The sequence below is a fragment of the Eleutherodactylus coqui genome, chromosome 4 (genome assembly GCF_035609145.1).
Source record: "Eleutherodactylus coqui strain aEleCoq1 chromosome 4, aEleCoq1.hap1, whole genome shotgun sequence".
NCBI lineage: Eukaryota > Metazoa > Chordata > Amphibia > Anura > Eleutherodactylidae > Eleutherodactylus > Eleutherodactylus coqui.
In genome coordinates, this window is record NC_089840.1 from 134969784 (window position 1) to 135113962 (window position 144179).

The window sequence follows — 144179 nt, forward strand, 5'->3', positions numbered from 1 at the left end:
ATTCTGAGCTGATCAAATTTAGCTTTACTAAAGCTCATTTTTTTTGTCGCTCCCTAATAGGGCTTCCTATTAAATGACTACTGGAATTCAAATATTTTGTGGTCACTATTTCCCAAGTGTCCCTCAACCTGCACCCCCGTGATTCTGTCCGGTTTGTTAGTTAATAATAAGTCCAGAGTGGCACTCCCTCTAGTTGGCTCCCGCACTAGTTGGGTAAGGTAATTATCTTTAATTGTTCTCAAGTACTTATTGCCCTTGTGAGATTCACCGTTTTCGTTTTCCCATATTAAAGTCCCCCATAAACCTTCAATCCGGTTTGACACCTTTTTCTATTTGGCTTATTAATAAGTTTTCAGTTTCTTCTGTTATTTTTGGTAGCATATAGAAAACCCCTGTCAGGATTTTGTTATTTTTCCCTGTCTGTATTTCTACACACAGAGATTCCACATGTTCATCTCCTACACCTATATCTTCTCATAGCCTTGGCATTAAGTAGGATTTAAAATAGACATACCCCTCTCCCTTTCTGGTTCCCACAGTCTCTTCTGAAGAGATTGTAACCCTGTAAAGTCACCGCCCAATCACACTTATCATCAAGTCATGTTTCTGTTATTCCTACTATATTGTAATTTTCTTCAGATATTCTCACTCCAAGCTCATCCATTTTACTGATCAGATGTCTTTCATTCGTTGCCATACAATGTATACAGTTGTTATTCTTTATATTCATTATGCTACTTATGGCCCTATTAGTTGTTCCATCAGATCTAGTTGAACTAACCCCACCCCCCCGCTCGACCCCTTTTCCCATTACTTGGTCCCAGGTCACTGTCTACATTGTCTTCCCCCCTATTGCTCTTGTTGCCCTCCCCCCCCAGTACCTAAGTTTAAACACTCCTTCAACCTTCTAACCATCTTCCCCCCAAGCACAGCTGCACCCACCCCATTGAGATGCAGCCCATCCCTACTGTAGCCAACAGCAAAGACAGCCCAGTTCTCCAGGAACCCAAACCCCTCCTTCCTACACCAACTGTGGAGCCACTTGTTTACCTCCCTAATCTCCTGCTGCCTTTCTGGTATGGCGCATGCTACAGGTAGTATTTCCAAGAAAACTACCTTGGAGGTCCTCGCCCTAAGCTTTAATCCTAGGTCCTTGAAATTGTTTTTGAGGGTCTTCAATTGACTTCTAACCTTGTAATTTGTGCCAATGTGCAACATGACCGCTGGATCCTCACCAGCCCCTTCCAGTAATCAGTCAACCTGATCCATGATGTGCTGAACTGGAGCTCCAGGGAGACAACACTCCGTTCGACAATCCCAGTCTTCTTTCCAGTCGCCGCAGAATCTACATTGCCAGACTTGTACAGCCTTATGACAGAGCGTTCGCTCACTGCTTCCCAGTTCCGGAGGTACTACCTGATGGAAAACCTACTCCCTGAGGAGCCCTTCATATAGCGCTGCGCTCATGCAGTAGACAAGGACTACACAATATCCATTGCATGTGCAAATCGAACAGCACACAGACAGGTGTCAATGTGCTGTCTGATGAATGTTGTGCTCAAGATTCTTGAGTGCAAAATACAAACGGCCTAGTGAATGCGGCCTTAGAAACGCTAGAAAACGCGACCACATCACTGCAGAGCAATGCCATTATGTGCATCAATGAGCCTTGGCTAACCCTGACACTGTCTCAGGTTTGCAGGTTCTTTTTGGCCCACTTTAGGTAGGTATGGCATACTGCATATGGCTAACACTCCACAAGACCTGCTGTTTTGATGATGGTTTAACCCCGTTATCTAGCCATCACAATATAGTCCTTGTCAAAGTCACTCAGATGCTTACACTTGCTTTTCCTGCTGTTAACATATCCACTTCAAGAACTGATTGATCACTTGCTGCCAAATATATCCAGCCCCTTGACAGTTGCTATTGTTCCAAATTAATCAATGCTAGTTTTGTCTCATGCTGATTGACAGGTCTCTCCCTACTACTGTGCACATGGAGAGACCTACTAATCAGCAACTGAAGGCCACATATCATCAGACTCATCTCTGGCCATGTGCTGTAGAGTTTCATATATAAGTACTCAAATGTGCTACAACAGTTTATACAAGTGACAGGCTGCCATCATCTGTATGTCTGTCACTACACTGTGCTGCTCTGTCTCCCCTTAATGGAAATGAATCATCAGAAAATAACCTATTGTTTATCCCTTTTCTTCCAATTTTTTAATAGTACCATTTTATGTACCATATAAAGTGCTGAAAAATTGTATAAGTGATCCATGATGCTGTAAAATGAAATGTTCGTTTTACACACATATATGTATGTATATATATATATATATATATATATATATATATATATATATATATATATATGATTGATTTACTGCTCTTATAAAATAAACTTAAAAATAAATTTGCTTATTGTCACAACAGTCTGAGGGCTTATTCAGACGTCCGTATATCGGCCGGGTTTTCACGCCTGGCCAATATACGCTGTCCCTCTCTGCAGGGGGAGGAGCTGAGATGGGAGCAGTGCACTGAGCTCCCGCCCCCTCTCCACCCCTCCCATTGTAAACAGTGCACTGCTCCCGTCCTGGGCCCGCCTCCTCCCCCTGCAGAGAGGGACAGCGTTTATCGGCCGGGCGTGAAAACCCAGCCAATATACGGACGTCTGAATAAGTCCTGAGAAACATAATATTTGTATTTTTACATTGATTGGGCTGGGCGAGGGCTTTTTTGTGGGGCAAGCTGTCGTTTTTATTGGTAGTTTAGGGTAAATATGATCTTTAGATCAATTTTTTAATTCAATTTTTTCGAGATGATGGGGTGCTCAGAAAAAACTGGCCTTGCGTATTTTTTTTAATAGCATTCACAAAGCGGGACAAATAACAAGATATTTTAATAGTTTGGACAAGAATGCTAGATGATTTTTGTTATGTTTTATTTGTTTTTTATGTGAAAAATAAGAAAAGGAAAGTTTTATGTACTAGTAATGTTGTTTTTTTTATTTCTTTTAACTTTGTCAAACTTTATGCTTAGGGAACTTGAATTTTCTTGTACAATGTAGTGCAGTATGTTGTAACATTAACCTATTAAGCCCTGCCAATAGCAATGACAACCCTGTTATGACAACCCATCAGCACTCTGCAATTGCGTCTTGAACGGACTGATGAGGTGACGGAGGGGTGCCCCATTGGTAATGGTTTAGATGCCATGGTCAGCATTGACTACAGCATCTACCGTGGTTAAACGGCCATGATCAAAGCTAACTCTGATCACAGCTTTTGCTGGCAGGTGTCAGCTATTTAATACAGCATATACCGGTATCTATTGGTTACGGAGTGGGCTCTGCTCCTGAGCCCACTCCATATCCCCTCCTCTTGATTTTGAAGGGTTTAAATCAAGTTTTTACATTAAACATATACACAGGTGTGTAAAAAATATTGCATAACATGCTCCATTCGGTGTTTGATACTAAAAACAGTCATTAAGCTGCATGAAACCTTTGTGCACTGTTGTAAATAGACAGTTCTATAAAATGTAATACCTTCTTAAAAAAAACATTTACAATAGTTCACAGAAGATCTATGTTGCTTACTTACTGTTTTCAGGAGCAAACACTGAATGGAGTTTGTGCTGCCATTTTTTGCACACTTCTGTGTATATATATTCTATGCCACTATCAATATTTAAAGGGCCACTCCAGCGAAAACACATTTTCCATCCCTGCACCCCTCACCTAGTTGCCTGTACCACTCTGGAGGTCTCCCCTGTATATTGCAGTTGCTTTCATGCAGTGCAGCCTCCTGGCTTATCAAGAACTGTCTTGATGCTGAGATTTCTCCATGCTTTCTCTTTCAGTATTCTGTGCTGTCATTCCCATGCTGCAACAGCACAGCGTCACATGAATAAGCAAAAGACTGACATAAAGTTCTGTATTCACCTAAATAAGCTACAGACCACAAGTGTATAGTCAGTAGAATGAGCTGTTATCTCCTCTATTATAACTGTGTGTCAGGAGCCTCTAATCATCATCAGTAACTGGGATGGGAATGTCTATGCCCCCTCTGAAGAGCATGTGTTGTACATGCCATGTAATATCACAGAGGAGTTAGGCTTCTTTCACACGAGCGGATATCGGCCGTCCATTTTCACGGCTGGCAGATATACGCTACGTTGGGGGCGAAAAAACTTAAACGTTTGTGCATCTGTTCATATGGCCTGGTGAGGCCGGCATAAATGCGCCAACCTCACTAGGCCATCTCCTCTCCCCTTCCCTGTGCAGTCTCACCTCAATTTCTCCCCACTCGTTCTGTGCAATAGGAGGGGGCGGAGCTAAGTGCTGGTTTGCCCCACCTCTTCCCATTGATGGCTATGGACAAGGGGCAGGGAGAGGGCAGGCGCTTAGTGGGCGATGAGCAAGAATTGTTCGCTCTTTGCTCATTTTATGCAAGCATAGAAATTGTTGGCTCGTCCACTTATCATTCAGGTTAAACAGCTATCATTCAGTCGCTTTATTTGCTTCTATAAGGACTAAACGATTCTCATTCGAACGAGCCAACCATGCCTCTGCCTGTCTAAACCGGCTGCATGAGTGCAAATGAGTTAGAGGTGACTCATTCATTAAACTGAGAATCAGCTTGCCTAAAAGGACCCTTAACAACATAATGGCTTAGCAGCTTCAAAGAATCAAAAGAGATCCCTAGAGCCTATGGTATTTTTCAGCAAACCAGGTTGATCAGCAAACACTTGATCACTAGGTTGGGGATAACTAGTCAAAACTGAATTTGCAGATTTTGAATGCAATTTACACTTTCTATATTTTTTTACCTTATTATAGTATACTAATACAATATATTTTCTGAGAAAGCAAATCACAAATGATAACTGTAACTTACAGGGGGTGGACAAAAATATGGAAACACCGCAAAAAATGCATGGAATTTTAAATTATTAGTACCGAGCTGCCCTTTTGTTTAAGAGCTTTTCTGCCAAATTTGTGTTTTCTTCACCTCTTGCCCTGCTCTTGGTGGTTTTGGAAGCCAGCTGGTAACAGAAGCTGAGTGGCTCAAACCACCAACAAATGGAACCTTGTTGCTCTGGCAGATGTTGACTTTTGCCTGGCAGCATCTGTGTCATATCACCTCCACTTAAAATTGGTCTCTACTAGAGATGAGCGAACGTACTCGGATAAGCACTACTCGTCCGAGTAATGTGCTTTATCCGAATACCTCCCCGCTCGTCCTGAAAGATTCGGGACGCGCTGCGGAGCGGGGAGCTGCAGGGGAGAGCGGGGAGGAACGGAGGGGAGATCTTTCTCTCCTTCTCTCCCGCCCGCTCTGCCCCGCTCCCCGCTGCGACTCACCTGTCAGCAGCGGAGCGCCCCGAATCTTTCAGGACGAGCGGCGAGATACTCGGATAAAGCACATTACTCGGACGAGTAGTGCTTATCCGAGTATGTTCGCTCATCTCTAGTCTCTACATGTCTTTTTGAAATATGATTTATAATCCCATGTAACTTCAGGCATGCATTTAGTACAGTGTTTCCATATTTTTGTCCACCACCTGTACAACACTGTAAGAACCCAAAGCTGTATATCATTCTTATGAGTGCAGAGTAATAATGATTTAAGTACGCAGACAATATGTCAGACACAGCAGTTCAATTATTTTTGCTGCTCAGAGCTTTATTATAACAATCACGATTGTACATATTAGTTGGGAAAGGATTTAAAGAGGAGTCTTGCTGCCTTTTTACTATAAAGTCCAAGATTCCTTTCTGATCCAGTGACTGTCAAAAGTCAAGGTGACCCCAAACCTTGCCCATTTCTTGGAATCGGATGGATATGAAAGGTAGGACACAGTCTTGCTTTTTAAATGTAGATTTGCGGTTATTTTTATTGTATGGTTTTTTAGTAGTTCTGCGCGGCCTACACTGAGACTGTCTGTACTCCATTCATAGAAAATTAGCAAAATGACAACCCAGTGTATTGCAGCCCTGATGCTTTAGGAGTCCAAGAAATGTACCAGAAGTTGGAGAGTAGGTAACTGCACAGCAATAGATTGGTAGCATTGTGTAGAATATACATAACTATACACCTTTTTGTACTGTTTTGTGATTTAACATGACGTTAGGCTTCTGTTCTCATTACAAAAATGCAATATGTGTATTAACTGTAAAGTGATATCTGTTTGTTTCTACTAAGCGTGTCCTTCCATGCTTGTAAAATGTTTGCGGAGGTTTTCTGCTTTGTTTTTTTTTTCTTTATATATTTTTTTTATTTCTATTTTACATCTTTTATCATTTTCAGGTGTTACAGCAAGGACTATTTCTTCACTTGTGCAACTACACATCTGTGTGAGTGTTTCACCGGGTTTTTAGGTACATAAATGTTCTTGTGTATTAGTCTGCACTTGTTTCTACAAACATCTCTGTGCCCACATGTCGACTTTTTGTCTTTTTTGCCCATCTGCCTGTGATCGTTAAGGCATTCTCTCACTTTTGGATCCCTTCCAAGGCACTACTCTCCAAAGTCTATCTGGGAAAGTCTCTGAAACAACGTAAGCAAAAGTTCATTAGCACAAAGGAGTAGCTGGCACGTTGAGGCCCGCGAAATGCTCTTCTTTTTTGTTCTGGTTCCACTGGTGTATAACCGGAGGGTAAATCACTCTGCCAGAGAGAGACCAGGGTGATGAAGGGTCTGACCTGCCACCTGGACGATATCGGGCAAGTAGCCCGATGACTACCAACAATGAGCAGAAAGCTAGTGCAGTTAGAGCTTTTTGTCCTCTATGTTTGTAACCTGTGCCAGTCTCCCTAGTCCTGGCACTAGCACAAGCCGTTCGCACTCTGCCCCCAAGAACAGAGACACGTAGGCATACCCTGCATTCCTCTCCTGGAAGTAGTCTTGTGACATTATATGAATTCAGACCAACAGGAAGCCTTGCACGTTCAACACTTGCACCAGGTGTTAGACAACTCCAACGCAGACTGCATCCAAGGGCGTTAAGTGGTGGAACCCAAGATAGCAATAAATGACGCTCACCTACTTCTCCCACGTGAAGTTGGACAGGATCATCTCTAGTTGGGTAGAGTTGGTTGACCATGAGGTGGACACTTTTGTAATCTGCTCCTACCAGATTCTGCGCTACACAGGTATATACCCCAGCATGGGCCGATGACACCACCTGTATTTCCAGTGTCCCTTCCTCTTGTACTTTGTAACCACCCCAGTTTGCAGACACTCCTAGTCTCTCTCCAGAGGGGGTGACCCAATATATTTGTGGCTCTGGCTCCGCAAGTGCTCGGCAGTGTAAGGTTATGCTCTGTCCACTAGATGCCCGAACACGAGGCGAAAAGCTTGGTACGGGAATGAGGGGAAGACACCGGTCACTCATCTCACGAAAAGGGACCAATCTTAACTGTGTGCGCCTTAATTCTGGTGGCTCAGCGCACAGTGTGGATTGAGGTTCCATAAAGCGGACATGTGAGGCTGTGGCATTGACCCAACGAATAACACAATCGCATCTCAGAGGATTTCCATGCATAGCAATTTCCTGCAAGTTTGGCAGTGACTCTACAGTTTCTCTGTGTAAAGAGCTCAGAGCATTGTTATTTAGCATTAGTGTTTCCATGCGTGGCAGTTTCTGGAAGGCCTTGGGATGGATGAAAGAAAGTTTAGGATTGTTTGTGACTTCTAACTTGGTCAGTTCAGGCAGGTTCACTAATGCCAGTTCATCAATGGATACTAGCTCTTCCATGCTGTTTAAACCAAGTTCCTTTAATTGAGCCATGTTTTCAAAGTCTTTTTGCTGGATTCTACTCAGTGGATTCTTGTTTAAATCCAAAAACTTCAAGCTCGGCACCCTTTGTAGAGCTTCTTTTGGTACTCTGATTAATTTGTTATCATACAAAGAAAGACTTTCCAAGTTAAGTAATCCTTCTAACGCAAAGTCTGATACATCCTTCAGTCCCATACCTGCCAGAACAAGACTCCGTAAATTGGAAAGTGCCTTAAAGTTCATGTCAAGAATTGAACTAACCTTATTTCCACCAACCATCAAGACCTCAAGAGATGGCATTTCTTTAAACCATTGGTTGTTCAGCCTTGTCAACAAGTTTGAGTTCAGATGAAGACGAAGTAAACGTTGCAGACCAGAAAATGCTCGGGGAGATATGTCATTCAATTGATTGTGATTTAGGTACAATTCTTCGAGGCTCTCAAGTCCAGTAAAGCTGTTGTCAGGCAAGTTTTCTAACTGATTCTCTTCAAGGTGGAGGCTTACGAGGTTTGGTAGGTGCCTGGCATTAAAGTCTCTTACATGGGAGAAACTGTTCTGAGACAAGTCCAGTTCTGTAAGGTTCTCCAAGTAACCTAGTTCTACTTGCTCCAGACGTGCAATATTGTTGCTCTGCAGGAGAAGCGTATGAGTTCCGGCTGGTAAAGCATTTGGGACAGCTGTGACAAAAAGGTCATTGCAGTCCACAGTATTGGCCTCTCTGTAGGCTGACCTCGGAGTATACCAGGGACGTATCTGACAGAGACACTGTGATGGACACTGCACCTTCCAAGGCACCGCTGGGATGCCTGCTAGAGCGGAGGATGCCCAAAACAGGATTAATTTGACCACTAGAAGTCTCATCCTGCAGCCAAGAGAAGGATAATCAAAATTTATTTTCCACATAGATGAAGAATACGAATTAAAATGTTTTACAGAAAACGAGGCATTAGATGCATCCAGAAGACTTGAGTTTCAGTTAGGACCACCCCATCGACATCATCAGCTGATGGACTCTTCCTCTTGAGAGCAAAAGCATCATTCAGTCCATCCAACATTTGATGGGATCTGTGGAGATAAAGGGATTATTGTTAGAATTGGAGATGCAGAATTCAGATTCGGCATATTTTATGTTTCCCGTTTCATCGATGGCCCTCTTTTCACTTTTATCCGCACTTGCCCCTCTCATTCACACACCTCTTTCCTTCAATGTGTTTCCCCCCATTCCTCCCTCCATCCCTAGTGGGTTTTTTTTCATTTTTTCCTCTCTTCCTCCTCCTCCTCCCCATGCGTCGCCCCCACAGGCTGAGGCTTTTCTTCCATGGCCCTTTCTTTCCTGAGAGCCTTTCGCTTGTCACCATGGTGACGGACCAGAAAGTATTAGATATGTTCAGTTTGGCCAGATACTGCGCTGGCCTCCAAAGGAAAGTGCTGAGAGAAAAAGGAGTTTGTGAGATCTGGGAACGGCTGTGAGACTCGGTTTGATGGTTTTAATTGCTGCTTTAAATGCATTTTATAATGTTGACATGGTAATCTACAAGTATAATCTGAATGCATCAGCTTTATGGCGCTTATTGTCAATGTTCCCTTGATCTTTACTAACTACATCCTCCACATTCCTAATACTAAGGCCGGGCTCCCATAACCGTGTTTGCTGGCATGCAAAGACATGCATACTTGCTGCCTGCTGCCAATCCCCATACACTATCATGGTGTGTATGCGGGCATATTATGTGCCAAGACGGTGCATGTCGCAAATTTTTTGCAAGCGTATTTTGAGCGGCTCGCGGCACAATGAAAGCGTATAGAAGATTGCTACTGCATATTATGCTCTCAAAAACTGCATGGGTAATACGCAGTGAGCATACAGTCGTGTGAGCCCGGCCAGAAGCACGACCCTTGGGCAAAACAGGCATATGATTACCGCATATTATGTGGGCGCGTATATACGATTGGGCGCAAAAACGCGCCGTTTATGCGCTTGTGTGAATGCACCCAAAATCTGATAATTGTGTTTTAATCACTCAGGGCTGTGGGCAGCATGGATGCTGTCGGGATGCTTGCGCATTAATTACAGCAGATATCAATAGGTGATTGCTGCGTTAATGCTGCAGAAAGCAGTGCTGACATCTCACGTTCTGACAGTGTATGGTGTCGGTTATGGGAATATCATATGTATGAAAGAAATTGCACAACCTGGAAATTTGGAGCAAATTTCTTGCATTCCCGCTGCAGTGGCCTAGTTTGTATTGCAAGCTTATTCCCATTGAAAAGAATGGAAGCTTTGCCTGCAATACCTAGCAGGGCCACTAGGGAACTGAGCTGTCTGCTTGCTGCAGATATCAGCACAGTGCACATGCACGCCAATGCGGAGAACAGCTAATCAGTGGGGTTTTCTCTGGCGAATGATCCCAGCCGAGCTACTACTGATGACCTAGCCTGAGGATTACTATTATTATACTTATCACTTTCATTTATGTCTATGCAGAACATATGGAGCTCTGTGTCATGGTAATGGAGCTCCAAACCCTATAAAGATACAGAACATTAAGAAATGAGTCAGAATAAAGTTTTGGACCTATTTAGATGGGGAAAAAAGTAGTATTCGAGGGTTAACGTCTGCTTTAGGTCTGCTTCACACAAGCGATGCACTCTCACGCTGGCCGCATTGCGGCTGAAAAACGCAGGCAAAGAAAAAGCCGCGATCAAGTCCCAATCAAAATTAGGGTTTTTTTGTCCATTCTCACAGGCAGCTGCGGCGTATTAGCAAAAATTTACTCTGCAGCACGGAAACCCCTCAATTGGCAAAAATCCTCAGAATGACTTGTAATGGTTAAATAGAGCCAGCTAACCTATGGGAGCTTCCTGTGTATCTCTGCAAAAGATAGGGCAAGACCTATCTTTTATGGCTGCAGATAAAATCGGTCGCCGTTTTCAGTTTCGGATGTCCTATTATTCCTGGCGCAACATTTTTACGCAGCTAAAAATTGCTTATCTGAATGAATACATTGGAAACCAACGCTTCGGATGGTCATGATTGTTTATCTAGGCTAAATTAGCTGCGTAAAAACACTTGTATAAATAAGGCCCTAGGCCGGCTCCACATGGCGATCGCGATTTGTGAGCGTCAGTGATGTAAATCATTGGTTTCATATTCTGTGTTTTTACTGAGTATTGCAGCAGGCGAAAATGTCATGATTTTTTTCACCCGTGTGGAGCCAGCCTTAGGTTACATTCACACGGGCAAGTGCGACATCTCGCTGACCAACATACGTTTTTCATGCTGAGGCAAGGCGTTTTTCATTTAAAAACACCTTGCATCGCTTCTGTGCAATTGCAAACCTCATGCACATGTTTTACGCGCATCAGAGGATCACAAGCGTCTCCCATTGATTTCAATGGAAAAACATCACATTGCAATCGCATACGATGCAAGTGTAATGCGATGTCTTTTAAGCCAATCACAGCCAGCGCTTCCTAGAGACATATTTCAATTTCCCGCCAGAAGAGAAGCTGAAGACCAGTGTCGGGGACCAGGTGGTCGGGCTGACAGCGCCGCTTAGGTGATGTACTCCTTTCTTTAACATTTTTTTTCTGCAGCTAGAGCTTATTTTCAGGGTAGGGCTTATATTTGAAGCCACCCCCCTCCCCCCAGGAAAATCCTTGCACGTGGTGCTACAAAGTCGCGTGAATTTGTAGCGCCATAAAACTGCGGTATCACCGCGAGAAAACACAGTAATAATGCTGCGATTTTGTCATGTCGATATTGAATCGCCTGTGTGGATGCGGCCTGAAGCTCATGGTGTCCGATGGGTTCTTTCACATGAGATGTTTTGTAGCCTGAAAGAACCCGTTGGAAACCATGAGCTTCACACACGTGTTCTGTTGCCATGATTTTGCAGCCCGTGTGAAAGAGGCTTAATGCCATAAAGTAGATCTTTTACCTGAGTGGAGCCCCCTCTGCCACTATGCTCTATAGCAGCTCTTATAACTATAGCTACACCCATGCTACTATATTATATGCACCTGCACAGACACACCATCACATCAGACACAAAATGCATAATGTGTGATCAACAGTAGAAAGGGATGAGCAAGGGGATTCTCTTAGGGTGCCTTCACACTTGCAATCGCGATATCGCTGCATTTTTAATGCGACTGTCAATAGGACTTTCTAATGTTAAAAACACATCACAAACTTGCGATTTTTGTGTGATGCGTTTTTAATAGAGATGAGCGAACGTACTCGGTAAAGCACTACTCGTCCGAGTAATGTGCTTTATCCGAGTACCTCCCCACTCGTCCTGAAAGATTCGGGGAGCGCCGCGGAGCGGGGAGCTGCAGGGGAGAGCGGGGAGGAATGGAGGGGAGATCTCTCTCTCCTTCTCTCCCGCCCGCTCTCCCCTGCTCCCCGCCGCAACTCACCTGTCAGCAGCGGCGCTCCCCGAATCTTTCAGGACGAGCGGGTAGGTACTCGGATAAAGCACATTACTCGGACGAGTAGTGCTTTACCGAGTACGTTCGCTCATCTCTAGTTTTTAACATTAGAAAGTCCTATTGATATTCGTGTAAAAAAAAAAAAAGAGCAGCGATATCGTGATCGCAAGTGTGAAGGCACCCTTATGTAGACAGGAAATACCAGGCGTATGGGGAGAAGTAATGAGTTGTGTATGATTGAGGAGGCCAGCAAAATACAGCAGCCGATTCGGAAAATGTGGATTGGTAATTGCAATAATGTGTATTAAACCATTTCTGTTTATGTTGCAAATGTCCAAAAATAATGCACTAATAAATGATTGGAAAATAACGGCATTGTGAATTTCCTAAAAACGGCAAAAATAATATAAGTACCATTAGCCTAGTATATTGTGTTTCCTAGCCTTTCCACTTGTATTGTCTTGTAGGAGAGAGCAAGAGGGATCTGCATGAAAGGCCACCTCCTTCTCCAGGCGGAAGCGGAGAGGTAATTTATAACCCCTGCAGTGTCAGCATCAGCACTTAATGCCCAGCAATGAGGGGAAGGAGCATCACAGGGAAAATATGCCAAACTCAAGAGTCGCTAAGGAGGAAAAAAGCTTGAAAAAGGCTGCTAGAAAATGAATGAACATTGCAGAAAGAAAAATAGCTTCTCGGGCAGAAGGAAGGGGGAGTAACGCATGCAGAAGGATCCTGGCAAAGTACAGCATGAAAGGACTAGCCGGACTCACCCACCGCACAGTATGGATGTACTAGGACGCTGCGTGACAGCTAGTCCGGGGTACAGACCAGTCACAAATCACTATGTAAATATTTAGCTATTACTAGATTCCACGATCCCACTAGTGGATTTCATTGTAATGTAAAGGGCTGTTCTCATCTCAACATTTCTGCATCTCCACAGGCAGAGGCGTAATTTAAAGATTCGGGGCCCCAATGCAAAACCTGTAACAGGCCCCCCAACTATAATGCTTTATGCATACTACTAGGCTCCCTATATGGAGAAGAAAGGCCTTATGGGCCCCCTAAGGCTCCTGGGCCCGGGTGCAACCACATCCCCTGCATCCCCTATAGTTACACCCCTTTCCACAGGGTATGCCAAAGAAGTCAGATAGGTGTGGGTCCCACTGCTGGGACCAGCACCTATCTCATGTTGTGGCCACAACCACCACTGGAATGGCTGTATGTGGTTATTAAGGGTCAGGAACTATGGAAACAGCTGAACACGCTGCACTACACGGTTTCCGTAACTCTCATAGATGTGATTGGAAGTTAGGGCGACTTCACATGAGCATATTTGAACACGCAAAATGTAGTCACACAATACGCAGACAACAGAACCCATTGATTTCAATGGGTTTATTCTTTAAAAAAATAGTACCACCTCTATTTTTGTGCGCGTTGGCGTACCAAAAGTCCTCAAGGAACTCTATAGGAGTTGCGCAAATGCGCGCTCAAACTCGCAATTCCGTGGAAAAAAAGCATCTGGACCTCATAAGGCTAAATATCATTTTAAAACATGGTAGAGGTGTATTACACGCACCTATGAACAGGCCCTGCATGTGCAAGAAAGTACAGTACAATGCACAGATACGTGCAGATCAATCTCGTTCATAGCGCACGTACGCTGCGCTGAAGCGCGCACATTTGTGCATATGCCCATGTGAAGCCATAATCATGGGGACAGCATAGTGCAGCCAGCTACTTGTTCCCACAATTTAAGACCTTGTTATGCCGCTCTGTTCCCATAATTCCCATCTACTTCTATGGGAGTTACAGAAACGGCGTAGTCCAGCTGCCCTCAGCTGCTTCCATCCTCTCCGATCACCCGGCCACCTCACAAGCAGCTGTGTTCCCATCACAGCCATGTCTGCCCGACAGGGTAGCATCCCTTTAAAGAAGACCTGTCATCTGTCCTGATATGTCTGTTTTACTATATATATTTTTATTTCTCATGCCAATTCTGGGACATCATTATGTTGCTTCATCCCTCCAAGACACATGTGAATACACCGACAGTTGGGTGTTAGCATTTTCCTAATGGAGTGTGTCAGGGCACAGTCTGATACTGTAGGGACACATACTATTGACAAAGGACAACACCCAGTTGCCAGTTTTTTTTTCATGCAATTGCAGGAGGAATAATAGAGGAACAAATAATGCTGAACTACAATAGTGGATACAAACCGCTAACAAGAGTAATGCTGTTTCTGGAAACAAAATTCCCATTTTATTACTCCTCAAACCCCTTTGACAGGTATTTTGTTGCGATCTGTCGTTGCTACTTGACTGAAACACTAATTGCCCCCAACCTCTATGCATCTAGTGGGACGGCTGCTGATCACTGCATCTAGACTACGGATAAATGGAGACATGGCGGAGCATATCCACTCTTCTCTCCATCCCCTTCTATGGGGGCTACAGAAGCCACTGAGCAAGCATTACAGAGTCAAGCACATGCACAGCCATCACTCCATTCACTTTTGCCTGGAGGTATTTGCTGCCAGCTGTCTCACCGGTGTCTATTAGCCTTTTATTCTGTGGATATTCCAGAACTATCTGACATACCACTTTAAGCTCTGACTAGAGATGAGCGAACGTACTCGGATAAGCACTACTCGTCCGAGTAATGTGCTTTATCCGAGTACCTCCCCGCTCGTCCTGAAAGATTCGGGACGCGCTGCGGAGCGGGGAGCTGCAGGGGAGAGCGGGGAGGAACTGAGGGGAGATCTTTCTCTCCTTCTCTCCCGCCCGCTCTCCCCTGCTCCCCGCTGCGACTCACCTGTCAGCAGCGGAGCGCCCCGAATCTTTCAGGACGAGCGGCGAGATACTCGGATAAAGCAAATTACTCGGACGAGTAGTGCTTATCCGAGTACGTTCGCTCATCTCTAGCTCTGACTTATACGGATCCATATTACAGCAGATATACAAGTCAATGAGGTGAGCATGTACCGCCAATTTCTTATAAAGAAGCGCTATGTCTTTGCATTTAGATGTAACGATTATCGCAGATTTCCGCTCATTAGAACAAATATTGCGCAATAATCGTCCCGTGTAAATGGCCCTTTACACTGTAGAGGCTCACAGCCACTGGGACAGAGGCCCAGGAGCCACCCAGTAAGCCTTGCCCCTCCAGTCAGAGATGTGACTGGGAAGGGGGATGAGGAGAGCAGAGACCATCTGAGTGCTAGGTGAGGGTGGCACTTGTCAGCACCATGCATGAAGACGCTCAAGGCATGAAGTAGAGGTCCCTCTCCCCTGCTAGTGCAGTGGCAGGTGGAGAAAGGGTTTAACAGAGGCACTGTGAAAAGGCTAATATGCCAGGGGGCCGACTCTTTTCGTAGCAAGGCTGTGGAAAGCTTCAGACGGCATGATTCGCCAGCGATTTACCCCCGGCGGAATCACGTCCATGGACAGGGGGCCTTAAAGGGGTTGTCTCGTGAAATCAAGTGGGGTTATACACTTCTGTATGGCCATATTAATGCACTTTGTAATATACATCGTGCATTAATTATGGGCCATACAGAGGTTATTCACTTACCTGCTCCGTTGCTAGCGTCCCCGTCGCCATGGATCCGTCTAAATTCGCTGTCTTCTGGCGTTTTGTGTGGAAGAACCCATAGGAAAGCATGGGCTCCACATACATGCGATTTGTAGCACTGTCGCATCACTACAAAATCTCATGTGGAAGCGACCTTAAATTGATACCTTATAGCATGCAAAATATATATCCATGTTACCTTTACTCTATAGGTCAGTGATCGCGAACATTTTAGAGACCGAGTGCCCAAACTGCAAACCAAAACCCACTTATTTATTGTAAAGTGCCAACATTTCAGGGGGCGGGGCTTATCACGACGTGTGTTTTTTTTGTTTTGTTTTTTTTTTTACCTCCGTTGTTCTTAAAAGGACAAGGCTGTTTCAAAATAGACTGGGTGCAGAATTTGACTTCTTTTGGATGCAGAAATGCTGTGGAATTTGCCACGGAAATTTCCACTGAGGACATTCTGCAGCATTTCCACCTCGTGTAAACATATCCCAGCAGTGATATTGACCCCCCAGAGTGGCCCCAGCAGTAAGGGTGACCCCCCCAGAGCGGCTTTAGTGGTTATAGTGACCCCGCACAGCGGCTCCAGCGGTAATAGTGACACCACACAGCGGTTCCAGCGGTAATAGTGACACCGCACCGTGGCCCCAGTCGTAATAGGGACATCCCACAGTGGCCCGCCCCGTAGTAATAGTGACACCACACAGTGGTCTCAGTGGTAATAGTGACATCCCACATCAGCCCAGTAGTAATAGTGACATCCCACAGCAGCCCCCAGAAGTAATAGTGACATCCCACAGGGGCCCCAGCGGTAATAGTGACACCCCACAGTGGTCCCCAGTAGTAATAGTGACACTTCACAGCATCCCCAGTAGTAATAGTGACATCCCACAGTAGCCACTAGTAATATTGACATCCCACAGTGGCCCCCAGTAGTAATAGCGACATCCCCCAGTGGCCCCTGTAGTAATAGCCCACCCACCCCCCTCTGAGATCCAAATACCCCCCCCCACCTCATCTGCTTGGCGCTGTTGCTGCCACTGATCCCAGGAGCACACTGTGATGTGCTTCCAGACACCTTCTCCCCTCCCCTGCTCTCGCGGAACCAAGTAGAAGACGTCAGAGGAGGGGGGAGGAGGATCCCGGCTGCACACTGACATCACAGTGTGCGCCGGGATCAGGACTGCTGAGTGAATACCAGCAGGGGAGCTGCGGCACCCCTGCCAGTATTTACTAATGTGGTGAGCGGCCGACGGCGGCGAGTGCCAGCTGGGAAGGCTCTGAGTGCCGCCTCTGGCACGCGTGCCATAGGTTCGCCACTACTGCTATAGGTCAAGATAATTAAAGTTTATCAAATATTTATAGTGTTTTAATGTTTTGCTACATGTGATCAATAATAGCACATAGAGTAGAAAAAAAATGTTTTTAGGTCACCGTGCTCCAACAACCAAAACATTTATATTTTTCTGTTGATATGGCCATATGTGATCTTAGCTTCGTAAGGCAATCCAAAGTAAAAGCAGTGGTCAGCAGAAAAGTGGAAAAAACTCCACACTTCAGCAGTTCAGCTAAAATACCATATGCATGCTATATAAAGGGTTTAGACCACAACCCAAAAGTAATCCACAAAGTCAAAAGTATGGCAGCAATTGAAGATGCAGCAAATAGAAAAATACAAGACTTTATTTCTCCAGAAAAAGTCAAAAGCAGCAGCAATGTTTCCACTTGTAAAATTAGGTATTTCTGAAGCTTTGCAAGGCAAGTCATATAGATTTTATTTTTTAATAGAAACATTTTGGAGTGTATATAAATTATTGATCATCACTTATTTATTATTTCTCGGGGTGGAGGAAGGGAAAGAAAAAAGCTATTTCATCATTATTTTGTACCTTGTTTTTCCATCACTCCACGTGCAGGTTTGTGGCGATCCTCGATATGCATATACTGTATTTTTTTTTTTTACTTTTGCAAAAGAAAAACAATTAAGGAAATTTTTTATTTTTTTTAAATAACCGTTATTGAACTCTCTTTAATTATTTTTTCCTCCCACTTGGGGCCTTCACAATGCGATTTGCTGATCAGTTTTATAATGCTTCGGTAGACTCAACATCATTGCCAATCAGTAACACCCGCCACCCTGCAAATTCAGCTGGTGTGTGAAAACGGCGTGGTAAAAAAGAGCGTGCTGCTACTGTTATATTTTAAGAAACTACCCACCCTGAGGGTGCGATCGCGATAGCACTGCATTTTTAAACACAAATATTAATAGGACTTTCTAATGTTAAAAACGCATCGCAGAAGAGTGGTTTCGCACAGGCGAGAAAATCGTGCAATTTTCACCTGATGCAAGAGTTGGTAAAAAAGCAGATTATGAAACCGTTGATTTTCAATGGTTTCCTTCCCACTGATGTGATGTTGAGAGAACAAAGAAATTGCGGCGTGCTCCATCTTTCTGCGATGTGCGATTTATTTATATCTCCCATGTTTCTTTGTGAAGCCTGCTTTTTATGGCAATGCAACAAACTTGCATTGTGATGCGATTTTTAACATTAGGAAGTCCCATTGACTTTCATGTTAAAAAAAGCCACATAATTTTCTTGCGGGTGGCAGCGATGCAAGATTATTCTAAAGAAAAGCATCACTAGTGCTCAAAAATCGTAGGAACAAAGATACGTTTTTGCCATAATTTCCTCGATCGCCCGTGTGAAACTAGCCTTAGATTGCACAAACAATTGCACCACACCCGAACTTCAATAAACTCTGTATATGTTACACTGCGTCTATCCTGCCAGTCCTTGGCATAAAATATGCTGACTGTTTTTCTAACGATACCCTTTACACGCTACATTCATAGTGATAACAATTAAGACCGGAGAGCAATGTCTAATACATTTCTCAAAGACGGAAAAATGTCCTTAGAAGAGGCGTTTCATCCCATGACTGTCGCCATAAATCATTTCCAACAAGTTCCACAAAAAATAAATCCGTATTTGGCCGCATTCAGGGTATTTCTGCGCTGCTATTACATACAACAACCATACTTTCCGCAGTTTATCAAAAGTAGAGTTATAGTGCTCTAACCATGCTCTAACCGTATTTAGTCATTGCATTCTCATTCCTTATTCTTATCAAAAGTAGTAATGTATTCATTTATCAATGTTAGACTTTGTAATGTTTTGCTACTTTTAAGAGTTGTCTACTGTGATTGGACACTATATCTTTCTTTGTTCTACTTTGCACTATAAATAAAGCTAACACTGGGCTGTTCTCCTCAGAAAGAGCACAGTGGTGACTACACACAATTGATATCTCTTGTTCTTTCTCCAATGATCACCATTAATTAATTTGGACACATGAGAGAACTTAGGCCTCATGTCCACTAGCTAAATGGAATTGCGTATTCCGCAGCGGATTTCTGCGGCGAAATACGCAGCGGATTTTGCCCATAGGGAATCATTGGCCATCCGCGGTCCATTAAATTGATTTTTGCACCCGCGGATGCCATTTTAAAAGAATTGCGTTTTTTAATGCGCGAGAGAAAAAACACGGCATGCTCCATTCTGCTGCGGATTCCGCGCGGATCGGCAACATTGCTATCACATTGATAGCAATGTGTGCGGATATCTGCATGCAAAAAAAATACCATTTAAAGCAAATCCGCATGGAATCCGGTGGTGCGATGCAGATTCAGGATGGCACAGCAGCTGACAGATGGTGGCAGAGGCTGCACATTTTTTTTTTTAAATTACTTTTTACTGAATACCAATTATATAAACCTATTTACGCTCTATAATAGGGTTCGTATACTTTAACATTACGTAGTAACATATGGCGTAAACTCTCTTAAAGTGACGGTACTCAAAAATATCTACTGTACTATGATCTGAAACATACCTCTTTATCACTTGGTGTCTCTTGTTAACATATACATCTCTAGTATGTTTCTCCCTTGACAACAGAAAGGCACATGACCTCTCGCAAACCTATCAGCATCTTTGCAACTTTTCTTGCCTGTGGCATAGCCGCTGCATACATTATCTATGGCAGTAGGCTGTGGCCTCAAATACTCCGTAGAAGCAGCGTCCTTACAAAGCATTCCAGACGTCACTAATATCCAGAGGTCATCACACATTACTGGAATCCATATTACTGCTCTGTGCCATGTGCCTAATTGAGCAATTACACATCAACCTTCATCATAGACGCATCATATACACTACACATCAGCATAATACTTTAAATAATGTCATATCCCCATAACATTCTACCTGCAAGGCTGTGCATTAACCCCCCCTTCACTATACTTCACTGACATAATTACAGTCCTGGTGAGTCCATCATCCCCATCCAGGTCAAGGATTTCGCGCCATGCAGTCCTGGGGGTAACAATACACTCATGCTTGCTTGATACACCTTTCGCTACTCGCTTTCGCTTCTTTGTTAGTCTGCACTGTCTCCATGCTGCAGACCTTTTGAAGCAGGCATGGTATATCCTTGGCCTCCTCCAGCACTGCGGGGAGGAGGACTCCCTCTCATAGAGATCTGTTCAAGTGTGCATTTTAGTTCCAAATTGGACTTTCCATGCAATTTTTACCTACAATAACTGTTTGAGTTGCATGAAAGTGGTTGTGTCTATAAGTTAAGCTGTATTTTTAGATGCTGTATGATCTGTTTGCGGTGTGCAGTACATATACATCTGTGGATGACGGCCAAATATCGCATGCCCTGTTTCAGCACTTTTGAGGGCACAACCTTTGTTGATGTACCGTACATAACTGGTATCTATGAAGGTTGCACACCTTGATTTATTTTGTATATTGTTTTTGCGTGTAAACCTCTGTTTGCATGCGAGTTTTAGGCACAAATTGTCCTGGCTACAGGAGGTGCAAAATGTCCAAAAACGTCTGGCAGTGAAAGGGTTAAGCATGCCCAATACATTTGTTGAGTGCTGTAAAATATCTTACTGAATACTAACTACTCTCCGCTGAGTTATCTGGACACGGAAATGCTTCATGATCTAAATATATTATCAGCATGGTAAGAGTAGCAATCATTAAAGGTCAGCACATGGGCGGACTCCGCTGTACGAGCGACCTCTGGGTGCCAATTTCCCAATAGCCAAACAACTAACATAAAGTATGCTTGAAAAAGGCATCTTTACTTGTCAAAACATTGCCCTGTATTATGGGTGTATACTTTTGAATAAACAGCAATATCATTGTACTCCCCGTGATGCTGTAAGTCTGCCTTCACATCTGTGTTGTACCCGCCACTTTGAGCTTCCGTCGCAGATCCGGCACAAAATAACAGGAGGAATAGTCCTGGATGCAGCACCTTTTTTCCTGGCTAATTGCTGGGCAGCTGAGTGGAAACCAAACGGACCCCATTATAGTCAATTGGGTCTCTTTGGCGCTGTTCGATTCCATCATAAGACGGACTTGTTCGGTCAGGGGATTCCCCTTTCCTGCTTCTTGAACAGAACAGCAAAATGAAGCCCCAGCTACAAACATGGAAGCAGCCTAATCCTTTTTTCTATTTATCAGCATGATAAATATTTCTCGACTACTAATAGCAGGTGGTTTATGACGACCTTATGTGAAAGTGTGGTTGGTACTTAAGAAACTCCACAGCAAAATCTGCCTCATTTCTGAGTCATAAACTGCGGCCAAATCCCCAGCTGTGATGTGGATTTTGCTGCGGCTCAGCAGTAGACTGCCCCCTCTTCTATTGAAAGCGTTGAATTGGCATCAATATCTGTACCAACGTGGTTTGACGTGGTTTTTGAAATGGAGACTATGTGGAAAATCCATATAATTTTCCATTACATGTGACCATACCCTAAATCATCCAAAGGAGGATCATTGTGGTATGTTAAAGCGTAAATTTTTGGTTTTGGAGATTCAATTTGAACTAGAATGAACATAAGGTACGCAGCAACTGCTGGATTATAGTATTAGATACTCCTGCTATGGGAGAACTAATACAGAAGTCAAAATGAAGAAAGAAACAAGATATAGACTTAAAGTGGCGCCATATATGGGAAAGAAAAATTGCCCGAAATGGCTTGCAACGACCGATAAACAGACTATAGTCTGCCAAAGATTCCTGTTGGACAATTTCGGTTAACCATGGCTGTGTCAACCAAGTGTACGGGCATGATTGATGATGCCATTTTGTGCAAGCCTTTAAAATAAACAAATAAGCCATGCTCATCTCCTTAAGTGTCTCCTCCCTATTCTTAACCCAGAAGAAGCTGGTAGTGGTCACGTGCTCTTCATTGTGCATGTGACTGGTCAGCCAATCGCAACCAATGGCACATGACTGCTACCAGCTTCTTCCCAGTACAGAGTAGCAGTGACCAGGGTTCCTGTCCTGGATGGGGATGACACTTAAGATGTGAGTTTGGCTTATTTCTTTGTTACACCATTCCGGAAAAACACTTTAATCTTTGTTATAGCTGGTGGGATCATTTGTACAAACTATCCACTGGCCACACTGTAGCTGATCAATATCTTAAATTAATGTTCAACTGAATACATCAAACTAATAGCTGGACAATAACAGAACTAATAGTCCAACTTAAAGCACTACTGATGATGCATAGATTGGATATAGGAAGACAGAGAAAAGAAGCACAGAGCGTTTCTTTACTAAATGAATTTGACTCACGGTTTGTCGACTGCACGGGGTGGCATGGGGGGTGTTAATGGCAAGGCAGTCTCGACTCGTAGATTGACTAGCTGCACTGCTCCAGTCTGTCTGACAGGTTGATATTTATGTTTTTGTGTTTTGTTATTTCTTTAGGTGTATCTTTGGTCGTTTGTATTCGCTCAGTGTTTCCTCTGTCACTGTCTTGTTTCATATGTGAATTTTACCCTGGTTGATGTGGAACTCTGTCTGTCCAATTGGATTGCGTTTGTCATTATTTAAGTCTGCTTCTGGGGCTGGTTGTTGCTGATTATTTTCCCAGGGTGCCGTCCACCTTGTGATCGCGATATCGCTGCGTTTTTTAAAGCGAATGTCAATAGGACTTTCTAATGTTAAAAACCCATCGCACAAACTTGCGATTTTTGTGCAATCCCTTTTTAACATTTGAAAGACCTATTGACATTCGCATTAAAAAAACGCAGTGATAACACAATCGGAAGTGTGAAGGCACCCTCAGTCTCTGTGGAGAGAAGATGTGTTCATGGTGGTTGGAGTTCTGCTGTAACACTAAGTGGTGCTTTTGTTTGCTCATTAGTGTTTTCCTTCTTTTAGTTGCTAGAGTTAGTAGCTAAGGGAAAAGACATTGGACCCGCCTTTATCAAGGCGATAACCTTGCTTTTAGGCGGAAGGCTTCTAGCCCTTGTAGTCGGGGTGAGGTTGTCACTTCCTCCTTTTGTTTAGATCATATGATAGTTTACTCAGTTGTGTAAAGTCTGCTCCCTGTGAACACAACTTTACAGTCATCCTTGGCGTTGTGTGTCTTAAAGGGGTTGTCCCGTGCCGAAACGGCTTTTTTTTTTTTCAATAGGCCCCCCGTTCGGCGCGAGACAAACACAAGGGATGGGTTAAAAAAAAAAAAGTTTAGTACTTACCCGAATCCCCGCTCTGCAGCGACTTCTTACTTACCTTACCAAGATGGCCGCCGGGATCTTCACCCACGATGCACCGCGGGTCTTCTCCCATGGTGCACCGTGGGCTCTGTGCGGTCCATTGCCGATTCCAGCCTCCTGATTGGCTGGAATCGGCACACGTGACGGGGCGGAGCTACGTGATGACGTGTAGAAGGGGGCGGAGCCAGAACACCGCTCGTGCCGAGACCCAAGAGAAGGGAGAAGACCCTTCTGCGCAAGCGCGTCTAATCGGGAGATTAGATGCTGAAATTAGACGGCACCATGGAGACGGGGACGCCAGCAACGGAGCAGGTAAGTTAATAACTTCTGTATGGCTCATATTTAAAGGGATTGTCCCGCGAAACAAAGTGGGGGTAAGCACTTCTGTATGGCCATATTAATGCACTTTGTAATATACATCGTGCATTAATTATGAGCCATACAGAAGTTATTCACTTACCTGTTCCGTTGCTAGCGTCCCCGTCTCCATGGTGCCGTCTAATCTTCAGCGTCTAATCGCCCGATTAGACGCGCTTGCGCAGTCCGGTCTTCTCCTTTGCTGAATGGGGCCGCTCGTGCCGGAGAGCGGCTCCTCGTAGCTCCGCCCCGTCATGTGTGCCGATTCCAGCCAATCAGGAGGCTGGAATCGGCAATGGACCGCACAGAAGCCCTGCGGTCCACCGAGGGTGAAGATCCCAGCGGCCATCTTCACAAGGTAAGTATGAAGACGCCGGACCGCGGGGATTCGGGTAAGTACTATCTGGTTGTTTTTTTTTTGATCCCTGCATCGGGTTTGTCTCGCGCCGAACGGGGGGGCTATTGAAAAAAAAAAAACCCGTTTCGGCGCGGGACAACCCCTTTAATGCATGATGTATATTACAAAGTGCATTAATATGGCCATACAGAAGTGCTGAACCCCACTTGCTTTCTCAGGACAACCCCTTTAAGCTCTGGGCAAACGCGACAACTTATTATTTCACATTTCAATAGACAGGCAATTATAAGTTTAGTTACAACTTTTTCTCACACAATTTGGTACTGTCAGGAATCTTTAAAGGGTACTTCAGGAATATTACAAGGCTGGAAATGTCTACACAATCTCTATTTCAGTAAAGGCGTAGTTCCAGAAGCACTCAAGGAATTGAGGCCACATTACATAAAAGTTTAGATGACAGGACTTTTATTTCCAGATTAAATTAGTAAATGCACAGTGGAGTTTTGGAATTGTTCTTATTGACTCACTGCTGTATATAATGTATGTTAACCCCTTAGTGACCAAGCCGGATTGCGCCTTAATGACCAGGCTAAATTTTGGATATCTGACATGTGTCCCTTTAACATAGAATAACTCCATAAAGGTTTTGCATATCCAAGTGATTCTTACATAGTTTTTTCGCCACATATAGTACTTCATTTAGGGGGTAAAGAATCTATATATTTATTAAAAGCACCAAAATTTAGAAAAAATTGTCATTTTTCTTCACATTTGCAACTGCAATATCTCAAATACATGTAAATATACTGTACAAATTTTTGATAAGATATATATTTCCATTTGTTTACTTTATTCTGGAAGCACATTGGAAAAACTTTTTTTTAAACCATTTAGATGTACAAATTTAACATTGACTATTAATATTTTGAGGAACATTTTGTTTTCCTACACCAAGCCAAAGGATATGTGTCAGAATGATAGATACCCCCACAAATGACCCCTTTTTAATAAATACACATTTTCATGTATTCACTTAGGGGTGTCATGAGTATTTTGACCCGACAGTTTTTTTTTAAGGAATTAATTCAATTTAGAGGAGAAGAAATCTGTATGCACAAGGGGGGTCAAAACGAAAGGACAGCTGGTGGCTTTTTAGAACAGACATTTTGCTTGAAGGTGATTAAAGCCCCATAGCACACTTGTAGAGCTCATGAGCACCCAAAACGACTGAAAACCTCCCACAAATGACCCCCATTTTGAAAACTAGAAGCCTTAACGAATTCATCTAGGGGTGTACTGCATATCTTGACCTCAAAGTTTTTGAATTAATCTAAGCAGGGAAGAAGGAAAAAAATTACATTTTTGGAGCAATTATTTCATTTTAAAAACTGTTTTTTTTGTACAACATACATACTGTATGAATGAAGACTTTCACCCCAAAATGGATACCCCCATTTGTCCCGTGTTCGGAGACATACCCATTGTGGCCCTAATCTTATGTCCATATGCACAATGGGGCCCAAACTTAAAGGAGCAGCCGGTGGTTTTCAGAACAGACATCTTGCTTGAAGGTGATTTAGACCGCATTTCACACTTGTAGAGCTCTTGAGCAGCCAAAACAACAGAGAACCACCACAAATTGTGTCATTTTAAAAGGCAGGTTTTTTTTGTAAATCACACACCTGAATGAAGACTTTCACCCCAAAATGGATTCCCTGTTTGTCATGTGTCAAAAAAATACTCATTGTGGCCCCTATATTATGTCCGTATGCACAACGGGGCCCAAACCGAAAGGAGCATTACACTTCAACTCTCTTTTAAGTTTTACATTATCGTTATAATACAATTATCCAATGGATACCGGCGATTACATGAACAAGAACTGTGTACCATGCCCCCCCTGTGAGATCTCCAGACTCTCGGCTCATGTAGTTAACTAGTTTGCTCAAATACACGCTAGTCATTTGATACTAATGTACGTTGCAGCTATAAGTAGTGTCCATGTGATGTGTCCATCACTTTGTTACTGGCTCTACACGTCTTTTTCTGTTCCAAGCATTTTTTATTCTTCAAATATTTGGAAATTCGGGGCTGAGTAAATTGCTGTGTATTCCATTTGAGATACATGTGCAAATGTCAGATGAATTAATTAAATGGTCTGCTTCTAAACACGAGCACTAATTTACGCAGCATATGGATCGATGCTCCGTGTGGATGGTTGAATGAAGTGCCACATTACCATATGCACTCATCTGCAACCATATGACACTGTTTCACACGTAGCATTTGAAGGAAAAACTGTTTTTCCTGCATGTTTGAAAGACTTCCTAGATGTTTACTGAAACACAATAGAGAAATATAAAGTATACTACAAAGTGGATTTCTTGGTATTCCTCTGTTTTAGTGCGGTCTTTGGATCTTTGGCATCTTTTTGAAAATGCAGCAAGCTCTAGGCATGGTTTTTTGGTCCGGTATTTCCCCATAGGCATCTCAATAGGACTTGAAAAAGGCTTGTTATAAAAAAGCATGAAATTCATGACTGTTTTTACAAGCCACAATAATATATGTGAAAGAAGCCTGACTGACATGGACACGGGATGGTGGAGGTATAAATCACGTAGCGCGACAGCGGCTCATTATAGCTGTTGTTTTATACTCACTTTGCCCCCCATTACTGCGCTGTGTCCCTCTGAAGTCCGTGTGCTCCGGCAGGCTGACTCCCTCTGCACATGCACCTCCCATAGAGATGAATGGTGGATGCGCACACAGTAGGAGTCACCCTGCTGGTGCGCACTGACTTCGGAGGTACACAGCGCAGGAGCGGGGCCAGTTGTAAAAATATTGTCCTTATGTGGCAGAGCGTCAGTTGGACCCCTATGGCATCAGAGTCTGGTAGTACCATGCTGCAGGAGGAATGGCACGACAAAAGTACTGCGGTTGGTTGTTTCTTTGGGCCCCGTAGCCAATAAATGGAGTGGCGGTGTGCATGCCTGACCACCACTTCATTCAAGCTCTTTTTCACTGTGGTCATACAGTAAGATACCATTAACAGGAGCTGTGCCTGCATTATCAACCCAGGCCCCTGTAATATGTATGGCACCGTCCACTTCCGGCTCCATCCAAACTGCCAGTGCATTGGATGAAAATTGGAGGCCCAGAGTACAGAGCAGCAGACCACTGCCAGTCAACTGTTAATAACCTATCCTGAGGAATTGTTCACTGCTTGCCAACCCCTTTAAATGCTTTAAAGTATTACTGGAAGAGGGTGATGCGATTGCTTAGATAAATATTTATTCACCCAGGTAAATGTTTATTCACCTGTGCAACCATTTGCACAACTGTTCACTTGCTGGAATGAATCCCCGCCTCTCTCACGGGATTTGCCGCCAGCCATCATGGCTATAAAAGAAAATATAGTGGCACTATCAGAAGAAAGTGAGGGAGTGCAATTGACACAGCTAAAGGTGCTATTTGGCACAGAAGAAGGCCCCAGGTCTGTGAGAGAGGGGCAAACGAAGGACCACATGGGAAGTGGCGGAGGCCGTTGCAGGCCAGAGTCCTCCTTGTTGAGCTCAGCTGCAGAGTATAGAGGCAAAGCCAGAGAGCAGCACCAGACACCCATGATTGTGGAGGCTACAGCATTAAAGATGATGGGGATACCTCAAGACTATGAGAGAGTGCGTCCGGAGGGAATCTCTGGCAGTGCTCCCCAGTTTGAGCAGAGAGAATATGGGCAATGATCTGTGAAATATCGGCCTACGACCTTTGCAGTGACTAGTCCCTCGAGTGAAGGTGTCATTGAAAGGGAAGCGTAACGTAAGGTGTTGTGATATGGAAGTCCAAGTGATACAGAGGACTAAGAGCAGTTGGGGTGAATCTCCCACCACCGAGTAGTAAGTGGGGCCCCAATGAATCAGTGTACGCACCAGAAAAGGCTATGTTTGAAGAGTTCGCAGGCCTACAGTAGTTCAAGGGGTTACGGGTTCGTTAGTAACAGCTTAGCAATTTGTTACAAAGAGAGCGTAGATACTAAGGAGTAATGTGCTATGGATATACATGCCGGATATTTTGGCACAGCAGGTCAAGTGTCATAGCAGAAAAGACCTTGAGGTAAATTATGCATCAATGACGTTGAACGAAAGGACACAGCCCTTGAGGAGCAGATTGGGTCGGGCTACGGGTAATCATAACCCTCCTATAGAAAGATAAACTCAACTTCTATATCTGCTGAAGCCTGTAAGTGGCTGAGCAGTCACGTGCACAATGAACGGCATGCGACCACCCGCCACTTCTTCCAGCTTCCGTGCGGGTGGGGGGGCTGCAGCACCGGACACGGAGTCGGTGGGATAGTTCAGTATTCAATTTCTCTTCATTTATGCCTGTTTAACTTTTTTTAATGCCCCATAGGACCCCTTTAAATGGCGTCCACTGAAACGTGATCAATCATCTTAAAAAGTATGCAGTGCATACAAAGTATCAGAATTGTGAACACCTCCATGAAGTAACATTGGCTCTGTATTCTGCATCTATTTCTTAGGGCCCAGTCACACGGGTGTATTTTCTGCCTGTATTATGTCCATATTTTTATGGGTATAATACAGACAGCATATAACACCACAGATTTGCATTGGTGTATTCAGATGAGCGTTTTTTTTTCGCAGACTGATTGCTCGCATAAAAAGAAATGCAATATGTCCTATGTACATCCATATTCACGGACCAAAATTGTACATTGAAGTCTTTGGAATCACGTAAAACTGCAGCAAATATGCAATTGCATCTGTATTCACTGCGTTTTTGTTTGCATGTTGCCAGGAGACAGTGGAAAAAAAGTGCAACTGGGTCTTCTTGCTTTTCTTTTTTGCATTAATGAAAAAACGCAGTGAATACCGATATAAAGACCATGCACATGCATAAAAATGCATGCAACCTGCACTTACAAACCATCTCTTGTACTCGTACTTACTGACTCAGGAGGGCAAACATGTGCACCACCTCAACATGCAGGCAGCCAACTGCCAAATGAAGGAGCAAATTACACCTGTGAGGGACAATGAAACAGCCACTCACACCGCCTCTTAATATAGAGGGGGGTAAATGCTTGGTGTATACTCCCAAACAGAGTAGATACAAAGTGCCAGACCATTCTGATACATGTAGTTCACCATACAGACCAGCAACCTATTAATGATGCCATGATAGTTCGACGGATTGCCCTGCACCTCAATAAGTGAAATACATTGGTGCACCACCCTGGGCTCCCCCAGGCGTTTAAAAGCCACACTGCATGTGAATAATCAATATATATAAAGACGAAAGCCCTCACTGACTCACTGACTGACTGCCCACTAATTCCCCAACTTCCCGATGTCCTAGAAACATGAAATTTGGCACGAGCATTGATTATGTCCAAAATAGGATAAGTAAGGAGGTCCCAACTCGATTATTCAATTCTGGCACAAAAGAACTAGCGTCCAAATTTTACGTACGGAATCTAATTCTCCAACTTTCCGATGTCATAGAAACTTGAAATTTGACACGAGCATTGATTATGCCATAAATAGGAAAAGCTAATGGGTCCCAACTCGATTATTCAATTCTAATCACAAAAGAATTAGCGTCCAAATTTTACGTACGTAATCTAATTCTCTCATTTCCTGATGTCATAGAAACTTGAAATTTGGCACGAGCATTGATTATGTCATAAATAGGAAAAGTTAATGGGTCCTAACTTGATTACTCAATTCTAGCGCAAAAGAATTAGCATCCAAATTATACGTACGTAATCTAATTCTCTCACTTGAAATTTGGCACGAGCATTGATTATGTCATAAATAGGAAAAGTTAATGGGTCCCAATTCGATTATTCAATTCTAAGCGCAAAAAAACTAGCGTCCAAATTTTACGTACGTAATCTAATTCTCTCACTTCCTGATGTCATAGAAACTTGACATTTGGCACGAGCATGTATTGAAAACGGTGCATTTTCGGACTGAAATTGCATACACCTGCATGAATGAGCCCTTACAGACAAAATTCGGAGTAGCACCTGCAAGTGTGAGAATTTTAAAAAAAATCTAGCAGTACGGGCATCGTCACATGAACATATGGGCAAAAACACTCGCCACAGCGCAACGTATTTGCACATGAACGAAGTTGGATGAGGTACATTTGCGTCCATGTTTGCGCATGGTACTGTACTATTTGCCCACGCAGGGCAGTTCACATGTGCGCGACACACCCTTTCTGTGGATTAAAAGGCTATTAGCCTAATGAGGTCCAGATGTGTTCTCTTTTTGTAGTTTTGCGCAGTGTTTCACACATCCCCTTGCCTATTTGCACACCTCCCATAAACTTTTATGGGGACCTTTGCTTCGCAAAACGCAGAAAGATAAAGCAGGTCTTAATTTAAAACATGCACAAATACGGTTGTTTGAAGAAGCCCAAAGGCTGGGTTCACACAGGGTGGATTTGCTTTGGAAATTCCCTGCAGAATTTCGCTTGGGCATATCCGGCCCCGACCGCTAATCCTGGGATTAGCCAGTCATTTTTCAGATTTATCAAAAATCACGTCCACACTGGACGGCCAATCCGTTGCGGCAAAAGCTGGCGCTGCGGCGCAGATTCCTTTGCCCCAGCGTGTCTTTTTTTTCCCCGTTGCGGCCTAGCTCCTCTCTATGGGGGCGCCGGCCACAACGGAAAATTATGCAGCCATGCCACTCCAAAACCGCAAGATTTCTGCCAGGAATACGACCCGTGTGAGCCCAGCCTTAGGCTTCTTTCCCACGAGCGTATATCGGCCGCCGTTTTCATGGCCGACCAAAATACGCTACATTGGTAGAGCTAAAACTGGTGAACGGGCACACAAATCAAGTGTTTGTGCACCCATTCAGGCGGCATGTGTCCCGGCACATATACGTCGAGACTACCATGCCGTCGCCACTTTTTCCTCCCTTCCCATCGCAGGCTCATCTGTCCTCTCCTCCCGGCTCATTTTTTGCAATGGGAGGGGGTGGGACTGGGGCGGAGCTAAGCATTGATGGCTATGGACAAGGGGTGGGGGAGGGCAGTAGTGTAGCTCAGCCCACATCCTTTCCCTTGTCCACAGCCAGCAATGGGAGGAGGCAGGATGGCACAGCACTTAGCTCCGCCCTGTTACGCCCCCTTCCATTGCAGAGAACCAGCGAGGAGGAGAGAACAGGTGAGCCTGCACGGGGGAAGGAGAGCAGAGGAAGGGAGTTTAGCCGCCACGCTGCTAAACTCCCTCCCACCTCTGGCTGCTGCCATGGGCTCCCATAGGAGCCCATGCAGCAGCCGATGTATTCCAGCCCAAAAGCTAGTATATTGGGCTGGCCCGGCACTTTTACATCTCAGGAATATGGCCATGTGATCTGATGCATTGGAATCCAATGCATTAGATCACAGTGTATATCAGCCGGCCGTGAAGACGGACGGCTGATATACGCTAGTGGGAAAGATGCCTTAAGATGCTTTTACACTGAACGATTTTTGTTAAAAAAAATAGTTGATTTGCTTGAATTTGAATCATTCAGTGTAAACGCAGCTAATGATAAAAATATGAACTGTAAGTCGTTCGTCTATCGTTAATTGACCATTTTATGCAAGCATGGTTGACTCGTTCGCTAATCATTCGGTATAAACACTGATTGTTCAGTCGTTCTCACTCACTGGTACAGAGAACTGAATGACTGAATGAACCTGTTTAAAAAAATAAATAAACAATTTATCTTTGTGTTTAAACTAACCCCTGAGCGAATGAGCAAATTGTGTCATTGTTTGCGTGGGCGAACGATTTCTCGCTACGTGTAAAAGAATCCTGATGTTTACATGAAAATAGTTATTTCCAGGTCTGTTGTTTGGTAGACGCTGCTGTAAATGACATGATGCATTTCCGTTCATTGATCCACAACTTGGAGCCATTCACAACTTTCTGTTTGATAAGAGGCCAATTAATAGATCAATTTTGGTAAGCCAACTTTCATGCCAAACTGTAGTAAATGCTTCATCCAAAGTGATCCTTAGAGCTCTTTCACACGGGGAGCTACGCACGCAAAAATCACGCGCTTAAAAAACACGCAGCTATTAGCACCAATGGTTTGCTATGCGAATGTTCAGATTCCTTCATCTGAACGTTCCCATAGGACCCACTGGTTCTAATAGCCGCGTGTTTTTTAAGGCCTTAGGCCTCTTTCACACAGGCGAAGCGCTTTTTCGACGGCCGCACCACAGCCAAAAAAATCGCTTGAGCGAGGGGAAACCACGACTTGGTTTTCTCGCCCATTTCCACGGCTGGGTGCAGCATATATACGCCATAGCCTGTAATTCCGTCGCCAAGGGAGGCATAGTTTAGCAGTGCCTGTGCTGCTAACTTCTCTCCCCCTGCCTTTGCCGGCAGCTCCCATAGACTTCTCTGGGACATGCCGGCTGATCCCGGCCAAAAGATAGGGCAATTTTCCATCTGGCCCATTTTATGTAGCTAAACACCTCCCTTCTGAACAAATGCATTGAAATCCAAGGCTTCAGATGGTCACAGTTTTCGCCTGACATTTTATCGCGGTAAAATAGAGATAGAATGCTTGTGTGAATAAGGCCTTAGGCCAGCTACACTTGGGTGCATATGCACACAAAAAAAAATGACTTTAATGGGTTCGTTCACACTTCCATATTTTGTGCGTGAATTTCGCATGCTCTATTTTTCTGCGTATTTGCACACCGAAGGTCCCTATAGAAATCAATAAGGGGTGTGCAAATGCGCACACAATATGCAAGCAGATGCGTCAAACACTGTGTAATATCCGCTGGAAAGAGAACACATCTAGAACTCGTTAAGACTAATTAGCCTTTTCAATTGGTGCACCATTGTTGGCCGTGCGCAAATGAAGATGCCTAGTGGGGGCAAAAAGTACAATAAATACGGCGATGTGCCCACAAAAAAAGCATTGTTCGTTCTGCAAAAATGCTATGCTCATGCGTGCGCAAATATGCATAAGCTCGTGTGAAGGGAGCCTCGGGCTGCTTTTACGTCTGCGTCAGGGGTTCCGTTTTTCTGCTCCGAATAATGGAATCGAACAGTATCGAATGGACACCATTGACTTTAATGGGGTCCGTTTGGTTTCTGCTCAGCTGTCAGGCATTTTACCAGTATTTTGTGTCGGACCCAGCGCAGATATGAAGGCAGCCTTATATCTGCTGCTGAAAGCTGACTGTATAGAATGAGTCATATCCTTCCTGCGCCCGACTTCCGGTGGAGCCCACGCAAACAAACGTTTGTTGCTTGTACCCAATTATTTCAATGTATGCTAAAGACAATGAAATAATTACGAGACGTCTGTGTTTTTATCCTTGCGTTGCCGCCATCACGGCACACGTTATATAGATAGCCCCCAGTCTTCCTGCTGCAGTACCTCCCATTGCTCTCTGTATTACTGTTGTTTTTCTCTTAATGTTTGTGAAATTGGCGCTTAGATAACGTGTGTGTCGGATGGAATGAGCCAGAGCGAGCGTAGAGGCCATAAAAACAAATGAACGGAGGAGGCAGACACATTAATAGGAAGGAGAATGTATAGCAGTATGGTCCTAAGCCTGAGGAGGAGGAGGGTGGCTCCATCTTGTGCTGAAGGCTTCGCACGCTGAAGAGAGAAACCGTCAGACTTGTCACACAAATCCAAGATTGAAAATGTGCCGTTTCCATAGAAACAAGCATCAAATGAGGCCTGCTAATGCATGAGGCCAGCACACCAGACCTCGGTGGGGACATATATATACATACATACACATGCTATAACGGGTACTTACAGCATATAGGTGAACGGCTTGTACGGTCACTTACGTGAGGGGAAAAGGTCTAGGAATTGTGAAAGGGATACAAGGAAAACATGACAGGAAAAAAGATGGAAATCAGAATCCATTTTTAAGGGCAAGAAGCGAACTGTATTCTAGATACATTCAGCCATACATGTAATATGTGAGGTAAATGCTTCCGCCATACGTGTAATATGTGAGGTAAATGCTTCCGCCATACGTGTAATATGTGAGGTAAATGCTTCCGCCATACGTGTAATATGTGAGGTAAATGCTTCCGCCATACGTGTAATATGTGAGGTAAATGCTTCAGCCATACGTGTAATATATGAGGTAAATGCTTCAGCCATATATGTAATATGTGAGGTAAATAATTCAGCCATATATGTAATATGTGAGGTAAATAATTCAGCCATATATGTAATATGTGAGGTAAATGTTTCAGCCATAAGTGCAATATGTGAGATAAATGCTTCAACCATTCATGTAATATGTGATGTAAATGCTTCAGCCATACGTGTAATATGTGATGTAAATGCTTCAGCCATACGTGTAATATGTGATGTAAATGCTTCAGCCATACGTGTAATATGTGATGTAAATGCTTCAGCCATATGTGTTATATGTGAGGTAAATGCTTTAGCCATACGTGTAATATCTGAGGTAAATGCTTCAGCGATACGTGTAATATGTGAGGTAAATGCTTCAACCATTCATGTAATATGTGATATAAATGCTTCAGCCATATGTGTAGTATGTGAGGTAAATACGTCAGCCATACTTGTAATATGTGAGGTAAATCTTTCAGCCATGCATGTAATATGTGAGGTAAATGCGATCGTAATAGCTTTAAAGCAGGTGTAGCCTTCATGAGGGATATGAAGTGAGAACCATATATATCATATAGACGTTAGATAATGAGCAATTAATCCGTTAACACTCGATGGAAAATCCCATGAAATCTCTTGGCTGCATTACTTTCACACGGCTGCCCTGTTCAGCATGGAGTGACTGAGGCCTGCAACATGTGGCACCACATCATGCCACGTACACGGAGTACCGACCGGCGGGCGTATATATGCTGGTCAACTACTGACTCTCAATAACTGATTGTGAAAATGAAGAATAGTATTTCCCAGTGGCGCATATTTAAGGGGAAGACCTAATAGACCATTTTCACTGTATCGTTCATACAGTGAAAATGGTGTCTGGGACATACATGAGAGGTCGGCTAACCGGGCACAAGGGTATTAATAATCATTACTAATAGCAACAATGTGATGAGGAGATACACTGTAACAGCCATCTTAGCCATTTGGTATCCAGCTTCCAGCTGCACCGAATACACAATAGTCAGTCTTAACATCTGACACGATAATAAAATAATGAAGTAAGTATGGCTCCATTAACCCGTCCGTGAAAATCTGTTTCTGCATATCGAGGCTAATATTTCGTGTTTTTTCGCCAGAATGCTTTCCTGTGCAGCATACAGCATGATGGCCGGGCGAGGGGATGGGGCCTTACAGACGGTGCATGGCTGCTGCTATGGACATCTTTATGTTGGTAAGTTAGTGATGCCCCCACCTGCCTAGGTAGGTTGCATATTTACCTTCAGGATACTCCTTCCAGCTGCGGTCGCTCGCTGCCTTTTGCTCTCCTCATAGGAATGATCTGTCAAATGTCTGGGTACAATGCTTTTCACCATCCAACCTTCCGTCTCCTGATGCCAAGTCCGGTCCTCCGGTGCCACCCACACTGCCCTTTTTCCTTGGCACTGCAGACTGTATTCTCTGTCTCTCCTCTCTGGAAGATGTGAGTGGGATGCAGAAGCAGAGATGGAGGGGGGAGAGCAGAATGGGAGGAGGGGCAGCTTCCATCTCCAAGCCCACTGATTTGCAATCGTACACACAAACGCAGGGTAAAGGTAGGGGGCAGTGCCAACCACGGGCAAGCGGTCTCTACTGCATAACTGTCCTTGCACATAAAAAATTTGACAGCTACCTGTGGCTCGGGTTTTTGGACGGCGTACCTTGAAATATGACAATGCACTAGAGAAATGGTTGTTTTACTTGTCACCATCATTTTTATCATATTTCTCCTCTTATCGTGTGGCTGGTTTATCACATCCACACTAGAGGAGAAGGCATGATATGCATATAAATAACCCTTCGGTTTCATCTGGTGCTTCATATTGAGAAAATCTGCAGATCGAAATCCAAATAACACGGCTAAGGCCATAGAGACGTGGAAATGTTCCGCCACCAATAGGTAAATCTGCAGATTAAAATCTCATTATTACATTCCTTTCCATCAATCTTTTGCAGGTAGTTCCCTATTAATCCCCTCACCCCAACCTCTTAGTGCAGGCTGGTTGCTAGGAAACTAAGTGATAATTTGTGGGTGAGCGATGATACGAGATCCGTAGAACGCACGACATTGACAGACAGCCGGCTAACCATTTATTATCCTCATATGGATTTTCTATCTCCGCTTTGCACCTGTGCATATTATTATTTAAGGCCTGTGTCACACAGGCGTATTTGCGCACAAAAATTTTGCACACGCTATACGCAGAAAATAGAACCCAATAATTTTAATGGGTTTGTGCACAAGCAATTGCGCTGTGCAAAAAAAAAATGCAGCATACTCTATTTTTTTGTGGAAAAGTACAGCAAAAAACGCAGTAGCATATATATTAGAAATGCAATGCCCAATGCGCAAAAACGCAGCACAAATGCTTGCACACTCGTGTGAGGCAGGCCTAAGATATCCCCTGAAGCCAGATGGATCAGTACAAGTAGAAAAGGTCCTGAATGCAACTTGGCTCTGCATATGGTTGATGGTGAAAGACATAATTTGATGTTTTTCTCTAAGGAAGAAAAAGAGAATGGTGATCGCGAGAGTGAAGAGATAAGATCAACAAAGATGCTGTAAAAAATGTGGTGATCGCACAACATGTGACTTATGAGACAGAAACAACAAAAGTCTGTAGTATACACAAAACAAACACACACATACTTACAGGAATAGATGCATGCTTTATAGAGAAACATGTTTCAAACTTAGGCCAGCTTAGCACAGACGTATGTGCAATTACGTGCACGCATTGGTGCAATGTTTTTGCTCTATGAAATATGCTTTTTGCGCACGTATTGGCATAATGAGTAATTTGTTCCAGATGTGTTCTTATTGCAGCGCAATTCTGCAATGTTTCACGCATCTCATCGCATATTACGAGCATTTCTGCATTCCCATTGACTTCTATAGGGACCTTTGGTGCACAAATACGCAGGAAAATAGAAAGTCTATGGAGCCTTTACACCACTCAAATTGACAGCCAAATAGACAGAGTGTTCAGCTGTGCACTTCTGTCCGTTCCTTTTAACGATCAGTGGGGAATCTCAGCACCTGGACCCCCACAGATCATATCTTTTGACATGTTACTGTGGTATGTCAAAAGTTTGTAAAAAGTTTAGTCACCCTTTAAGGCTACATTCCCATAGGACAGAAATGCTGCAGAATTTCCACAGCGGAAAATTCTGCAGCATTTCCGCATCTTAAGCAAAGTCAAAATCTGCACTATCCACAGCAGGTTTCAGAATATATAACGCTCCTCCTTACCTTTGAAGTCTTCCCACTGCCAGCACATCCTGGCACCCGGCGGCCTGTAGTGAGTGCCGCGTAACTGGTCAGGTGATGGCACTTCCGCAGCATCGGACCGGCAGCACAGAGATCACTACAGGCCGCTGAGTCTAGGGGTACACCGACAGCGCGAAGACTTCAGAGGTAAGGAGGAGCGCCATATTCTCTGAAATCAGCTGTGCATATGCAGCTGCTTTCAAGTAAAAATCTGCATCAATGGTGCAGATTTTGACTCTATTTGTGATGCGAAAATGCTGCAGTTTTCACAGCATTTCTGTCCCATGGAAACATACCCTAACAGTTATAATTTCCCAAACTGTAGTTAAACAATAGTAGTCTTCACATTCTTTTTTACATTCTTCCAGGGCTTTCCCTGTTTTTAGGCCCAAGTATATGCAAAGTTAACAGCCCTTGGTAGAAGCTATTTTCTTGTTTTATGGATATCCAAAATTTTGCAAGGCAATGGTTCAAGTTGTTGATGTGTTCCTCTGGGTTGGTATCTCATACAGACTTTGAAAGGGATTGTCCTATGAAGAATATTGTGTGCAGTTAAATCCAGCCCGTTTCATCCAGAGATGGAAGTGTTCACCTGCAGAGATTCTCCTGCGAAAGCTCCCTTAGAAAACATGTTTATATCTTTAGATAATCCAGAATTGTTGGAATAGTACCATCTCCTCTCTCTATTCTGTGTCCACCTCTGTAATTGTTTCAAGCTGGTCACACATGCTCAGTATGGTTATGACTTTTTTCAAATGTTTTCAAATTTCAAAGCCTGTGTAGCAAACGATGACTTTTAGCATATAACTCTCAAAAATGATTTTCATTTTGTTAAATTGTGAAAAAAAACCTCTGCACCGAACAAGATGTTGTTTTAGCCTGAAGAATGAAATTTGAAAATAAAATACATACCATTAGACATGAGAATTGTGAATTGATGATGCTAACAATATTTAAACCAATTTTAAATAATAAACCGAATTGAGAGCGTTACTACCCAGCACTTATACAGCTCCTTTAAGCAAAACACAAGTCTTAATAGTTGGATTGTTGCAGATTAATCTCACGAGTGTTTATTTGGATTGGGATAGTAAACTGGCAGGTAATTGTAGTAACATAGGGACATGTGCATGGTCATGAAATTGTAAAGTGAACATCTGTGTCTTAGGCCTCATGTCCACTAGCCAAATGAAATTGCGGATTCCGCAGTGGATTTTGCCCATAGGGAATCATTGGTCATCCGCAGTCCATTTAATTGATTTTTGCACCCGCGGATGGCATTTTAAAAGAATTGCGTTTTTCACGCGCAGGAGAAAAAAAGCGGCATGCTCCATTCTGCCGCGGATTGGCAACACTGCTATCACTTTGATAGCAATGTGTGCGGATATCTGCATGCAAAAAAAATACCATTTAAAGCGAATCCGCCGCGGAAATCCACGGCAGATTCTGTGTGGATTGTATTTTTCAAGTGGACATGAGGCCTTAAGACAAGAAATGGACCTGAAGCAGGGGCGTAGCTAAATACTTGGGGGCCTGGGTGCAAAAGTTCAGCTTGGGCTTCATTCTCCCCATACCCATACCTAAATCATGCTGCATACAGCTGCAAAACGAATTTCCATACATGATCTAACCTGTACTACAGGAAAATTTGTTCTTAGCCCCTCAGGCCACTCTCTCACACACACACAGACACACAGCTTTTTACCGCTATTAGCGCCATGACAATAATGGTACAACGCTCCTGTTGATTTTAATGGGGTTACTCAGACTTGAGCTTGAACGTGGTGTTTCTAACACCGCGATTTTTGAGAGCTGTCTATTCTATTTTTGCGTTTCCGCTGTCGTCTTTTTAACACACCTCCTCACCCACTACACAAATGGGGCGCAATAAAAAGCGCTGTCAAATGCTGTACTATGCATTCAAAAACTCAGCTCAAAATTGCGGTAAAAATGCCATGATTTCAAGCTGCGATTTTTGAACACGTGTGACAGTGGCCTTAGGGTGACTACCCACTAGCGTTTTTTTTTCTGCTGCGAATTTGCTCCTATTTTTTCTTCCAATTATCAATGGGACTTCCTAATGTTAAAAACGCAACGCATCGCGACGCAACGCAACTTTGCGTTTTTAACATTAGAAAGTCCAATTGACAATTGGAAGAAAAAATATGAGCAAATTCGCAGCAGTAAAAAAAAACGCTAGTGGGTAGTCACCCTAAGGGTGCGTTCATATTTTTTGTTGTACTTTTGAACCACAATTTAAAAAAAACACATAAAAAAAGCTGCATGCAGTATTCAAAGACCACATACATTTTTTTAAAAACTGCATACACTACTAAAAACCACATGTGTTTTTGATGCGTTTTTTTTATTGTGTGTAAAATGCACAATTATATACAGAGATATGTATAACTTATTATAGATAGATCGATAGATACCCTGAACCACTTCTCTGTGTGAGGAGAGCAGCAGGGCAGGCAGACGTGGCCACTGTACACTGTGTCAGCTTGAGCAGCAGGATGACATCATCATCCTGTTCCACTCAAGCGCCGTGTGTCTGCCTTCCTCCTCGTCTTCTTCTCTGCTTTGGCTTCTTCTCCAGCTGTTGGCACTGCCGGCTGTGTGACTGTATCCAAGCTAGAGGCGGTACAATAGGGTACTAGAGCCACCAAGCACATCCGTATCACATTTTGTATCCAAGCTAGAGGCAGTACAACAGGGTACTAGAGCCTTCTCTATACACACCTATGCTGCACACACAAGCAGCCCGAGAACCCCTGCACCTCTAGCACAGAGCTCCACCGGGAACACACAGTGTACTGCATCCAGCATCTGTACAGCAGTCTGGCCCATTGTGTCTCTTATATGACTGCAGATACAAGCAGTCCCTCTTACCCCTCCACAACAGGTCCACCACTGCCAGGGAAACCAGTAGGCTGAATCTGAATTGTGCAATCCTGATAGCAATCCCAGTAGCTGCTGCAGAAGGCATTGACAGAGAGCAGAAGGAACAGAAAGTTGAGGGTGAGTGCGTTGCTGAATCACCGCTGCCAGTCCATCCCAGCACTGCAGCAAGCCTGACTGTGAGTGTGGGGAGTGGGGGATGTGAGAGGACTGGACAGCGGGCAGGACCATAGCTGAGCTATCACCCTTCTCCGAGATAGCACCCAGGGTGGCCCACACCTACCACACCCCCCTTCCTTCACCACTAAGGTGAGGTACTGTGTTCGCTGTCATGGTATTAACAGAGGCACTCTGGGTGCGTCTTCTGCTCTCATATTCCATGGAAACCAAAGAATTTTGTCCTGACCTTCAGGATATGTTTGTGAGGCCTCCAGCATTGAATGTGGATGTGAATTCTGCCAGAGTTGCTTGTCTGTTCGCATGGACACTTCGAGCCAGATGTCACCAATAAGCACCCATGGTGGCCACTGTGCTGACCACGGTGAATGGTAATGCCTTCAATTATATTTTCCCAGTACACGCGTGACAACACAAATCAAGGAATGTTAAATGTCCGCACAACTTCACAAATGGAATGGCATCCACTATCATGTCTTGTTCAAACTCTTGCCATGAGCATGCTGGCTGGCATTCAGCCACACTCACATGATAATATCTCATAACTTATATGGATATGGACGTTCCCAAGCCGTACTGAGGTAAAGCTGTAGTGGCACAGAATTAGTAGGGTCTCTCCATAATGTTCTATGTCTGCCTTGTGTCAATGTATTGTTAGTGTCTTGTCTGTTTCATGCATTTGATTTATGCATATTGAATGGTTGCAGGACTGAGAGGGTTAATGTCTGGTATGTCTAGTCCTGTGTGGAAAATGTATTGTTTTGTGTGCATCGTTTGTGGTCATGTGATCATGCTATGTATATGTGTTTGCAAGAATGCAAAGTCAGTCAGTGAGTGGAAGAAGTCTGGGGGAGAGTCTGTGAGATTGGTGCGTGTGTGAAGAAATATGGAGGAAGCCGAGCGACTTCTTTACACTCAGCCTTGGCCTATTCTACCCTATGGACCTCAGTGCTTCTGCTGAGTGCTGAGAAAATGACAAACCACTTCATGGCGAGAAGATGAAATGAGTGTGAGTGTTGACCAGTAGAGAGAAAGAGAGTTTGCTGGGATGGGAATTTCACAGATAACTTGGACTGTGGATTATCCAGATACCCCGATAATCCTCCCTGTTGCACCACTCTGACTTGTTGTTTCTGTACTAAGACTGTTTATGTGGAGTTCAAAGTTACCCTGTGTGTGGACTACTTTATTGTGTCTGAGAGATCTGCTGCAGAGGACGAAACAGTGGCATCATGAGTGACAACTAGACTTAAAGGGGTTTTCCCGCAACAGCAAGTGAGGTTAAAGGGGTTGTCCCACGCCGAAACGGGTATTTTTTTTTTCACCCCCCCCCCCCCCCCCCCCGTTCGGCACGAGACAACCCCGATGCAGGGGTTAAAAAAGAACACCGGACAGCGCTTACCTGAATCCCCGCGCTCCGGTGACTTCTTACTTACCCGGTGAAGATGGCCGCCGGCATCTTCTCCCTCGGTGGACCGCAGGGCTTCTGTGCGGTCCATTGCCGATTCCAGCCTCCTGATTGGCTGGAATCGGCACGTGACGGGGCGGAGCTACACGGAGCCCCATTGAGAAAAGCAGAAGACCCGGACTGCGCAAGCGCGTCTAATTTGGCCATTAGACAGCGAAAATTAGACGGCAACCATGGAGACGAGGACGCTAGCAACGGAACAGGTAAGTGAATAACTTTTGATAACTTCTGTATGGCTCATAATTAATGCACAATGTACATTACAAAGTGCATTAATATGGCCATACAGAAGTGTATAGACCCACTTGCTGCCGCGGGACAACCCCTTTAAGAACTTCTGTATGGCCATATTAATGCACTTTGTAATATACATCATGCATTAAAGGGGTTGTCCCGCGGCAGCAAGTGGGTCTATACACTTCTGTATTGCCATAATAATGCACTTTGTAATGTACATTGTGCATTAATTATGAGCCATACAGAAGTTATAAAAAGTTTTATACTTACCTGCTCCGTTGCTGGCGTCCTCGTCTCCATGGTGCCGACTAATTTTCGGCCTCCGATGGCCAAATTAGCCGCGCTTGCGCAGTCCGGGTCTTCTCCTGTCTTCTATGGGGCCGCTCGTGTAGAATGCCGGCTCTGTGTAGCTCCGCCCCGTCACGTGCCGATTCCAGCCAATCAGGAGGCTGGAATCGGCAATGGACCGCACAGAAGCCCTGCGGTCCACGGAGACAGAGGATCCCGGCGGCCATCTTCAGCAGGTAAGTATGAAGACGCCGGACCGCCGGGATTCAGGTAAGCGCTGTGCGGGTTGTTTTTTTAACCCCTGCATCGGGGTTGTCTCGCGCCGAACGGGGGGGGGGGGGGGTTAAAAAAAAAAAAAAAAAACGTTTCGGCGCGGGACAACCCCTTTAAATATTGGCCATACAGAAGTTATACACTTACCCCTTCTGGTGCTGGCGTCCCTGTCTCCATGGTGCCGACCGAAGCCTTCTTCTGCCGGGATTAGACGCGCTTGCACTGTCTGCCCTCTTCTGTCCGGCTCCAGCGTGCTCGCTCTGCAGAGGTCTTCTGCACATCGGTCTAAGAAGACCTCTGCAGCGCGAGCACGCCGAAGATTCATGGTAAAACATGGACATTGAAAGGCATTTTCGATTTTTCGTTCACACTCGCGGGTATGAATTGCATAATCCGAGAGCAGCAAAAAAAATCGCAGCATGCTCTATTTTAGTGCGGATTCTGCACAGACAGCCCCCATTGATGTCAACTTCTAAGAAAAAGGAGAGGGGGCGGGAGCTCAAAGCACTGCTCCCGGCTCTTCCAGCCTCCTCCCCCTGCAGACAGAGATGCCGTATATCGGCCGGCGTGAAAACCCAGCTGATATACGGTCATCTGAATGCACCCTTAGTGCAACATATTTGTGCACTGAACAAATGCTTTTTTGCATGTGTATCGGCGTATTTTACCATATTTGTTGTGCCGCAAGGCTTGTTCACTTTCAAGTGGCAAAAAAGACACTCCTATTAAAATGGCTAATTTAGTCTAAGGGCTCCCACACACTTGCATTTTTTTTGTAAACTGCGTTAAAGCTGCGTGTTTTTTTTTACGCGAATATCAATGTGACTTTCTAATGTTAAAAAACGCATCGCACAAAAATTGCAAAGCACAAACTTGCAATGCATTTTTAACATTAGAAAGTCCCATTGACATTCGCGTTAAAAAAACACAAGTGTGTGGGAACCTTAAAGCTTCTCTCACACAGCCCGCTTTTTACAGCATTTAGTGTGGCCTTTCATATCCCCTGCTAAATACTGTAAGACGCTTCCATTGATTTCAATGGGGCCTCGCACACTAGCGTTTGGAACGCAGCGATTTTCGAGTGCTGTCTGCTCAATTTTTGTGTGTGTTTAGTGCTTTTTAACACACCTAATCAACCATCACCCTAATGGGATGAGTTAGGAAACGCTGCAATTTCGAGTGCAGCATTTTGCTAATGCCTGTGTGAGGGCGGCCTAATGAGTTCAAGATGTGCTCTTTTTCCAGTAGAATTACGCAGCATATCATGCATTTCCTTGCAAATTTCTACACCCCTACTGACTTCTATGGGGACCTTGGATGTAGAAATGTGCAGGAAAATCCAGCAAGCTGCATTTTATTTTTGCACGACCGAAATGCACAGGAAAATCCGTGTATGAGCACGAAATCATAGAAATCACTGGGTCCTATTCTCTGCATTTTGCGCATGCAAATACACCCATGTGCAGTGGGCCTTACTAATACCAGGGCTGGTTATAACAGCAGTTCACATCAGGGAGCAGATAAGCCACAATGTTATATGAGGAACGTCACACAGATGCCAAAAACTGATGACCACCCACTCACACCTACAAGTCAAGAGGGGGTGGCTGCTTAGTATTCTAAATGCACACACATAAGGTTACATTTACATAAGACGTTTTCAACCACACAATCAAAATTACACTTTATGTGCAGAGAAAGAGTGTACTTTGCGCCTGTGCCTGCGCAAATACTGTTCGCATGGGTGGGGGAATCACCCCGCCCTGGTTTAAATGGCTATTAAGCTGTTTGCAGGTATGCGCATATGACCTCTATGGGCCTCTTTATTGCGCAAATGTGCACAGCATAGAGTAGGACCTATTTTTTTGCGCCTGCGAGAACCTCGCGTAAGAAAAAGAAATCAGAATGAAACCATTGAAATCACAGGGTTCTATTCTCTGCGTTTTGCACGCAGTATTTTTCCATGAACAAAAACATGCTAAAATGCACTTGTGTGAAAGAGCCCTTCTAGTTTTAAGACCATCAATGTGACCATGCCAGGTTATATCAAACTTACTTGCAAGGCAATAAATGCCCAGAATTATGCCTACCCCAATAGAAAACATATATCTCTAAATGGACATCAGGCATATATGTAGTGTAAAAGCCCGAGGGTGTCGGGAGGTCAAATGTCCAACTAGTTCCTTATATACTGGTTGGATTCTGTAAAGTATTCATACGTACGGTCAATATGATACTAGTAGAAGAGTCATCTAAATAATATGTACTACAACTCTCAGCAATCTCTGCAGTTAAAAGATTAACACAGCCCACCCTTCCCAACATGTTTCACCACAAATGGGACTTCCTCGGGGGAAAAAGGGCTTTCAGGGTATATTTACACATATCCCGCAGAATATTCCATAGCATTTCCGCAGATTTTGACTTGAAATTAGCTGTGTATCTGCAACTGATTTCAGATTACATGACACTCCCCCTCCCCCCCCCCCCCCCCAAAGATTTGGCACTGTCAGCGCTCCCTGGCACCCAGTACTCGATGGCCTGTAGTGAGCATCACCTGACCAGCAGCGCTGTACTCCTCAAAGACCGCCGGGTGTCCGGTAAAAGGAAGCCCTACAGCGTCAAGACATCAGAGGTGAAGGGAGCGCCGTATTTTCTGAAATCAACTCTGGATGCGCAGATGATTTTGAGACAAAATCTGCACCAATTAAGTCAATTTTTGTCTCAGTTTTGGATGCAAAAATGCTCCAGAATTTTCAGCTGCAGCAAATTCCACAGCATTTCTGCTATGTGTAAACATACCCTTAGGCCTCCCTCACACAGGCGTTCGGCAAAGCGCCACGATTTTACTTTCGGAGTTTAGCATGATGATGTGCGCTAAATGTCAAAAATAGAACAGACTCTGCTTGAAAATCGCGGTGCTGGAAAGCGCCTCGACTGAGCGGCTGTCTGAAAGGCTGCATTGAAAACAATGCGAGCGTTGTACCCCGATTAGAGTGGCGCTGAAAACGCAGCGAATAATCACGGTAAAAAGCACCTGTGTGAGGGAGGCCTAGACAGTTTCTGTTCTCTTGATTCCCCTGGGCACGGAAATGTTGCTAACAGACACAATGTGTCCTAGTGAGAGTTCCTCCCTTTAGTTTCAGGAGATGATGGAGAAAGTACGTTTTAGTTGTATTTTTGGTATAAAAACGTTATTGGTTGGAATTTTATGTGTGCTTCAGCAGTACTGTGACTTACTGTATAGTCTGTCCATGCAATGGTGGTAAAATCACGCATACACAAGATTTGCCTCTTTGTGCTATGGCTTGTCTGGTAATCTACTGTGCAACAATGCTGGCGAGTTGCAGAAGCTTTTGTAAAAATGGACATAAAGTGTAATACTTCATCTCAGAAACAGAGTAAAATTAAAGTGTTGCTTCAAAATGCTGAAATAAGAGGGAAATTCTTCGTAAATCAATCGGTGGTGTCTTGGATAATAAAACGACTGGGTTTTGGTTATGAATTGCTGGAGGAACAGAAAGGGGCACAATAAATGATCAATTGCTGGAAAAATTTGACGGCATGCTCTATATCTTTGAAGCTGCAAATGGACAAAGTTGTGTCAAGTTAGGGCTCATTCAGACATCCGCTCTTCCTGTCCAAGTGTTGTGTATTTCACAGACAGCGCACAGACCCATTATAGCCAATTAGGCTATACACACAGGCATTTTTTTACACGGACCGATGTTCTGTGTAAAAAAAAAAAAAAAAAAAAAAAGTAATCATGTTTTATTCACAGACCTGAATTGGACATGCAATGTCTACTAGCCAATGGGTATTGGACAGCACATGGACGTGTGTCCGTGTGATGTCTAATGTGAGTTGCAACCGAGAATTTTGGGCACATCTCATACTTGGCTGTCTGAATAAAGCCTTAACCCTTTCCAATCCAATTTCCCTGCTACCCACACACTCACCAGCTGTTATTTCATTTGGGTGGGAAAGCACATTGCGGATTCCTTGGAATTACTCAACAGAAACATACATACAATGTACACTATATGGACAAAGTATTTGGACACTGCATGTTTTTCAGAAAAAGTGCTTTATTATTTTATTTAGTAACGTGTATGCCCTCATTTTTCTTGTATTACAACATGTCGCAGCATACTTTTCACAAGTTCTGTGTAAATATGGGCAGGAATAGCTGCCATTCCTCGTGCAAGGCTGAGAAGAGATTGTTGTAAAGATGGGTGTGGGTGGCGGTGTCGTACTCGTCACTCCAGTACGTCTCACAAGTGCTCGATTGGATGAATGAATAGCTCTTATAAGATAAGCAGCTTTTTATTTTACCCATTCCCTTCCTGACATGCCCTTCGGCAAACTCAGTATTTGCATATTTGCTGATTTTCTGCAGTGTCCAAATACCTTTGTCCATATAGTGTATATTACACTATGCAGAAGAGGGCTTCAATGTTGGACCTCTCTTCTGCATAGTAAAATGCACTATAGAATTAATGCAGTGTATTACCCTAGAAAGCGAACATTTTTAAGTCTCCTTCAAGGACTATAAAATACTACCAAAAAAGTTTATTAAAGTTTAATTAAAGCCACATGGAAAGCAGAAGAGCAGCACTCCAGGGAATTAAATCACAGAAATCTCTTTATTGTGCCCACAGACAACGTTTCAACCCCAAGTTGACAAAGACCCGTGTAACTTGGGGTTGAAACATTGTCTGTGGGCACAATAAAGATATTTCTGTGATTTAATTCCCTGGAGTGCTGCTCTTCTCCTTTCCGTGTGGCTCTACATTACATCTGATCCAAGGATCCAGGATCTGGTTGAGCGTGCACCGTTTACTCAGGACTTTCCTTCCTTCCATTACAAGGTATTGCGTGTGCTATGACTAATTGGCTATCTTTGACAAAGTTTAATTAAAGGAAAAAATTCCAGTTTAAAAAAATATGCATTTTTCTCAACAAAAAATGGTAAAAAAGCAACATAGAATGGGTATTCGGGCGTATTTACACGAGCATATATATGCTTCCATCTAAGCATTTCTCCCCTTACCTCCCCCTCACCAGCTCTCTGCCTCTCTCCTCCACTCCAGCGTTTGCAATGGGAGGGGTTGGATGGGGCGGAGCTAAGCTCTGCTCTGTCCTGCCCATTGCCATTGCTGGCTATGGGCAAGGGGCGGGAGCTTAGCTCCGCCCCTGTCCCACCCACTCCTATTGGAAACAGCTTGGAGGGGAGGAGAGAAGCAGAAAGCCGGTGAGGGGGAGGAAAGGGGGGGGGGAACTGCTTAGATGGAAGCGTATATCAGCCGGCCATGAAAAAATGCCGCCGATATATGCTCGTGTAAATAAGCCCTTACTGCGGATAGAACAACCCAGACAATGAAAATATTTTGCTATTTATTGAACATAATGTATGCTGTTAAAATAATTTTAAAAAGTAACGCCAGAATTGCTATTTCTCTTTTGTTCACCACCCAAAACCGCAATAAAAAGCAATCCGGAAGTTTTAAAAAAGTACCAATAAAAACGACAATTCATCCCACAAAATACAAGCCCTCACAAAGATCTATTGCCAGAAAAATAAAAATGCCACGGATTTTAAGAGTGCATCGATGCTGAGTCAATTATTCTCTTTAAGAATGTGTTTTTATTGTGAAAAAGTAGTAAAAATCTCTATAAACTCAGTATCGCAGCAACCATGCTGATCCAGATAAGAAGATTCTCATGTTATTTTTACTGAATGGTGAATGCTGTAACAACAGAACCAAAAAACAATGGCGGAATTTCAGGAGGAAGGGGGAGTGGTGTTCTATTTCACCTCCCCCCCCCCTGCCCCCCCCCAAAAAAATGTAATGAAAGTTATACAACACAATATATGTATCCTACAGTGGTGCCATTAAAATATGCAGCTTGTACCAACAGAGAAAAAACACAAGCCCTTATACAGCTATGTCAACAAGTTATGGCTCATGCAAAGTGACAATGAAAATTGCTTGGCCCTTGGGGCACAAAATAGACTTGTCACTAAGAAGTTAATAAGCTCAGTGAGTTGTTTCTGCACAGGATCTGCATTTATATATAGGATGGAGCTCCTTGCCACATGGCAAACACACTGTGATGTATGTGTTTAACCAATTTGGAATGGAGGCGCTTCCATGACTGCTCAACATCCCGAACATGAACCTAATCACAGCTTCACACAACTGTGTTTGTGCGTGAAAGACACAAAGAATAGAACCCATTGAGTCCACTGGGTTTGTTCCCTGGAGCGTGTTTTGCATGTGTGGAAAAAAGTAGGACCTGCTCTTTTTTTTTGCATTTTATGTAGCAAAGGCCTCCATAAAAGTCTGTGTATGGAGGGAAATCATGGGGCGATCTCGCTCCATACATTGCGGCTGCTGGCTGTTTCTTACAGCAGGCAGCTGCCCACAACAGCTCCGATATGCCGCATGGCTCACTGGAGCTGTTAACCCTTTAAATGCTGCTGTTAATTCTGACAGTGGCATTTAAATCCCCAGACCGATATTCGGGGGCTCCTGTATGACCCCCACGCGATGAGATCGTGGGTTGCCGTATGGGCAAGAAAGAATTCTGTGTTTTTGGTCTCCAAGAAAAAATGTAATAAAAAGCAATCAAAAAGTCGTATGTATTCAAAAATGGTACCAAAGGAAACTACAGGATGTTTCGCACAAAATGAGCCCTCGCACAACTATGTTGACAGAAAAATAAAAAGTTAGAAGATGGCAACAGAAAATAATTTAAAAAAATTAAATATAATTTAAAAAAAATAAAAGTACTACAGCAAAAAAAAACATATAAGTTTGGTATAATAGTAATCGTACTGACCTATAGAATAAAGGTATGATGTCATTTTTGTTGCAGTGTGTATGCCATAGAAACAAGGCGCACTGAAAAATGGTGGAATTTCATTTTTTTTCCAATTCCCTCCACTTAAATTTTTTTAAAATGTTTTTCAGTACCTTAAATGGCACATTAAATAGTACCATTAAAAAATCCAACTCGTCCCGCAAAAAACAAGCACTCAGACAGTGGCAGTGATGAATAAATAAAAGAGCTATGATTGTTTAAAAGGTGGAGGAAAAAAAAGGGCCATGTCCTTAAAGGGTTAATTTGTCCTGTATGTTTATGGAAAACATTTAGATAGACCAGGATGAATGAACACAGAACTTAAATACATGGTAAGGGTTCGTTTGCATAGGCGTGAAAATCGCACAGAAGATAGCCATGAAAAAAAATCGCTGTAAAATCGCATGAATGGAAGATTTTCTGCAATCAAGTCCTGAGAGCATCATTAGCATGAAAATTGCCCATTAACATGATTGAGAGCGGCGTGTTGCAGAAAAAATGCTCTGCTGAGAGAGATTTTTATTTTGTCTGGGCAGCACAAAACTTTCAACTCACTACATACACCCATCTGGCATTATTTATCAGTACTCCCTGCTGCTAAGCTGACTCCCCCTCTCTCTGTCATTGTTTCACAAGCTCCCTTTCCCTACCAATGCCATTGTTTAGCAGCTTTAGCTAAACAATGGCAAAGTGCCCCCCTTGTTCTGTGGCTACTCCTATATGCTGTCTGTGCCCCTGTGTACCCCTCATCCTCTGGTGCCGGGTTTGGGGCCAGTCTTCCCAGCACTTTGCTGTTCCACAGTGTCAGCCTTCATTTGCGGGCCCCTCCTTCACCTTAGTTCGGTGCTTCCGCGGGACTCCAGCAGGTGTGGAGGTCTAGGTGGTTTATGCAGTTAGGTTTAAATTTTTACCTCTACATGCTTCCATGTTACAGGTGTAACATGGAAGCATGTAGAGGTAATAATGTAAACCTAACTGCATAAACTACCTCTCACCCTAACCATTCAGCACAGGCTACACTCACTGCAGACGCTGTTAGGACCTTTAAGGACCTTTAGCAATCCGCCATTCGGGAGCTAGGGGTGTGACAGGGCCATTCCTGCATTGAACAGCTATCACACCCCTAGCTTCCGGTGGCGTCAAGATACAAGAATACCCACTCCTGGTCAAGACCTATCTCTTTGCACAGCAGGGAATTTCAGTTGCTGAATTACAGTCATTGATGTACTATTTTTTTAGTTGCGTTTTGTTTTTGCAAAGCTAAAATCCCTTTGTCTGAATGTTTCCATAGGAAACTATTGGTTCTAATAATCGCAATGTTTTTTGCACATGTTTTTTAGCTGTGCAAATTCCCTCATGTGAATGAGGCCTAAAAGTAAGAAAAATTTATTTACCAAAGAAAAAGGGAGGGGGTGGGGCATATCTAAAGAAGAATATAGGGTGCAGAGTGTTTAGGCAACAGAAATGCAGTTCTAAGCTCTTGCTCATGGCCTGAAGGTTGCAATTTCAATTCCTATGTGGTTCAGGTAGCCAGCTCAAGGTTGACTCAGCCTTCCAACCTTCCGAGGTCAGTAAAATGAGTATCCAACTTGGAGAGGGGTAATAAATAAATTACCTGAAAGCGCTGCGGAATAAGTTGGCACTATACAAATAACAAGATGTAGGGAAAGTGTCAGAAAAGCTGAGGCTAAAATCAATAGAGGCTTGCAACAGAGGCTAAAAGCAATAAAAAGGGATTTGGGAGGTATGTCAAAAGCAAAAGAAAAGTCAAAGATGCTATAGAATATTTTCAGTATAAAAATGGTGAATTGGTTAAAAATGATGGTGAGAAGGCTGAACTTTTAAATTCCTATTTTGTATCTGTTTTCTCTCAGAAAGTAAATTCAACTCAACTGATCTTCCCTGTGCTATTGGGGGAATTAAAGGGGTTGTCTCGCGAAAGCAAGTGGGGTTAAGCACTTCTGTATGGCCATATTAATGCACTTTGTAATATACATCGTGCATTAAATATGAGCCATACAGAAGTTATTCACTTACCTGCTCCGTTGCTGGCGTCCCCGTTGCCATGGCTCCGTCTAACTTCGGTGTCTTCTTGCTTTTTTAGACGCGCTTGCGCAGATCTATCTTCTCCATTCGGCTGGGCTCAGCATCACCGGCATTTTGGCTCCGCCCCCTTGTACACGTCATCGCGAAGCTCCGCCCCCGTCACATGTGCCGATTCCAGCCAATACCACCACAGCCTTTGCCATAAGCCAAAACACTCAGTTAGTTCCCCTTAGGGTCGCTTCACACAAGCGTGTGTGTACATAGGTGCGCACATAAGTGCGCACCCATGTACGTGCACAAACACATGTGAATGCAGGTCTGTGCATTGCTTTCAATGGAGCCGTGGCTGCTTCCGGCAGCTCTATTGAAGGCAATGGTCTGCCGGCACCCCTGAATTGTTTTTCAGGGAAGGGCTTTACATATAAGCCCTTCTATGAAAAACAAGAAATTTAGTGTAAAAAAAATATATATATATTTACCTGTCCACCGCTGCCGTGTCCCCGTGGCAATGAAGAACACATCTGCCGCATGCAGAGAGCACTATAGGGATATCCCTCGGGGGTCCCCAGAGCAGGCAGAGATAAAATTGGTCGCCAGAGCAGGAAGAGAGAACAGAGCTATGGGGGATTTACCCATAGAAGAGAGAGAGATCAGAGCTATAGGGGATTTCCCCATAGCAGGGAGAGCTGACCGAGCCCTTAGTCTGAAATGAGCTTTTGCAGGATTAAATATATGAGGCTCTGTGCTAAGAAAAAACAGCTCCCCCAACTAATTTCCCCAGAACTCTGGCGTCATCAGGGGTATAGCTCCTATAGACATGGATCCATTTTATTTCAGTTTCTCTTCTCCAAAAACAGAGCAGAGAGGTGGAAACCCTGAACTGACCCGAACACAGGTGTGAAAGCAGCATTAGATGTACGACCTTTAACATTGTCACATTAAACGCAGTAGCTAAGGACATACGGTAGATGCAACTCAAAGTGGCACTTGTTGACCCTCCATTCCCTGTGGCACCAAGCAAATAACTCAGGGCTTAACGATGCCAATAAGTTAATCAGTATATTTCTTATTCAATTCTTCTCAGGAGACTTTTAAGCCTCAAGCTGTCCTGGCAAAAGGTGTCTCAACAAACAGGTAGGTGGTTTGCCAGCTTCCAGGAATAATTTCCTGTGCGGGGTACAGAACATTTGATCCAGTAAAAATGTATTTTCTTCACGGTACATTAACAGTTCTGCTCGTCTGGGAACTCTTTCAGAATAAAATCTTCCCAGCTGCACAATTTCCCTAAGCAAATATATCCATTATTTACAGCTTTCGATAAGAATGCCAACCAACCTCTTCTTGTCCTTACTATCAGCTGTCAGACTGCTGTTTAAGAAGCTGTGATCCCTTCCTAAAAGAAAATGAGACAATTAGTAGCTGGGCTGTAGAAGAGCTCTGAGCAGTCAGTTAATCAATGCAGAGACAGTGTTTAAAGACAGAAGTGCTCTGACAAGGTGACAGAGATGCTCCCCTTCATCATCCTACAGCTTTCCTAGGTACTGGCAGCATATATAACTCATTAAAAAGTGCAGGGCTAGGTAACAGACTAATTGTCCGCTGTAGTCAGTATTAGACAGTCTACATTCTACATTACTGCTATTTATTACAAAATGATTTTAATTAGACGTGATCAACTAAATTGTCAAATTAGATATATAAAGCATACAAAAACATAATCAGCACATTTGTCATTATGTTGCATAAGCAACTTTAGGCCTTCAAGGGTTTCATTACTACTTCAGTTGTGTTTGAGATAAAACACATCAAATACCTGGACTAGCTACAGCTTTGTAGGTTCAATGAAAGATCAGGAAATCCCAGGCGAACACGCCTGCCTTCTGAAACGAAGCTGAAGCTTGGCTGTCATTGAACCTTCCAATAGGACAATAATCCCAAGCATATTTTAATGTCCACCAAAGCTTGGTTTCAGACGTAAACCTTGAAGACTATGGAGTGGCTGTCACAACACCTGACTTGAACCCAATAGAAAATCTTTGGTGGGGTTTGCAGAAGGAGGTTGCATCACACAAATCTATGAATATTGGTTAACTAGAGGCTACTGTCCATGAGGAACAGGGTACAATTCCTCAGGATTGTTGTCAGAAGCTGGTGTTAGCTGTACTTCACATTTGCCAGAGGTCATCACAACATAAGGTACTCTACTAAGTATTAAAGATGCTGGTCATGAAGAGGTTGAATAATTTTGAGACTGCAAAAGTCAATAAACGTGGTTTTACTAGTTGTGTTGAACTATTTAAATAGTTTTTGCTTGAGCTGAAAGTCTGTACATTTGGCAAATATATCTAATTTGCAATGAAGACTGAATAATTTTGATTACTACTGTAAATGTCTAATTACATATTTTGTTGCTTTTAGGTTCCTTTCAGCTGAGTTAACATTTTCTTCCTTGCATTTTGAGTTCCTGCTGGGGAAGTTGATTGGGAAAATTGTGTGGGCAACCTGTGATGCTATTTGGGACTGCCTGAAGCAATCGGTGATACCAGAGCCGACAAAGCAGTAATGGCTGGACATAGCTGATAGCTTTCTTTCCAGTGTGCACATCCGTGTGAAGAAGTTGCCACACTCAGGGTCCCGATTCTACAATTACAAACAATTTTTTCTACAGTGCTGTTGGCCTTAGCTGATAGTTACTACAACTTTATAATTGTAGGTATTAGGTCTTATTAGAGCATTGCTGATGCTCACATATTCAGGGTTTCCAGAACTGATCAGTGCCTTCATCACAACTAACTTGGAGTCCTGAACCCCTGATACTGCCCAGATCATCTTGTCCACCTGCCCCATCTGTGATGGTGGCTGATGAGGGATTCACCCTCACTATAAAGGTCATATGGTTATTTTCATGAAGGCCCTTGACAGGAAGTGCATTTTTAATTGTAAGCTCATTAGGGCCCAAAGGTTTGTGGAATGTGTGTTTGGCATCTTGGTAAGTCAATACCAAATTTTTGGAGAGCACTATACAGATGGATGAATCTAATACCATCATCAAAGTGTGTTTTATCCTACATAACTATACATGCATTTATGACTATGCCTTGGATGTAGAAGAAAAGCTGCCTACATCACTGCTGAGGATGGATCAGTTTCCGCAAACAAGCTGGATCATCAAGGCTTCAAGTCAGGGGCATGTATAAAGACTATTGTCTGTCCTCTGAGAGAACTGTCTCATGCCAGCAGAAAAGAAGTCAGAGAAGCAGATAATTTATGTTCATATTTTATTTCTGAGTGTATTATTTTGTCTTCGTTTTGAGAAATTCTGAAAAAATCATTTTCTGCACTGTTTGGTCTGTGTTACATTACACCTCCCCTTCCCTGTACATTTCACAAAATATTACACAAGACACTCATATTGACATTTATAAATTGTTCACTGTTTTAAAAACGTCTACATGTATGTGATGGATGTTGGACACTTTTTATGGCATTTGCGCGGTGTTCTGAACGCCGCACTAATCACGCTAAAATGCTCCCATTGATTTTAATGGCACCTCACAGACCTGCGCTTAAACGTGGCATTTTTAATGTGATTTTCGAGCGCTGTCTGTTCTATTTTTTAACACACCTCATCGCCAATCACAATGATGGGTTCCGTTAAAAACCACTATCAAATGCTGTGACATGCGTTCAAAAACGCCACTCAAAATCATGGTAAAATGCCATGTTCAAAATCATGGCATTTTATGAAAACGTGTACAAAATATATTTTATGCAGTAGTGTCGATTCCATAATATTTCTGCCATGTGCATAGCAAGAAGTACGAGTGCAAAAGAAACATTGTAGTGAAATTTTACTAACAGGGTCCCAGACACTAAACACGCAGCTTTGTCATAATCAACCTTTGTAATGTTTTACTAAGAGAGAAGTCTCACACATGCTGTAGACTTTAAATTGTTGACTTGTTGATTTTGTGGGGGTTGTCTATTGCATTGCAATGATAAACCAGAAGAGCTTGGAAACATCACATGAGTATTTCTCACTTTCTTCTCTGATGCATCAACTAATAATTAGGCAAGGCATACATAGTAACATAGTATGTAAGGCTGACAAAAAGACATATGTCCATATAGTTTAGCCTATTACCCCCCAATGTTGATACAGAGGAAGGCTAATAAAAAAAACATGAGGTAGAAGCCAATTTTCCCATTTAAGGAAAAAATTCCTTCCTGATTTCAATCTGGAAATCAGAATAATCCCTGGATCTTCGACCCTTTTGAAGTTATTAATGATTATAACATGTAATATGCTATCTAAGCTCCTCTTAAATTCTTTTATTGAATTTGCCATCGCCATGTCCTTAGGAGAGAGTTCCATAGTCTCACTGCTTTTGTAGTAAAAAAACAACTTCTATGTCGGTGCAGAAACCTTCTTTCCTCTAGACGTAGAGGGTGCCTCTTATTACAGTCACAGTCCTAGATATAAATAGGTGATGGGAGAGATCTCTGAATTGTCCCCTGATATATTTATACATACAGTGCTTCCCAAAAATAAGAACTATCCTGAAAAAAAAGCCCTATCCTGATGTTTTAGGATTTTCGCAGAGGCTTAAAATATAACGCCTATCCCAGAAATAAGCTCTAGCTATATTACATTAAAAAATAGGAATACATTACCTAACACGTTCGGTCTAGGTCCTACCCTCTGCACTCCAGAGACCTGGTGCCGTTCCTGCAGTCCTCGGCTGCAAACACAGGATCAATTCCTGGTTACGGGATTCATAAATCCCACCTCCACGAAGTGATGGCTGGGATTGGTTTGTCGAGCGCTGCATTGTTTAGTGAGCAGCACTCGAAGAACCAATCACAGCCATTGCTTCAACGAGGTGGGATGTACAAATTGGCTGAGCCGCTGCTTACTCAAATCATAAATCTCGCCTCCACAATGCGATGACTGTGATGTGTTCTTCAAGCGCTGCATTGATTGGCTGAGCAGCACTACTCAGCCAATCTCAGCCAACGCTTTGATGCAGGATTTATGAATTGGTTGAGCTCAGCCAATCTGGCAGCGCTCAAAGAACCAATCACAGCCATCACTTTGTGGAGGTGGGATTTATGAATCCTGTAACCAGAAAGTGATCCCGAGTGGGCGACCAAGGACTGCGGGAACCACGTGAGGGCTCTGGAGAGCAGCAGGAAGAACCTTGGCTGAGCTTGCTGGGTAAGTAAAATAAGACATTCCCTGAAAATAAGCCTTAGTGCCTCTTTTGGGCCAAAAATTAATATAAGATAGTGTCTTATTTTGGGGAAACACAATGGTTATTAGAGTGCCCCCTTGTTACTGTCACAGTCCTGGGTATAAATAAATCAGGGGAAAGATTTCTGTATTGTTCTCTGATATATTATACATAGTTATTAGGTCACTCCTCAGCCGTCTTTTTTCTAAATTAAATAATCCCATTTTTGATAACCTCTCTGGGTATTGTAGTTTGCCCATTTCACTAATTAGTTTAGTTGCCCGCCTTTGTACCCACTCAAGCTCTGATATATCCCTCTTGAGTACTGGTGCCCAGAACTGTCCACAATATTCCATGTGTGGTCTGACCAGTGACTTGTAAAGAAGAAGAACAATGTTCTTGTGATGTTCCCCTAGACTTCATTTAATTTCAATATTTATTCAGAAGAAACATTGTACAAGTGACAAATCAACAGATATTGCACTTTGTTAGAGATTTGTCAAAATTATCCAATATCTAATAATGCATATAAACTTCCTAGTTTCCAACAGGATGAACTAGTGCCGTTTGATGTAAGAATAAAGGCTCTTCCACACTTGCGTTTCTTTTCACGCAATATCACTGCGGTTTTTTTAACACAAATGTCATTGGGACTTTCTAGAGTAAAAAACGCATAGGACAAAAATCGCAAAGCACAAACTTGTATTTTTTTGCAATGCATTTTTTTAACATTAGAAAGTCCCATTGACATTTGCGTGAAAAAAACACGCAAGAGAAGCGCAAGTGTGGAAGAGTCCTAAAGGTTCTTTTAACATAGTTTTGTGAAACTGAGGAGGGGGGGGGGGGGGGAGGCATGGGATGGAAGGTCGTGGGAGAAGAACAAAAAAATAAAGAACATTTCACAATTTTGTGTGTCAGCCTCGTGCAAGGGCCATGCTAATCGTCTGTGTATCATTCCAATTTTAGTAGATGTGCTGCCGAAGCGAGCACCACCTAGATCTCTTTTGATGTACCCCATGATCCTATTTTCCTTTGCAGCAGCTGTCTGACACCAGTTGCTCCAGTTCAGCTTACAGTTAACTAAAATCCCCATGTCCTTTTCCATATCAGTGTTTGCCAGTGGTTTCCCATTTAGTTTGTAATGTTGATATGTATTTCCTTTGCCCATGTACATACAGTAACTTTAGTAAGTAAATCAGTGTTAAACCTCATTTTCCACTTTTTTGCCCCAGCCCCCAACTTATGCAGATCCTCTTGCAACTGCCTTGCATCCTGTCTTGTGTTCATTTCCTTGCATAGTTTTGTGTCATCGGCAAATCTTGATATTTTACTGTGCAGTCCTTCTACCAGGTCATTAATAAATATATTTAAAAGTATAGAGCCCCAAATCAACCCCTGTGGTTCCACTCTAGTAATGGTGAACCAATCAGAGTATGTACCATTTATAGCCACCCTCTGCTTTCTATCACTTAGCCAGTTACTTACCCGCTTACACAAATTCTCGCCCAGACCAAGCGTTCTCATTTGATATACCAACCTTTTATACGGCACAGTATCAAACACTTTGGAAAAGTCCAGACATACAAGATCCAGTGACTCTCTGCAGTCCAGTCTAGAACTTACCTCCTCGTAGAAGCTGATCAGGTTGGTTTGACAGAAGCGAACCCATGCTGATAGTTATACAACTATTTTCCTTAAGGTCCTCCAGGATAGCATCTCTTACAAACCCTTCAAATATTTTTCCCACAATAAAAGTAATACTTACTGGCCTGTAATTTCCAGGTTAGATTTTTAACCCCTTTGTGAATATCTGTACTATATTGGCTATGCACCAGTCCAGTGGAACAGACCCTGTCAATATATCATCCTTAAATATAAGAAACAAGGGTCTGTGTGTCACATTACTTAATTCCCTTATAACCCAAGATGTATGCCATGGAGATTTGTCTATTTTAATCTTTTTAAGATGGCTCTGCACTTCTTCCTGGGTTAGGCCAGCTGCACACGGCCGTGACGGGATCCGCCGTGGAATTCCACGGCGAAGACCGTCACGGGGCCCCCCCCAGAGACCCCGAAACTTACCTGTGGAACCGGCATCCTCGCTCCCGCATGACACTTCGGTGTGACGCGCCGCAGCGTCATGTGACACGCCGGCCACGTCACATGACACGCCCACCGCATCACATGAGACGCCCACCGCATCACATGACGCGGCCGGCCGTGTCATATGACGCAGCGGCGGTAGGCGGGGAAGCGGTTTCACGCTATCTTCCGCTGTGCTACAGCGGAAGATAGCGTGACAGACGGCTTTAATTGACTGCAATGGAAGCCGTCCGCGCGTACACCCGTGGGAAATACAGCATGCCGCGGGTGAGGTCGGGTGATTTCATGGTGCGGAATAGAACCTAATAGCTGCGGGCAACGCAGCGGATTTCTGCCGCGAATTACGCGGCGGAAATCCGTCCGTGGGAAGGAGCCCTTAGACTGGTGACATTTAGTGGAAAGTTTACATTACCATTCTACATCTCATCTGACATTTCATTTTCCAATATAAATACACTGGGGAAAAAAACTATTTACCAGATTTGTTTTCTCCTCATCAGCCTCTACAATTTCTCCTACATTATTTATTAAAGGGCCAACACTTTCTGCATGAATCTTTTTACTATTTATACAGTTAAAGAACAGTTTAGGATTAGTTTTACTATCTTTGACATTAAGTCTCTCTGTCTCCATCTTTGCTGTTTTTATCAGATTTTTACATAATTTCTTTCTTTTCTTATAGGTTTTCAGTGCTTCTTCGTTGCCTTCTTGTTTTAGTAGTTTAAACACTTTCTTTTTGCTGTTTATTGCCCTCTTTACATCTGTATTGAGTCACATTGTTTTTCTCCTATTACTAAGTCTTTTACTCCTGTAAGGTACGAACCGCTCACAGTAAGTAATTAGGATGTTTTTAAACGTTTCGCATATATTGTTTGTACTCTTATTTTTTAGGACATTATTCCAATCATTATGGTTAAGGGCATCACTAAGCTGATTGAACTCTGCTTTCCTGAGGTTTAGTATTTTCTTAGCTGCCCTATAAAACTCTCTCTTTAAGGGCAAATTGAAATGTATTATATTATAGTCACTTTTTCTAGGTGCCCCTAACCAGTTATTCTGTCTGGTCTGTTAGTCAATATCAAATCCAAAATTGCCATCTCTCTAGTTGGGTCCTGTAGAAGTTGGGTAAGGTAATTATCTTTAGTAATTGACAGAAAGTTGTTACCTTTGTTAGATCCGCAGGTTTCAGCTTCCCAGTTTATATCCAGATAGTTAACGTCTCCCATAATATTTACCTTATTGTGATTTGCTGCTTCATGTATTTGCTTCAATAATAGATATTCAGTGGCTTCTGTTATATTTGGTGGTCTGTAGAAAACCCCTATGAGGATTTTATTGTTTTTTTCCCTACATGTATTTCCACTCATAGAGACTCTACATGTTCATCTCCCTCCCATATATCTTCCTGTAATTTGGGCTTTAAACAGGATTTTACATCAAGACAAACCCCCTCTCCCTTTATGTTTTTTACAATCTCTTCTGAACAGACTGTAACCCTGTAAATTCACCACCCAGTCACAGCTTTCATCCAACCAGGTCTCCGTTATTCCCACTAGGTCATAGTTTTCCTCAGCCATTATTACTTCTAGTTTGTCTACTTTATTGGTCAGCATTAGACGTTTAGAAGCTTTTGGCTTTTTTTTTATATTACGTGTATCCCTACTAACTGTTCTGCCAGTTCTAACTGTACTAACCACTCCCACTGCTCCGCCTCCATTTCCATTACTTAGTCCTAAGTCACTGTCTACACTATCTTTTCCCATATCCATCTCGTTGCCCTCCCACTTTCTAGCCATCTTGTAGTACAAACATACCCTCCCCATTGAGATGCAGCCAATCCCTATGGTAGAGCCTGTAGCCAACAGCAAAGAAAGCCCAGTTCCCCAGGAACCCAAACCCCTCCTTCCTGCACCAACTGTGGAGCTACTTGTTTACCTCCCTAATCTCCTGCTGCCTTTCTGGTGTGGCACGTGATACATGTTGTATTTAAGAAAATACTACTTTGGAGGTCCTTGTACTAAGCTTACACCCTAGTTCCCTGAAATCATTTTAAGGACCTTCCACCTACCTCTGACTTTGTGATTGGTACCAATGTGTACCATGACCGCTGGTTCCTCACCAGCCCCTCCCAGTGATTTGTCAACCCTATCCGTAATGTGTCAAACTCGAGCACCAGGAAGACAACACACTGTTTGACAACCCTGGTCTTTGTGGCAGATAACCCTGACTGTCCCCCTTATAAATGAGTCTCCCATTACCAGGACCTGTCTATCCTGCCCTGTGCTCCTATTCCTCTTCTTACTGGAGCAGACATCCCCCTGGTGGTCAGAGACCATGTGGTGTTGCAGCAGTGCTAATCCGGTAATAGCATCCCCCTCATCTGCGAACTTTGCAAACTTATTCAGGTATGCCAGTTCAGTACTACCCTCCCTGGATCTCTTCCCCCTACCCCTCCTTCTAACTGTCACCCAGCTAGCTGCCTGCTCATCCTGCTCCCCCACTACCATTCACCCCCACATCCAAATAGATAAACAGTAATTAAATACAAGTGACTCTTTCAAAGTCCCCAAATCCAAAGTCAACAGTCCCAAGTTACACTTATGACACAATACACTTACAGCATAGTACGGTTATGTCAGCCACTCACACTCACTCAGCTCAGATGCTCACTTAGGTTTAGATTGAAATAGCACTTAGCTGTAGTGCTTCTGTTCCTCCTCTGTTTCTAATGGATACCAGATTGATAAAGCTACGATACCTCTTGAGTATTGCCTAAATTACTTTAACAGCATGGATCAGATTTCAGGACATAAGGACAATCCATATGCTACAGCTGTCAGACATAGCTGGTAGCCCGCTGCAGCATTCCAAATTGAAGATAAAGATTTTTAGGTAAAAATCTTAATGTAATGGCCCCAAAGAACTTACTGTAAGTAAGCATGTATGGCCAGAGGCCTAGTTTTGTCAGGGTGACGCCAACACTCCGACTGAACTCTTGGGGTGGTATGCCGAAGAAATAACATAGTCAAGTCCAGCAATAGTTTAGAAATCTGGGAGTGCACAGATTTACTAACTTCGAAAGTTGAAATACAAATGGAATTTACAATTCTCTGGAAAAAGCACGTAAAACAGATGCATGTAGATGCAGGATTAAGCAGACAATTGAACACAATGCAGGATACGGGGATATTAACTTGATTTAGACCCAACTCAAACACTCTCTCTTTTCCTTTGGATTTATTTGTAAGACAATTTTCCCACTAGCTGCTTTAGATAAAGGATTGATTTAGATTAGTGGAGTATATATGAAGCAGAGGGACAAGTGACTGAACAGCTAATCCTGGCTTTGAATTCACCGGGTAGCTATGACTCACTGTTTGAAGAAGATGGATCTCAAAAAGGTTCTTCTTTCCTCTGCTGTGGGGTGCCAAGGGAGCGGGTTTACACCTCACTTGACCTTGGAAGAAAAGCATGCTAAACTGCGGGCTTGCTCTCGTACGGGTATCTCCTCCTCCCCGGCACCACTGAACTGCAACCTCTCCTCTCTTACATCTGGCTGAGTCTGCCTAACTGCTCACTGTCACACTCTTTTATTACCTCTCTTCCTTTCGCGCACTTTCTGGACTCCTCCCACTCTTGCATAGGGACTTGTGAGGTGGCTTTTCTGCCCTTGGACTCTGCACCAGTGAAATTGAACCTGACTGTCAGACCAGCTGACATCAGGGTTAAGCTCTAGGCTTAGAGAAGAAGGGGAGACACAGGTTCTCTCCTACAGACATCACCTTCTACATACATGAACGGCATATAGACAGGTGTGACAGGACAAGTGTGCTGGTGAGGGTTCTGTCAGACCTGCTGGGCCACTACATTAACATTTTAATAATGCCCTATTGTCACAGACAACACATACAACAATATAAAGAAAAAAACAACATAATTGTTGCCAACACATCATTAAAAGTCCCATTACAATTTTGCATTATTTATGGTGAAACATGAATGGAAAAATACAAAACACCCATATAAAAATGCGAAATCTCAAAACGTTTTACTGTTACAACACACTCAGATAATTATATATGTTTTTCAGTACTTTGGGAGAAATTAATAAGACCGTTTAAAAAGAAAACTGTCTTTGTTATCCATAGCAAACAATCACAGAGCAGATTTCATTTTTCAAGAGCTGAATATGGAATGAAAGCTGAAAGTGATTGATTGCTATAGGGCAACAAAGACGGTTTTATAAATCTCCCCCATTATATAAGTACAGGTTTAGCAAAAATAAATTTCCCCAACTCTGAGGCATCTGGAGGGTGCCAAATGAGACGAAATTTAGACAACAGCCACTTCAGATGACGCGTTTGCCATTCATGTAAAAAATACATTTTTGCAAAAAAAAAGTTGCCAAAAGTTGGTGCTCTAGCTATGCAAATTTACAGCGCTCGGTCCTTAAGAGGTAAATTGCTACAACATGCTGATGAATGCGGTCTTTTAAAAATACAAATATGGCATCTGGGGAAATGTCATATTTGACAGTGGGGAAAAAAAATATTAAAATAATAAAAAAAACAGTATACATGCTCGCAATTCCAAGACATAATGAAGCAATGTGAGTTGCTGGGTATAGAGGTACTGCCTTTTCTTTGGCCTACCAGAGCCACTCTTCACCTTCTTGGACAACTCACGGTGAAATAGGTCTCTGCAGCTATGCCATATTTTCTGCATGTCATCAACTATGCTAAAATAAACATACAACTGAATAAGCAACAATTGACTTAAAGTGAACATTAACATTTTCAACTGCAACACACAGGGCCACAGTTGTTAGTGCTTACCAAGTATGCTGCTGTCTGAAGGTGTGACAATCTCCCATTCCTGTGAGAATAGATTCTGGCAGATCTCCTCCTATGACGAATCCCTTTGACGCATTGGGTAGGGTAGCCTATAAACTCTGCATACACAACACAGTCACATTCAGTGAACTCAGTAAATTAAAGCAAATACGATCATATTTTACCCAAGTACTCAGACCACAGGCCAAAACAGACTAAATAAAATATATATATATATATATATATATATATATATAATCAGACCCCAGTCCCCAGACCAGGTTGTGCTGCTGTACACATACCTGCAAATCCAACAGACAGCAGGCAGACCGCTTCTATGGCTTTTCCATTCCTGGCACCCCTGAACAATGTCCTCCTCAGACTCCTGAGTTGATGTCCACAATATGTGCAACCTAACCAGAAGCAGAAGTCTACTATGGGCCATGGGCTTTATAAAGACTGTGGGTCCCACACCAGTCTAAAGTCTTAATAGTGATCTGATGCATACTGCATATATACAATAAGAAAACCAAACTTACTACATGGATACAGTACCAGAAAAAAGCTTTGAGGTATTAGTATGAGGTACTAGTCAGTATTTTGGCCCAAGTACGAAGCTCAAAAGCCCATCTAAAGGGTCGTTGTTGTCTTGTTAGAGTAGGGACTCCCAAGATAACAAGGACCCTTGACATGGGCTTGTGAGCTTCATTACTTTGGCCAAAATACTGACTAATACCTCGTACTAATTGATATATCTATCTACCTTGTTGTGTTAGTACATTGTTTAGTATTTGTCCATTTTGTCTGGTCTGAACTCTTTCAGATGTAATGTCTGATATCTGATTCCATGTCTGTTTTTTGATCTCTGTGTCCTAAATAGATTGTATTTGTGTAGCTCGCTGTTCTCACGACCTGCACGAACCGCAGTATTCTCTACAATTATATTCTTATAATTATAATTATTCCATATTATATGTTATTACAATTATATACCAAATAACTGACTGTTCTTTGTGAAGCATTGACCAATGTGGTCCAATGTCACTGCAATTTTGCAGAATTTTTCTTGTCCAATGGCAGGTGAGTAGATTGGCAAGACAACATGTTTTGAACATTTGCACATTGCCACATTACTTTTTTTGTCATCCATAGTAACTGTATCTCATTTACATGCTAAATGTACTGTTAAGCTAATGTTCTGTGTAGTTTTTAGGTTGTAATAAAAATTGTATTTCTTTTTATATTTTTAAGCTAAAACTTTTTTCAAAGGCACTGAAATATTGCTAACACATCAACTTTGTTTCTTTGTTTTTTCCCTTTTTCACAGAAAACCTATAGGGCAGGTCTACATTCTGCTTGGCCTTCTGTGCACATCTGGCAACTGTTTAGGTGACCTGGGGAGCAATTCAAAGGCTGATTCCCAAATCACCTGGGCAGCTGCCAGATCAGTACAGATTATCAAGCAGAATTAAGTTATTACTTTATTAGAATACTAAGGTAAACGGAGCACCACACTATATCTTAGCAGAAACTCATTAATAAAACATTTTGTTAAAGCAAGTAAACATGCTTTTTTTGTCTTTTATTTTTTTCAGTCAGGACACTAGAAAAACAAATTATATACACACCTATAAAACTGAAAGAATAGTCCCTGTAAAAAAGAATAACCATAACGAGGCACTATTTTCCCATGTGTCTGCCTGTTTTCAGCAGCCCTTTTGGCAAATCAGTTTTGAGATTATGGCAGCTGCCTATATTCAGGTGGGGAGGGAGATATCAGTCTGGCCCTTATTACTGACCACTGAGTCTTCTGGTCTTCTCTCTGTGGCACTCTGAAAGATGACATGCAGTCTGGACAATGCTGCGGTCTGGTACTTTGCTGGGGAGTCTGGAGGGAGAAAAGTTGAGAAATGGCTCTGGGGGGTTGAAGGTGTAGGCATTGGGAAAGATGTAAGAGGTGAAGGAGTGATCGGTGGACTGTGACAGGGGAGATTGGATGGCTATGAGATTTGTGAGGAGGATTGTATTGGATTGGTATGAAGTGGGACTGGGAGTGGCCTTGTGAATAGATGGGTTACTGCTAGTGCAACACCCCAGAGGGGTGACCCTGTGCGCCTGGCTAACGTGAAGAGCTGGGAGGGATAAGTGCTGTCTCGTTACAATGGCACTTACCAGGCTTTGGTCCCTGAGGGATGACACGTAGCCAAGGCCAGACCAGGATTGCAGGCCAGCTTCGACACCACTATGATAGGGAATGACAATAAACTGGATGGGGGGAAAAGTAGTACACCAATCCCACACACCGGTATTCTATGTTGCGGAGAAAATGAACACGGAGACTTGTGTGTAGTACCTCGGGTCCCTAGGAATGGTTAAGGCCCAGTATAACTTTTACTTGGTAATAATAAACTTCTTACAATAGGTTATGCAGGTACAATTTGCTTTAAACGGTGACAGGCTATAGCTTAGAGGTCAGGAGGATACACAGGATGAATACGGCCCTACAGGCCATGCTATCTGTGTGTCACTGGGTCCTGGATTGGGAGCACTCCAGAGGAGGAAGGGGGTAAGGGTCACTCTGTAGACACTCTGGCAGAAAAATTACTAAAGAAGGCCTAGCCAATAAACAGCCCGCACAGCAGACACGTGTATTAGGGAAATTCAACGGTTTCCTTCATATGCTGTCGGACTCCAAATTTAAATAGCTTGTATGACTAGCCAGGAGAAAGCAGTGACACAGACAGGTCTATGTGCAAAGCAATCTACTTTTACTACATATACTACAGCTTTATAAAGTATCATGAAGCATGGCGGGCTTTATGCCTGACGAACTTGTTTTTACATAAACATATATTGTCGGTTAGAGATGTTATCTTAGTTTAAACATTAACTTGTGCTTTTACATTCCAATGTTACATTCCGTTGTTAGTTCTAAGAAAACAGGATATGCTGTAAGTAACTATTGCTCAGTCATTCTGATAGCAGAATGCCAAGAAAATCCTGTTTAGCTGTGTCAAGGAATGGTTCATGTTACAGAACCTGTTACTTTACATAGAAGGCCTTCACACATGGGTGTCACAATAAAGTACCTCCGTGCGGTGATCTCAGCTATGGACAGCCACACAGGAAAGGCCTTGTAGTATGAACGGGTACCTGTTTTAGAATGTAGGTAGTACACTCTCTGTCTGTTGCAGGGACTGAGTCTTCTTATATCCACACTCCAAAGGCTTTAGGATATCGCTCCTCTTCCTCCATCTTCACCTACATGGCAGCTGAAGGTGCTTCACTTGTACCACATAACAAGACTAATACATTTACAGGCATGCAATGATTTTATTAAAGTTAACCTCTCAAACACCCCAGCTGTGCAACACACGCACTGGATATGACAGGACAAGGTTTGCACAGTGCATCCACATAGGACAACACATATATGACATTTATGGAGGGGACCAGGACGGTCTTCTGGGCCACTATAGTTTCCCCTACTTAAGAATAAAGCAACCCCCGGCGCCTCTAAAACAGAGTGCATACATCCGGAGACGTTCTATCTTGAGTGTCTGACTTTCATCCCCTTTAAGAACACACCGTTCAGTCACAGAGTGTGCAAGGTGAAACCTGTAAACACAACTCCTACTTTTGGTCACCTATGTATAAGGATGTACCCACCCCCAGTCTACGCTGACTAAAGTAAGTGTCATTTCTATGTGTGGCTTCTATTTACGATAGCCGTGTAAAGGAATTGACTTGCAAGTACATTAGAGAAAAATCTAGGCTGGACAGAATCCAAGAGCACTAGTATTGCTATGGAGACTCTTACATAACACTTTCCTCCAAAGACTAGTAGTGTAAGATCAGTGGAATGAACGTCACTCTTTCTTACTGTGAGGAGAAACACACTATTGCCATACACAAAAATATGAAAAGGTGACTGGCAGGAAATAGAAGAGCAAAAATATCATCGGAGCAGTCAGTAGCTTAAGCCCCGCCCACTGAGACAGACTGAATGGCATGCTTAAGCACTTAAAACTGGACTAAGGGGTATACGAGAGATCTCCAGTCATACACATATAACTATCACTCCATACACACAGTCTCAAACATATGGTGACTGTACTGCAGTAGCATGAATTATCATTAAATTGATTACATTATACTAGATATGAATAATGCATGAATATATAAAATGACGTTACGCATGAAAAATGACTGTTAGGCCTCCTTCACACGGGCGACACCGCATCGCTGCGAGAAAATCGCAGCGATATCGCATCGCTGCACCGTATGATATCGCTGCGATTTTCTCGCAGCAGTACTGCGATTTTGTAGTGCTACAAAGTCGCATGTGACGCTACAAAATCACGCGACTTTGTAGCATCTGCTACTGTCAAAGTTGCATCGCATCGCATGCAAACCGCGTTTTCGTGCGATGCGATGCAACAGAAAGGAAGGCTCCATAGAGAAACATGGGCTACAAAACCTAGCGTGTCGCGAGCATATCGCCGGACCTGCGAGGTTTGTGTGTCGTTTTGTAGCATGCTACAAAACATCTCATGTGTGAAGGAGCCCATAGGAAACCACGGGCTTCTCATACATGCGATTTGTAGAATCGTAGCAATGCTACAAAATCGCACGACTTTGTCGCCCGTGTGAAGGGGGCCTTAGAGAGAGAGCACCGGCAAATAAACTTATTAAACTGAATACGCTTTTACTTTAACTTCCTCCAGCACACACTTGAACATTTTTAAAACATTGCATTACTATCATGAAAACTTCTTCAATCATGAAAGAAAAATATTACGTTGCAGTCTCTGATATCAAAATCTTATGCAAAAACAGGAAAAAAACAAAACTGTCTTTTATGGAAAGAGTTTGAGGGAAAAAGGAAGTTGTTCTGTAGCAACAGCTTCCTTCCAACTTCTGTCCAGTGCTGTTCCCTGCTGTCATCATCAGCTGCAGCTGCTGCAGCACCTCCCAACAATGACTACTCATCATCCTCCATCCTTGCAGAGCTGGTAGCAGAGGAAGTAGATGTAGTGTCCATATTGAACACCAGTCTCCTTAGTGGTCTCTGTGGAAGTACACAGGCTGGAGTTGGCGTCTCCATACATGAGTACAAATGGTCATAACAGTTCTGAGATATACTCCCGGATGACTCCATTGCCGTGGTTAATCAAGATCCATACCGGGTGGTCTGACCTGAACAGTCACTTCATTGCTCCATTGGCCTTACATAGTCTGCCATATCCTCAGGCGCTGGAAAAGTAGGCAGCCTAGTAATCTGCGGGTCCTCCTCCCAGTATCCTGGCAGCCTCCGAGGACCTGGCTCTACAGCAGCCACAGGAACTCAGCGCAGCCTACTCGTTTTTTAGCAGGATTCATCTTAACAGTCACCTGGCCTAAATTGCTCTGGGCCCAGGAGTCTGCAGCCGCAGTTAGCTCCTCCCACTATGGGCACCAGCAAGTCCATGAAGTAGGGGTAGTCCTCCCCCCCCCCCCTACTTTGGCCCAAGCCAGGGCATTGTCTTTTTGGCACCAAGCAACTTTAGCGGGAGTTACTTGGCAGGAGTGAGTCACAGAGGAGAGCATTAACATATAATAGGCGCCATCTTGGATTGCCCCACTAGGATTCAATTTGCAGCCCATTGATTTCTATTGGCACAGCAGATCAGATCCTGTGCCACCTTATGTCAAAAAAAGCTTAATGACCCTGAGCACCTGGCTAACGTAAAGAGCTAGGAGGGATAAGGGCTGTCTCGTCACAGTGGCACTAACCATGCTCTGGCGCCTGCCTGAGGAATAACACGTAGCCAAGGCCAGAGCAGGATCGCAGGCTAGCTTCGACACCTCTATGATAGGGAATGCCAATAAACGAGATAGGGGGAGTAGTAGTACAAATCCCTTGTAAAGCCACTGTTCCCACATACCGGTATTCTATGCGGCAGAGAAAATGAACACAGAGACTTGTGTGTAGTACCTCGGGTCCCTATGAATGGTTAAGGCCCTTTATAACTTTTACTTGGCAATAATACACTGTTTACAACAGGTTTTGCAGGTACAATTTGCTTTAACCCCTTGAGTGGCAGGTTTCCTACCACCCTGTCGTGCACACCAGGGCAGGTTTTTTAAAATGGTCTAATCATTGAATTTCAACTAATTTTGCAGTTGCGTCTCAAGAGCCATAACTTTTTCATTTTTCCATTGACATGGCCATATGAGGGCTTGTTTTTAGCGGGACAAGTTGTGATTTTTTAAACAGGGGGGAGGAAAAAAAGAAATGGGGAAAAAAAAAAAGAGGCCATGTCATTAAGGGGTTAAATAATGTATTAACTTCCTTCTCTGGGTCATTACGACGCACATGGATACCACATGTGTGATTTGTATTTTTGATTTTTTACAAAGTAAAGGGAGACAAGTGTTTTTTAATTTTTTTAATAATTTTTTAACTTTTTTTTTTTTTTTATTTTTTTTTAATTTTTTTTTTTTTGTCCCTTTAGGGGACTTCCACAGGGACCCATCAGGACCCCTGATCACATTCCGGGGGTCCGATGGTGACAGCCCTTTACATGCTGCAATGACAATCCTTTACATGCTGCAGTCACATAGACTGCAGCATGTAAGGGGTTAACACAGCAGAGATCGGAGGTTTTCTCTGATCTCTGCTGTAAGAGCTGGTACCTAGCTGTCCTCTGACAGCTAACAACCAGCTCTCCCTGCCACAGAGACCATCGGCTTGCTTCTGACAAGCCTATGGTCTCTATGGCAACTTGTAAACAAAGCAGGAGGTTGCCGACATGTCGGCAATATCTTCTGCTGGTTTTTCAAAGCCCTTGCACTGCTCTCTGTGGGACTGTGCAGGCAGAGCACACTGTCACAGCTTGTGGCAGTGTGCTCTGCAGCTCCCATAGTGATACATAGCCCGGAAATCTTCCGGGCTATGTTGCTATGAGCAGTGGAGCTCGTCCCGGAAAATTTCCGGGCGTGCCACTCAAGGGGTTAAACGGTGACAGGCTATAGCTCAGAGGTGAGGAGGATACACAGGATGAATACGGCCCTACAGGCCACATTATCTATATGTCACTGGGTTCTGGATTGGGAGCACTCCAGAGGAGGAAGGGGGTAAGGGTCACTCCGCAGACACTCTGGCAGACAAATTACTAAAGAAGGCCTAACCAATAAACACCCCACACGGCAGACGCGCTCAGAAGAGTTTGGGAAAAATATGGTGGCTGCTGTCTGTGGTACTTTCCTGAGATGGGAATGGTGGCTGGTAGTAGGGTGGATGTTCTAAATATGGGAGCATCTGTCTTTGGACTGGTGGCTGGGATTCAGAAGGTGGGTGCTTTTGGGATGGGGGACGGTGCTGGATGGGCCAGACCATGTTGCTGAGTGTCACATAGCTTTCCTGCATCTGTTGAGACGTCATCTGATCCATCAACGGAACAGGAATTTAGAGGAACCTCATAATGTCATTCATCAGTCCTGCCCTACCATTCGACTGCTACATGAAATGAGTAATCTCCTTGTCTAAACTCAGAAAGGAGTCCCTTGTGGACCTTAAAGTGTTCTTCCAACTCCAGTAAAGTTTCCTAACAGATGTCTGATGCCTTAAGAGCTCCCGAAAAGAAGCTTGGGCTGCCCCTCTTAGGGTAATAGACAATAGCAGTAGTGGGTTTAGGAGTAACTTCTCGAGCATTACCTTTACATTCCTGAGAACTTGATGTTCTGTAAAAGAAAAAGAAAAACTAAAAATAGATAAAGAAAAATTTTAACTCACTGTCTATCTTCGTCAGCCAGCCTAGGAGCTCCAGCATATGGTGATATTTGTAGCAGTTCGTCTTTGATGTCCCTGAGCTATTCAGGATTAAAACTACACTGTTGTAAAAAGGCGTATATGCAGGTGAAAAGGCCCCTTTGTAAACATGTAAAAAGATCTATGCACAGTCACTAGAGGTTTAAGCAATGTTAATCTTTTTCTTAGATGTGTATACGATTGCAGCAAAATATAAGTACTTACATAGCTCTGACCGCTATGCCCTCCCCAACGTGCTGCTGTGGTGCTTCTGAAATGACTTGCTCTGCTCTCACGAGGAGAATGTAATAGAAAAGAGTCTCCTAAGTCAGTGTTCCCCAACTCCAGTCCTCAGGGACCCCCAACAGGTCATGTTTTCAGGATTTCCTCAGTATTGCACAGGTGATGTAATTATTGTCTGTCCCTCAGACATTGCCACAGGTGTTCTTACTATAGGATATCCTGAAAAGGTGACCTGTTGGGGATCCCTGAGGAGTGGTTGGGAAACACTGTCCTAAGTGATTCCTTTCTTTACATCGATCAGTTGTACATAAAATATTTTTTTACCATACATTTTACTCTACCTCCCCACCTGCACTGCTGTCTTGCTGCTGTGCTCATGTGCACTGCCATACAGACTGAATAACATGAGCACAAAGTAAATAAATGCAGTCATAAAAAATACACACCCTAGCTCCCTTCTTCCCAAAATACCACTTACCAATTGCTCTTCTTGAGGTTCCTCCTCTTCCTTAGGTGTAAACTGGGCATCCATGTCAGAATCATCATCAAATGATGTAATTGGATCCTAAAAACAGAAAAAAAAAATTTAGAACCTGATTTTCCTTCTATTATTCCAAAGCACCATAAGATTATTTACTTACAAGTGTACACACCCAGGTACGTGGTGGGCTTACTGTTGTTCCTTCATCAGAAGCCATCTGTTTAACCCCTTAATGCTCCATGATGTGTAGTTACATCATGGAGGTTCAGGGTTTGTTTGGAGGTGGGTCGGAAGTCGATCACTCTCCATTTAATAAGGGTGCCAGCTGTTTCTAACAGCCGATATTCACCCGTAAGAGCTGCGATCAGCACTCCAGCTGATCATGGCTGTTAACCCTTTAAATGCTGCCATCAATTCGACAGAGGCATTTAAATGCTCCAATCAGAGGGGTACCGAACGGCCCCCCACAGTGAGATCGCGGGGTGCAGGTCAGTTGCCATAGCAGCCGGAGGTTTTCTAAAAGCCTCCGGGGCTACCATTACAGAGTGCCTATTATGCCATACCTGTGCTTGATAGATTGCCTGTCAGGTTGCGGTATGATGTACTACTGTAGTATTACATCATACTGCAGGAGCAATCAAATTAACGCAAGTTCATGTCCCCTTTAGGGATTTTTTTAAAAAAAAAGTTAAAATCAATAAAAAAAAAATGTATTAATTATTTTTTAAAAAGTTAGTTACTAAAAGTAAAAAAAAACAACTTTTGTCATATTTATAATAAAAGAACAAACATATTTGGTATTGCTGCATCAATAAAAGTCTGATCTATGAAAGTATCACATTATTGTCCCCCCATGTAAACGTCATCAGAAAAAATAACGCCAGAATTGCACTTTCTTGGTCATCCTGTCTCCAAGGAAGAATGTGAGAAAAAGCTATTAAAAAGGTTGTATGTACTCTAAAGTGGTACTAATAGAAACTGCAGGATATCCCACAAAAAAGAGCCTTCACGCAACTACGTTGACAAAAAATTAAAAAGTTAGAGCTGTCAGACGATGGCTGCAGAAAATAACTTTTTCCAAAGATATTTTATTTTTTAAATGTAATATAGCAAAAAGAAAACTGTATACATTTGGTATCGTAGTAATCGTACTGACCCATAGAATAAAGTTATCAGGCCAGTTTTATTGTAGTGTGTACGCCGAGGAAACAAGACCCGCCATCCCCCCCTGCAAAGATAGTGGAATTGTGCTTTTTTTCCCCTTTCACTCCACTTACAATTCTTAAAACGTTTTTAGTACATTATATGGTACATTATATAGTATCATTGAAAAATACAAAAAAACAAGCAGTTATGTTGATGAATAAACTAGTTATGATTTTTTTTAAAGTAGGGAGGAAAAACCAAAGGGCTGCATCCTTAAGGGGTAAAAAGCAGAAAAAAAAGCACTCGGTTAAGTCAATGAAAATGGAATATCAGAACATACATATTCCAAAAGTGAAATAAATACGTACTCACTTTGTTGTTATTCTCCTGAATAAACACACTGGGAGAGTTGTGTGAATACAGAGTCCTGGAAGATGATTTGCAATGGAACAATACATGATTCATGAATAGTACTGCAACACCCTTTTGAATCAAAATAATGAATAAAAAAGATTCAAAACATCAGACCTGAAAAAAAACATGCAAAAAAATCATCCTGAAAAGCAATGTAAAAAATATGCGCAGAAAAACACATGAAATTCGTCTTGAGAAAAAAACTCATCCATTTAACTCAATTGATAACGGACACAAACGGAATACATTTTGTTTGCATCCATCATACATAGACTTCAATGTTAAAAAAGAAAGATCAGTCAGGCTTCCATTATTTTGAATAGGGAAAAAAGCAGTGTGGCTGTTTCTTCCATAAAAAAATGGAAACCTGATGGACCAGTGGACTCAAACAGAGTGCAACTAAGGTCCAATGACCATTGGTGGATTTGAATTGCGCATGACCTGCAGTTCAGTCACCCATAGAGAAACATGGGCATCCGCAACTGAATTAAAGCACGTGGATTTCATATTTCATTTGCAGACCTTTGGGTGCAAATTGCAGCATTCTCTATTTCAGTGCGGTTTCCGCACAGACGGCTTCTGTTGAAGTCAATAGAAGCAGTCCGATTTGCGGCCCATCCGTAACTGACATTGTGAACAAGCCGCCGATACCAAGGGAAAGCAGGAGTTTGAAAAAAAATTCTACTGAGCATGTGTGCTGCAGTACAGAAAAAAGAAGACCCGAATGGGTAAGCAGGGTCCTCGGGCGTGGGCAAGGTCAGATTCCGCTGCAGGCTCCTGCACGTGGAATCTGACCTACCAGCTCTAAAATCCACTGATCCGCCCCCAGTGAAACGACACAGTTCAATGGAGAAAAAAATGACCACAATGCTTTCCATTTTTCTCTTCACTTGATGGAAGAGACAAACAGAATGGAAAATCACAGATATAAACATAGTCTAACAGATATGTTCCTCTAGCCCCAGCATTCGCATTTTTTGTACCAACCTTTTATGTGATACAGTATCAAACACTTTTCAAACATCTAGATACAATATCCACAGGTCGAATGTGGAACTTACCTCCTAATAGAAGCTGACAAAATTTGTGCTTTTCCCAGTACTGTTAGTTATTTGCACTTGTCTGTTCCATGTTTTGAGCAGAGAAACGGAAATCAAACCGAATTAACCTCCCAGCAGTGTTGCACAAGCTCTGTTCATTCTGCAGGAAAAGGGCATTACAGTTTACGACAAACAGTAAACATACAAAAAATATGTTGTACTATAAACGGCTGTAGCATCAATTCTATCAGGGCAACCAACATGGATTTGGTGTCTTTTTAAAGCTAAAGATTCTTGGCAAAAGGATGTTCATAGTCATTACAGAACCAGAGCTACAGCCATTTTTAAGAGGAGTAGGTAATATTGAATTTACAGCTGTCATTTTTTAGTGTGCATACAGAGGAGAAAGGATGGGGAAGACCAGGGACAACAGAGAAAAGCTGTGATTCTTCTATATGTCTCTCTGTCCCAGGGGAGGGGGGGTGACATGAGTTTTTCTTCATAATATTGACCTCCCTCCCCCATTATCAGAGCTCATATTTGCTCTCTGATTACCACATATGGGTTTTTTCCCAGAAAAGAATCGAAATAATGAAAACTTGCACTAATCACTCTTCTACACTGTTTAACCCAATAGATGCTGCAGTTATTGCTGACCATAGCATTTAAATTTTGTACAGAAAATAATCTTAAAACTTATTTACTCATTAGACAAGGCTTTAAATATTAAAAAATTAAAAGAACGAAAAAAATCGGACACATAATTGATAGTGCCATATCTATAATAACTAGGGATGAGCGAGTATACTCGCTAAAGCACTACTCACTCGAGTAATGTGCTTTAGCCGAGTATCTCTCTGCTCGTCCCTGAGGACGGGGCGGGGAGCTGCGGGGGAGAGCCAGGAGGAACGGAGGGGAGATCTCTCTCTCCCTCTCTCCCGCTCGCTCCCTGCCGCGACTCATCTGTCAGCTGCGGCGGCTCCCGAATCTTCAGGGACGAGTGGGGAGATACTCGGCTAAAGCACATTACTCTAGCGAGTAGTGCTTTAGTGAGTATACTCGCTCATTCCTAATAATAACACATACTATAAAATATAGCACCTTTTATAAAGCATGGAAAATTCCATAAAAAAATAAATAAATAGAAAAATCCAAAATATAAGTATTCTGATTATCTCGCTCCCCCTAAGGCCGCCTGCACACGAGCGGAAATCCCGCCGCGGGATTTCCCGCGGGATTTCCGCTGCTGAAAGTTTGCATAGGAGTGCATTAAAATACGCACTCCTATGCAGACGGCCGCGGTTTGGCCGCGCGAAATCTCGTGCGGCAAACAAACCGCGGCATTTCCTAATTTTCTGCGGGGCACGCACTCACCCGGCCGCCGGCTCCGGTCTGCGCATGCGCCGGCTGCGCGGCAGCCGGCACATGAAAAAGCCGGGGCCGCCAGGCGCGGGTGAGTACGCGCTCGTCCTTGCAGGCGCTCGGGTCGGATCGCGTGGCGAGAATTCTCGCTGCCGGATCCGACCCGCTCGTCTGCAGGCGGCCTAAAACAGGAATAAAAAATAATTTAAAAAATCATATGTACCTCAAAATGCTACCAATAAAAACTATACGTTGTCCCACAATAAAGGCCTGATACAGCTCCATCGACTGAAAAATAAAAATGCTCCAGTTCTGGAATGTGGTGCCACCCAAAAAGTTTTTTTATTTAGGAAAAAAGTGTTTATATTGCACAAAAGCGGTAAAACATAATTAAACTACTAGAAGGGTGAGACTAGAGAAGGATTTCTTGGAAACTAATGTATGGAGTCTGCCTTGGCTGGCACAGGCATTACAACCTAAAACTATAGAGCGTTCACCTTTTGCAAGAGACTTCCTGAAATTATGGGATAAATCAGCGATAAAATTCTGGCTGTCCAAAGAGAGGGGGCCATTAACCCCTTTATTCTGTAACCCTTATTTTCCTCCTGCTATAGAGGCCTCGAACTTCCTTGGTTGGTCAATAACAAATGACATTAGAGTGTACCAGATTTTAAGTGATGGTGAGGTCCCAATATACGAAGAGCTGAGGGACCTCACGAGCTGAGCCACACAACCTGAAAAATCGCTATTATCGTTCTCGTACATGCAATTAGCGCGCTTTCTGTAATCCAATTACAAAGATTTAACGACTCCACTCACTCCCTTTAAAACACTATTTACCAAGGGTTCTGCCCCACCTATATATCTGTTGAGAATTAACCAGAAAATGGTGGGGAACACCCTAGATTGGGACCCATTCTTTATAAATAAGTGGGAACATGACCTGGGATGTTCAATAGGACCCAGGGATTGGGAGAGGGCCTTCTTGCTGGCGGCCCAGAAGCTGTCCATGGCCTGTAGAGCACAAGAATGGAACTACAAAATAATAACAAGATGGTACAGATGCCCAGCTTTGCTGCATCACATTCTTCAAGGGTCACTCTGGACTACTGGAGATGCGGTGGAGAAACAGGAACCATGCTGCTTATTTAGTGGAATTCTCCTAACATCGTGCTTTTTTGGGACATGGTGTTCTACACGCAAGAGAGAATCATGAAAAGATTGAATACTCCCTCACCGCAGATAGCGCTCCTATCTATGCTACCTGGTTCAGTGTCTGCTATCAAAAAAGACCGGTATTTCTTTATAATGGCCGCATACTCAGATATACCTAGATATTGAGAAAACACAAAAGATTCCGACAACACCGGAGTGGATACAGGAGGTCAATGAGTTGATATCTATGGAGGAGTTGGTGGCAGAGGAGAGGGATGGTTGGGAGAAGTTTATACACACTTGGAGTCTCTGGATACGCTTCCAGAAATCTCCGGAATATAGAAGATTGATTGATAACTTGCAGACAGCAGTCTAGGATACATTTTTCATTTTATATGTCAGTAGAGGAACAGTAACTCTGCATGGTCCTAAACACATATTTTCTCTTTCATATTTCCTTATATAATGTATTTTTCCTTTCCCACTGATGTATGTAAGGTATGTGGATAGGGTTTCTTTCCTCCCCTTTTCTTACCTTTTATTTGTTAGAACAATTTTAATTTTGGAAGCTGTATTAATAGCTAGGATTTTCAGGAAAGCTTAGGAATAGGGTTTAGAGAAGTTCAACTTTTGGCTCATTTGATGGACAGTTATGCTGAATGGAGGTCATCAGCATAATCAGGAATCTATCACTGTTGTTGCTTAATTACATGTTTGTGTTCAGTTATGACAGGCAATATGTTTTAGCTAAGTTTAAGCGAAATGCCAAGATTTTTGTTAGGATTTTATAATGTAAGTTCAGTAGGGAGATAGGCCTATGTGAGCCGCACTCCTTATACTGTAAATATACCTCCAGAGGGAGGCCATCGGGTCCTGGGATTTTACCTTTGGACATAGACTGCAGGGCCTCCTCGATCTCCTCAGCAGAGATGGGGGATTTTAATAAGGACACATGGTCCTCCTGCAACATTGGAAAGGCAATATTTGTTAAAAATGCATCCAGCTCTTCATCTGTATAGGTAATTTGGGTTTGGTAGAGAGTCTCATAAAACTGTATAAATCTGCCAAGTATAGCAGTTGGGTCTGTAAGCATAACACCCTCTTCTGATTTTATCCGCAGCATCGGTGGTGATATGAGTGCTGGTGGACTATATACGCTAGGAGTTAATGCTAGGAGTTTACTTGACTGATTACCTAATTCAAAGAATGTCTGCCTGCTGAAGAACAGACGGCGTTGAGCCTTCGCTCTCAGGCACATGAAATAATCCCTTCCTATTTGCAGCAATTTTGTCTTATTGGTCTCCATTGGGTCAGTAATAAATGACCTACACAGCTCTGCCAGCTCCTCCTCCCTCGCCGTAGTCTTTTTAATGAAGGATATAGATGATCTAATGTATTCCCTGAGGTATGCCTTGAACGCATTCCACACCAATATACAGTCCGAGGCCTGCTCATGCTCCTCAAAGTATACTTGTATCTGGTCTTGGATACGATCCGTGGGACTGAATAATGATAGCCAGAATGGATATACCCTCCATCGTTTCACTGGGGGCGGATCAGTGGATTTTAGAGCTAGCGAAAATGGGGAGTGATCAGAAACTCCTCTTGGGAGATATGTGATGGAGCTAACTTTGGAGAATAGAGATGGAGATCACAAATGAAAAAGAAATGGCACACGAGATGCAGGGGAATAACACAAACCCCCTCGCTTAATATTGCATGCCTAACACAGAAGGAAGTGGAGACCCGGTTAAAGAGGATTAAAATCGCTAAATGGCAGGGCCCAGATGGAACACACCCGAGGGTTCTAAGGGAACTATGTGACATGATAACTAGACCGCTATTTCTTATATTTATGGACACTATAGAGACTGGTGTTGTACCACTGGATTGGCGCATTGCAAATGTGGTTCCAATATATAAAAATGGGTCCAAAACAGAGCCTAGTAACTACAGGCCGGTAAGTCTTACTTCAATAATTGGAAAAGTATTTAAAGGGTTTATGAGAGATGCCATCCTAGACTACCTCAAGGAAAAAAACTGTATAATTCCCCCCATCAGTATGGGTTCATGAGGGGTCGATCATGTCAGACCAATTTGATCAGCTTCTACGATGAAGTAAGTTCTAGGCTGGACTGGGGAGAATCTATTGATCTCATATATCTAGATTTTTCTAAAGCATTTGACACCATGCAGCATAAAAGGCTGATATATGAAATGAGACAGCTTGGTCTGGGCAAAAACATGTGTGTCTGGGTAGAGAAGTGGCTCAAAGATAGAAAGCAGAGGGGGGTAATAAATGGCTTGTATTCTGAATTGGCCACCGTTGCTAGTGGGGGGCCACAGGGCTCAATATTAGGCCCCATTCTGTTAAATATATTTATCAATGACCTGATTATACAAAATTATACAAGGTAATTAAAACAAAGGAGGGCAATGTAGGCTACAAAAAGACCTAGATAAGCTGTGGGCTTGGGAAGAAAATGGCAAATGAAGTTCAATGTTGATAAATGTAAGGTTATGCACATGGGCAGGAGAAACGGATGTCACCAATATAAACTAAAGGGGGTACTGCTATGGAAAGTGATATGGAAAAAGACATGAAGACATGGGGGTACTAGTGGACTGTAGATTTATCTAAAGCAATCAGTGCCAGTCAGCTGCTGCAAAAGCAAATAAAGTCTTGGGGTGCATTAAAAGAGATATAGGGGGGAGGGACGAGAACATTATTCTTCTGTAATACAAGGCACTTGTCAGGCCCCACATGTAATACTGTGTACAGTTCTGGTCACCGGTGCTCACCAAAGATGTTGCGAGGATTGAGGAGGTTGAAAGAAGGGCAACTAAATTAATATTTGGAATAAGAGGACTGAAATACCCAGAGAGGCTATCAAAATTGGGATTATTTACCCTGGAAAAAAGACAGCTAAGGGGCGATCAAATAACTATGTATAAATACATGAGGGGACGATACAAGGATCTCTCCCATGATCTGTTTATACCCAGGACTGCGATGGTAACAAGAGGGCATCCGCTACATCTAGAAGAAAGCAGGTTTCATCACCAACACAGAAGGGGGTTCTTTACTGTAAGAGCAGTGAGACTGTGGAACTCTCTGCCTGAGGACATGATGATGGTAAAATTGATAGAGGAATTTAAGAGGGGACTAGGTGTCTTTCTAGAATGCTATGATATTACAGGATATGGACATTAGGTGACCAGCGGGGTTGTTGATCCAGGGATTACTCTGGCTGCCATTATGGAGTCAGGAAGGATTTTTTTTCCTCCGAATGAGCTATATAGCTGCTTTGTTTTTTTTTCTGCCTATCTCTTGACCAACAAGGGTGGGGGGTTGAAACAGGCTGAACTAGATGGACATTGTCTTCATTCAGCTTAACATACTATGTTACCCAAATATATAGTCCATATGACTAAGGCTGTGTTTATGAGCAGCGTGGCATGAGAATTCCTGGGAATTCAGATGAAATACTCGCCACAAATCAATCAAGCCTGCAACCGATAATCGCAAAAGCTAATTTGCTTGGCCCCGCAGCTCCTCCCAAACCAGCACTGCCCCCAAATCTATCCATGGCAGGGTCCACTATCATATTCATATCTCCCATGCAAATTACAGATGCTTTGGGTGAGGTAGATGCAAATGAAATGCCCTCCATCAGTTAGAGACGGATGCCGGAGGAGGATTATAATAACATAGGATAATTACTAGAGAAGAGCGAGCACATTCGCTAAGGGCAATTGCTCGAGCGAGCATTGCCCTTAGCGAGTACCTGCCCGCTTGAGAGAAAAGGTTCGGGTGCCGGCACGGGGAAGCGGTGAGTTGCTGCAGTCAGCAGAGTGGAGCGGGGGGGGGGGGTGGGGGGAGAGGGAGATCTCCCCTCCATTCTTCCCCGCTCTCCCCCGCAGCTCCCTGCCCGCCGCCGGCACCCGAACCTTTTCTCTCGAGCGGGCAGGTACTCGCTAAGGGCAATGCTCGCTCGAGCAATTGCCCTTAGCGAGTATGCTCGTTCATCACCAATAATTACAGATTCATTGTTAATTTTGGCTTTTATATGAATGAATCTGTCCACTGGATCGATTCTAGACTGCTCGAGCTCCCAACAAAGAGGGTGTTGTATCAATCAAGACGCTGCCCTGGAATAGGAATGTGACTTGTGATAAGAGCACTGTACCCAGGGCCTGGACAAGACTCTGGTGGAATAAGGCGTGAGATGGGTCTCCTGTAAGCAGACTATATGGGGACTGTGGGAACGCACCAGAGAAAATATCATGGAGCGCTTCCTTGCTGAGCCCAGGCGATATGTTTAATGATAAATATTTGCAATGACGATAATTGCAAAATGTTTATTTTCGGTTATGTAAAAACTAGAATTCTTCAATAAAAATTGATTAAGCATAAAACTACTAGAAATTTATTGTTGTCATAATCGTAATCATTCATAGAAAAAAAGTAACATAATAATTATACCACACTGTGAATGTCCTAAAAATATCACAAAATAGCAATTGGGGATATAGCTTTTTTCCATTGCCTACAGCAAAAAAAAATTAAAGGGGTTGTCCCGCGAAACAAAGTGGGGTTATACACTTCTGTATGGCCATATTAATGCACTTTGTAATGTACATTGTGCATTAATTATGAGCCATACAGAAGTTATTCACTTACCTGTTCTGTTGCTGGCGTCCCCGTCTCCATGGTGCCGTCTAATTTTCAGCGTCTAATCGCCCGATTAGACACGCTTGCGCAGTCCGGTCTTCTCCCTTCTCTTGGGTCTCGGCAGCAGCGGAGTTCTGGCTCCGCCCCCTTCTACGCGTCATCGCGTAGCTCCGCCCCGTCACGTGTGCTGATTCCAGCCAATCAGGAGGCTGGAATCGGCAATGGAACGCACAGAAGACCTGCGGTCCACCGTGGGTGAAGATCCCGGCGGCCATCTTCGCAAGGTAAGTAAGAAGTCACCGGAGCGCGGGGATTCGGGTAAGTACTATCTGTTTTTTTTTTTATCCCTGCATCGGGTTTGTCTCGCGCCGAACGGGGGGGCTATTGAAAAAAAAAAACCCGTTTCGGCGCGGGACAACCCCTTTAATAAAAGTTTTTCAGTACATTATATGTACCCGAAATTGATTCCTATAATAACCCGTCCCGCAAAATACAAGGTGTCATACAGCTACATTGACAAAAAACCGGAACACAAGAAGGGATACAATTTACTGGATCTTAAGGCCAAAAATAGTTATGTCACTAGTACTTAAAGGGGTTGTCCCGCGCCGAAACGGGTTTTTGTTTTTTTTTAACCCCCCCCCCCCCCCCCGTTCGGCACGAGACAACCCCGATGCAGGGGTTAAAAAAACAACCCGCACAGCGCTTACCTGAATCCCGGCGGTCCGGCGTCTTCATACTTACCTGCTGAAGATGGCCGCCGGGATCCTCTGTCTCCGTGGACCGCAGGGCTTCTGTGCGGTCCATTGCCGATTCCAGCCTCCTGATTGGCTGGAATCGGCACGTGACGGGGCGGAGCTACACGGAGGCGGCATTCTACACGAGCGGCCCCATAGAAGACTGCAGAAGACCCGGACTGCGCAAGCGCGGCTAATTTGGCCATCGGAGGGCGAAAATTAGTCGGCTCCATGGGAACGAGGACGCCAGCAACGGAGCAGGTAAGTATAAAACTTTTTATAACTTCTGTATGGCTCATAATTAATGCACAATGTACATTACAAAGTGCATTATTATGGCCATACAGAAGTGTATAGACCCACTTGCTGCCGCGGGACAACCCCTTTAAGGCGACTGAGTTCTGCCGCAAATATATTTACATGAAACATAAATTCAAAGTCTGCAATAGAAAAGTGACATTTTTGGGAGGGTTTTTCAAGTTTTAATATAACTATAGGGGTGTTAAACATTTACATTTATTTCCCCATTGATCCCCAACTGATCTTTCAGTCAGTTTTCAAAAACAAATGTTTCCATTTGGTTCAATTCAGTTTCATTTCTAAATTGAAGCAAGTAGAACAGCGGTCTGCCCAGACGTATTGGCGCAATTTTTTGTTTAGTTTAGGCTACACCTCTTTTTTAGACAAAAGAGAAAACTGTCCAAAACTCTAAAAACACATAATAAATGTGGTGCAAAGCATGTAAGACAGTTTTTGGCATCATGTGTGCCTTATTTTGAATAGTTAATAAGCCCCATTGTGTCTCGTAAAAAAGAAATACTGAGATGAATATACAGTAAATATTGCTCTGAATTTTAAAAAAAAGGGAATATTGAATACACCTCTACACTGTGGAAAGAAGTGAGAGACATAAAAGTAAAAAATAGAATGATGCAAATATAAACAGCATATAAAAATGTTAATGAATATTATGACAATGTGTAGAAAAAAAGGAGGTATGACCAGGCCGACCATCTTCTTCTTTCATATCATGATCTCCAATCTTCCACCATCAGAAAAAAAATAGTTCGGACAGACTCCATATAGATACATAATAGAAAAGTGGAATGTACAAGATAACTGTGAGGTTCCTGAATAAAATAAAAAGAAAGATAAAATTAGTCTAAAAAATACTGAGCTAAATTGAGACACTGCAGGGAAAAGACAGTCCGAGAAACGCAGAGAAATCCAGTTTCATTCAATCCTCTACATTGGAGGCTTTTGAAATGCAAATTCCACGTGGATTCATGTTGCAATTATTTTTTTGCATGAGATCCCCTGCATGGATGCAACTCAGGATATGATTGAACTTTCTCACATGAAGTAGGCGGGGATCCAAATTGTGATGTAAATGAGAACGGGTAGGAATTCTTTTTAAATGTTCTACAATACACTTATCTTTAGTGGCTTCAATGTCACGTACATGATCTCTTGATCTTACTTTCAACTCAGTAGTCATTCCAATGTATACTGTGGAGCAGTTACATGCTGCATATTATAACACCCTTGTTATTTCATGTTATATACCACATAATTTGATAGCTCCGATGTCTCTCTGAATCAACAAAATCATCAGCTGTACCAATATTGGGACAAGTGACAAATTTCCCACAGGGGCAACATCCCCACTTGGGCCCCCTCGACCCAGTCCCAGCAGAATAGATCTCAAATGACTCTGAATTAGCAAAGCTTTAAGATTTGTGGCTCTTCTCGATGCCACTGAAGGATAAGAGAGCAATTCTTTTTTTAGGACCAGATCTGTTAATAATAAGGGACAATGTTTCAATTGGCAGGTTCTCATATAGTCCCATTGAGAATGGTAGGTAGTAATAAATCTCAACTTGGTGTCATCGCTTGTATTCAAGTTGGGTTGAAGAAATCTTGATCTCTCAGATCACACAGCCGTGGAATATGCGACGATGACACACACGATCCAAAAAATGTTGTTTTAGCAGATTAGATTGCTTATGAAAATCTTCATCAGTCGAGCATACTCTTCCAAGCTGAAGAAATTGGCCCGTAGGAGTAGCTTGTGCAGTCTGGGCTCACATGACCGTATGGTATAGCGTTGCATAAAAATTGCAGCATTTTACCTGCGTAGAGAACTGCGTATCTCTGAGTCTTGTCGAGTTTTTACTTGCGTATGTCTGCACATGTACAGCATATTCTATGTGCGCTGTCCTGCACTGGCATCCTGGTTTCTTTTTTTTTTTAATTCCCTTCTCATGTCTCCTAACAACATGAGTAAAAAGCGCAGCACATATGCAACATTTCAAGGGGGATTTAGGAGAAAATTTGGAGGCAAGAGCTTATCCTGTGCTGTGAATCAGCTACCAAGTGCTGTTCCCACCTAGTAGTTACATCATTTGCATCTCACATCTAAAGAATTTGATCCTCTGTTACCAACCACAGGTCCTGCCTCTATAATACCCAGCGGATCTGCTAGTGCTGAATAAATTTAAAAAGAAATAAAATAATAAGCAGATAAAACCAACAGCCCAGATGGTAGGCTGCTGGTGCTGCAGGTTGGTGTAGGTTGTTGGTTTTATCTGCTTATCATTTTATTTCTTTGATTTGAAAATATTTGTGCTATCACGTTATTCTCCCTCTTGCTGTGATTGGAGAATCAGACTAGCAATCATTCCTGATTTAGAAAGAGAGAGGTAGAATTTGTAGAAGGGGGAGATAAAGGGAAAAAGGAAGAAAGGACAAAGAAAATCATATCCATTTCTGATTACGTTTAGAACGTAATCCAGAGAAAGGCAGTGAGAAATAGAAACAATAATTTTAGTGCAGCACTAGCAGATCCGCTGAGCTATTATAGAGACAGGACCCATGCTTGGTAACAGAGGATCAAATTTTTAGATGTGAGATGCAAGGGATGTAACTACTAGGTGGCAACAACACTTGGTAGCTTATTCACAGCACAGGATAAGCTCTTGCCTCTGTCTTTTTGTTTGTTTGTTTGGGGGTTTTTCTCCTAAATCCTCTTCCTTAATCCTATGGGAGAATAGAGGAGACTATCTTCCTCTCCCTTTGCACTCTTTTTTTTCCTCATTTTGTTTATACAAGAGGATGACACCTTACTGATACGATTTGGGGTCAAGCACTGCACTTTTGTGCATAAATTCATCTTAGGTCATTTTAGCCCCTGAGGAGCTCACCTTGAGTGAAACACATAGCGATGATGTGCTGTCTGCCCCTTCAATACGCCTTCTGGGGAGATAGTTTTAACACATAAACTGGGCTGACTTCTCCCCAAAATATCAGGGATAAACGCCTCACCCTAATGAAGTATAGTTCATGAACAGTTGTTTTGACACACAACACAATAATTCCTCTCCTCACATGACTGGGGAGTGAGGTGAAATCAATGTAGAATAAAAAAAACGTGTCTTTTTTTCAGCATCCTCTTTATATTCACCTCATCCTTGAAGAAACATATTGTCACTAGATGTTTTGTTTCTTTAGTTGATTTTCGTTTAATCTAATTATTAAAAGTTATATTTCAAATAGTCCAGCCAGTGATAAAAACTCCTTGCTGTTCATGTATGTTTCTAAATATTTATAATAAAATTTTATTATGAATACAATCCTGTACGCATGTTCCGAGATTCTAATTATATATGATCCCACTGATCCGGTGTGTGTTTGTTTGGCATTTTAGATGTTAAATTCTTTATCTTGCATATTCATATTTGTGTTTTCGTTTATGAACCAATGGTAATAAATGAATTATAATAAATTTGAGTTATTGTAATTGAGACATGTGCCTCTATAAAAATTGATGCCTGTCAATAAAAGATAGATAATAGAGATGAGCGAGCATGCTCGGATAAGTCAGTTACTCCAGCGAGCCTCGCTCTTCTCGAGTAACTGCATTCTTGTCCGAGCGTGCCCGGGGGGGCGGCGGGGGAAAACGGAGAGTAGCACGGGAGAGAGTGAGAGAGATCTCTCTCTCTCCCCCGCTACCTACCGGCACCCCCCACCCCCACCCTTACAACTCACCCGAAAAACAGCATGTATAAGGTGCAACCCATAGTGTTGTGGACTCAATTCTTGTAAGCCTGCATAAGTTCATATAGGTGTTCAGGCCATCTCTTTTTTTAAATCGTCTTCCAAGGTGCAAAGCATTTGAGGCAAGGTTTGGGTAAAGTGCTCGCATTCCACTGTGGATAATAAGGGGTAGTCTGGAACATTTCAATTTCATATGACTCTTCCATGACGTTCCCTTCGAAAGAGGCCCTTGGTCTGAGTGGATGTGTTTTGGGCACCCATACTTGGATGGAGTCTTGACAGATTACATGGGCAGTGGATTCAGTGATCTGGTCATGGGTGGGAGTTACCACTGTGAATTTTAAAAAAAATGGTCTGTTGTGAGTAATCAGTACTAATCTCCATTAATTGACTGTCTGATGCATAGGTAGTTGATCATGTGGACTTCGAGAGACTCTTTTGTTTGGATAATTTGTACAGGGCCATGCTGTTCTGGACTATTGGTTACCTCACACTTCTGACCAAGCCGACAAAACTTTCAAAAAAAAACTTTTCTAGTTGTGGACAATACACAAAATGTTACAGCCACTGCAAGATCTTATAGGACTGAAAGTGACTTACTTATGTGCTTCTTGAGTGGCATCCTTCACTAACATTCTGGAGATTACCACCTGCCACCGTGCCTACAGGTCCATGGGAAACTGAGCTCTTCATTACAGGATAATGTACTTTACTTGTAGTTGTGTCCACTGTTGTAGTACAGAGAGGATTTCTTGACTAAGATGGGCTTTTTCTTCTCCTTCAGTTTTTTTTTTGTTGGGTTACCAAGCTCATCACCTGGAACAGGATGGGATCCCAACTCTAGACCTTACTCTATTCAGCATTTGTTTTTCCTAATATTGCAATTAGTGGTTCAGCTGCTCTACCTGACTGGGCCACTACTGTAGAAGTGTTATAGATTGGTACTAATATACCTAATGATGAATATCTTCCCCCTTCCTGATTAGAAGGCTTAAGGCCCGAGGCCTGTGCATGCATGGAAGAATCACACTGAAACATTCACGCTAAAAGTCAGCAATGAGCCTTATCAGCACTGTGTGCTGAGTTCTCACTGGAATACTGTTGATAGTAGTCTTTCAGCTAGTATCCCGCTGGGAGCTCTCAGCAGGATACCAGCTGATAGCTCTGAGAACAAAGCAGCTGTCAGCGCTCCTGCTGTTCTTGGAGCTATCAACAGTATCCTGTTCCACCTTCATTTACATGGTGATAACCACTTAAGTAGGTAATTAGCTACTTAGAGGTTATGCAAAGTGATTGTTCAAAAATGTCACTCAAACTGCCTTTGGGCGAATTTTGAGCGATCATCGTTCGATGTAAATGGGTCTTAAAGGAGCTATAGCTGCTAGGGTTTTGTTCTGAATCCCATAGGGATTGGCTAACATGGGCAATTACTTGTTTATGTCCCAGGCTGTAGAGGCTGTCATTGAAATACAGTAAGAAAGGCGGATCAAAATCTGCATATGTTAAGATAGGAGCAGTGGTCAGAGCCTCTTTTAACACTTGAAATGCATCTTTTTGAACCCTACCCCATGATATGGATTGCATTTTCAGACAACCAGTGGTTTCTCTTAACAGTAAGAAAGGCTGATCAAAATCTATATATGCTAAGATAGGAGCGGTGGTCAGAGCCTCTTTTAACACTTGAAATGCATCTTTTTGAGCTTTACCCAATGAGATAGATTAATTTTTTGGACAACCAGTTGTTCTTCTTAATAGTTCATTTAAAGGGCCTGTAATTTTTGCAAGGTTTTTGGTAAATCATCTGTAATATCCTGCTAGGCCAAGAAATTGTCACAGTTATCGCAAAGTCTTTGCTCGTGGCTATTGCTGTATAGTGACTACTTTATCCTGAGAACGCAGGATCCCATCTGTGGACACTGTGTGGACCAGATTTTCAAATTCCTGCTTAAACAAGTGACATTTCTTTGGTTTAACCTTAAAAATATGGTACTTTAGACGTTCCAATACTTGTCCCAATCTTTTCCAATATTTATTGAAGGCGGCAGCATAAAAAGGTGCCATTTAAATAGATTAGAGTCACTTTAAAATTGAATTCCCCATTACTTTGTTGGGAAGATACTGAAGACATCTGGCTATGCAACATCATACCTGACAATATTTTGTCTTCATTTTTATCTCTCCAGGCATCTCATACCAATATCAAACTCTGCTAGATGTAGTATTTACAACTATCCTCTTTCCTAAAAACCATTCCTCTTCTGCACCAATCAAACTCTTCACTGACTCCAACTGAAGATCTATTTCTACAAAAGAACCCCCCCCATTCGCGTCCTCTCCAAAATTTCCAACCTTAAATTATTGCAGTACACCCAGAAATTCCCCCTGTTTGCTAGGTCATGGCAGAGCAAGTTGTCTGTTTCGATATCAGACTCTGATTGGAATAGGACATTTTCACACAAATTGCCGTTGGCATGCGCCACACAGGAAAAAAAATTATAAATTGCTCACCAGGTGGTATAGGTGTCCACACCTCATTCACCGTATTTATCTGGCAATATTGGACTCCTCTTAGCGCTGTGCCTTTGCGACAGGTAACTAGCTTTATCTGTGTTGGGACTGCTCGGAACTCCGTCTCTTTTGGGGCGTGGTTTTTCAGATCTATGAACGGGTAATATGCAACCCAGTTGTCGCATCACCCAAATTGGTGCTACTTTCTATTATTCCAGGCTCATTTGCTCAGACTAAGAAAGGTTTATTGTGTCATTTCTTAACAGCAGTGCGAACTTTAATTCCTCATCACTGGCGAACCCCCTGCACACATTCCATAGCAGAGTTTATTCAAGAGCTGAACTATTTAATGCACATGGAAGAATTGATGGCAGGGGATGCCCCTGACTCCAGTGGAGGTGTAGACGCATGGGGCCATGGATCTCCTTCCAGCATACACTGGAGTTCATGAATCTACTGGGGTGATTAGATAAGGCCAACATCTGAACCCCCCCATCCCGTTCCCATATCCCATTCTTCTGTTTCTTCTCCCACCCTACGTATAGTTTTGTTTCTTCCCATCCCCCAGCTCTGTCTCTTCTTATCAGTTCTTTTTTATTTTCTATCCCCTACTCCATCCGTCTTTGTCACCTTCTTATATCTCTATCACTTGTTCTTTCTTTCTCTTTATTTACTATACCTTTCCCTCAATGTTGGTTTAACAACCACTTAAGTTAATATTAAGCATTGTTCTGGTATTTATAAGCCATTCTCTAAGAAATCCACATAGCAGAGTCACTCTGAGCTAAAAAAAAATATAAGCAAATACTCCAGAGGGAATCTCAACTCTGACTTAAATTTTATATACAAGCTGAGGATTATATGGACTTCCAACCTCTGCTTGAAGTCCTATCCTGAGTATAAATAGCTGGTCCTTCGGTGACACTGCTACAGTTCACTGTAATTTACTTGTGAATTTTGTATTTGTTATGTTATAACTTTAAAATTAATAAAAGGATTAAACATAAAATTAAATTCTTGTAAACTCTTTCCATTATCCACTGGAAGACTCTGGGTGCATTGGGTAATCCGAACGGCATGCAATTGAACTCATACAGCCCCACTGGTAGGATGAATGCTGTTTTTGGTTTGTCCTTTTCAACAGGCACCTTCTAGTATCCACTAATGAGATCAAGCTTCGAAAAATACTTGGTCTTTTAATCCTTGGAAACAGATAGGAATCCTGAATGTTACAGGTATTCAACTTATGGTAATCTACTCAGAACCGAATGAGCACTACTGAGGCTGCCCAGGGACTTTGACTACTTTGGACAACTCCTCAATTCCGCATCTAGGTTAACAAATTCTTCACCTCTTTGTATAGTTTCAGTGGTATCTGGTGGTATCTCTCTCAAATGGGAGCTGCATCAGTAGCTGGTAGCTCATGCTGGATGGTGTCAGTGCACCCAAACTCTTTGGAATACTTGGCAAATGCTGCCTGGAACAATAGGTCTTCAACTGTTTGTACTGTCTGTTCTAGGATAACTTACCCATTTTACTGAGGCGTAGGTACATCTTTTTCTTCCATGGATACAGCCAAAGTCCACACTTCACATGGGATTTGTGTCAAGGACACTTCTTTCTTTTTGACTTCTTCATGCTGTATATACACTCAAGCGAGTTCTGTTGCTGAAGGTAGGGTAATCTCTTCAAATCCCAAATTAACACATTCTACATGAACTTTCCCTCCTCAGGCAACAGTTAACGTCCAGGCGATCAGGGCATCTTTGCCCAACTCTCCAAGCTCCACTGTTTCTAACATAACTTAAACTCCTTCTAATCTTTGCTGTGTGTCAGTAAGAACAGCTCTTCGAGGAATACTGTCAGTCCCCACCTCCTGGTGTCTCTTTCGTAAACTACATGCTTGAATTAGTTGCTGAAAGGCTCTCTGCATCAATGGATGGGGAGTTGTCTGCTTCCAATAACCAAATCCCTTCTTAATAAACTTGAGTGGGCACATGGGTGGGCGCAAACGGGTGGAGACATGTGAGTGAGCGCAAATGGGTGAAGACCAGAGAGCAAGTGCATACGGGCAGAGACACATGAGCGAGTGCATACAGGCAGAGAGAGGTGAGTAAGCACGTACGGGCAAAGATACGGATGGTATTTCTAGAGAGCAGGATGAGCAGGCAGCTAGCTGGGTGACAGGAGGGTAGAGGGAAAAGAACCAGGGAGGCTAATCTTAAATTGGCACATCCCAACAAGTTTGCAAAGTTTGCAAAGTTGGCAGATGTGGGGGATGCCATTACAGGGTTAGCACTGCTGTAGCGTGACATTTCCTCTGACCACCAGAGAGACGACTGTTCTAGTAAGAAGGGAATAAGAGTGCAGGACAGGATAGACAGGTACTGGTAATTGGGGACTCAATTATTAGGGCAAGAAACAGGGCAATCTGCCACAAAGACCAGAATCATTAAACAGTCTATTGCCTTCCTAGCGCTTAATTTCAACATTTCGTGGATTGGGTTGACAGATTAATGTGAGGGGCTGGTGAGGATCGAGCAGTCACAGTATACTTTGGCACCAACGACAAATTCAGAGTTCAATGGAGGACCCTTAAAAATGATTTCAGGGATCTAGGATCTAAGCCCAGGCAAGGTCCTCCAAGGTAGTTTTTTCAAAACTACTACCTGTACCATGAGACATACCAGAAAGGCAGAGGGAGATTAGGGAGGTGGCTCCAGAGTTGGTGTAGAAAGGAGGGGTTTGAGTTCCTGGAGAACTGGGCTGACTTTGGTGTTGGCTACAGGTTCTACCATAGGGATGGGCTGCATCTCAATGGGAAGGATGCAGCTGTGCTGGGGCAAAAGATGGATAGAAGGTTGGAGGAGTGTTTAAACTAGGGACTGGGTGTTAGAGTGTTCTGCTGGGATCTGTTGTTCTACATGTTTTCCCTGCAGCTCAGCTTCACAGGTGTGGTTCATTGTGCTAGCTGGGTGTGGTTTGCCAGTGAGCCAATCTCTCAGGTCTGTGGCTTATATATACCAGCTTCTTTGTCGTCAGTTCTGATTCTGTGTCTGTATTGTTTCTCTGTGTTAGTGTAAACTGTATCCTGTGCTGCTTGGATCATTTACCACTGTGCAATAAGTCAGCACTATACCAATAAAGATTATTATTATTTACCATCTAGGACAAGTTAGGTCCTTAGGTTCCAGTGCAGGGCAGTCCCTATCAGGGCGATCACCCTGTTTGCAGCAGGTATTAGTTGTCTCATTAGAGTAGGGACTGCGACACAATGAAGACCCTTGAAGTTGGCTCGAGGCTTAAGTGACTTGGCGAATACACTAACTAATTCCTTGTACTTATTATGGCAATTCCATCAGTTTATTCATGCTGGTTTATTGGTGTGTATTAGGTTCTGACACTCAGCTTTCTTTGGTCCTTTACTTCTGTCTGAGTTCTGTCTGTGCTATCTCAGTTCTGCCCCGCTCTCTGAGTTCTGTGTATGCAGTCTGAGTTTTGTCTGTATTCTTTAATCTGAGTTCATTCTGAATTCCCAGCTACAGTCCCTCTATCTGAGGGGTCAGCTGTCAACCACTGCAAGACAGGTCTCAGCTTGGTTGGTTGGTCCAGTGGATCCACATTCCGTAAATCCGTAACAGTATACAAAGGCAATGGAGCCTGTGACTCCTCCAGAGAGGGAGCTTTTGATCTGTGTCAAGAATTAGTTCAACAGTGTGATCACCAAGAATAGATCCTGGTTTATCTGTACATCCTTGGCGCTTGCCTGAATTCCATAACTACTGACGCAGCGGTATTGCGGTTCCCCGCAACAGACACAACTTCGGCTCCATTTCCGCAGTCAGGTTTCTTTTGACTGGATACGGGCCTATCAGTGCACCGGAGTACACAGCAAACACACACAGCAAATGTGCATCAATACAGACACAGAATCAGAACTGACAAAAATGCCAGCACAGACAGATCAGAAGACCTTAAACAGACCCTGCACAGAGACACACGGATAAAAATATAGATGCAGACACAGAACTGGCAACCATGCCAGCATAGACAGATGAGAAGGCCTAAAAGAAGCAGAAAGACAAGACTGCTCACTGCAAGAGGAAAACCAGCAGACACTGACAAAGGAGCTGGTATATATAAGCCACAGACCTGAGTGATTGGCTCATAGGAGCAAACCACACCCAGCCAGCACAATCAACCACACCTCTGAAGGTGAGCTGCTGGGAAAACATGTAAAACAAACGATCCATGCAGAACGCTCTAACACTTGGGTGGGGTAAAAAAGAGGGGTGGGGGGGTGAGACAGTGTAGACAGAGCTCTGGGATTAACTAATAGAAATGGGGGTCGAGTGTGGGGAGGGGTTAGTGCGGTTAGAACTGAAACAGCAGCATAATGTAGCATAATGAATACAAATAATAACCGCAATGGCATAAACTGTATGGCAACAAATGCAAGAAGTCTGATCAGTAAAGTGGGTGAGCTTGAAGCAAGAATGTCTGAAGAAAACTACAGTATAGTAGGAATAACTTCTGAAAGGCCCCAGGGCTGTCATGGCAGACTGCCTATCAAGCCATGCCTGTGGGGTAGCTTGATAGAATGCCTGCTCGATTACAGTATGATGTAATGCTATAGGGATCAAGGCATCGCAAGTTGTTGTTCCATCTGGTAACAGTGCACGGAGCCCATGCCCCCTCTCCGCCCCTCACCACTGTTTGCAATGGGAGGGGCGAAACAGGGGCGAAGCTAAGTTGCACCCCGTCCCACCCCCTCCGATTGCAAATAGTGGCGAGGGGCGGAGAAAGGGCGGAGAGGGGGGTGAGAGCTCAGTGCACTGCTCCCGGCCCGGTCTGCCTCCTCCCCCTGCAGAAAGGGCACTGTATGTCAGCCGGGCATGAAAACTTGGCCCATATATGGACGTTTGTATAAGCCCTTAGTTTGCTATTGTAGTAATTGTACTGACCTTTAGAATAAAGTTATCATGTCATTTTTATTGCTGTTTGTGCGCCTTAGAAACAAGACTCACCCAAAGCTTCCGGAATTTGATTATTTTTTTTCATTTTACTCCACTTAGAAGTTTTTAAAAGTTTTTCAGTACATTATATGGTACATTAAATAGTACCATTGAAAAATACAATTCGTTCCGCAAAAAACAAGCCCTCAGACATGTACGTCGAAGGATAAATAAAAGAGTTACCATTTTTTAAAAAGGGAAAGGAAAAAACGAAAATGGCAAAAAAAGGACCACATCCTTAAAGGGTTAAAAACATCCTAAATACCTCAAATGAGCAGTTCATAGCCATCAAAAATAAAAGAACTATGAATATAAGGAAACCAATGTGGCTCATAAGACTGTAAGTGGGGCAATAAGTGAAAAAAGAAAGCGTTTAAATTACTAAAACAAGAAGTTAGCAAAAATATACAGGGAAAAAAAATGATGTAAGGAGACTGATTGCCAAAGAAAACAAAAATAACCCTAAACTATTTTTCAATTATATAAACGGTAAATGGATTTGCACTGAGAGCACTGGCCCTTTAACAAATAATGCAGGAGAAATAATAGATGATGGGGGGAAAGGCGAATCTATTAAATAGTATTTTCTCAAGTATATTCATGAAAGAAATTGAAATGTCACACAAGATGCAAGGTTATAAAATGACTCCCCCCCCCCCTCCCCATTAAATATCACCTGCCTAACCCAGGAGGAATGCAGAATCGGCTAAACAAGATTAAAACCAACAAATCATGTTGATCATGTCAGACCAATCTGATCAGCTTCTACAATGAAGTAAGTTCTAGGCTGGACCTGGGAGAGTCTATTGATCTCGTATATCTGGATTTTTCTAAAGCATTTGACACCGTGCTGCATAATAGGTTGATATATAAAATGAGACAGCTCGGATTGGGCAAAAACGTGTGTAGCTGGGTAATGAACTGGCTCAGAGATAGAAGACAGAGGGTGGTAATGAATAGTTCGTACTCTGATTGGGCCACCGTTGCTAGTGGGGTGCCACAGGCTTCAGTATTAGGCCCCATTCTGTTCAATATATTTATCAATGGCCTGATAGAGGAACTGCACAGTAAAATATCAATATTTACAGATGATACAAAATTATACAATATAATTAATACAATGCAGGACAGTGAACGGCTGCAAATGGACGTAGATAAGTTGGGGGCTTAGGTAGAAAAATGGCAAATGAAGTTCAACATTCATAAATGTAAGGTTATGCACATGGGCAGGAGAAACGGATGTCACCAATATACATTAAATGGGATACTGCTAGGGCAAAAAAGAGATGGAAAAAAGACTTGGGGGGGGGGGGGGGGGGACTTAACTGGAGCAATCAATGCCAGTCAGCTACTGCAAAGGCAAATAAAGTTTTGGGGTGCATTTACAGAGGTATAGGGACAAGGGATGAGAACATTATGCTTGCCATTCAACCACTGTGTGAGATAAGTGTTACATGACACACAGATGGTAATCTTGGTCACCTGGCTTTATTCCGAAATACTTGTGAAAGGCACACTTTACCACAGATGTTATTTTCCTCTGCTGTGTCTTTGTTGTGAACTGTCCGCAGACATAGCAGAAATTGTCTGGGTTGTTCAGACATCCGCGCAGCTCAGCCATATTGCTGTTAAATTTTGAAAAATATTCCCAGTCTAACCAATGACCTGTAAAAACACAGTTCAATAATTACCACTTACTGGTGGATGATCCGCAGTGTTTACGCCACGTGGAAACATACCCTATATGTTACATAAACCTTTTAGTGTTCAGTCAGCATGCGGTGTGTAACAGCAATTGTGAAATATTTCCACAATCACTTTTGTTTTTATTAAGCAAGGTTAATGGCGAGCCGACTGGATTAATTGTATAGGCAGATTTTCAAAAAAATACAATGGCAAATGGGTTACATTATTCCCCATAACTGGAAACCTTACATGGCTGAAAAAAACGGATATACTATAAGCCACCTATCTGCTTATCTGTTATGGATTTGGGAAGGAATTTTTTTCCCCAAGAATGGGGTAAATTGGATTCTGCCTCACTGTTGTTTTTTTTTTGCCTTCCTCCGGATACACATGGGGAGTAAAACAGGCCGAACTGGATGGACATTTTTATTTTTCAGCCTAGTATACTATGTTACCCAGTTTGTGAGCATGATCTTGGGCCTGTCCAACATGTAGGACCCTTGTGGGTGTTCCGCCACTATTGATGAGCTGCCTGCCACCATGTCAGCATTTGCGCTATGCGTCCCATGTTTGACATAATATCCTGCCAGTCACTATGTAGCAAATGTATGTCGCGGTAGGGGCAGGTAACACAGGAGCCACAGTATGATGTGGACACCACCCTTAGAAATATATATATATATATATTGTGAGGGATTAGCGTTTAGGATCGGTAGCAACCTGGGCATAAGCAGTCAGAGACAGTGACACATAGGATAAAGTCTTTAGTCCAGGCTTTGCCTGGGTTTATTTCCAAGCAAACAAAAGCAAAATACAGGCCTTAACATCAGGCAAACATAAAGTAAATCCTGCTCGTCTGAGCACTTACTATACATGTAGCGTCCCTGTCTACACACTGGTAACCAAATATCTCCTGCACACAGCCAGCCAGGACTCCCAGACCTGCAGAGGTCTCAGCTCTCCCCCTGGCCCTGTAGGCCCAGGCTTTATATGGCCTGGTACCAGCCCCACCTGGTACGTGGGAGTGACCATCCCACCCTTCACTTTGGTCACTCCAGGAAAAGCCGGCCCGGATTATGCGGCTTGGAGCCACTTACACACTACAACGTGTTAGTGGCTTAATGCCACTAACACTATACTGCCGGCTTCCTCCACCGAGCCCAGGCTGCTCGGTGGCACGTATCCGCCCAAGCGCTCCCCAAAGCCTCATAGGAGAGCATCCTAGGTGACACATACCTGCCCTCCAGCACCTTGCCGGTCACCGTCTCACATACCCTCCCCCTCTGTTCGAGCCTGTGGGGTCGGACACCTTTCGCCGTCATGCAATGCGTCCTTGATAAGGCATCGGCATTGCCCTGTAGCTTTCCGGCCCTGTGTTTTACCGAAAAGCAAAAATTTTGAAGGGTCAGGAACCATCTAGTGACTCTGGCATTTCTTTCTTTTGCCTGTGACATCCAGGTTAAGGGGGAGTGGTCTGTGATCAGCCTGAAGTGCCTACCTAGCAGGTAGTATTTTAGGGATTCCAGAGCCCACTTGATGGCTAGGCACTCCCGCTCAACGATACTATAATTTTTTTCCGGTGGCATGAGCTTCCTGCTCAGATATATCACGGGATGTTCCTCTCCCTATACTTCCTGGGACAGAACTGCTCCCAGTCCCACATCGGACGCGTCTGTTTGGACAATAAATTCTCTTTTGAAGTTGGGTGTGACTAACACTGGACGTCTACAGAGGGCCCGTTTTAACTCTTGGAACGCCTTTTCTGCGTCAGGGTTCCACTTGACCATGACTGACTTACTGTTCTTGGTCAAGTCTGTTAGGGGCGCTGCTATGCTAGCAAAGTTTTGCACGAACCGCCTATAGTACCCTACAATGCCTAAAAAAGCTCTCACCTGCTTTTTAGTAGTGGGTTGTGGCCAATCCTGAACGGCTTCAACTTTATTGATCTGGGGTTTTATAATACCCCTGCCTATTACATACCCCAGGTATCGTGCTTCTTCGAGGCCTATGGCGCACTTCTTTGGGTTTGCTGTGAGCCCTGCTTTTCTAAGGGAGTTCAGTACTGCCTGTACCTTGGGTAGATGGCTGTCCCAGTCTTCGCTAAAGATGATGATATCATCTAAATATGCTGACGCATATTGACGATGGGGTTTGAGTATGATATCCATCAATCTTTGGAAGGTTGCTGGGGCTCCATGCAAACCGAAGGGTAGGCAGATGTACTGAAACAACCCTTCTGGTGTGGCAAACGCAGTCTTTTCTTTCGCGCTCTCTGTAAAGGGAACCTGCCAGTAGCCTTTAGTAAGGTCGAGAGTGGAGAAGTACCTGGCATGCCCCAGTCTCTCAATTAACTCGTCCACTCTCGGCATTGGGTATGCGTCAAATTTTGACACGTCATTTAGCTTCCGGAAGTCATTACAGAAGCGCAGAGAGCCATCAGGTTTTGGTATCAGCACGATAGGGCTGGACCATTCGCTTTTCGACTCCTCAATTACTCCGAGGTCTAGCATTTTCTTGACCTCCTCTGAGATGGCTCGTCTGCGGGCTTCTGGAACCCTGTACGGTTTCAACTGAACCTTTACCCCTGGTTCAGTTATAATGTCGGTGTACTGGTGTTTTATGACACCAGTACGCCCTGGTATATCAGAGAACACATCTGAATTACGTTGTATAAATTCCCTCGACTCTTGTTGTTGGGATTTGGACAGGGACCCTGATACACACACCTCTGGGACCGCACCATGGGGGGTGCTCACTGCAGTCAGGGCTTCTCTGTCCTTCCATGGCTTAATTAGGTTTACATGGTACAATTGTTCTGGTTTCCGCCTACCTGGCTGGTACACCTTATAATTTACCTCTCCGACTTTCTCAATTATTTCATAGGGCCCTTGCCATTTTGCTAGGAATTTACTTTCTAGGGTGGGCACCAACCCTAGTACCCGATCCCCAGGGTTGAAGGTTCTCACCTTGGCGGACCGGTTATATACCCGGCTTTGGGCTTCTTGAGCCTGCTGTAAATGTTCTTTAACAATGGGCATGACCGCCGCAATTCGATCTTGCATGAGGGAGATGTGTTCAATAACACTCCTGTAGAGGGTGGACTCGTGCTCCCAGGTCTCCTTAGCTACATCAAGGAGCCCTCGGGGATGTCTACCATACACTAATTCAAAGGGAGAGAACCCAGTGGAGGATTGTGGGACTTCACGGATTGAGAACATTAAATATGGCAGCAGACAGTCCCAGTCCTTCCCATCCTTATTGACTACCTTTTTTAGCATGCTTTTTAGGGTCTTATTAAATCTCTCAACCAGACCATCCGTCTGTGGGTGGTACACCGACGTCCGTAAGTGCTTAATATTCAGCAGCTTACACAATTCCTTCATGACCTTTGACATAAAGGGGGTTCCTTGGTCCGTCAGGATCTCTTTTGGTATGCCCGTGCGGGAGAACATGTGAAGTAGTTCCTTTGCAATACCCTTGGATGACGTATTGCATAAAGGAACGGCTTCGGGGTAACGGGTGGCATAGTCTACAACCACTAATATATGTTGGTGACCCCGGGCAGACTTTACCAAGGGCCCAACTAGGTCCATAGCGATCCGCTCAAACGGCACCTCTATGATGGGCAAGGGCACTAAGGGGCTCCGGTAATGGGGCATAGGAGCTGTTATCTGACACTCCGGGCACGACTCACAGTAACGTTTTATATCACCATGTACCCCCGGCCAGAAAAAACGCTGAAGGATGCGTTCCTTAGTCTTTTCGCTCCCGAGATGACCTCCCAGCACATGCTTGTGCGCCAGGTCTAAGACCATCCTACGATAGGACTGAGGTACCACCAGCTGTTCCACAACCTCCCCACGGACCTTGTCAACCTGATACAACAATTCTTGGTTGACTGCAAGGTGTGGAAACACAGTATCAGCCCCTGGGAATTGAGGCTCCCCATTTATCACTTTAACATTTTCCCTAGCTTTTACTAAGGTGGGTCTCGGAGCTGCTCAGTTCCGAAATTGGCACGTGAGACCTCTAAGTCAGGCATAGCAACTACTTCATCCTGTACCTCCGTCTCACCTGCCAATACCGTTAAGGGAAAGTTATCCCCATTCTCTTGGGTCACCCCTACTCCTGGAACCGTACCCTCAGGGTCAAACGGTTCGGGACACACATCAGACACATTTGCATTATCATGAACCTTATTTGCAGACGACCCTCGGTGTCGCCACAAGTCCCAAAATAAGGGAAAGTCTCTTCCGAGGATCACGGTGTGCATTAAGGATTTTACTACGCCCACCTCATGGGTGGCAAGTCCACATGGAGTATCAAGTCATACAAGGGCAATAGGATACTCCTTGGTGTCCCCATGCACACAAACAACCCCCATGCGACGGCCGGTGAAGGTTGTGGGATCGACCAGGCTGGAGTGTACCAGCGTAACCAAGCTCCCTGAGTCCAGTAGAGCTGTCACTGCAAAGTCATTCACCTTTAGGTGACATAATGGTCGATCAGTCTCTGACGCAGTCTCTGCAGAACACACTGGCCGTGCGAACATCGACCTCCGCCGGGCAGAGTCACAGTCCATGGGTTCCACGGTAAGTGGACAGTTGGCGGCAATATGCCCGGGCTCATGACAGCGCCAACATAGTATGGGGCCCCGCTCCCCTTGGGGTTCTACCCGGGACCGGACTGTCCAGATGGGACTCCTCTTCTGTCCCACATGATCCCCCTCTGAGCCGCCTCCCTTTGGGACAATTTTGACACCCCTTACATACGGAACAGTCTTACCCCGTGCTCCGGCCGACTTGCTGTTCCCGGGGTTGGAACGTCGAGGAGGCACGGCTTACAGTAAGTCCTCCGTGGCTTTATACCTCTCAATGAGGCTCACGAGTTGGTCCACGTCCTGGGGACCTCCTTGTCCCACCCAGCGCTGGATTGCGGGGGGCAGCGAGCGTATAAACTTATCCAGAACCACTTTCTGTACGATCTCTGCCGGGGACGACTCCTCCGGCTGCAGCCACTTTCGCACCAGGTGGAACAGGTCGTACATCTGGGAGCGAGCTGGTAGGTCGTCCGTGAAAGTCCAGGCGTGTATGCGTCGGGCCGGCACATGGGTGTCCACGCCCAAGCGTGCCAGGATCTCACCTTTGAGCTTATTATAGTCCTTGGCATCCTGCTCACTGAGGTCAAAGTAGGCCTTTTGGGGTTCTCCCGTCAGGAAAGGCGCTACTACCTCAGCCCACTGAGGCGCCGGTAACTTCTCCCTCTCGGCCACTCTCTCAAAGACCGCGAGACAGGCCTCGATGTCATCGGTGGCCGTCATCTTTTGTAAGGCCGTCTGTACCACGGTACGGGTGGTGGGGAGCGAACCAGACGACCTCTGCACACCTTGCGCCAGGAGAGCATTAGTCTCGGGCTGAGCTCTCATGGCCTCCTCATGGATCTTTTGCTGGGTCGCCGTCACTTGTTGCTGCTGGGCCAACGCTTGTTGTTGCTGCACGTTCATTTGCACCAGCTGCTTTATCAGTTCTTCCATCTTGGCAGTGTCTGGTTGCTGCGGCATTGCAGCTTTCACCCAGGACATGGGGGTTACAGCACTCTCCCGTCAATCTCTATTGGGCGGTTGCCCTTAGCAACGGTTCTCCAGCTGCTGCAGCACAATGTCCATTAATTGGTGTATGTCTCTTTAAGACCGCTGCCCGCATCCAAACACCATATGTTAGGGATTAGCGTTTAGGATCGGTAGCAACCTGGGCATAAGCAGTCAGAGACAGTGACACATAGGATAAAGTCTTTAGTCCAGGCTTTGCCTGGGTTTATTTCCAAGCAAACAAAAGCAAAATACAGGCCTTAACATCAGGCAAACATAAAGTAAATCCTGCTCGTCTGAGCACTTACTATACATGTAGCGTCCCTGTCTACACACTGGTAACCAAATATCTCCTGCACACAGCCAGCCAGGACTCCCAGACCTGCAGAGGTCTCAGCTCTCCCCCTGGCCCTGTAGGCCCAGGCTTTATATGGCCTGGTACCAGCCCCACCTGGTACGTGGGAGTGACCATCCCACCCTTCACTTTGGTCACTCCAGGAAAAGCCGGCCCGGATTATGCGGCTTGGAGCCACTTACACACTACAATGTGTTAGTGGCTTAATGCCACTAACACTATACTGCCGGCTTCCTCCACCGAGCCCAGGCTGCTCGGTGGCACGTATCCGCCCAAGCGCTCCCCAAAGCCTCATAGGAGAGCATCCTAGGTGACACATACCTGCCCTCCAGCACCTTGCCGGTCACCGTCTCACAATATATATATATATATATATATATATATAATGCAATATATTATTATAACAAATAAATTGTCAATTGAAGCTTCCTTTAATAGATAAGCAGTATGAAGTTATTACAGAAACTTTGTATAAGTCCAAAGATATGTGCAATTCTGAGGAGTGCAGAATATATTAACAATCTTTTATAAATCCCAAAAATTCAACATTACACCTCAATTCTACAACACATGATAGTCCCATTGAATGTTTCAATCCACTCAGTCCAATATCTTGGCATTCATTCGGAGAGAGCTGCCTGTGATTGGCTGAGCACGTCAGCCAATCACAAACAGCTCTTTCAGCAGGTGGAGATTTTAAATCGCCGCCTGCTGAAAGATCAGCACTAGAGAGCTGGGGAAAGCCAGGAGAAGACGTGGCTGAGCCCGGCAGCCGAAGGGAGGTAAGTATGTTTTTTTTTGTTGCTTTTACAGTACTTTTTACTTGATTTTTCAGGGAAGGGCTTACATTTAAAGCCCTTCCCTGAAATCAATTAGCAGCAGAATCCTCTACCGCAGCTGGCATATGTGACAGCTGCAGTAGAGAATTGAAGACTTCCTCTGCTGCATCTTTTCGTTCTTCATTCCCGCGGGGGTCATGGCAGCGGCGGAGAGGTAAGTATTTAAAAAAAATTTTTTTTTACACTAAAATGTTTCTTTTTTGGGGAAGGGCTTATATGTAAAGCCCTTCCCTGAAAAGGAATGCAGGGGTGCCGGCAGAGCATTGTTTGTAACCGAGCCGCCGGCAGCAGCCGCGGCTCCTTTGAAAACAATGCGTGCATTCCCAATGGTGCACGCATGTCCTATCTTTAACAGGCACGCGCCTGTAAAGCACGGACATGTGCATATGCCATAGGGAATGCAATGTTGCAAATACAAGCATGTATGCACGCACAAGAACACGCTCGTGTGAAGCCACCCTAATACTAAGCAGTTATCCCTGCCCAATTAATGGTAGGTATGTGAATGGATTTTGATGCAGATTTGCTGCAAACGACACTCTTTTCATTGCAAAGATCAGAACCACAGTATTTCCATAGTAAATCCACATCACATACTGCATGTAAGACATATTAGTTTTGGTGCAGAATTCTTTGTGACAGATTTTTAAGCCACATGTAAATCCACTCTTATGACTACTGTGGGAAGAAGCATTGTTATCAATGCAGGAAAAGGGGACAAAGGACTGCTGAAACCTCTGTGGAACAAGGGAACTGCTGTAACAACTGTGTGGTCATGAAGGATTTCCCAGCAAAAGTGAAAGACTGTGTGATAAAGTGTGTTGCATAATGACTATTGGAATTTATGTCACAAAAATATGTAATTTGAGACATGCATTTTAAAGTTTCTCTAGAGACATTAGTAGAAAGTTGTTCCTCTTTCATGTGTCAGTGCTAATTTCCATTCATTCTATCTAGTACAATTGTCACACAACAGTATTATGTCTCATAACTTGATAACTACATTATGCTAAAGTCCAGTTAATGCCTCCCTAATGGCAAGAAAAGATCCGCTTTGTCAGTGACCCATAGAGGCAGTTATTGCTCCCTGGAGTACAATTTGGTGAGGTATAACATCCAACCCTTAGGCAGGGAACCAGCCAGTTGGCAGTAAAAAAGTAATTTGATTTTCTTTGACAGCTAAAGTGGTAAATATAGCACAAGCCAGGTGGTGCACAGAATGAAGAATTCATTTTACAGTTGTAGTTATTCACTGGCACCATAATGTTATAGAAAAAACACATTTATTTAGATAATCATCTGTCGGCTTCTTCTCCCTGGAGCTTTACTGGCAGCAAATCAGCGTTTTGTGGCCCCTTGAAATAACCTTCTCCTTCTTTTTACCCTGCTAGTGCTTACCGAGTAAAACAGCAGCCAAGGTAAGTGTAGATTAAGTGAGCTCTGAGGCATCTTATTGTTAGATGATGTAAATCCTCCTGCTGGTAACACGCAGGGAGGAATAAGGTAATTAATACTCAAGCAGAACCTCTACATAGGGCATGACTCCCGAAGAGCACGCAAATGGAATCAGAAAGTAAATTATGATCTTCCAATCTATTATAAATGCGCCTACAGTTTTTTTAATCTTTGCACCTGTTGGTTTAGGTAGAACTGAATGTGTACAATTGGTGTTGCAGAATTAAATTACACCGTAAATTACAATGGAATGGTTATAATGCTCTACTTCACCAAAAGGTATATAGACACTCATTCCAAATTCATAGACATTAATACGAAGTTGGTCCCAACTTTGCTGAAATAACAGCCCACTAGTTTTCTGGGAAGGCTTCTCATTAAGGCCTCTTTAACAGGGCTTTCAAAATTTCGCTACATAATCATTGCTACAAAATGCATGTATGTGAAGCCCATGGCTTCCAATGGGTTCTTTCAGGCTACAAAACATTGCTCCACAAGGGTGATTTTCTTGCGCGATTATGTAGTGATGCAACAGTGCTACAAATCACTTGTATGTGGAGCCCATGCTTTCCTACGGTTTCTTCCACACAAGCGATGTTTTGTAACATGCTACATTGCGAGACTGCATAATCGCTGCATGCTTTATACAGCCGCGATTTTCAATTTTTTGTAGCCCATGTTTCCCTATGAGGCCTGCTTGTTTATCGCATTGCATAGAATGAACTTGCGATTTTCATGCGATGCAATTTTTTTAATCATTAGAGAGTCCTATGAACTTTCTCGATACAAAATCGTGCAAGTAAATCGTGGGTAGCAGCGATGCAATGCTACATTTTTCCCAAGAAAAAAGCATCACTGACGTTATTGTCTGTTTACTTCAATTTCAAAACAGTTACAACAAACACCAGGGTACTGACACAAATTACCCTCTTAGAAGGTGATGTGACAGGGAGGACTTCTCGGGATGATTCCCGGCAATCCACAGGCTAGTTATCTGTGAGATCCCGCTCCTGTCGACTTTCTCTCTCTCGCTCTCCAACTCTGTACCAGTCCACACTCACTCTTCTCGTGCCATACTCCTGCCAGATAATGATCCCTCTCCTCACTCAGTGCTCAGAAGCAGCACTGGTATATCCCAGATGGAATAATCCTGAGTTGCACAACAGGGAATCGCTTGGCCTCTTCCATGCTTTCCCACACAGACCAACCAGGCAGTGTCTGTGTGCGTGCTCACTTCTCGCTAGCTAACTTGCAGACTCACTTCCATTCCCCTTGCATATACATAAATAAAACACAGTCACATGACATACAACAAAATACATTTCTCAGACATAAACCAGATGTTAACCCATTCAGTGCTGCAAAGGTGCAATACACATCAAATGCACACTACATGTAAGATACTGACAATACAATTAGCATGAGACAAATATTTAACATTATGGAGGGGCCCCGCTAACTCACGGCTACTACAATAGTGTCCGTATATTAGCCCCAGTAGTAATAGTGGCCCCCACAGGGGCCCCAGTAGTATGTGTCCCCTATATTATCCCTAATAGTAATAGGGACACCCTATAGTGGCCTCAATGGTAATAGAGGCCCCTATATCTGCCCCAGTAGTAATAGTGACACCCACAATGGCCTCAGTAGTAATAGCATCCCCTACATTAGCCCCAGTAGTAATAGTAACCCCCACAGAAGCACCGGTAGTAATAGTGTCTGCTACATTGGCCCTAGTAGTATTAGTGACCCCCACAGTGGCCTCAGTAGTAATAGTGTTCCCTATATTAGCCCCTGTAGTAATAGTGACCCCCATAGTGGCCTTAGTAGTAATAGTGTCCCCTATATTGGCCCAAGTAGTAACAGTGACCCCCACAGTGGCCTCAGTAGTAATAGTGTACCCTATAATGGCCCCAGTAGTAATAGTGACCCCTACAGTGGTCTCAGTAGTAATAGCATCCCCTATATTGGCTCCAGTAGTAATAATGACCCCCACAGTAGCCACAGTAGTAATAATGTCCCCTATATCAGCCCCAGTAGTAATAGTAACCCCGCACAGTGGCCTCAGTAGTAATAGTGTCCCCTATAATGGCCCCAGTAGCAATAGTGACCCCTACAGTGGTCTCAGTAGTAATAGCGTTCCCTATATTGGGCAAGGCAAATTTTAAGGTGGTTTCGGTGGAAAACTTGGACCTTTACATCAGGATGGGCTATACAGTAGAATCCTTTTTCTGAGGATATGGTTGTGATGACTGTATAGGGGGTGAGTTCTGAACGGGTGTCTAATTTTCCAGTATGGTGTTCTTTCTTCAGCCAGACTTGGCCTCCAATTTGTAGGTCAGATGCATGGGCATGTTTGTCAAAATCACAAGCTTGTCTTTCTCTTTTTCCTTTCAGGTGGATGTCAACAATTTCTTGGGCCTCCTTGAGTCTTCTTTGATGGTCCTGGATCCAATCTGATTTGGGCATTGAGTTGTGATCATCGGCTACTTGAATTCCTAGTTTTAGATCAGAGGGTAACCTTCCTTGGCGGCCGAACATCAAATAGAGGAGGGTGTATCCTGTGGAACAATGTGGGGTATTGTTATACGTGTAGATTAATTCAGGTAATAATGTGGGCAAATATTCTCTTTGGCTGGCATTGCTTTGATGAACTCTGATTGGCTTTTTCACAGAGTATATTTCCTTCAGGGTGATAAGCAGTGGTACGAAGGTTCTTATGATTATAGGTGTCGCATAATTCTTGGAAGAGTTGTGACTCAAAAGCAGGGCCTCTATCGGAAAGCATTTGATCAGGGCATGTATAACTGAGGATGAAATGCTTCCAAACGATGACAGCAGTGGTTCTGGCTATGAGATCTTTGACAGGGATAGCAACTGTAAACTTGGTGTAGTGGTCAATTAAAGTGAGTAGATAACTATACCTGGACTTACTGGGTTCAATCTTTAGGTGGTCAATGACAAGGATTTCCAAGGGCTTGGTGGTGACAATGGGGTGCAATGTGGCTCTTTAGTCATTTTGGGCTCTTCTTTTGGTTTCACAGATTCTCGGCAGCACTTCTCAATATCATCTCTCATACCAATCCAATGGAACCGTTCACGAATGACAGATTCTGTTTTGAGGACTCCAAAGTGTCCGGACTAGTCATGGTATGAAATTAGAACATGATTGGCATCTCTGCGGGGAATTACTATTTGGTGTAATCAATGGCCAGATCCAGGGTCAATGGAACTTCTGTAAATGATATTTTTCTTCGGAAACAGCCTTTTCCTCTGTCTCCACAATCGCTGTAGCTTGGGGTCCATGGATTTACATAATATATTCACCTGTATATGCAGTAAAGGTGACAACAGCAAGATAATCTTTGAATTTTTCAGTCACAAACTAGACTAGTGCAAGAAGTTCCAGTTTGAAGGAGCTGTAATTTTGATAATTTCTTTCAGCACCTTTTAGTGAGTGGCTAGCATAAGCGACTACCCCTTCCTTGCCCTCTTGCACCTGGCTAAGCACTGCGCCTTGGCCCTTAAAGCTAGCGTTTGTATAGAGATTAAACGGGAGCGATCTGGAAGGCCTGCTCCTGCTCTTCTTCCCAGTTTATGGCAATGGGTCTACTAAAAGTCTCTTTCGGGTGCAAAACTTCTTGTAATGGGGCCGTAATCTGCGCAAACTTGGGGATGAAGCGTCTGTAATACCCCACAAACCCTAGAACACGCCTGGTATCTTTGGAGGTTTTAGGAGTAGGCCAATTCTTTACAGCATTCACCTTATCAGGATCCAGGTATACCCCTTCGGCACTCACAGTGTGGCTGAGATAGCGCTTTATTTTGTAGCAGATGACATTTAGATGGCTTTATTTTCAAGCCATAATCAATGAGAGTCTGAAACACTTGCTGAGGCGTTGGGTATACTCCTCATAGGTTTTAGAATAAATGATTACATCATCTAAATAAAGCAGGACAGATTTAAAATTTATATGGCCTAAGTACCTTTCCATGAGCCTTTGGAAAGTGCCGGGGGTGTTGCAGAGGCCAAAGGGCATGCAATTAAATTCAAATTGCCCCATAGGGGTGGGGAAGACAGTTTTTCCCTATCTGATGTCCTTCACATGGGCTCTTCCTACATGACCCTTCTGATTGGCAAACCGCTGCTGAGCTGACAAGGCTTTTATAGTGGTCTTTAATACAGTTCGCTGGGCCTGGGACGCTGCGGGCACATGACTGCAGTGCTTCCAACATTTCTGCATAATAGTCTTTTATTATATTCATACCCAGCGTGATGATTGGTGCATTGTTGCCGGGAACATCTACCATGAGTATCCCGTGCTGGTGTAGTTCCACTTTCCCAGCTATAACAGTTGGTTCCCAGTACCCCACTAAAGGTACAGGTAGATCGTTGCTCGACACAACATTGATTAATTGCTTAGGCGGACAGCTGAGAACTTCAGGGGACCAGTACTTTTGCGGATAGTGGTGACTTGTGACCCGGTATCAATGAGCGCAGGAAGAGGCATACCATCCACATATACCATAACTTCTGGATGGGGGCCTACAAATTTAGAAATGCCCTTTGTGACATGTGGACCTATTGTCTGTCCTCCCGGGGTATGGTCCTTCTGCCCAGGGGTTGCCTGTTTAAACAGTAGCGTGTTTGAATATCATGTCCGTTTTGGTGGCAATGCTCACAAAATGGCTGCGAGGGGGTGTGTAGAACCTCCAGCCAGCAGAAGCGGTCCCGGTGGTAACCGGCAATTGGATAGTAATGGGTGAGGCATTGGATGTGGGCTTTCTAACTCGCTGTCTTTCTGACAGTGCGGCAACACTGTGAGTCAGCTCCGTCATTTGTTTCTGCATCTCTAACAATAGAGCAGACATATCACTGCTAGTTTGCTCCGCCTGCCGATATATGTTCCGCTTATGAAGGTGGGACAAGCTCTTGTCATTTAACACGTTCATTTCCATCTTAGGCTCCTCCCCCTCAGCGGTCTGGGGTTCCGTACCCAGAATAGTAATGGCCAGTTCTTTGAATTGCAAAAATGTACTATCAAGGTGCTGCACCAACAGCATCTTTAACTAGCTCCTGAGAGTCTCCGTTAATGAGCCCTCAATAAATTTCTCCCTAAGAGCCTGGTTGGCACCAGCGGACTCTTATTACAGTCTTCATGTCCTCCTGCAGGGACAGTGCATATTCCCTCAGAGTCTCCCCACTTTCTGCTTTTTATTAAAAAAGCGTTTCTTTATCTCTGACATAGTGTGTTTATCAAAGATAGTTTGCAGCCTATCCATAATATCTTCCACCATCTTTTTGTGCTTGCGTGGCCATGTTTTGACTTCTCTGGCAGCGGGACCTTCTAGCTGGCCAATGAGAATCTCTACTTTCTGTTCCATGGCTATTGAGTACAGACAGAACACTGCTCCCATTTTCCCCTTAAATTCTTTAAAAGTGTGGCGCTCGCCACTGTACTTAGGTAGCCATGGCGCTCCTAAGCAATAGGGCATGGTTAGCAGCGCAAAGCTAGAGGTGCTAGTAGTTGCAGATGCGGATTCCGCAGGTGCAATAACTGGTGCAGCAGCATCTGTAGGGTCATCAATGGCTGGCTGGTTGCCATCAGGGTTATCTTCCACAATCGACATTTTGATTTTATGACTGTAAGGCACAGAAGGAACTATCCTGTTCATAGGATGCCAACATTTGGGGGTTGTAACGCCTCAATGAACCTACTGTCCATATGGCCGGAGGCCCAGTCTTCGTCACATGACGCCAACACTCTAACTGAATACTCAGGATGATATGCAGCAGAAATAACGGAGACAAGTCCAGTGGTAATTTAGTAATCTGAGAGTGTGCAGATTTACTAACTTTGAAAATTGCAGTAAAAATTTGGATAACAGTTCTATTGATCTGGATTATGATTTCTCCAGCAGGCTTTGGGATATTTTGTCGCTTTCCGAATTGAGTATCGTGTGCACACATCGTCGACCAGAATCAGACACAAATGCTTGTCTAAAACCGGGAGAGTCTCTACAATGTGTAGAGGCTCAGGGTTTTTATTATAACACATGACAACCGCCCTTCAATGGGCGTGCAACAGATTACATCAGTAACATATAAGATTCTCATTTGTCGGATCATATAGAATCCCCCACCTCTCTGCCCACCCCCCTCTCAAGTCCAGTATAATGTGGACTTTTGTCCTAGCTGAAGTCATTTCCATGTAGTGATGAATCATTGTTTACCTAGCTTCAGGATGAGAGTGGAAGGGGGCCTAGGTAAACACTCAGTATTGAACACAGGATATACACGACACTATGGCCCTTTAACTCTTAGAAACTGGTTGAGCAACTTCTATGTACTTAGAGCAAATACATCACCCATCCATTGGCTAGCAAATACCATGATTAGATTGTGTGTGTGTCCTTTAAACTCTTGAGCTAAAAGTCATTACAACAACAAAATACATTTGGGTTATATTAATCGATAGACATTTTATAATAGCAATCATCATGTCTATCACAATCCCCCCTTAAAATGTCTATCCTCTAATTCTCTATCTAATTTTCACAGTTTTCTGCGCATGAGCCTATAACTGGAGCGCGTTGAAGGTTCGTTTTAGGGTCTTCAAGGGGGTGTAGGACTTGTCCACTCCTTCTGGGGATGCATCCAGCAAACTCATGGTGGGGGCGGCTTTTCCAGCATCAGTTTCACAGGTCTCTCTGACACAGGGAATAACACAGCAGACTAGAACAGAAAAGGTAACCATCAGTTCACATACAACAGCAACGCCCGTCTGTGCCAGGATCCTTTACCACCCGCTCATCCATGGCGAGTGCTGGTCCCAAAAGTTAGCTCTTTTTAGTTAGTGCGGTCAGCTTCTTAATGACAACTGCGTCTTTACCCGCGGGTCACGTGTCGTCTAGGATGTAGGTATGACAAGTCTCCCCTATCATCTTTCAGACACTCCCCTTTTTAGCTAAAGTCATATCTGAGGTCATTCTATTTTGAAAAAGTCATAGTCGAGGTAGGTCCTTTTGGTCGACTAGTCCCTATAAGGCGTCTCTAGTATAATTTATAAACCGCTGCTAATTATGATAAACATAATTAATCCAGTCAACATTTATTTACCCTAATGATCAGGAAAATGGACTTGAATCTAGTTTTAACTTGGTCTCTAATTTTTAAAACTTGTCAGGTACCCCCCTTGGCTATCCTATGATGTCAATGTACACGTGTAGATCAAAACTACCACCAGGGGTCTCTCTTCTCGCTCTAGCATAAAGTAGTGTGCACAGGCATGCACGGTGTGGGACTCCCTAGTCTTCACCCACACCAATGTCCCTCCTGGAGATAGTCCTAATGGTGAACACGTCCAAGTCGCCTCACCCTTGCGTTGGGGTTTTCCCACTGCCCGTAAGTCCCTACTCCTAGGAGGGGGGGGATCCCTACCTCACCTCAGAGGGAGGCCATGGATTCCCTGGGCTCATTTCCGGGCATCCATACCCTCTATCTGTACAAGTTAACACCCCACAGGGTGTGCCCTCGCCGGAACCTAAGGTCTTCTGCACTATCCCTAGGCAAATGGGAATTCCACTGACAATCCATCTTAGGAGATCGGGGCAGGCGCAGTACTAGTACATTTCTCCTTTTCTTTGGTAGCGTACGTGGTTGGCATTATCAGAACTGGCTCTTCATCCTTTTCAAACAAGGGAAACGTTAGTGTCTGACAGGATGTGGAGGAGCATAAGGGCTTTACTAAGGCACACTCCCCTGTCCAATTACCCTCCAGGCGGGTCCTCTACCTCATGTCTCCACAAAGCCAGTAAACGTCTCCTAAGGACTGGACCTGATTCTGCATCTATTCCCCTCCTATCATACTGTAGGAGGAGCAATACCCGTTGGTGAGTTCCCCAAAAATCTCCCTCCACCCTGCCTATTTGCCTGGCAGGTGTAGTTTCCAGGGTAGTCAGTAATACTCTCTCCGGTGCAAAACACTTAAGTAGTTATAGAGTATTCCTTCTTCCATTTCTCACGGACAGTGTAATTAGCGGAAATGTTCGTGAAGAGACTAACAAACCACTCTTCAGCATCTACAGGGAGATTTAGGGGGACCATCCCCGAGTGTAGTCGGGCACTACCGCACACGCAACAGTTAGACCTGTTGCTCCTGTTAGCATTGTACCTCATCAACTCCAACCAGAGATTCTGGTCAGAGTAGCCAGTCGCTACTGTCAAGGTGTCCTCAAAAGGTAGGGTTGGCTATGATCATCATGTTCGTCAAGGTCTTTATCTTACGGCGGAGGGGGTTAATTATGGGCACGGGACTAAGTGAAGGCTTCCATTCGGCTGCATCTACCATATCCCTTATTTTAAACTTCCCTAAGGGATCTGTCCTCCTGTACCGGTATGTCCCCAGACTATAAGTCTCCCCGTCCCCCGGGCTTGGATCTCCCATGGTTAATGTAAAAACCGCATTAAAACCAAGCAACATACTAAGTTCAGCCTTCCAATACCCGCTGTCCTTATTATTTCCCGCTCCTATCTTTCTTATTTAAGGCACTTCGCGGTTTATAGGACTAGTCTGTTCCTGCGTTCCATCCCACTAATCCCCAATAACGGCAGTCTTCTCCCCAGACGTTATCAGTGGCACGAACATATTGTATTCCCCGGGTATATGAGTCATATAACCAGCTGGACTGAGCTAAATCTGGCCTGCGGTGGGATCTTGTGCCTAGACACGGGACCACAGTACAATAGTCGAAGGAATATGCGGCTACTTGAGCATTGGACGAGTTATACTAGAAGGTAACCATACCCTCATATTCTTCCGACTAAGGATTCCAGTTGCCACCCTCCTCTCTCACTAGCCCTAACCAGAGTAATGTCCTCGGCACAACTAAGACTGGTCTCCCGGATCCGAAGCTTTCTTACAGTATGAAGCGTGGATCCATGTAAGTCTTTCGGCTAGTTTCACAGCTGTGGCAGTAGTCAGAAGCACCTGGTAGGGGCCATCAAATCGGGGCTCAAGAGGGTGCTTCCTGAGGAACTTCTTGACGCACACCCAATCCCCAGGCTGCAAGATATGTGTCCCAGTGTCTGCCTCTGAGTCTGGAAGAGAACACCTGTGCATAGGCTTTGGTTAGTTCTTTAACAACGGAAATCACATACTTAGTCAACACATCAGATTGTAATTGTAACTACTGAGGATAGTAACAACCTAGCCTTGGGGCTAGCCCAAACAATCTCGTAGGGAGATAATGTATAATCCCCCTGGGTTCATATCTAACACTGTATAAGGCTATTGGATGACAGTCTTTCCAAAGTGGCGTCATTTTTAAGTATCTTACTTTTTAGCGTGGCACTACGTCTCTCCACCTTTCCACTACTCTAAAGGTGGTACAGTATGTAAAAGGCCTGGGATACACCCAGAGCAGACATGACATGTTACATTCACCTGCGAAGTTTATACCTCTGTCTGACTCTGAATCACTTCTGGTACCCCATATTCACAGTTTACCTCATTCATGAGCTTCTTTCCGGTTACCTACTTGTTTACCTTGGTAACAGGGTCGGCCTCCAACCTGCAAAGACATCAACAACAACAAGCACGTATTCATACTTCCCAACATGTGGGAGCTGAACGTAGTCAATTTGCGATCCCTGAAATGGGTAGAGTGGTCCCGGCAAGTGTGGTGTGGCAAATTTACTTCTGCCCTGACTCACCTATGGCATAGATCATGCTAAACCGGACAAATGATGCAGCAGCTACAGAGAACCCAGAAGTCGCCCAACCTCTTTCAAGCGTCGTCGTCAGTGCTGCTTTACTAGGTGGGTCTTTGCGTCCATCAGCTGGGCCATCATGGGATACAGGAACTGTGGTGGGCAAGTGCTGTTGACTGTTCACCACACGCTGTCCTGTTTCTGCTGCTCCCATATTAGTCCATTTATTCTTTTCTTCCTTGCTGGCTTGTAACTGTAAAAGTCTTTTAGCATATCAAAGTCCAAATTTTTATCAATGTCCAAAGTTTTTTACCACTGACTCATGCTGTCAGTATCTTTCTTCTTTCTTCCACGGCTTGAGGGCCGCTGCCTTTGCTGCGCTGTCAGCGAGGGTGTCGTCTCTCGCCTCTCCAGTGTAGGAATCGGTGCGAACTCTCAACTCTGTCAGGTAGAAGCAGGGCCTCCATGCGACTCTGTACCGCTGCACCATTCTCAATTGGTTGTCCTGCTAAGGTAAAAACTGTCTGGCCTTCCATATTGGGCCGTAATCATGAGCTATGCCAAATGCATACCAGGAGTCAGTGTAAAGGGTTGCCGTCTTACCTCTCGCCACTCTACACGCCTCAGTGAGGGCCTTCAATTCCGCTTCTTGTACTGTGACATGCGGAGGCAGAGCTTCTGCTTCTAGGACATCTTGTTGTGTGACCACTGCATATCCGATGTGGAGTCATCAGTCCTCACCCTGGTACCATCTGCAAAAAGCTCAACATATGCATTATCAACAGAGGTTCTGGTAACTGTTTGCATACCTGCAGTTTCTTACTGAATTAGTACTAAATAATCGTGCTGATGTTCTATTTCACATGGCTCGGAATCTTGTTATCTTATTCCATTTATTTTTATTTTTTTTAAACCCAATAGCTGATCTACAACACCTAGATCATCTATGGCCCAGATCACCTATGCCTCCCCCCTTTTGAACCGGAATACTCAATGGAAAAAGAGTCATTGCGTTCAAACTAGTAAACCAAGAGGCACAAAAACAAGCACTTTGTAGGTCAAGATGACATTGTATGCAGCGAAGTCTGAGCGAAAATATCCTTTAGATTTTTTTTTTTTTTTTTTCAGGTTGCAGTTAGCATTTTTTAACACAAGGGGGCGCCACACAATTCAAATTTTACATCACCCAGTGTAATAGTATTTCAGGGTATGGCCAGCGTTTAGCTTTTACTCTCCTGTCGGAATATAATTATAGCTTCAGTGTAGACTGACACTAGAATATACAAAAGACTTAAAGAAAAACTAAAGAATACGGATGACTTAACATCCTACTCTGGGCAATTTAATCCCTCTTTCTTCACATAAAAAGTTAAATTACTTCACCAAATTGCATGAAAAAGTTTGCTGGGTGACTATAGGGAAATTATTCCATCTGTAGGAGCCTTCCATAACATCATCTGTCTGAGTATCCATTGGAGAAGCGGGCAGTGGGAAACAGAGCCCCTGGGAACATGAGAGAGCGTCCCCTGTCATGTATTTCTGGTCTCTGCCCCCCATGCATCAACTCCAATCTTCCATGCACTATAAACCAGCTTAGTCATCTACTATGTCCCAAGCTGCATCTCCACAAAGGTTTGTTTCCCTGAACTTATCACACATCCAAAGTGGCCACATCTTGGAGCGCAACAAAGTCTGGTCAAACAAAACCTTACTTCAGACAATCATGATGTTAGCACTGGATACAGTGGCATTGGGGAATATAGGCCTCCCAAATGCAGCAAAATGGCCGCCAGAGGCAGAAAGGGGCGGGGCTACAGATCTCCCAGGTGAGGCAAAATGGCCGCTGGAGGAATGGGCGGGCCCAGGAGTAGCAGCACTTCCAGGTGAGGCAAGATGGCCGCTGGAGGAGGAAGGGGCGGGGCCAGGTCCTGTCCCGGATGGGGAGGGACCGGAAGTAACATCACACACCCTGAAAGTGAGCACATGGGGGGGAAGTAACTTCAGGGTGGGGGCAGGCCTCACTACATTTACTGCAGAGTCACACTATGTTGGATTGTAAACATTGCAAGCGCGGCCGCCATTACAGGGAGGGGCTGTAGTCAACACAAAGACATTACATTGTTCATAAGCAATACACATACCCCCCTACATGCTTTCCCCTCTTCAATCTCTTAACTACGTTATACCTCCTCCTAGCAATCTAAAAACACCTTTCTTTCTGCTAGGCTTCCTGCTCATCTTCTGAAAACTTTCTACAGTCTATCTTACCTGTCCATACTCATTTCTGCTTATCTGTCCATGACCTAACATTTCTTTCTGCAACTTTTCCTGGTCCTTTCCCATTGTTCAGTAACCAAATCACAAGCTCTATGACCTTTGTCCTTGCTCACTTTGCTCAACTCTATGCTACCTGCTTATTCTAGCCTATTCGAAGTTTCTGGACACAATAGTGTTCCTCTTCTAAAATCTGCTTTCTTCAAATCCTTCCCATATAACCTCTCTTTCCCACTCAGAAAAGACAAAGGAAACAGAAAGGGTTAATTGAAAAAGCTTTCAGTTCACTCTTATCAGCAGCCCTCCCCCCAACAATAAACACTGCACATTCTTTCTATAGTACCAGACAGACGGGATTACTGGAGAATACCCACAACGGCTCAAGGTATATATATATCTCATCTACCTTTTTTAACAACCCACCGTCTAGTAATCCCCAAGAGCACTTCTTGTACACGATCTAGACAGGACATTTAGCTATACACAGAGACTGACGATTATTTTCAATGACCAAAACCTCAATAATATTCTGGAGAAATCAGCCGTCACAAAGCACGACTATACTTCATACGTATATACCTTTCCACATATGAGAACATAACACGCTCAATCATAAAGTTAAGTATACGTATCATAAATCTTCCTAACCTCACACTAGTTTTACCTAGGAGCACGTGTCACTGGCGTGTTCCCTCAGACTTAAACAGCCGAGTCCGCCCTCCCGACACATTAACCCTCACAGAATTTATCTCTTGGTCTTGCATAAACAATTTTTAACCGTCTCAGACACAACAGCATACACAGCGTACAAAATACCCCTAGACAGGTAAAAACGGTGGTTTTTCCGAGTGGACAGACCTGTCTTTCAGTGAAGGTCCAGTCTGGATCAGGAACAGGCAGAAAAGCAGTCAGAATCCAGCTCACATCGGTAGATTTACATAAAGCAATCTTACCGTGTTCTGTAGATTTTCGGGCCCCTGAGTTCTGCGTGCCATCTGCCGATCTCTGTACGTTCCAGGCTGTGACCTCACAGATCCACTCGCTCACCCAGGGACTCCACTGATCTGGATTATGATTTCTCCAGCAGGCTTTGGGGTATTTTGTCGCTTTCCGAATTGAGTATCGTGTGCACACATCGTCGACCAGAATCAGACACAAATGCTTGTCTAAAACCGGGAGAGTCTCTACAATGTGTAGAGGCTCAGGGTTTTTATTATAACACATGACAACCGCCCTTCAATGGGCGTGCAACAGATTACATCAGTAACATATAAGATTCTCATTTGTCGGATCATATAGAATCCCCCACCTCTCTGCCCACCCCCCACTCAAGTCCAGTATAATGTGGACTTTTGTCCTAGCTGAAGTCATCTCCGTGTAGTGATGAATCATTGTTTACCTAGCTTCAGGATGAGAGTGGAAGGGGGCCTAGGTAAACACTCAGTATTGAACACAGGATATACACGACACTATGGCCCTTTAACTCTTAGAAACTGGTTGAGCAACTTCTATGTACTTAGAGCAAATACATCACCCATCCATTGGCTAGCAAATACCATGATTAGATTGTGTGTGTGTCCTTTAAACTCTTGAGCTAAAAGTCATTACAACAACAAAATACATTTGGGTTATATTAATCGATAGACATTTTATAATAGCAATCATCATGTCTATCACACTATGGTGGCCCAGGAGCAGCGGGTGTTAGCACAGATCCCTGCTGTCCCGTCTATCCCTGAGCCCAAGTGTCCTCTCCCTGAGGTGTTTTCCGGGGAGAGAAGCAAGTTTTTTTTTTTCAGCAGGCATGTAGACTATATTTCCGGATGCGGCCCGGATCCTCCGGCTCAGAGTCCCAGAACGTGGGATTGATTCTGTCCCTATTGCGGGGTTCCCCCCAGACATGGGCCTACTCCTTAATACATTAATTTGCAGCAAGTACACCACAATGCAGCAGTAAACAGGCAATTTGAGTAAAACAAGAATGTGTAGCAATATTGAATTGGTGATACGCTGACTTTAAAGCTCCCTCCCCTACTTTCCTGTGGATTGGTTTAACTAGACAATTTCCCCCACCAGTAGATTTAAATGAACAACTGATTTGAATTTGAAGGAAGGATTGATGAAGCAGAGGGACTGGTGACTGTAATGTTAATCCTGGCTTTGATTTCACCTGGTAGCTATATGACACACTGTTTGTGGAAGATGGACCTCAGAAAGGTTCTTCTTTTTCTCTGCTGCAGGATGCCAGGGGAGTGGGTTTTTCACCTCACTCTACCTCGGGTGACAAACATGAGGAAACTGACTCCTCCTCTCTGACAACTGAACTTCAACCTCTTGTTACTCACACCAGGCTGAGTCTGCCTAACTGTTCTCTATCAATACCTTTTATTACCTTTCTTTCCTTCCCGCACTTCTATACTCCTCCCACTCTTGCATAGGGACTTGTATGTTTGTTTCCCACCCTTGGGGCTCTGAACCAGTGAAATTAAACCTGTGTGGTACATTGCTTGAAGCCGCACATGCCACCTTCAAGATGGCACCTTATCGCGAGAACAGGGCTTGTGAGTCATCGTGCATGTGCAGTGGTATCAGTAGACGCCTGCAGACGGCACAAGGACATGGATGGATCAGTGTGGGATCACGGCGTATTTTTCATTCTGTATGTACATGTTTTTATGATATTTGTATGTATATGTAGGTAATGTATGTGTTATAGTTTAACCACTTTCACCTGATGTAATGGATAAGGGGTGTTAACCTGTGACTGGATAGGAGCTGTAATCAGTGTTTAGACTATTTAAGTGATGCTTTGACTTTATTGTGTCAACTTGATAAAGACCAACAGGTCGAAATGTCGCTGCTTTGTGTCTGTCATGGGAGAATAAAATCTTTTTCTATTTTTGCAACCCTGATGCTGCCATGCTTTTTATAATCTGATTGTAGTGGCCCAGTACATGCTTTCCTGGCCCCTTCCATAATGTCATACACGTCATGTCTTATGTTGGTGGGCTGTGCAAATCTGTCTAGTCATTCTGTTATATGTATTGCACAGCTACAGCGTGTGATGGGTTAAGTGTTTGCAAGAGCCTGCAGATTGCCTGTGAATGAAATCAATTTATGTCCTGTCACGTGGTCCTGTGAGTGTGATTATAAATAGGAGTGTCTGAGAGCGGGAAAGGAGTTCCATGTCTTCTGGGTTCCTGATAAAGAGTGCCAGCTACATGAGGGTACCTTCAACCCTCATGTAGTGAAGAATGGAAGAAGAAGAGAGATTTCCTAGATTGACTGTTCAAGCATGAGAGGAGAGTGATCCCCCAAGTAGAGAGAGAGACTGTGAGCAAACCATGAGTGAGTTTTTCCCAAGGCTCGATGCAGAGGTACTCTTTGCTAATTGTTCACACCCAAGTGTCCTGAAGTCTGGGACTGCCAGGTGGAGTTACTCTTCTTCAATTGTTCATGTCCAAGCGTCTTGAAGTCTGGGACTGCTGGGTGGAGGTATGCGTCTTCAGTTGTTCACACACGGGCATGCTGAAGTCTGCGATCGCCATGTGGAGCTACTCCTAATCGAATCTGTCTAAATGCCTGCACTTGGAATATTGTCTACTTTGCCTTGTACTGTTGGAATTATATTCAAGTAACGTTCTGCCAGGCCCTGGCGTTTTCCAGGGACCTGAGTTACATTATAACTGTCTGTGGCTCCTTTGTTCTCTACAGAAGGTCATTCCAGTGTGTAATGGAATGGTGGCGTCACCTGTTACAATACCTATCCCTGTTCTACCATTTATTGGGCATCCCTCTCCTATCCTAGGGGTGTCTGGAAGAGGCCCTACGTTGCCCTGGTCGAGGCTTCGTGCGTCCCTCTGGGAGGGAGCATGGTAAGTTCCGCGACAGGGCGCTGGGTCCTGCGGTCAGGGCGTATCCCCCCAGCTGGTTGTCCAGCTGCCGGGGGCGCGGGTGGCTGGTCGGCGCGATGAGAGTGCTTGTGGGTCCGGGCGGCGACTTGCACACGTGCACCTGTGAGTGCAGCTCTGTGCACGAGTCCCTATTTATGGGATTCTGCTGGGAGGTAGTTGCCTCCCTCACTCCGCCCCTGGGCGAGGCTTCTGTGTATAAGGCTGGCAGTGAGGTCCATTCACTGCCAGTTATTGGTTTCTGTTCAGTGTGCTTGCATCTTGCCTCTGTCAGTCTCCTGTTTGTCATCTTTTGCTATTTCTACCAGGTTATCCCATTTGCCTGGGTCTGTGTTTATTTCCTGTTGGCTTTCTTTATCTGCCCTTCCTATCGGTATTCTACCCTGTTCCATCTTGGTACGCCAGTCCCCACTCTCGGGGACTGGCGTACCAAGTGAGAGCAGGGACCGCCGCCCTATTGCCTGCCTGGGGTTAGCCAGGAGTGAGGCAAGTAGGCAGGAACAGGGGTTGCGGGTATGTTCTACGACAACCCAGGCTGGCGTATCATCGGGTAGGATACCGTAACATAATAACTGGCCCTTAAAATTGCCCAGTGGGTTTTTGTTTTTTGCTCCCCAATGGAGACCAGGAGCGTCCTTGCAAGTCAGTTTCAGGATCTAGTGGGCGTGATTCAAGACCTGTCCGGTCATATGGTGGCCCAGGAGCAGCAGGTGTTAGCGCAGGTCCCTGCCGCCCCGTCTATCCCTGAGCCCAAGTGTCCTCTCTCTGAGGTGTTTTCCGGGGAGAGAAGCAAGTTGGTTTTTTTTCAGCAGGCATGTGACTATATTTCCGGATGCGGCCTGGATCCTCTGGCTCAGAGTCCCAGAAGGTGGGATTGATTCTGTCCCTATTGCGGGGTTCCCCCCAGACATGGACTTACTCCTTACCCAAGAGTTCGGCTTGCCTGTAGTCTGTTGATTCATTTTTTGGGGAACTAGGACGTATTTTTGATGAGCCGGACCGAGCAGGGTTAGCAGTACCTCATCTCATGGCTTTGCGTCAGGAGCAGCAGTGTGCTGGGGACTATTGCTCTAAGTTTAGACAGTATGCCGGTGAAACCTCCTGGAACAATGGTGCCCTCAAGGATGTGGTTTTGGTGGGTCTTTCTGATGCTGTCAAGAATCTAATTATTTCCCATCCCGCTACCGTAACACTTAATGAGGCGATGGAATTGGCAGTAAAGGCTGACAGGAGACTGAGATATAGAGAAAAGGAACGTCAGGCCTGTAAAACTAAGGAGTCCTGTAGACCCGCTCCCACTTCTCCCATGCCAACTCCTGAGGCCAAGCCTATGGAAGTGGACCAGCTAAGTCCCGGGGAATGGCGACGGTTCCAGATGACTCACTGTCTTTGCCTCTACTGTGGGGAAGCCGGACATTGGGTAGCAACCTGTCCACAGAAACAACGGCAACTACAGATCCTAGGCGATTGTCGGGAGGATCGCCTAGGATCACAGGTACTCCCTAAGTTGTTGGTGCCTTGTCAGGTTGGCTTCTGGAATTTTATTCGGTCCGGTCAAGCCTTTATTGATTCAGGTGCTGCTGCCAATCTGATTAATTTAAATTTTGTCAGACCCCTGATGACCGAATTTTCCATGCTGAAGCCCCACCATACGCATCATCAGTATTGATTCGACCCCTCTCTCCGCAGGTGTTGTCCAATGGAGGACTTCCATCCTTCAGTTCACTGTGGGTGTTCTCCATTCTGAGAATCTGTGTTTCCTGGTTATGGAAAAGATGTCTGTTGATATGGTTCTTGGTATGCCCTGGTTGGCACTGCACAACCCTCAATTTGATTGGTCCACCCGGAAATTGACACATTGGGGATCGTCCTGTCATAATCACTTAACTACTATAGCCATGTGCTCAGCGATACCGTGCTCGTCCTGGAGTATTTGTCAGATTTTCAGGATGTATTCTCCAAGAAACTGTCTGAGACTTTGCTTCCCCATACGGAGTGGGACTGTGGTATTGATCTGATTCCCGACAGTCCCATCCCTAAGGGAGCCATTTTCAATTTGTCGGGGCGTGAGCACAAAGCCCTTAAGTCCTATATCTCGGAGTCTCTGGTCAAACGACATATCCGGCCATCCAGGTCCCCTGCCAGGGCAGGTCTCTTCTTTATTGAGAAGAAGGATGGGACATTGAGGCCTTGTGTTGATTATCAGGCTTTGAATAAAACCACAGTGAAGAACCATTGCTCCTTGCCCCTGATTCCGGACTTGTTGAATCAGGTGGTAGGGGCCCACGGGTTTTCCAAACTGGACTTAAGGGGGGCTTACAATTTAATTCGCATTTGAGAGGGAGATGTCCCCGTTAGGACATTTTGAATGTCTGGTCATGCTCTTCACACTCTTCAACGCCCCACTGTATTCCAGGGTTTTATAAACGCGGTCTTCCACGACTTCCTGGGGGTATTTCTGGTCATATAGCTCGATGACATTCTGGTGTATTCTCCAGACTGGGACTCACATGTGCGGCACCTAAGGTTGGTTCTGACCCGTTTGCGCGAGTACCAACTGTTTCTCAAGTTGGAAAAATGTTTATTTGGTACTAAGCAAGTGTCTTTCCTGGGTTATGTGATTTCACCCACGAAGATTCAGATGGAGTCTGATAAAGTAGCAGCAATCTCCCAATGGGTCAGACCAGATAACTTTTAGGCTCTCCAGCGGTTTTTGGGTTGGGCAAATTTTTACCGTAAATTCATTACTCAGTTATTGCTCAACCCTTGACCGACCTCATTAAGAAGGGGGCCGACTTGGTAAGATGGTCGTCTGCGGCCCTAGAGGCTTTTAGTCGTCTAAAAAGAGCATTTACTACTGCCCCGGGGTTAGTACAGCTGGACGCGCGGCGACCATTTTTTATGAGGTAGATGTGTCTGAGGTGGGGGCAGGAGCTGTATTGTCTCAGGAAGTCAGTGGGAGATCTGGGTATTGTCCCTGTGCATTCTTTTCATGGAAGTTTAATTCGGCAGAACGTAACTACGATGTGGGTAACCGTGAGTGGGCTCTAGAAAAGTGGCGACACCATCTTGAGAGGGCTAGACATCCCATTATCGTGTATACGGAGCATGAAATCCTGGTATATCTCACCAATGCTGAAAGACTCACCGCTCGTCAAGCCAGGTGGGCGGTGTTTTTCGCCAGGTTTAATTTCGTCGTAACTTATATTCTGGGAGAAAAGAATGTGAAGGCGGACGCCCTGTCACGGAGTTTCGGGTCGCCAAAAAATGAGACAGTGACTCCTGAGAATATCTTGGCACATGGGGTGGTGGTGGCAGCTGTAAAATCTAACCTCGTCCCTCAACTACAGAACTGTCAGCAGGACGCTTCTTCAGGGGGGGGGGGGGGGGGTAGGGCAGATGGTTTGTGCCAGAGACCTTACGTATCAGAGTCATTGAAGAATCTCACTCGTTGGTTTTCGCAGGCCATCCGGGGGTGCAGGGGACCCTTTGTTCTAGACACTTCTGGTGGTCAGGCATGTCTCAGGAGATCCGCGACTTTGTTAAGGGATGCTCTGTCTGTGCAAGCAATAAAAGTCAACGGTGTCCTCTGGAGGGTCCTCTGAGAATGTTACCAGTACCTTCTCGTCCATGGCCGCAGTTATCGTTAGATTTTATCACCGATCTACCGGAATCCCAGAAGTTCGCCACTATCTTAGTGGTTGTCGACCGGTTCTCAAAGATGGCACATTTTGTGGTGTTAAAGAAGCTACCTTCGGCAATAGACTTTGCCAAGATTATTGTAAAAGAAATAATTAATCTACATGGGTTTCCCGAGAACATTGTATCTGATCACGGGGGACTGGGGGCATCAACCTGACTGACGCTTCCTTAACCATATAACAAAAACTTACCCAGAAACTTCTTGTTGTGTAAATGTGGGGTAGGCCACAGCTTTTATTAAAGATTTAACCTCTACTAACTCTTAACTATTTTAACTCCATAACCCTTCCCATGCTACAACCCGCTTAACTTTAACTGATTTTAACTTTAACTGTTCCACTGGACGTTTGTAAGCCCGCTTTCCTTGGGCTTGTAAACCTTCCTCTTATCCAGCATGGAAAGTTCAAGCCAAACGGCATGCACCATATCGCCTACGGCGCATTCCGCCCCACCCCATGGACCTGAGCTAATGCGGCTTCCACGCCATCCTGCAGTCCTAACAGGAATGTGTCCAAACCCACGTCATTCAGGTGTACTCCATCATCTCTCAGCGCACCTCTCTCTCTGTCCTCCAACTCCCAGTGGCCTATAGCAATCCCTCCCAGGGATTGTACAAACTTAGATATCCTCTGGTTAACCACCCTTCGTACATTTTCGATCGCTTTGGGGTTTTTGGCTCCCTTCCAACATCTCCTGGCGATAATGTCCGACCAAACCAGAACGGATTCTTGAAAGCATTCCCTGAATCGGAGCATGTCCTGTTTTATTAAGACGAGTAAGTCGCCCATTTTCACTTTGCCTAGGTCGTTCACCTCGGCGTGCATGACCAGAATGACTCTCTGGGGGGTCCACCTGCTAATTTCCGTCACGATCTGCAGCAACCTAGGCCATTGTAGACCTCGAATTCCATGCCAGTTTACCACCGTATCCGTCATTCCTAAGCTCCTTCCTAATGGCCGAGTTGCTGCCCTCCTTTCCGCCCAATACACGAAGGAATGACCGATAATCCAGACTTTCCATGGTTCAGCTGAAACACAGAAAAACAAAGAAAAAACCCCGTACCAACCAAACCGAAACACGCCATAACATGGCCAAACTAATAACACCTTCATGTTCTTACAATATTAAGTCTGGTCTAATGTATGATTTATAGGCCTGCGACTTCCATCTACCCAGCCGTTTTAATTCCTCTTCCTGCATACCATGTGCTTCTGCCATGGTTGCCGCGCCTATTCTGAACGAATGCATCCCGAACTCGGACGCATCCAAACCCGCTTTACGTAGAGCTGAACAAAAAACCACCGTAAACTGGAACCGTGTAAGGGGAACGCCCGCGGAGTGTACAAAAAATTGGTCACAAATATTACGCGAGCTCATATAAGACCGTACCGTGCTTACCGGGCACCACTTGGAGCCCAGGCTGTTAACGGCTATCCACTCACCTCTGCCATAAATGTCCGTTTTGGACTTTCTGATACATATTCGCAACGACTCTCCCGAGCAAATTACGTCATTGTGTCGTAATCCGCCAGCTTTATTTTTACTTGCCGGAACCAGCTCTCCAATCCGTAATGCCGCAAAAAACGCCACCAAAAAAGCCGCTCTGAATAGTAATGCTTCCGAACTGTTAACGCATACGCTTTCCAACAACTCTAATAGCTTAATTAACAGGGAAAACGTAATGGGCCGTCGTCTATCGATGCGCGTCTTATCTTTTTTCCAACCGCGTATTATTTGTCGAAAAATAAACTCCTTCGTGACGTCTGCCTTTCCATGTAGTTTTAACAAGAAAGCTACTCCCGATAGATGTTTTATAGCTGCTCCGACCGACAGGCGCTTATTCCGTAAAGCTAACAACATATCCAAAGTGGCTGCTCGCGCCCTTTCACCCTCGACCACGCAGCCTCCTGCCAATGATAACCAATCCAACCAAATGGAATTGTAACTCTTCCAGGTCGCACACGTGACCGATGCCTCCACCAGCTTCATCAACTCTGCTCTGCCAGACTCCATAAGTGAGGAGGGCATCGTACCCCCTCGGCCTCCGCCTGTGGGTGCCGCTCCCTGAACGCCTCCATTTGTGAACGAGAGAGTGCGTCAGTCGCTCCATTGTCACATCCCGGAACATGCCTGGCTCGCAAATACATACTGTTTTGCAGGCACCTCAAAACCACATGTCTCAACAAAGCCAATACGGGTGGAGAAGCCGAGGACTGTTTATTGATAGTATGAACCACAGCCACGTTATCCGACCAGAAACAAACTTTACAGTCCTGAAGTTCCGAATTCCATAACTCCAACGCTACCACCAATGGAAAAAATTCCAATACTGTAATATTTTTGGTCCATTTCCTATCCAACCAACTCTGAGGCCAGGGTTCCCTGCACCAATGGTTGTTAAAGATAACCCCAAAACCTCCCGCTCTGGCCGCATCCGCGAACAAGCAGATGTCGCTACCCGACACCTCCTCCATCGGGCACATAACTTGCCCGTTGAAGGATTGCAGAAACACTTTCCAAATATGTAGGTCTGCTCTCATCCCCTGTGTTACACAAACGAAATGATGGGGTTCCCGTACCCCCGCCATAGCTAACGTCAGTCTTCTCGAGAAGACCCGCCCCATGGGGATAACTTTACACGCGAAATTGAGCAGGCCTGCCAGCCTCTGAATCTGACGCAAAGTGACCTTCTTGCAACTGGCAACCTCAATGACCGCCTGGCGCAACCGGGCTACTTTTTCCAACGGTAATCTAAACATCATATCCTCAGAGTCAATCTCGATTCCAAGGAAGGTGATCCGGGTTACGGGGCCCACTGTTTTTTCTTCTGATAACAGGACCCCCACCCACCGCATGAGGGACTGGAAAGTTTTAAGCAAGAACGCCCAATCACCCGAGTTCTCCGAGCCCACGAACACAAAATCATCTAAATAATGTATCACCGATGGGATGCCCGTCTCATACTTGAGTAACCACTCCAAAAAAGAACTAAACAATTCGAAATAATAGCATGAAATTGAGCATCCCATCGGCAGACACATGTCTATAAAAAATTGATTGTCAACCCGACACCCAAGGAGGTGGAAACAATCGGGGTGCACTGGCAACAAGCGGAAAGCGGACTCAATGTCTGTCTTTGCTAGCTGAGCTCTCTTACCCGCCGCCCTGACCAAACGAACCGCGCAGTCAAACGACGTATACGAGACTGTTGCCTGTTCTTTTGATATGCCGTCGTTAACTGAATCTCCGGCTGGGAAGGATAGGTGGTGAATTAAACGGAATTTCCCAGTTTCTTTTTTGGGTACTAGACCCAATGGAGACACCCGCAAATTCGTCAAAGGCGGTACCTCGAAAGGGCCGGCCATGCGGCCCAGCTCCACTTCTTTAATCAATTTTTCTTTTACTAATTGGATATTATCTAATGCCGATTTTAAGTTGGGGGCGAACATAGACGCGGGGGTGAACACAAACGGAATAACAAAACCTTACGAAAAACCGCACTTAAGAATTTTTGCCGCCTGTTTCATGTGGTATTTGTCTAACCACAGATCCAGGACCCGGCTTCTCACTGGGGTTCGGCGCTCCACCGACACCGCCCACTGTGGCAGACGCTCTTTGTTTCTTGAAGCAGCGAATTGCTGCACGCTGGCCCCCGCAAACCGAACATTCATGTCGGAATTTGCAGGTAGCGTAAAACCTGCAATGGCCCTCGTTGTAAAGCCAACAAGAGCCATTGGGTCTCTGAGCTGCCGCGGGGGGCTGTTGCCCGCCTCCCACGGCTCCGGTAGGAAAGGACGCTCTGGCGGGCTGTTGCGCCAGAATAAGCTGGATCCACACATCACTTGCTTTTGTGGCCCAGCCTATGTGGCTCATTCCCGATACCCGCCGTCTGAAGTCTTCATCATAACGCCACCAAGCTGACCCACCGTGCAGCTTGTAGGCGCTGTAGATGGTGTTTAAATAAACCATCAACTCCGGTCCTTTACTCGGCTGATGCTGATACACTACGTGACCCAAAACCAGATAAGCTTGAAGCCAGTTCCCGAACGTTTTAGCGATTTTTGTTTTTTTCTCCGCTCCACGTTCGGACAACCGTTCTTTGTCTACCATAACATGGTCCGCTGAAAGCAAGGACCAAATATCCACATATAAGCCTTTTTTGATCTTTTCCGTAATATCATCAGCCAAACCTACCCCCAGAGGGGCAACACCGCAAAACATAGAATCGGCATATCTTAAACCTTCCGTTGGGTCACCATCTGTACACAATGTTGAGCCTCCAGAAACATTACTCACAGGCGGGCCTCTGCCCCCTGGTGAACCACAGGACACTAAAAGCCCTTCTTGCGGATCCACCTTGCTCAACAATGACTTTAACACCGTGACCAAATCCTGTTTATCCGCGCCCCTCGCGGGATCCATCACCTTACACCAAGCATTATGCAGTGATGACTCACCATCTCGACCGACCTCCGGCGATGCCAAAGGTGATGTCCTTGCTGTCTCCCTCCTCCGGATCCTGTGCTCGGGCGTGGGCTGCCGACTGACTGTTCGCGTAGCCTCCTGCGCCCTTTGCGGTTGTGCCAAACCAGGCTGGTGTCTGCTTGACCGTCCCTGCGAAAGGCCTTGATTCCTGTTGCTCCTGTGTTCTTTTCCGCGTTGCATATATCGTGAGTTAAGCAGCTGACACTGTTCTTCTGAGCGCCGTATCTCTTCCTCTGAGCTGCTCCCATCTGCCCTGCTGACTCCTCGCGCCCTGCAGCTGCTGCTACTAGAAGCTCTGCTTGCCTGCTCTATCTGCCTGGAACGCCTGGCCTCCTGTCTTAGCGCTCTGGTTCTATCCCTCTGCCTACGCCTGGCGCCCTGACCTTGGTGGCTACTGCTAGCGCGATTATCCGACATTTGGGACGAATAACCCAGAGTTTCTTGCAGCAGTGGGTCAAGGTATCGTGGATTAACAAAACAACGGCGCTGTATGGCAGTAGTGGGTGGTGGGAATTGTGAAGCGTGTCCGCTTGTCATCTGGGTAGGGTGTACCGCAGCCTGCTGGCTGCGAAATTGAGAAGCTTCAGCTCTATTCCCGGGGTAATAATCGGCCCGGTTGTGCCTATGGCCCGGGCGGCTAGATGTGTGGGGCTCAGGGGTCGGGCTGCGGGACCCCGAGAATGAGCTAGCCCCCCCTTGTTGGCTCCTCAGTGGGGTTAATGCAGCGGAGCCAGGGCTGCTTGCAGCGCTGCTGCTGGGGGTGCTAAAGGGGGCCGCCGCCTGTGGTATATTTCCCCCCTGACTTGTACCCCCCCCACGCTGCTCCCTCGCTTGCCTACTCTGTGCATCGCCGCGCTCTACTTCTATGTGACGGCGCGGTGATCCGCCATATTGGTGGGGTACGCGCCCTCCCCGCGTGTTCCCTCTCTCTTCTCCGTCTCTCCTTGGCTCACCTCTCCCTCTCTGCGACGTCCTGCGCCCGGACGCGCGCTGCTCTGACGGTGCGGAGCTTGCTGCAGCTGCTGTTGACGGCCAATTGTCTTTTCTTCTGTGCCTGCTCGCCGGCGGTGAGCGCTGCCTCGTGGCGGGCCGCTTTCCCGCCACCCGATTTGAATCCGGCGCCATTTTTCCTCTGGTGCTCGTGGCTCCCGTCGCTCCTTCTTCTCCCCGGCTGGTTCGTTGTCCGCGGCGTTTGGTCGCTGGGCTCAGGTAACTTGCTCACGTGTCGCCACAGCAAATCACTGGCCTCAGCAGTGGTGCTGGTCTCAGCTATCACACCATTAAACAGCCTTGTTACCAAGCTACCTGGATGTAGGCAGATATCAGCGGGACTGGAGCGGTGTGCATCAGTGAGCTGGAGGTGATGAAACAGGCAAGTACAGTTTGGCTTATTATTGTGCAAGAAGTCACTCCCTGTGAACACTTTTTCAGTAGTGTTAGACATGACTAAGGGAAGACAATTTTGTCTGCTCTGCACACAAAAAATATGAGGATTTCATCCAAAGGTGAAGACAATTGTACAGTACAACAGCAGAAGAGTATATACCAGAAGACGTCCATCAGTCTACAGTGTGCTGGGTAACAACGTGCTTAACCAATGTCATAGTTGCACCATCAGGAGTGTGTGTGGTCCTTTCATTCATAGCTTTGCTCCTGCTCTAACAATGCAGATCAGAGAAATATTCAAACTGCCCCAGTTGTGTTTTGTTATCACCTCATTTTCACTGAAACTGATCTGTCTGTAATCCCAGGCAAATATATTATCTTCAGACCCAGAACATATACATTTAAATGTTTAATGCTTACCATTTAATGTAATGTTCAATGTTTTTTGTGTTGGCATCATTTACATTATTAAAATAGTTCTAATCTACATAGTTATTGCAATGTGATGGCACCATAAGGTCTCCATCACATAGCAGCACTGCAAAGCGCCATGATTTCAATTACGGCGCTTTGCTGTGATTTTTCTTTAACTTTCGGCCACAGCTCCATGCACCTGACAGTGCAGTTTAGCATACTAATCATTGATGAGGTGTGCTAAACGTTAAAAATAGAACAGACTCTGCTAGAAAATCGCGGTGCTGGAAAGCGCCGCGATCGAGCGGCTGTCTGAGAGGCTCCATTGAAAACAATGGGAGCGTTACACTGCGATTAGCACGGCACTGAAAACGCCGCGCTTCTCACGGTACAAAGCGCCTATGTGAGGGAGCCCTAAGTTCTTTAGATTTCCATGGGTCATATGCCCCTGCCTGCCTTGGAAAAGTAGTCACAAATTTCCTGCAACAATTTAAGTGAATGTAAAATACCTAAACTCCCATAGACTATAACGGAAAATGACAAAGTATATGCAGCCATCTCTTTCTGCAAAGGGGGGATATAGAACTTTTGATGTTATGTGTAGTCCTCAGATTGAGTTAAGTGTTGCATCTGAGCCCTTCATATTTGGATAAATTGACAACCCACTGCTCTAAATACTCCCTACTATATGCTCTCATGCAAAAATGCAATTCTACAGCGCACCACAAGGTGGAGCTACAGGATTATTCAGAATGGTGTATTGTAATTATTGCTATATCATATAGATGATCTGGATAAATTAATTATAATAAACAATTCTGTGGTTTCAGCCCAGACTCCAACAGTGCCAAACTTATTCCTTAGAGAAGCCTAGAAAATTGTATAGAAATGCACCGCTTTATTCAGAAAATATGTATAGCAAAATATTTGCTTCACTAAGCAAAATATGCAGTAAATACACTGACATTTATAATAGACATACTAATAAGAATAGGAATTAACAAAAAGAATTAGGGAAAGTCTACAGAAAGGTATAAAAATGTTCCTGTGTAGAATAGAAATGGAATGAACAGGGTGTGTGTGTATATATATATATATATATATATATATATATATATATATATATATATATATATATATATATATAGTGAAAAGTGGAATACACATATACGCCACAAAAGTAGATGTCCAATTTTCCTGTGCAGGATAGATGTGGAATGAACAAGATAGATATGCAATATATAGTGGAATGAATATATATTTCACATATGTGAGTGGCTAGCAATTTTTCTGTGCATAATAGACATGGAATAAACAGGATAGATGTGTAATTTATAGTGAACAGATATTGCACATAAAAAGATGCCTAATAATTTTCCTGTGCAGGACAGATGTGGAGTGAACAAGAAATTCATGTAGTTTACAGTGCAATTAAGATATATTTCACATTAGCAAATGCCAGTAATTTTCCTGTACATAATAGACATGAAATGAATAGGATGGATGTGTCGTTTATGTAACAAACTCCCAAATATCCACTACCTCTTCAACACGAAACACCTAAACCTGCTCGCCCTCACCGAAACTTGCATACAGCAATTATACACTGCTTCTCCTGCCCCACTCTCCTACAATAACCTGCAATTCTCTCATACCCCTAGACTGGACAACAGAAACGGTGAAGGAGTAGGTGTTCTACTCTCGCCGAATTGTACTTTCCAGATTATCCCCCCATTTTCTTGACTCATTTTCCCATCATTTGAAGTTCATACTCTGCGACTCTTCCGTCCACTAGCCCTGCGAGTTGCAGTTATATACCGGTCCCCAGGTTCCACCTGCCTATTCCTGGGCCACTTTGCCGCCTGGGTCCCTGAATTCCTATCCTGTAAAATCCCAACCCTCATCCTAGGCAATTTCAACATCCCTACTAACAACACTACCTTTCCATCTGCCTCCCAGCTTCTAACGCTCACCTCATCCCTATCACAACTATCAAATTCCCCCACTCATAGAGATGGCAATACCATTGATCTAATCTTCTTCCGCCTCTGCTCCGCTTTTCACTTTACCAACTCCCTCTTCCCACTCTCTGACCACAACCTCCTCTCCTTCTCCATCAAACACCCCAACATCCCCCCAGACACTTCTATCTATGAAACCTACAGTAACCTCCAGACTGACCACACCCAACAGTTCGTTGACAATTTACAGTCTTCCCTGTCCCCCATCTCTCTCCTCTCATGCCCCAATCTGGCTGCCCAACACTACTACATCACCCTCAGACGCGTACTGAATGAAGCCGCACCCCTCATGACCTGAGTTCTCTGATGCAGATTGCTGCAGACTTGGCTCATGTTCCAAATGCCCTTCATCTGGCGGTGCTCTCGGTGTGCTAAACGGCTGTACAGAAAGTCAAAACAACCCACAGACTTCATCCACTTCAAATTTATGTTCAAAACTTACAACCTCGCCCTCCACCATGCCAAGCAAGTCTATTTCACCTCTCTTGTCTCCTCACTATGTCATAACACTAAACAACTTTTTAAGACCTTCTAGTCCCTCCTGAAACCCAAAGAACAAGCCCCCATGACGGATGTCAGTGCTGGAGAGCTAGCCACCCGTTTCAAAGAAAAAAATGAAAATATCCACAAAGAAATCACTGCACACTATATGGCCAGCCCCGATCCCAGTCTCTTCAGCACTGCATCCATTACTCAATCACTATCTGTATTCGAACCAATGACAGTGAAGAAGTCTCCAGACTGCTTTCCTGCTCACCCCACTACTTGCGCCAGGGACCCTCTTCCCTCCAGCTTCTCCGGTCCCTCTTCCCAGCTGTCATTACCCACCTCACCACCTTCTTCAACCTCTCTCTAACCTCAGGCATCTTCCCCTCCACATTCAAACACTCCAACTCTTTCCCTGACCCTCTACAGTCTGGCTTCCGCCCTCTACACTCTACCAAAACTGCTCTCACAAAAGTCTTAAACGACCTCATGACAGCCAAATCGAGGGGCAACTACTCCCCACTAATCCTCCTTGACCTTTTAAGACTGTTGACCATGACCTCTTCCTCGCAGTGCTTCGCTCCAGCGGCCTAAAGGACACTGCTCTTTCCTGGTTCTCCTCTTACCTCTCTGACCAATCATTCAGAATCTACTTCACTGGCTCCATCTCCTCCCAACTTCCCCTCGCTGTCGGGATCCGCCAGGGCTTGGTCCTCACCTCATCCTCTTCTCTATCTACACAGCACCAATCAGCCACAGATTTGGCCTCCAATACCACCTCTATGCTGACGACACCCAGCTATACACCTTTTCCAGTGACATCTCAGCACCTTCCCTTCAAAACGTCATCGACTGTCTGTCTGTCTGCTGTCTCAAATACCATGTCCTCCCTCTTTCTCAGACTTAACCTCACAAAAACTGACCTCCTCATCTTTCCACCCTCAACAAGTCAACCTCTCCCCAACATCTCCATATCAGTATCTAGTACCTTCATAACCCCAGACAGCACACCTGCTGCTTTGGGGTCACACTGGATTCTGAGCTCTCATTTACCCTCCACATCCAATCCCTGTCCTAAAAATGCCACCTGCACCTCAGGAACATTGAAAATCCAAAACATCCAAACAATCCCTGACACATGGAGCTTCAGACGCACCTTTTCAAAGAAGTATACCAAATCCCCTGAACTAACCCTCCCTTCACCACCTACAACATCCCCCCTAATCCTCCCACCCACGCCTGGACTTCGATCTATCTACAGCACCATACACTTCTCCACTTTGCCTACTGTATATATATCTCCCACCCCTGTGCCTGCTGCATCACCCTCTTTCCATGTTGCATGTAAGCTTGTTGGAGCAGGTCCTCCCACCCCCTTTTATTCTTAATAACTGATTACTACCTGTTTTTGTTATATCATTCATGTTTCCCTGTGTTTGTAAGCGCTGCGGAATAAGTTAGCGCTATACACATAAAGTTTATTATTATTATAGTGGAAGGAAGAGATATTCCACATAAACAGATACCTAGCAATTTTTCTGTGACTAATAGACGTGGAATGAAAGGGATATTTATACTGTTTACAGTGGAATGAACATATACTCCACAAAAGTAGACCCCTAGTAATTTTCCTGTGCAAGATAGTTGTGGAAAGAACAGGGTATATGTGTAATTTTTAGTGAAATGAACAAATATTGTACATAAAAGGATGCCTAATAATTGTCCTGTGCAAGATAGGCATGAATGAACAGGATAGATGTGTAGTTTATAGTACATGTTTATCCTATATAGTAACAGAGTATGTTAGGCTGAAGGGAGACAATGTCCATCTTGTTCAGTCTGTTTCCACCCCCCACCCCCCTCTCTAGTTGATCCAGAGCAAGACAAAAAGCCAATTTAGCTCATTAGGGGGAAAGCATTCCTTCCCAACTCCATAATGGCAGTCAAAATAATGTCTGGATCAACGTTTGAAAGTTCCTACCTGACTCCAAGACCCGGATCAACAACCCCACTGGTCACCTAATGTCTATATCCTGTAATATCATAGCGCTTTAAAAATACGTCTAATCCCCTCTTAAACTCCTCTATCAATTTTGCCATCATCACGTCCTCAGGCGGAGAGTTCCACAGTCTCACTGCTTTTACAGTAAAGAACCCCTTTCTGTGTGGGTGATGAAACCTTCTTTCCTCTTGTTACCGTCTCAGTCCTGGATCTAAACCGATCATGGGAGAGATCTTTGCATTGTCCCCTAATGTATTTATACAGTTATTTGGTCACCCCCAAACCCCTTATCCTGTTCATTCCATTTCTATATTGAGCATGTACATATGTGGCGTATATTTCATTTCACTGTAAACAGTATATATATATCATGTTCATTCAACATCTATTAGGCACAGGAAAATTATTAGGCATCTGCCTTTTGGGATTTACATTAATTCCGTAATTGGGACATCGTACTCCAGGGAGGGACTATATTAAATTGAGCACCAACATACAAAACTTTACTAGGAAATGCCACTGAATGATGGGTATTGTATTTAAAGAGCATCTGTCACTTTGTTGATGCTACCTAATCTGAAAACCGCTTGTAATTACAGGTCCGCTGAGTTTACCCTTGTATGTTTTATGTGACAACCCTCGTGTGTTCATAAGTAATTATACTGCCCAGGGTAACACATCAGGCTCTTGGTGTTCAGCTCCCCTTTGCTTTCCCTGGCCCTATGTTTTCCTCGGTCTTGCTCAGATTACTCCTTAAATAATTCTAATACAAAAATAATCAAAACCCCCGAGACCCAACCTACACATCTGCACATCTGAAGCCATAGTTTTAATGCAATTCAACTAAGTAATATTATGTATCAAAATAAATACTAGCGGGCACAAATATAAATTCTAATCGGTCCATCAATATAACTGAAAGAAAGTTTCAAGTTGAAAAATTCAGCATTTTTACTCTGCCACACTCAAAAATACAATATTTCTTGAAAAAAGATATCAAATACTACAGAGGCAAGAAAAAGCAAGTGAACCCTTTTGAATTACCTGGATTTCCGCATTAATTACTAAAAAAAATGTGATCTTATTTTTTAAAAATTATTATTTAACCCATTAGTGACCGTCCATACATCTTTTTACGGCACTACATAAAAAGGCCATTTGTAGCAGCAAGCCCTCATGCAGCTCCATCAATGGACAAATAAATGTCATAGCTCTTATAATGCATGATGCAAAAGCAACATTTTTTGACAGCGCAATTGTGCTTTTGAAAAACATTTGACACGTCACAGGAACATGTCAAAAGTTTTGATTGCTAAGAGTCAGGCTGCTGAAACCTCCATCAAGCGCTAGACAGAAGCAACTGCAGTACTTGTCCGAGCTCTGTTACTGCTCACTAGCTGAAGACAGACTCAAAAGAAAGTCTATGGGCCCATCTACAGCTAGTGAGCAGTGACGGTCATGGTTTTATAGCTTCTTTGTTGCCTCAGGGCCCGGACATCCTGCGTTCATTGAGGTAGCAATGAATTTTAATGTGCATCAAAACATTTTCCAGGAAAAGCGTAGGGCTGGGTCTACATGGGAGTTAATTTGCATTGGAATGTCCGCAGCCGACATTCTGCGGCAGATCAGCAGCAGAAAGCCTCCCTCTAAATCTGCACCATTTGGTATAGACATTTTTAAGTGGGTTTTATCACTTATTCCTATGTGGAATTCACCCCCTCATTGAGAAAAGGTGAATTCCAGAGTAGAAATGGTGATAAAATTGACATGCTGCGGAATTGAATTCAGCACCGCATGTCAATTTCCGTACATTTTGGACGGATTATTTCCAAACTCTCATCCACTTTGCTGCTACTTTATATTCTGTGGTGAATCCACCTCATCTTCACCCTCCCTAAGGCCTCTCTCACGCAAGCTCTTTTTGCTGCAATTACCGTGGAGTTTTGAACACCGCGTTAATCGTGGTATAACGCACCCTTTGAAATCAATGGGGCCTCACTTCGATTTTCGATCATTATTTGCTTTATCTTTGTCACAATGATTGGGTGTGTTAAAACATGGTCAGCCACAGGCAGCTGCGTCTGAAAGCGAAAGTAAAATTGCGGCAAAGTGCCCCATTTGAAATCGCAGCACTTTGCCACGTTCATGTATGAGAGCGGCCTAAGGGTAGCACTCCATGATCTCAGGCAAAAGAGGCATTGGGTGATGCAAGAAGATCTAAAGCATACAAGTTAATCAACTATAGAATGATTGGAAAAAAAAGATTTGTATTTTGGAATGTCTTGACTTTATCCACATTGAGATGCTGTGGTATGAACTGAAGAGTCTGCAGGGTATCCTAAAAATATTGATAAACTGAAACACAGTAGCAGGATGAAAGGGTCCAAAATTCCTCCTCAACATTGCGCAATTTTTATTTGCAGCTACAAGAAACTTTTGATAGAGGTGATTGAGATGTGCTGGAATTGTGACAGAACCTCCAAACAGACATTCCAACACAGATGTGAAAACACCCTTCTTTTAACTCCCTGCATTGTGGGTGTTTACTTAATGTGCTCAAGAAAACCCAAGAATGGTAAAACTATTTGTGGGTTACTAGTTTAGATTGTGTTTGTCTACAATTGTCTACAGAAATTAAAAACATGATATACTTGTTTAACCAACACGAAGAGAAGATAACTAAAAACAATGCCTGGTCATTAAGACAAAAACACAAGCAGCATTAAGAGGTTAAGCATGAAGGTAGACGGATTTCATTGCATATTTTACCTAAATGATATCGAGTGGGGTAAATCCCGGCCACGAATTATACAGTTGTACTACATTCCTGAAAAAAATATCAATAGAAATGCTAATACTTGAGCTTTTCACCAAAGGCAAATGTAAACTGTAGCAGTGATCTTTAGGACACTAAATTATTTATTATATTGACAGTCCAATAGTGCCACTGTGTGATAATGTATGAGTATGTAAAACTAAAAAGTAATGCAAAATATATAGTGACAAAATAGACCAGACCCAATCTAAAATCAAGGATGTAGCTTGTGTTTGTCTGATTTATAGTAGATTAAAAGGGTGCCAATTCTATCTATAGAAAGTTAAAGAAAAGATTAAGTAAAGTTCTCTAACGTTTGCCTAAAAATACTTACTTTTGTTGTTATTTTAATAGTAGTATTAGTACCTTATACATATTAAAAAGTTGCTTTCAGGTTCAGTTAATTTCCCTACCACATAGATATGTACACAAATAACCTACTGCCCATTCCGTATGCAAATAATAAACTGTCCTGCATATCTATGTACTGAAAAACCTGGAGCACCTGGAATACATTTAAACAGGAAAAAATACACAAGCATGCAATGTTAAATCTTTAACATGGGACTATTTGCAATTTTACAGGGAGGAAAGCCATTATGAAACACAGACCTTTTACATCTGAATCCTTGATGCGTGTGATAAAACAAACTCCTTAATGAAGGTACTAAGGGCGCTTTCACACGGAATGGGGTATTCCGTATCAACATTGCGGAATATGCGGCCCCAGAATTCCGGACCAAAATATGCACGTCTAAATGTGGATTTTGATGAGGATTTGCTGGCAGAATTCTGCCATTTTCAATTCCACAGTAAAATCTGCATGTTAGCAGTGCGAATTTTGGTGCTGAATATTCCGCAAGAGGGCATATTAAGGAACGTTGTTGTGGAATATTCCGTTCCGTGTAAAATCACCTTTAGGCCCAATGGGTGACCCGCGCAGGAGAACCGCAAATCAAAGACACCCATTGGGATGCATTAGCATCCGCAGACGATTTAGAAGCATGCGGATGCCATTTACTCCTAGCCAGTGGGACGCACACTGCCGGAGAAAATCGCAGAATGCTCCATTTTGGCCGCAGATTCCACGGGACGGCTTCCATTGAAGTCAATGGAAGCCTTCATGCCTGCGGCTCAGCCACAGCTGTCATTTTGGCTGTGCCATGGATTCCGCATGAAAGCAGGACAAAAAAAATGCTCTGCGCATGCATCCCACACGTCCGGACACATCCACCGTGCTGAAGAAAGAAGATCTGGCCGGCGCAGAGGAGATCCGCGTAGAAACCTGAATGGCGAGAAAACCTATGATTTTTTTTTGCTGGATGAGTTGACTTTTATTTGCTACCTTTTTGTGATTCATACGTCTTTTGTTCCCCTTTCATACCTTTTTTTTCAAGCAGCAAGAGGACTAAAAATTAGCAGTTGTGGCTTAGTTTTTTATTATTATTTTACAGTGTTCAATGTACAGGTTAAATAATGTGATAACTTCATAGTTCAGGTTATGGGTGTGGAAATTACAATAATGTGTACTTTAAGAAATGGTTTTGTTTTTTTTTTACAGAAAAGGATTTAATGTTCATCTATATAATTTCAAACTTTTTTGAAGTTCCACTATAGGACTCACTGTGTGATTACTTGTACAATACACTGTAATACTTCGGAATTAGTTTTTACACTATTGGGCAGCATATTAAATACTGTGTCTGGTGGTGATGGGGTATAGAGAGCCCCCTACTTCTGTCAACCACTTAGATGTCACAGTCACTATTGACCACAGCAATTTAGAGTTAAACAGTTGGAATTAGTGTTCTCTCCAGACCTGGCCATTCCAGCAGGATGTCAGCTGTCTTATACAGCTCCCGATAGCATTCTGTCACATTTTATATGAATTTGCAGTTTCCAGGAACTACCTGCCTGCTGTGCAGTACATGTGTGGTGGTTGCCTGGAAAAAGTTTAAAAAAACTTATCCCTGGGATTACTCCACCTAGGGGGTGACTGCATTCCTGCAAGTCAATGTTAGACTTTTTAGGCAAGCCTTATAGCAATGACTGGGAATTGAAAGTCAGGCCAGATTAATCATACACAGATCGCTGTTTGGGGGTTTTTGCTCCTCATCAGTCTGCAGTAGTTTTCTGGCTTGGCTAGCGAGAGGCCCATAGATGTGGGTCAGGAGAGGAAATCGTTTCTCCTTAAAGGGGTTCTGTCATTAAAAAAAAAATTCAATACTTAACTATTCCTCCTCAGGCAGTTTTCTTGCCGCATATTCTCCTTGCCGATCTCCTCCTGGCTCCTCCAGTCTCCTGGTTTACCTCACCTCCAGCCTTTTCTCCTCGGAACCTCTTTTTCCTGTGACGTTATGTACATTCTCTACAGTCTCCTTCCTGTAGGTCAATATATGCTACGTCACTAGTGATGCAGTATTCACTGCCTAGCAAGGAATGACGAATTCTATCCCTGGCTATTGCCAAGACTGCGCATACACGCTGTCTTGCCGCAAATGTTCATTATATTATTGTCTCAAGACACTGCGCATGTGCAGTCGCAGCAATAGCCCAGCATAGAATTTGGCATTAACTGCTAGGCAGTGGATGCTACGTCGCTAGTGATGTAGCATACACTGATCTGCAGGAAGAAAAAAGCCTGTGAATGGACGGTACATAACAGAAAAAAGAGGATCTGGACAGCTGGAGGTGAAGTAACTCGGGGGACTGGAGGAGCCAGGAGAAGATCGGAGAGGAGAAGATGCGGTAAGAAGGCTGCCTAGGGAGGAATAGGTAAGTATTGACAAAGTGCCTTTCAGGACAGCACCTAGAAAGTTTGTGAGGAGACTTATAAGGCCATCCATGCTTTTCTGGGAACCATGAGAATCTTCCTATTTGCATAGGTGGCACTGCAGAAATATTGTTCCATCTTCCCATTTGCATAAGTGGTGCATAGGTGGCACTGCAGAGGTATTGTTCCATCTTCCCAATTGCATATTTCCCAGATGAGCATGGATGGCCTTATAACGCTTCTCATACACCTTCTAGGTGCTCTCCTTAAGAAGCGATACCCTTCCTGACCCATTATCAGGAAGTTCCTAGACCTGGACACACACACAAACAACTTGAAGGTTTAATTTTGGCATTGCTTTGGTCACTCTGCCATGACCGTTGTCCAGCTTAGCACTTGGTACCGGTATTAACCGGGTTAAACGTTTAACACACCATGACAATAATAATCACCATTATTTATATAGCACATGCATATTATGCAGCACGTTACAAGACACAATGTATATTCAATTATCTGTATGTTTTTTAAGCTTCTTGAGTTTCCCTAATATCACCAGTTTATATTGCATTGTTTACCCTCAAAGCGCCAATATCTGCAGTAACCAGAAAAGGGATGAATACCAGACATTGACCTCCTGAAGCAAAAAAAGCCCTCCTGGAACATAAACAGGTCTTCACTGCTCTGGTTCTTCATTGGCTTACCATCCCCATACCATTGAATAGGTGGAGCATGTTAACCAAATTTTAAAGACATTTCTGCAACACCATCTGGGTTCCCATCTAGAGATGAGCGAGCACCAAAATGCTCGGGTGCTCGTTACTCGGGACGAAATTTCTGCGATGCTCGAGGGATCGTTTTGAATAACGAACCCCATTGAACTCAATGGGCGACCCGAGCATTTTTGTATATCGCCGATGCTCGCTAAGGTTTCCATTTGTGAAAATCTGGGCAATTCAAGAAAGTGATGGGAACGACACAGAAACGGATAGGGCAGGCGAGGGGCTACATGTTGGGCTGCATCTCAAGTTCCCAGGTTCCACTATTAAGCCACAATAGCGGCAAGAGTGCCCCCACCCCAACAATTTTTACTTCTGAAAAGCCCTCATTAGCAATGCATACCTTAGCTAAGCACCACACTACCTCCAACAAAGCACAATCACTGCCTGCATGACACTCCGCTGCCACTTCTCCTGGGTTACATGCTGCCCAACCCCCCCCCCTCCCTCTGCATGACCCAGTGTCCATAGCGCACACCAAATTGTTCCTGCGCAGCCTTCAGCTGCCCTCATGCCACGCCACCCTCATGTCTATTTATAAGTGCGTCGGCCATGAGGAGGAACCGCAGGCACACACTGCAGAGGGTTGGCACGGCTAGGCGGGGCGGGGCGATAGCCCATAATGCTGTACAGAAGCAATGAGAAATCCAATCCTGTGCCACCTCCATCTGGAGCTGCACACGTGGGCATAGCAATGGGGAACCTATGTGCCACACACTATTCATTCTGTCAAGGTGTCTGCATGCCCCAGTCAGACCTCGGTTTTTTATAAATAGTCACAGGCAGGTACAAATTCACAATGGGAATTCCGTGTGCACCCACAGCATGGGTGGCTCCCTGGAACCCACAGGCTGTACATAAATGTATCCCATTGCAGTGCCCTGGACAGCAGAGCTAACGTCAGATTAAATGCAGGTGGGCTTCGGCCCACACTGCATGCCCCAACCTGACCAGGGTTTTTAATTCATAGACACAGGCAGGTACAACTCCCTATTGTGAAGTCCCTGTGGACCCACAGCATGGGTGGCTCCCTGGAACCCACCAACGGTACATAAATATATCCCATTGCAGTGCCCAGCACAGCTGATGTAATGTCATGTTTAATGCAGGTGGGCTTCGGCCCACACTGCATGCCCCAGTCAGACTGGGGTTCTTTAGAAGTGGACACATGCAGTTACAACTCCGTGTGGACCAACAGCATGGGTGGGTGCCAGGAAGCCACCGACGGTACATAAATATATCCCATTGCAGTGCCCAGCACAGCTGAGGTAATGTCATGTTTAATGCAGGTGGGCTTCGGCCCACACTGCATGCACCAGTCAGACTGGGGTTTTCTATAAATAGTCACAGGCAGGTACAACTCCGTGTGGACCGACAGCATGGGTGGGTGCCAGGAAGCCACCGGCGGTACATAAATATATCCCATTGCATTGCCCATCACAGCTGAGGTAATGTCATGTTAAATGCAGGTGGGCTTCGGCCCACACTGCATGCCCCAGTCAGACTGGGGTTCTTTAGAAGTGGACACATGCAGTTACAACTCCGTGTGGACCGACAGCATGGGTGGCTCCCTGGAACCCACCGGCGGTACATAAATATATCCCATTGCAGTGCCCAGCACAGCTGAGGTAACATCAGCTTTAATGCAGGTGGGCAAAAAATTAATTGGATTACACTGTAGGCGAGGGCCCCAAAAAATTGGTGTACTAACAGTACTAATGTACCTCAGAAAAATTGCCCATGCCCAACCAAGAGGGCAGGTGAAACCCATTAATCGCTTTGGTTAAGGTGGCTTAATTTGTAACTAGGCCTGGAGGCAGCCCAGTTAAAATAAAAATTGGTTCAGGTGCAAGTTTCAACGCTTTAATGAGCATTGAAACGTATAAAAATTGTTTACAAAAATCATATGACTGAGCCTTGTGGGCCTAAGAAAAATTGCCCGTTCGGCGTGATTACGTGAGGTTTCAGGAGGAGGAGCAGGAGGAGGAGGATGAATATAATACACAGATTAATGAAGCTAAAAGGTCCCCGTTTTTTATGGTGATAGAGAACGATGCTTCCATCCGCGGGTGCAGCCTACGTATTGTTTAGGTATCGCTGCTGTCCGCTTGTGGAGAAGAAAAGTCTGGGGAAATCCAGGCTTTGTTCATCTTTATGAGTGTAAGCCTGTCGGCACTGTCAGTTGACAGGCGGGTACGCTGATCCGTGATGATTCCCCCAGCCGCCGTAAACACCCTCTCTGACAAGACGCTAGCCGCAGGACAAGCAAGCACCTCCAGGGCATAGAGTGCGAGTTCAGGCCACGTGTCCAGCTTCGACACCCAGTAGTTGTAGGGAGCAGAGGCGTCACGGAGGACGGTCGTGCGATCGGCTACGTACTCCCTCACCATCCTTTTACAGTGCTCCCGCTGACTCAGCCTTGACTGGGGAGCGGTGACACAGTATTGATGGGGAGCCAGAAAGCTGTCAAAGGCCTTAGAGAGTATTCCCCTGCCTGTGCTGTACATGCTGCCTGATCTCCGCGCCTCCCCTGCTACCTGGCCCTCGGAACTGCGCCTTCTGCCACTAGCGCTGTCGGATGGGAATTTTACCATCAGCTTGTCCGCCAGGGTCCTGTGGTATAGCATCACTCTCGAACCCCTTTCCTCTTTGGGTATGAGAGTGGAAAGGTTCTCCTTATACCATGGGTCGAGCAGTGTGTACACCCAGTAATCCGTAGTGGCCAGAATGCGTGTAACGCGAGGGTCACGAGAAAGGCATCCTAACATGAAGTCAGCCATGTGTGCCAGGGTACCTGTACGCAACACATGGCTGTCCTCACTAGGAAGATCACTTTCAGGATCCTGCTCCTCCTCCTCCTCAG

General features: G+C 44.1%; 1 protein-coding gene and 1 non-coding gene across 5 annotated transcripts; both read right to left on the reverse strand.

The window, feature by feature from the left end:
* Positions 1 to 5692: 5692 nt before the first annotated feature.
* LRRN2 (leucine rich repeat neuronal 2) lies at positions 5693 to 64100 on the reverse strand. Of its 4 annotated transcripts, XR_010792570.1 has the most exons (3): positions 64014 to 64100; positions 53177 to 53234; positions 37904 to 38463 (listed from the first exon to the last, which is right to left on the reverse strand). XR_010792570.1 is itself a non-coding variant. In XM_066600150.1 (2 exons), exon 2 carries the CDS (start codon positions 8691 to 8693, stop codon positions 6585 to 6587), a length of 2109 nt encoding a protein of 702 aa, XP_066456247.1. In that variant the 5' UTR covers positions 8694 to 8855; positions 53177 to 53205; the 3' UTR covers positions 5693 to 6584. The 4 variants fall into 4 exon arrangements, 3 of the variants coding, with proteins under 3 accessions (XP_066456247.1, XP_066456246.1, XP_066456248.1); XM_066600150.1 differs by lacking the exons at positions 37904 to 38463; positions 64014 to 64100 and adding an exon at positions 5693 to 8855 and having other exon boundaries at positions 53177 to 53205; XM_066600149.1 differs by lacking the exons at positions 37904 to 38463; positions 53177 to 53234; positions 64014 to 64100 and adding exons at positions 5693 to 8855; positions 35555 to 35758.
* On the reverse strand, positions 57959 to 58065 carry LOC136626818 (U6 spliceosomal RNA). The gene has a single exon (XR_010792671.1). It is a non-coding gene; the product is annotated as a U6 spliceosomal RNA (small nuclear RNA).
* Positions 64101 to 144179: the final 80079 nt, after the last annotated feature.

What these genes read in the sequence shown, in the direction of transcription:
- LRRN2 (XM_066600150.1), bottom strand. Translation starts at nt 8,693, where the DNA reads ATGTGGAAAATAAATTTTGATTATCCTTCTCTTGGCTGCAGGATGAGA.